This window comes from Ursus arctos, unplaced genomic scaffold (assembly GCF_023065955.2).
Source record: "Ursus arctos isolate Adak ecotype North America unplaced genomic scaffold, UrsArc2.0 scaffold_28, whole genome shotgun sequence".
Classification (NCBI taxonomy): domain Eukaryota; kingdom Metazoa; phylum Chordata; class Mammalia; order Carnivora; family Ursidae; genus Ursus; species Ursus arctos.
Window position 1 is genome coordinate 4,953,880 of NW_026622963.1, and position 144,179 is coordinate 5,098,058.

General features: G+C 45.3%; 2 protein-coding genes across 2 annotated transcripts; both read left to right on the plus strand.

The window, feature by feature from the left end:
* Positions 1 to 11,192: 11,192 nt before the first annotated feature.
* Positions 11,193 to 39,503, plus strand: SPESP1 (sperm equatorial segment protein 1). Its single transcript, XM_026478397.4, has 2 exons — positions 11,193 to 11,399; positions 38,189 to 39,503. Exons 1-2 carry the CDS (start codon positions 11,330 to 11,332, stop codon positions 39,262 to 39,264), a joined length of 1,146 nt encoding a protein of 381 aa, XP_026334182.1. The 5' UTR covers positions 11,193 to 11,329; the 3' UTR covers positions 39,265 to 39,503.
* A 43,041-nt stretch (positions 39,504 to 82,544) lies between these two features.
* NOX5 (NADPH oxidase 5) lies at positions 82,545 to 116,847 on the plus strand. The gene is made up of 17 exons (XM_057303807.1): positions 82,545 to 82,642; positions 86,307 to 86,430; positions 88,450 to 88,600; positions 92,758 to 92,968; positions 93,962 to 94,196; positions 95,439 to 95,592; positions 95,827 to 96,005; positions 96,902 to 97,084; positions 98,624 to 98,756; positions 100,704 to 100,846; positions 102,542 to 102,733; positions 104,377 to 104,421; positions 104,760 to 104,884; positions 105,133 to 105,217; positions 106,127 to 106,226; positions 114,953 to 115,119; positions 116,049 to 116,847. The coding sequence occupies exons 1-17, from the start codon at positions 82,599 to 82,601 to the stop codon at positions 116,178 to 116,180; spliced, it is 2,403 nt and encodes an 800-aa protein (XP_057159790.1). The 5' UTR covers positions 82,545 to 82,598; the 3' UTR covers positions 116,181 to 116,847.
* The last annotated feature ends 27,332 nt before the right edge of the window (positions 116,848 to 144,179 follow it).

The window sequence follows — 144,179 nt, forward strand, 5'->3', positions numbered from 1 at the left end:
TCCATTTTGAATTTATTTACGTGTATGGTGCAAGAAAGTGGTCCAGTTTCATGCTTCTGCATGTGGCTGTCCAGTTTTCCCAACACCATATGTTGAAGAGGCTGTCTTTTTTCCATTGGATATTCTTTCCTGCTTTGTCGAAGGTTAAAAACCCATATAGTTATGAGTCCATTTCTGGGTTTTCTATTCTGTTCTATGATCTATGTGTCTGATCTATGTCTCTGTTTTTGTGCCAGTACCATACTGTCTTGATCACTACAGCTTTGTAATATAACTTGAAGTCCAGAATTGTGATGCCTCCAGCTTTGCTTCTCTTTTCCAAGATTGCTTTGGCTATTCGGAGTCTTTTGTGGCTCCATACAAATTTTAGGATTATTTATTCTAGCTCTGTGAAAAATGCTATTGGTATTTTGATAGGGATTGCATTAAATATATAGATTGCTTTGGGTAGTATAGACATTTTAACAATATTTGTTCTTCCAATCCATGAACATGGAATGTCTTTCCATTTCTTTGTGTCAACAATTTCTTTCATAAGTGTTTTATAGTTATCGGAGTATAAATCTTTTACCTTTTTGTTTAGGTTTATTCCTAGATATCTTATAGGTTTTGGTGCAATTGTAAATGAGATCATTTCCTTGATTTCTCTTTCTGCTGCTTCATTATTGGGGATATAAAAATGCAACAGATTTCTATGCATTGATTTTGTATCCTGTGACTTTACTGAATTCGTGTATCAGTTCTAGCAATTTTGGGTGGAGTTTTTTGGGTTTTCTATATATAGTATCATATCATCTGCAAATAGTGAAAGTCTGACTTCTTCCTTGCTGATTTGGATGCCTTTTATTTCATCTTGTCATCTGATTGCTGAGGCTAGGACTTCCAGTACTATGTTAAATAACAGTAGAGAGAGTGGACATTCCTGCCTTATTCCTGAGCATAGAGGAAAAGCTCTCAGTTTTTCCCCATTGAGGAGGATATTAGCTGTGGATTTTTCATATATGGTCTTTATTATGTTGAGGTATGTTCCCTCTAATCCTACTTTGTTGAGGATTTTTATCAAGAATGGGTGTTGCCCTTTGTCAAATGCTTTTTCTGCATTTATTGAGAGAATCATATGGTACTTATCCTTTCTTTTATTACTGTAGTGTATCATGTTGATTTACAAATATTGAACCACACTTGCAGCCCAGGAATAAATCCCATTTGATCATGGTGAATGATTCTCTTAATGTACTGTTGGATTTGATTTGCTAGTATTTTGTTAAGAATTTCTGCATCCATGTTTATCAGGGACATGGGCCTATAGTTCTCTTTTTTAGTGCAGTCTTTGTTTGGTTTTGGAATCAGGGTAATGCTGGCCTCATAGAATGAGTTTGGAAGTTTTCCTTCCATTTCTATTTTTTGGGAATAGTTTGAGAAGAACAGGTATTGACTTTTCTTTAGTGTACGTGCTATAGAAGCAAGCACAGATGTTAACTCTTCCTTAAATGTTTGGTAGAACTCCCCCTGTGAAGCCATCTGGCCCTGCACTTTTGTTTGTTGGGAGATTTTTGATTACTTACTCAATTTCTTTGCTGGTTATCAGTCTGTTCAAGTTTTCTATTTCTTCCTGTTTCAGTTTTGGTAGTTTATATGTTTCTAGGAATTTATCCATTTCTTCCAGATTGTCCCATTTGTTAGCATATAATTTTTCATAATATTATTCTTTTATAATTGTATTTCTGTGGTGTTGGTTGTGATTTCTCCTCTCTCATTTGTGGTTTTATTTATTTGGGTCCATTCTCTCTTTTCTTTTTGATAAATCTGGCTAGGAGTTTATCAGTTTTATTTATTTTCTCAAAGAACTGGCTCCCAGCTCTTGGTTTCATTGATGTCTTCTCTTTTTGTTTGTTTCTCTATCACTTACTTCTGCTCTAATCTTTATTATTTCCCTTCTTCTCCTGGCTTTAGGCTTCATTTGCTTTTTTTTTTTCTAGCTCCTTTAGGTGTAAGGTTAGGTTGTCTGAGATTCTTCTTGCTTCTTGAGGTAGTCCTGTATTGCTATATACTTCCTTCTTATGACCGCTTTTGCGGCATCCCAAAAGTTTTGGACCATAGTGTTTTCATTTTCACTTGTTTCCATGCACTTTTTAATTTCTTCTTTAATTTCCTGGTTGGCCATTCACTCTTTAGTAGCATGTCCTTTAACCTCCATGTATTTGTGGTCTTTCCAAATTTTTTCTTGTGGTAGACTTCAAGCTTCATAGTGTTGTGGTCAGAAAATATGCATGGTATAGTCTCAATCTTTTTGTACTCATTGAAGCCTGATTTGTGACCCGGTATGTGATCTATTCTGAAGAATGTCCCATGTGCACTTGAAAAGAATGTGCACTCTGCAGCTTTAGGATGAAATGTTCTGAATATATCTGTTAAGTCCACCTGGTCCAGTGTGTCATTCAAAGCCATTGTTTCCTTGTTGATTTTTTCCTCAGATGATCTGCCCATTGATGTAAGTGGGGTGTTAAAGTCCCCTACTAATATTGTATTATTATCAAAGAGTTCCTTTATATTTCTTTTACTTGTCTCATACAAGTAGGTGCTCCCAAGTTAGTGGCATAAATATTTACAATTGTTAGATTGTCTTGTTGGACAGTTCCCTTTATTATGATATAGTGCCCTTCTATATCTCTTGTTACGGTCTCTGGTTTAAAATCTAATTTGTCTGATAGAAGTATTGCTACCCTGGTTTTCTTTTGCTGTCCATTTGCATGGTGAATGTTTTTCCATCCCCTCACTTTCAATCTGCAGGTGCCTTTAGGTCTAAAATCAGTCTCTTGTAGGCTAATATAGACATATAGGTGGGTCTTGTTTTTTCGTTGTTTTTTTTTTTTAATCCATTCTGACCCCCTATGTCTTTTCATTGGAGTGTTTAGTCCATTTACATTCAGAGTAATTATTGGTAGATATGTATTTAGTGCCATTTTATTACTTGTTTTGTCATTGTTTTTGAAGATTTTCTCTGTTCCTTTCTAGTCTTTCTCACTTTTGGTCTTTTCTTCCACTCAAAGAATCCCCTTTAATATTTCTTGCAGGGCTGGTTTAGTGGTCATAAACTCCTTTAGTTTTTGTTTGTCTGGGAAACTCTTTACCTACAAGAGAGTCACTTTAGATCTAAGGACATGCATAGGTTGAAAGAGAAAGTTTGTAAAAAGATATTTCCATGCAAATGGTAAGCCAAACAGAACTTTATGACAATACTAAAATCAGACAAAAATAGACCTTAATTCAAAAACTATTGTGAAACAAACAAGGACATAATATATTGCTGGATGGGTCAATTCATCAAGAAGTTATAATAATTATACACACCAAGCAACAGAGCCCCCAAATATATGATGCAAACAGTGATAGAATAGAAGTGGAAAATAGTTCTACAATGATAGTTGGAGATTGCAATATCCCAATTTGAATAATGAATAGAACATCTAAACAGAAGACCAATAAGGAAACAGAATAAGGAAATAGAATAATATTGTAAACCAGCTAGATCTTACAGACATATATAGGACATTCCACCCAATAATAGCAGAATACACATTCTACTGAAGTGCACATGGAACATTCTCCAGGAGAAACCATACATTAGGCAATAGAAAAATCTTACCAGTTTGTTTAATCATTTACCCAATGAATGACAGCTAAGTTTTTTCCAACTTTTTTGGTTATTATGAATAAAGCTGTTATGAAGATTCATGTCCAAGTTTTTGTATAAACACAAGTTTTTAATTCTCTTGGGTAAGAGCTCAAGACTGCGACTACTGAGTCATATGGTTGTTTCATTGGGTTTTATAAGAAAATGCCAAACTGTCATTCATAATGGTTAGACCATTTTATATCCCACCAGCAATTTATGAGTAATCCTGTTTCCCTGCATTCTTTTTTTTAAAAGCTTATTAAGTAATCTTTATATCCAACAAGGGCTCAAACTCACGACCCCCAGATCAAGAGTCACAGGCTCTTCTGACTGAGCCAGCCAGGTGCCCCTTTCCCTTTCATTTGGTGTTGTCATTATTTTTATTTTAGTCATTCTAAAATGTGTGTAGTGGTATCCCATGGTGACTTTAATTTGCAATTCCCTAATGGCTAATGATATTAAACATCTTTTCATGTGCAATATTAGCCACCTGCAGATTCTCTTCAGTGAAGTGTATCTTGCCCATTTCTAATTGAATTTTTTCTTTTCTGCTGAGTTTTGAGAATTCTTTATATATTCTAGATACTAGTCCTTTGTCAGATTTGTGGTTCACAGATATTTTCTCAAAGCCTATAGTTTGCCTTTTCATCCTTTTAACAGGGTCTTTTTGGGGAAAAATGTTATTAATTTTGATGATGTCCAATTTATCAATTTTTTTCTTGTATAGTCATGATTTTGGTGTCAAGTGTAAGAATTTTTTGCCCAGTCCTAGGTCCTAAAGAATTTTTTTCTATTTTTTCCCCTAATGTTTTACAGTGACCCATTTTGAGTTAATTTTTGTGAAAGGTGTGAGGTTTAGGTTGAGTTATATTTTTGTAACCTATGCATGTCCAATTGCTCCACCTCCATTTCTTGAAAAGGTTACCCTTTTCCACTGAATTGCTTTTGCATTTTGTAAAAAATTGGTTGGGTATATATGTCTGGGTCTTTTTCTGGATTTTATGTTCTGTTCCATTGATCCACATGGCTACCCCCCTGCTGCCAATACCACACAGTCTTGATTATTGGTTATTTTTTAAAAGCTCTGTACAAATTCTAATGTGCTGTGCGGACTGAGAACAACTGCTGGAGCCAGAAAAATGATTTGAAGAGAATGACTAGTATGATTATCTCTTATAATCTGGAGCAATACAGTGAAAAGCATGCTGTACTTAGAATCAAAAGACCTGTGTTTTGTAGTCTTAGTGAACGAGGATGTGGTTAGGTGATCTGGCCAAATCTTTTAGCCTGAGTATCAATTTTCTCATCTATGGAACTGGGATACTAATACGTATTTAGCCTACCCTTCTGGTATGCCTGTGAATATAAAAGGAAATACAGAGTCTCTAAGGTTTAGACTAAAGCCAGTATTCAAATACAAAGGGTTATTATTTAAAAAAAAAAAAAAAAAAAAAGAGGAAAATGACATCCAGAGAGATTAAGGTCTTTCTTACCCAAGGCCACCTTCTATTTCATTTGGTGGCATTAGGTAGGAAATTTCAAGTTATTCAACAAATACTTACAGAGCACATTCTGCCAGACACTGTGAAAAGTCCCTGGGACACAAACACAAAAGGACACAGTCCCTGTCCTTAAGAATCTTCCTATTTAGTGGGGACATAGACCATTTTTCAAAAGTTAAGTGAATTAAAATTAAATTTGTATTGAGAACTCCTTTAGAATTTCAGAACCCTTCTAGGTAGATGGATCCATAGGGCAAAAATCATTGTTCTGACATCTCTGTAAGTCACCAGCTATATCCTCAGACTTTCACGGGATTTTGCATGCTGACTTTGTAGAAACGAAAGGAAAGAGGGAGGGTTTCCCTGGAAAGAAGAAAAAAACATTCCTAGGCTCACGTGTTTGCAACCCCTTCCAAGCTCTTCTCATTCTCTTCCAAAATTTCTTTGCCATCCGTTTATTAAAACAAAACAAAAACATTCCATGGAGCCAATTCAGAGTCCTATATTGTGAATAAAAAATGCATTTGCCTACCTCAAGTGGTGCAGAACCTGTAGAAAGAGGGCAATCCCAAGGGTCAGTCTACTTCTTCTGTGTGCTTCCAGGTCTCATTTTACAAACTGATTCCAGCCCAGGTCTGTCTGTAATGCAAATGCATATGGAGTAGCTTTAACAGTTAGAGGAAGACTGGATATGCAACATTCCTCTAGACAGCCTGCACTGAAGAAAATCTCCCTTGGCGAATAAAGGCTAGTATTACGGAATCATTTTTAGTATCATTAAATGCTATTTGGTGTGTTTAGAGTGCAAGGCATGAGACTAAAACAAAACACACAATAGCAAAACATGCTCCAGCACAACAAAATCAGAACCTAGTTCCCAGACTCCCAGCTGGAGAGCTGCTCAGAAGTAATTGCAAGGTCTGTCCCAGCCATTGGCGAGGCTCTGCTGCCCCCAGGTGGCTGAGGTCCTTCTTGGACAAAGCCGCTGGTGCTCTTGTGCTAGTAAGGGCTATGATGAGTTTTAGAATGGGAGTGGATGGATGGGTAGGGAGATGGGTGGATTCACTCATTTAGTAAATAACAAATTTCAACTATTTTGCCAGGCATGTGCCAAGTGCTGTTAGGAAATTACATTTGAGATCTGAGATCTGAAAATTGCATTGGCATTAAGTAAAGCAAGGGCTATGGTCAGAGCTGCCCTGTGCATTGGTTCCAGGAGAATAGTGGGGATGGGGGCAGGACTTCCCAAATGTGCTTCATTCTTCAGAGAGACAAATATAACTCTAGCTATCCTTAGCCTATTAATTCAAATCCATTGGGTTAACAAGAGAAAGAATACAGAGCAGGTAAATATAGGCTTTAGATACACACTAGGAGTATAGGGGAAGTTCTAGGTGTGGGCAGAGAGGGAGAGCAAGGAGAACTCTTTGCCTCACTGAAATAAAAAGGGAAACAGATAATAGAACAAGATATTATAGTTAACATGGCTGGTCCTCAAAGATGATGACACCCAGTATTAGTAAGTCATTATGCTTTTTTTTTTTTTTTTTTTTTTGAGAGAGAGAGAAAGCATGCATGAGCAGGCAGGAGGGAGGGGCAGAGGGAGGAGAATCTTAAGCAGGCTCCACATCCAGCACAGAACCCGATGTGGGGCTCGATCTCAAGACCCTGAGATCATGACCTGAGCTGAAATCAAGAATCGGATACTTAACTGACTAAGCCACCCAGGAGCCCCTTAAGTCATTATACTATTAATGGGTATGGAAATTGATGCATTCCATTTGACAGTAATTCCACAATTAGGAATTTATTGTCTGGAATTACTTGCAGAGCTATATAGAGAAAAGAGCAGATGAGACCAGCGCCATTCCTTTCACCTGGGCTTAAATAATGGCAACACAGACACATAAGAGCTGAGGAGTTTCTTGAGATTGAAATTTGTGCTGGAATTTGTCTCTGCAGCTGAGTAACTCAGTTCCTCTTAGGATTCTGTAAAAGCCTACAGGAAAAAATCCCATCCTTTCCATTTCCTTTGAACTCAAACATGCATTTATTGAGCAACCCATGAATGCGAGACTTTGGCTGGGCTGGGGAGGGTGCAATGCAGGGATAACTTAGATCTGCTTCTCTGACCTCAAAGAGTTTGGTCTACAGAAGACTAACTTATAAAGATAAAACACAGTAATTAAATGGAAAAAACAGCTGTAATATAGCATTGTGGAAATATGGGATAGGGAAAATGCAACACATTCTAATTGGAGGGATGAGGAAGAGGTGGCTTCCTAGCAGATGTGACATTTGGGCCTTGAAACACAAGTGGATTTTGGTAGGTCTGGGAGGTTCAGAGGAAGGACAGGTTGGTATGTCTTCCTTTAGGTTGGAAGAAGATGAACTGTTATATTCCTAAGTCTTTATTGAGCACCAACAAGGTGCTATGTGAAATGGTGAAGCATAAGAACCTCTATAAAGGGAAGATACAATATATCCCTGAGAAAAAAATAATGTAATATTAAATGATACTGTGTCATTAAGTATCAGAACAGTTTACAGAGTCCAGAGGTGAAACACAGATACATGCTAAATACATTTTTTGGTAGTGAATTAGTCACTTTAAAAATATTTTAGTGAAGGGTTCCTGGGAGGCTCAGTCACTTAAGCATCTGACTTTTGGATTTTGGCTCAGTCATAATTTCAGAGTAGTGAGACTGAGCCCCACACTGGGCTCCATGTTGGGCCTAGAGTCTACTTAAGATTCTGCCTCTCCCTCTCCTTCTATCCTTCCCCCCCTCCCTCCCCCCTCTAAAAATATATATATATTTCAGTGAAGTCAGTAGGAGAAAGCAAGAGGCCTACGATGCATATTACTTTTCCTACTGTTTCTCCTAGATTTTGTAAAAAGTTTTTATTTTAATTACATGAGAAATGCATAATATATAATAAAATCTTGTTTCAAAAATTCAAGAGATAAGAAAAAAATTAGAGTAAAAAGAAAAATTCTCCCTTCAAAATCTCTTTTCCACCCAATCTCACTTATTTTCCTAGAAGCAAGCACTGCTATCAGCTTGCTGTATTTTCTTCCAGAATGACCTCTGGAGTATTCATGTAAATATATAACTGTGCTATGATTTTACATAAATGGATATGTGCTTTTCTGCACTTTAAAAAATACTCAATACCCTCTTTTGGAGATTCTTCTATGTTAGTACGTAGATCATTAAGTACACAAAGGTAAAAGTCACTCTTGGTAACTACAATTCCACAGTAAGGATATACCTTGGCTATTTCGCCATGTCCATTTATTTTTGTTTTGTTTTGTTTTTTAAGTTTATTTAAGTAATCTCTACACTCAATGTGGCGCTTGAACCTACGACTTAGAGACCAAGAGTCACACTTTCTTCTGACTGAGCCAGCCAGGTGACCCTCAACATGTCCATTTAGATGATCCATAAAATGAAAGCTACTAGGTCTTACCTGATTTATATAAACATACATTTTTGTGTATGTCTTAGCAAAAAACAACCCCAACTCTGGGCCTACCAAACAGACATCTTTGAACCTCTCATTTACAGCCCCTCACTCAATTCAGGAGATGTAAATAATCTCTGCAACCACCAAAACCTGTGAAGGGGTTCTGTCTGTAAACTGTAATCAGTGTTGGGGAAACAGACTATCCATCATCCTGAATCCACCCCCAGTCTATGGTTTATACTCTCCTGTCCTCCAGTTTCCTTGGCTTTTGATATTCAAAGTCAAGCAAGCATGTCCATTACAAACACAAACAAAACAAATTAACAAAAACAAAACTTCTCACTTAAGCAGCAGCTCCTATAAAAGTGATTTAACTTTCAACCGCATCATGAATTGAAAAAAAAAAATTCAGCCCCTCTTTTGACTTCTCTGTTCAAGATTTTAGCCATCCTTCCCTGAAGCACATGCATTAAGGTGACCACAGATACCTCAATGGTGGAATGAAAGGTAGTGGGACAAGAAAGCCCAGAGAGGGTGAGACCTCAGTTAATACCTCAAATATAATCCACTACAATGGAAAGATTTCCCCAACTTAGATATTCTTTATGAACACCATTTTAATAGTTGCCCAGTATTCTAACAATATTTTAGAATGTTTATTTAGAAACAAACTTTACCATTCTCTTATTTTTTAAAATTATGTTATAGATGATGGTCCATTACAGCTATCTTAGGACACATTCCCCACTGAATTTATATGATATAACTTACATCATAGTATTTATATTACGTTAAGGCTTTTGTCACATATTCCAAATTGCTTTCCAAATAGTTATAAGCATTTGAATCTAGAAGGCTGCTAGAGTGCTGGTAGAGCACACCCAAGACTCCTGCACCAAACTTGAAAAAGTTGTCTGTACTAGCTGTCACCATTTCCTTGGTTTTTAGTCATTCCCCAATTCATGTAGTCTGGCTTCTGCCTAAACCACTCCACTGAAACTGCTTTTGTCAAGGATCCTGTTGCTGAATGGAAGTTCTTCTCCTCTTTGACTTCTCAAAAGCATGTGACAGCCTTAAACTCTTCTTCCATAAAACTTCCATTCTCTCCTGCTTATTCTCTCCCCACTTTCTGTCTCCTTTGCAGGTCCATCCTCCTCTTTCTAGCCTGCCATGTTTTCCAGGGATCTGATGCAGGCCCAAAGGCTTTCACCTCTAAAAGCTCTCCTTAGGTAACCCCACACATACCCACTTTGAGATGCTGATGCCTCCTACACCTCCCTCTTCATCTCAGCTTTTTCTAGGGCCCCACATCCATCTGTTCACATCCAAGCCCATCTCAACAATGTTGAAACTAAACATCTCTTCCTCCATCCCCTCCAACTCCTGTATTCCCCATCTCACACCACATGCAAGGTGCTCAAGCCAGAAACGTGAGCATGATCTCTTTCTCCCTCAGTCCTCACATTCAGACAATTTCGCAGTCTTGTTGATTCTAACTCTAAATGTCTCTCAAATCCGTCCATGGGCCCCATGTGCTCTGCCAGTAAGAGTCCAGGTCTCGCTGGAACAGTTTTCTAACTTGGCTCCCTGCCTCTTAGTCTTGCTTCCTCCCCTCCAACCAGTTCTTGACACAGCAAGGAGAGCTTTCTGAAATGCAAATCTAATTACACCTTTCCCAGCTCTAAACCTTGCAGTATCTCCCCCATTGCCTTAGAATAAAACCCACGCCCTTTGTTTCCTGAGGCAGAGATACGGGTGCATATAGATTTTTAAACATTACCCTATAGTAACTTATTCTTGGTGGTGTACAGTTCTGTGAATTTTAACACACGTATAGGTTCTGAGGCCACCACAACTATCTGGCACTCCAAATCCCTCCCTCATGCTATCCTTTTATAGCCACGCTCTCCCCCCTCCCTAACCCCAGACAACCACAGATCTATTCACCATAACTTGTCTCCATAGTTTGTCTTTAAGGGGGGGGGGGAGATCTTTTGAAAAAACAAAACAAACCCAAGCCCCTTCAAGTGGCTTTAATCACTACCTGGCTCTCCTCCCTCACCTCCAACACTTGCCCCCATCGCTGTAATTAGACCCGACTATTTTCGGTTCTCGGGGAGCGTCCAGCTTTCTTCCATCTGGGGAGCCTCGTCCTCGCCCTTTTGGGTTGGGGGGGGCCTCCTCTGTGCTCCACAGTGCCCAGTACTTCCCCCACTTCAGCACTTCCACGCGGCTGTAACTGCCAGGATACACTTCTGTGTCTTCCATCAGACAACTTCCACGCAGGGGCAGTGTTTCAGACACCGTCACACGCCCAGCCTTCGCGGAGCCGCAGAGCCCCGCCACATGCCAGCCTTCACAGCTCCAGAAGTCGCCGGGGCGTCAAGACACTCGGAGCCAGGCGCGCGGCGCCGAGCTTCGAACCCCGAGTGAGCATGCGCACCGGGGCGCGGCGGAGCGCCGTCGCCCCGCCTCCTGCACGCCGCTCCAGGAGGGGCGGGCCTCGGCCGCTCGCGCTCCCCTCCCCCACCCCTCGCTGCGCCTGCGCGGAGGGGACAACCGTTGCAGGGCGCCCACGGCCCTGAGGGGGGACGGTAGCCGTAGACACCCTCTCTTTTCGGCGCTGAAGTACCCGGCCTTGTGGCCCAGGACGTTCCCGTCGCATGGCGGAGTGCTGCGGACGATGTCCATGAAGTTCTTAGTCCTTCTAGTTGCGCTGTTGCTATGGCCTTCGTCCGTGCCGGCCGATCCGAGTGAGTGACCGACCTGCGGCGGCAGCGATCCAGGGGACACTCCTGGCGGAAGTCCCAGGTTCCGGGACCCGTCGGAGACCCGGTCCTGCAGTCCTCCCGCACCTCACTGCCCCGGGTCCTGGGCCTCCGTTGTGGAGGTGTGTCCCTCTCTTACTCGCGCCTTCCTCCGCCGCGACCTGCACGCCGCGGGCCGCGATGCAGGTGGCGGGTCCAGGCGTGACCCGGGAAGCACCGCGCAGGCTACATTGGGCTCGCCGGTGTGACCTCCTCCCCTCTGGCGGACACATTCCTTGACGTTAACCTCGTCCCCTTTTGCCAGTCTGTGCACGTGGGATAAAGGGGGGGGGGTCTACAAACTGCGGCCCCGCGGGCCAAGGCGGCCTGTTTTTGTGTGGCTGGCTGGCCAAGAATGCTTTTTACATTTTTAAAGGTGAATATAAAATGTAATCTCTCCTGACATGTGGAAAACTATGAAATTCCAATTGCATTGTTGATAAATAAAGTTTTATTGGTACACAGCCATGTTCGTTCCTTTATGAATTGTCCATGGCTGCTTTACCGCATTATAACGGCAGGGCGAAGTAGTTGCCGCAGAGATAGAATGGCCTGCGAAGCCTAAAATATTTACTCTCGGGCTCTTTACAGAAAAAGTTTGACCCCTTTGGTAAAACATGTTGAGCGTGTGGATTGTGGTGCCTGTCTGGGACACTCACTGACCGCCTAGGGACTCCCACAGTGCGTCCTCCCGTGCGCAGGAGTCACAACCTTTTTTAAGCAGAGCTGAAACTTAGGAGTTACTCCTGTCCCTCCCCAATAGCTGAAAATCAAGCCTGCTAAGACTGTTACTATGTGGTCATGTTGAGGTATTTAAGTGGCGTATCCGATATCTGATATTCCGCGCAAGACTGACGGTGAGGCTTGTCCATCTAGTCTGACTAGTTCATCGTAACACTAGTAATGTTGGGGTTGGTTTAACCAAATAAAGGTTAACAGGTAGGTGTGAAAAAAGTACCAAGGAGCATGCCAGTGATGAAAAGCTGTATTTCAGAATTGTTAAAAGGTCTTAGTTTAAAATTAGGTTTAAAAAATGAAAATACAACACAACCTAAATCATAGAAAAATTCTGGATAAAGTGTCCTAGATAACAAAGTTAGTCCTTTAAATAACTAGCGCTTATGATTGTTAGCTGTTTTAAACAGAAATCTTTGTAAAATGTTTCTTCTTTGCGGTAAAGAAACAAACACCCTGAAGATGATATCTTTTCTTGATGTCTGATGGTCATTACTACTAACATCAGTTATTGCATTTTGGTAGCTATAGATAGTAAGTCACAACTGACTGACATGTATGGAGACTTTAGTTTAAGTGAGATTAATATAGTCAGAGAGTACACGCTGGGATTGCTGGATCCTCACTAATTCAGTGCAAGCTCCTGCCTGACTGCCTCATTTCATGGCCTATTCTTTTTCTTTGTGCCCTCTTCCCTAAGCTTTCTTTCTTTTTTTATTTATTATTTGAGAGAGAGTGAGAACTAGGGAGGGAGGGAGAGGGCACATATAAAGGGAGAGAGAGAGAGAGAAGCAGACTCCCCACTGAGCCTAATGCCGGGGCGGGATCCCAGGATACCGAGATCATGACCTGAGCCGAAGGCCTATTCTTAACTGGCTGAGCCACCCAGGTGCCCCCTTCCCTGAGCTTTCTTAAGGCTTGTAGGAAATGAAAAGATACTTTTCAGGAAAAAGAGCCGTTTTGTGTTCAATGTATAGATGACACAAGACATAAGGGAAATATATACAGATCATAGAAGATATCTTGAAAATGTAATTTATTTCTTTTCTACAGAAGTGGATTAAAGGATATGTAGGGCAATGTTAACATGGCTAACATGGCTTATTTTAATTTTGTTTATTTACTTTTTGGAGTAAGTACACCAAAAGAAACCAGGCTTATCCTTGTGTTTGATTTAAATCAGATTTGTATTCTTTATTTTACATGGCCACTATTCCAACATTTGTTGGTGAGAGAATCATTTAAAAAATTGTGTCATGCCAAAGAAAATGCACATAGGTTTTTATAATGAAAAGTGCAGCTTTGACTTTTTTTTTCTAGAATACTGAGACGCTTTTGAGGTCATCTTATACAGACATCATGGGTATTGTATTACGTAGTTACATTAATTGAAAACCTCAGTACTTCCTCTGACTGTCCGTACCTTTCTAATATGCCCAACCCAAGTTTAGCTAGTACCGGTTTAATCTAAGTTCAGTTTGACATGAATAAGGCTTGGGTGTATAGCAGTCTGCATTCCTATGCATGCATACATATCCTGATGGTGCTGGATAAACACCTTTTTACTATATACTTAAATTTATATACATTCAATTAATTTTCTTATATCTGATTTTTCCATACTTTTAGTTTTAAATGTTTTCCAAATTTAAAAATCATACCTCTTTAATGTATTTGTGGTATATGACTTGCTTTACTTCATAATGAGAATTCTTGTTGCTTTAAAAAAATTATAACTTCTAAAGTATCATTTACATAATAGTTATATATTTAAGTACTATTAAAATAAATTGTGCAATTTGCCTTTTATAATTTTAAGTCACCAAATATTCATGAGCCTGAAGCTACAAACACAAGAATGTGAAATATTAGCTTTCGGGCTCTTTTTTATACCTCATAGATAAATTGTTTTTTCCTGGTTATCTCTTTGGATCGGTCAGCTAAAGTAGAGTTAATGATACAGGATTGTTTTAACCTCAGATTAAAAAAACCTCTTGCTTCTCTAGGTTGGTGTTTAAAAAATTCTCAGTATGTGCATTTTTGGCATTATCTTTGTTCTTAGGAAGACCTTTGTCCTAATAGACGACAGAAGGCAAGGGAAGTGGTAAATCAGCAAACAGCAATAATTGTTGAAATGTATTGGCAAATACATTGAAAAGAAAAGCAGATTCCTTTTATCTCAAGTAAATCACATCTTACTCAAAAGAGAAAATTCACTTCCAGTGCTGCAAGTTCACTTTACACTGTTTTCAAGGCCCAAGGCTGTAGCAGTGGGAGGGTCTCTCAGACCTGTAGATGGGAGGCCATGACACACTTCATCAAGTGTTTTAGATAATGAGGGGCATGTTACCTAATATGTGAATGTCCGGAGAGTTGCCTTTGTGGGCATAGCAGTAGATGGGTTAGCCTGTGCTTTATTGTTTTATCAGAAAAAAAAGTCATCTTTCTGTTCTTTTGAGCTGTGTTTTGTGTTCTTTTGATAGGCTCTCATGTGTTTTTAAAGACTTCTTGTTTTCTGATATTAGCTGGTTGTCCCAAGACCACTTTGTATCTTCCCTACTCTGAAGGGGTTTGGCCATTCTTCTGAGGAGACAGTATTAGAGATCAAAGTATCTGGGATTACATATCAGACTTATGTGCTGGGGTAACATTGTTATTTAGGTCATTTTATTAAACAGAACTAGAAGAGATCTAGTTCAAAGTCACGAGTTTGTTTTGGTTCCAAATAAATTTTAACATTACTCCTGTGATAACCTGGTTTTTAACTCTTTACTGGAACTGAATTTGTATCCCTTTTTAAAAATATAATTTGGGATGCATGGCTGGCTCAGTTGGTGGAACATGTGACTCTTGATCTTGGGGTTGTGAGTTTGAGTCCCATGTTGGGTGTACAGATTACTTAAAAATAAAATCTTAAATAAATAAAAATATAATTTAATGAAGCTGTTTTGGTTATGTGTTGCAGCATACAGACCACCCCCCAGATTTATTATTTCTCATGGTCTATGTGTTGACTGGGCTCAGCAGGGCAGTTCTGCCTCATATGGTGGATTTGAGGTCACTCGTTCAGCTGTATTCAGCTGGAAGCTCAAGTGGGATGAGAACATCCAACATGGCCTCTTATCTTCCAAGGTCTTTCTCTACATGACTTACCATCTTTTAGTAGTCTTGCCCAAATAGCTTTTCACCATGGCAGCTTGCTTCTAGGAGGGAGCTCTACAAGCCACCAGTATGTAAGCTCTTCTCAAGCCTATGGCGTGTCAGACTTTCTAATGTCTCCATAGGCCGAGACAATCATATTGGGCAATCCTGTATTACTATGGGAATACACTAACCAAGAACATAAACACCAAGAAGTACAAAGCCATAAACTTACATTTCTTTTTCCCCCTAGCTTTATTGAGGTATAATCGACAGAACTGTAATATATTTAAAGTATACAGTGTGATAATTTAGGGGCGCCTGGGTGGCTCAGTCAGTTAAGTGTCTGCCTTCAGCTCAGGTCATGATCCCAGGGCCCTGGGATCAAGCCCCCAGTTGGATTCCTTGCTCGGTGGGAAACCTGCTTCTCCCTCTCCCTCTGCTGCTCCCTCTGCTGTTCTTTCTCGTTCTGTCAAATAAATAAATAAAATCTTTAAAAAATAAAGTATAGAAGGTGATCATTTGATGTATGTCTACATTATGAAAGGATTCCTACCATTGAGTTAATTAGTACGTCACCTCACATACTTACCTTTTTGTGTGTATCATCAACCATAGTCACCATGTTATACATTAGATCCTCAGACCTTACTCATAACTGAAAGTGTGTACCCTTTTACCAGACTCTGTATTTCTTCCACCCCAACCCTAAAGTTATATTTCTTTACCTGGAACACTTAATTAATATGAACAAAATTACTTGTTTGTTTTGTCTGTCAGCAAAAATTTAAATTAACAGATTATAGGAGGGGCACCTGGGTGGCTCAGTTGGTTAAGCATCTGCCTTCCACTCAGATCATGATCCAGGGGTCCTGAGATCAAGTCCCACATTGGGCTCCCTACTAAGTTGGGAGTCTGCTTCTCCCTCTGCCCCTACCCCCATTGTGCTGTCTCTCTCTCTCTCTCTCTCTGTCTCTCTCACTGGCTCTATTCTCTCTCTCTCAAATAAATAAAATCTTAAAAAAAAACAAATTATAGGAAAACTGCTGGATGAATAACAAATATAATGTTTCCCTTTGTGACCATTCTTTGAGTGTACCCCACTAATGAAGCACAGTTACTAGAACTTTGATTTGAGTTGCAAGTACCTCATCTTAGTTATTTAAGTTCATTTTAATTTGAAAATGTTGGTGTGTTAGCAGGCAGTTCTTACATGATGACAGATTTCAGGTATTCTTATTTTGTATCACTTCTGTAGAATAAGGGAAGTCTATTTATGTTCCTCCTTAATGACATGGGTGGAAAATACAAGGATTTTGTTCTCCAAATTAAGGACATTCAACCAGAGTCTGGTCCACCTATACGTGATTCCATGCTTGGGTATATGTTAAGCTTTATATACATGAGTTCTTTATCAATAAAGCCATTCAGTTTTTCATTCTTGTGGTAATAAAAATCCTAGTTATATTCGAATCTTTAAAAAAAGGAGCATCCAGGGGCGCCTGGGTGGCTCAGTCGGTTAAGCGTCTGCCTTCAGCTCAGGTCATGATCCAGGGTCTGGGATCAAGTCCCACATCGGGCTCCTTGCTCAGCAGGGGGCCTGCTTCTCCCTCTCCCTCTGCCTGATGGTCTGCCTGCTTGTGATCCCTCTCTCTGTCAAATAAATAAATAAAATCTTTAAAAAAAAAAAAGGAGCATCCATGATTCTTGGTTAAATTTTGAGTGTAATCACCAGATGCCATAGCAAGGTTAAAGGCCAAGGGCAAAGTAAAAATGCATTTCTTAAAGCAGAAAGACCAGAGGTATTTCATTGAACTTCTTTGTCTTCATGTGAACGTTAAGAAGTTTATCTTTTCCTCTTTACTGAGCTACCAAGTTTCCTGCAACTACATGGACCATTTTACAACTACCTTTAACCTACCATACATTTAAAAATTAACAATATTGGGCTTTAAAGCCTTTGTTTTTTAAGACATAAGTTGTATATTAAGCACATGATCAGATAGCACCCATCTTATATTGAGAGATGCAGGGTTTTTTAGAATTTCCTCTGATTTATGCTGTTTTTGAGTGTATGTCTTTGAATAACCTACATATTACATTATGTACACGTAACTTATCACAATCCATTGTTATCAATATTTTACCAGTTTGAATGAAATGTAGAAACCTTACCTCTCTTTATGTCCTTTACCCTCTCCCATTCACAATATAATTGCCTTAAATATTTCCTTTACACACATTGAGAACCACATCAGAGTATTATAAATTTTGCTTTAACTCAAACATAATTTGAAAAACTCAAGAGAAGGAAAGTTTATTGCATTTACCCATACTTTTGCTCTTCTTTTTATTCATTCTTCCTTCCCAGTGTTCTGGGATTCCTTCTAGTATCAGTTTCTTTCTGTTTAATGAACTCCATTTAGCCATTCTTATAGGGTAGGTCCTTTTTTTTTTTTTAAAGATTTTATTTATTTATTTGACAGAGAGAGAGACAGCCAGTGAGAGAGGGAACACAAGCAGGGGGAGTGGGAGAGGAAGAAGCAGGCTTCCCAGCAGAGCAGGGAGCCCAACACGGGGCTTGATCCCAGGACCCTGGGATCAGGCGCTGAGCCAAAGGCAGACGCTTAACAACTGAGCCACCCAGGCTCCCCTAGGGTAGGTCTTTTGACAACAATTTCTCTTAATTTCCCTTCATCTGAGAGCTGTTGATTGTTCTTTCATTCCTGAGGGATATTTTCCCTTGATAGAGAATTCTAGTTTGACAGTTTTTTTTCTTTTTCTTTAAGCACTTGACAAATATTATGCCATTTTCTTCTGACCTCCATGGTTTCTCCTGAGAATTCAAATTGTCACTCAAAATTTTTTCCACTGTAGATAAGGTGTTATTTCTGTTTTCATTCAAGATTTTTTTATTTGTCTTTAGTTTTCAGAAGTTTGACCATATGTCTTGGCATGGATTTCTTTTGGTTTATTCTGTTTGAGGTTCACTTAGCTTTTTGCATCTGTAAGTTCATGTCTTTTGCCAAACTTGGGATTTTTTTTTTGAGCCATTATTATGTCTTTGAGTACTTTTCCAGACTTACCTTCTTCTTCCCTTCCAAGACGTGGATGACATGAATGTTAGATCTTTTTGTTATGGTCTCACACATCTCTGAGGCTCTGTTCATTTCTTTTTCAGTCTATTTTCTGTTTTTCACATTGAGTATTTGCTGCTGTTCTGTCTTCGAGTTCACGGATTCTTTCCACTTTCTCCTCCATTCTGCTGTTAAGACTATCCATTAAGTTTTTTTCATTTCAGTCTTTGTGTTTTTCAGTTCTAAAATTTCAGTTTGGTTCGTCTGTATATATTCTATTTCTTTGCTGAGATTTTCTAATTCTTTGCTGAGAGTTTCTATTTTTCTTTTCCTTTTAAAATATTTATTTTAGAGAGAGAGAGTGCAAGCAGGGGGAGGGACGGAGAGAAAGAGGGAGAGAAGCAGCCTCCCCACTGGGCATAGAGCCCGATGCAGGGCTTGATCCCATGACCCTGAGATCATGACCCTGAACTGAAATCAAGAGTCAGATGCTCAGCCTACTGAGCCACCCAGGCGCCCCAAGACTTTCTATTTTTCAGTTGTGTCAAGCATGTTCGTAATTGCTTGTTGAAGCATTTTTGTGATGCTGCATTTAAACCCTGTCAGATGATACTATCATCTGTGTCATCTTTGTGTTGGTATCTGTTGTCTGCTTTTTCTCATTCAAATGGAGATTTTCTTGGTTCTTGTGACCAGTGGCTTTTGATTAGAACCTGAACATTTGGGGTATTATGTTGTAAGACTCTGGATCTTATTTAAATCTTCTGTTACAGATTTAAATAGGTCTCTGAGCCTCTTGAGTGGTGGAAGACAACCGTTGCCTTGTTACCACAGGTCCCAGCTCCTCACACAGCCTTCTCTACTGGAAGGGAAGGTATTAATTCATGCTTGGTAGCAACATTTCTATGGGATAAGGGCAGAGGGGTTGGAGCACATTGCTGAAGCCTGATGAGGGTAAAAGTCTGGGCTCTCCACTCAGTGTTTGCTAGTGGCTGTAGGGCTACAGTTTTCTGTGGTGTTTGGCTGGAATAGAGTGATTATTGCCTAAAGTTTTCTGTCTTGCTAGGCTACCCTTTTACTTGTCTTTGGCTATAGGGAGCAGTATTTTCTTGGAGACTTTTTTGTCTATGTCCATTGGTGTTTCTGGGTTGCTGACTTCTCCAGTCCCTAGTCTGGGGTATGTGTGGCAAAAAGAAAACCCAGGGAACTCATTGCTAAGTCATGTCCTCGGATCTTGAAGTTCCTAGTTGATCTGTCTTCTCTCTGGCTTTCAGAATGCACATTTTATATATGGTGTCCAGGGTTTTTAACTGTGCTTAGTAGGAAGAATAGGGGAAAAGTACATGACCTGTTTTTATTTTTAATTTTGGTCAAAATATGTTGGAATTAGGCTTGCAATGATTTTGTTTGTATTATTTTCCAGTTTGTATATAAAGTAGTAGATATTAGAAAGGAGAAAGAAGTCTTAATTGACCATCAGACATCCAAATTATTTAGATAGAATTCTTTATCGGACTAGCGATTCGTAATACTCCACCTAAATAACTTACAGAGAATGTAAATAAATTCAACATTTTGAGAGTTTGTTTAAAGTTCTCTAAATTTTCAATTTTATAGGCAATTAACCAGTATACATTACTTTACTAGCAACATTCCTTTTAATTTACAAGCAGTTTGATGACAAACCTTAATGTTTTTAAGTCTTTAGCTAAATACATGTTTTTAGTTTAAATGTTAGCTTATAGGTCCATAATTAAAAATGGCAGTAGATATAACCAAGTTAATGTCAAAATAAAATACAATTCATATTAAATATTATCAGAGAATTATAGCACTCAAAAACTCTACATAAGACATTTTAATGGAAAAATTCTATTGGTCATTATGATCTTATTGTATAGGTTTCATAATAACTAATTTTTAAGACACCAGATATTTGGTTTATAGCACATTGCAAGGGAAACTGCATATTCACATTATAATTATTATGTTTTTCAATACATGTCTCAAAAGTTTAGATATATTAGCTTAATGCAAAAATCCAAATTCTGCCTAGATTTGGATAGCCCCTGTTTACTTTCTAGTTTTGTATTCTGTGATAACAACATGATCACCACACAAATGAAACACATAAAAAAATGCTTTTTTAAAAAGTAAAGTTTTTTATAAGACCTAAATTTTACCAATATTCTGGAATTTTAAATTGTAGCATTAAGTAATAAACTCCCCAAAGAAATATTAAAATTACCTAGTTTTACATAGACCTGTATTTTATTATTCTTTTTTTTTTTTAAAGATTTTATTTATTTATTTGACAGAGATAGAGACAGCCAGCGAGAGAGGGAACACAAGCAGGGGGAGTGGGAGAGGAAGAAGCAGGCTCCTAGCGGAGGAGCCTGATGTGGGGCTCGATCCCATAACGCTGGGATCACGCCCTGAGCCGAAGGCAGATGCTTAACCGCTGTGCCACCCAGGCGCCCCTGTATTTTATTATTCTTTAAAGTAAAGATATTTCATATAGAAGTTCTCAAATATGAATTACATGTATATTTTTTTAAAATTATGTCCCCCCTCCTTTTTTTTTTTAACCAAAGAAAGGATGGGAGCGGTTTAGTTTTCCTTTTTAATTCAGCTTAGAAACTATTGATTCTTTGCCCAAGATTTAAGGTGACATGTTTTTCTTTTCTTAAAACTTTAGTCTCAAAGAAACTAGGTATGTTACTGTATAAGATTTTTAATATTAGCATGTTATTACTATCATTATATTTTGTTGTAATTTTTGGCATGCTGTTACTTCTTAGGAGCATAGAATCTTTTTTCTTTGTTTTTTTCATTTTTGAGTGTAAGGTTTTTCTGGAAAAAAAATTTAGTTAAAACAGTTAATGCATAATACCATTTTAGCTTACCAATTAGGAAATCTCTCCAGAAACAAATAAAGGTGTAGCCTTTTGGATTTTTACAAAAAACACATCTATATATATCCACTCTTTTACATAGACATTGTAGAAGAAATTATTTGGCTTTTTACACCTGTTACCAATTGAAGTTTTATGTAGGCAATTAGATATTTTAATTGATGCTTGATAGTACATTTTTAAGAACTTGAGACTTCCAAACATCGTTTTTAAAACTCAATTAATGGGGCACCTGGGTGGCTCAGTTGGTTAAGCATCTGCCTTCAGCTCAGGTCATGATCCAGACCGAGGTCCTGGGATCGAGCCCCACAGGGGCTCCCTGCTCAGCAGGGAGTCTGCTTTTCCCTTTCCCTCTCCCTCTGTGTACTCTCTCTCTCTTTCTCTCAAGTAAATAAATAAACCTTTAAAAATAAAGCAAAATAAAACTCAATTAGTATGCAGTATATTTGCATAGAAAATAGAGCACTAGGTTTTCTTGGGGTGGTTTGTTAAAAAAAATAAGCCATGGGGCGCCTGGGTGGCATAGCGGTTAAGTGTCTGCCTTCGGCTCAGGGCGTGATCCCGGCGTTATGGGATCGAGCCCCACATCAGGCTCCTCCGCTATGAGCCTGCTTCTTCCTCTCCCACTCCCCCTGCTTGTGTTCCCTCTCTCGCTCTTTGTCTCTATCTCTGTCAAATAAATAAATAAAATCTTTAAAAAAAAAATAAGCCATGTAATGTACATGTGTTAAAATCATTATTTGTTGTTTAAAATGACTGACTAGAGCTAAAAATCACATTTTTTAATTTTTAAAAATTTGTAATATCTCTGGCCACAGAAACCATAGCTTCTCAGCTGAGACAGGGGAACCAAACCACTCCTAAATCTGGTAGAAGAAAAAAATCTTATGAGCTATACCATCATATCCATAATCTTAAATTTAAGAAATTTTATATTATTTTGTCTTAGTCAAAAGTAATAAAATTGATGGCATAATGAAACTGGGAAATATAGCTCAGTTTATAGAATGTCTTTAATTCTACTAACTGAAATGAAAATAACATCTATTGATAAAATCAAGTTTTTATTAACTAGCTCTTTAAAAATGATTTTTTGTTCTCTTTATGTTAATGTCTAGTAACATATAACATAATGTCCAGTAACTATAATGCAAAACAAAGTGATAAGCATGACATTTTAAATATATACATACAATAAAGTTCACAAATTGGAGGCTTAATGAATTTTTATGGTTAATGCCCTTATGTAACCAATGCCTGAACCAAGTGACAAAATATTACCAGCCTGGACTAGTTTACAAGTATTATATTTTAATGCATGCAACTAGTTAAAAACTTTGATAGAGGGGCGCCTGGGTGGCTCGGTTGGTTAAGTGATGGACTCTTGATGTTGGCTCAGTTCATGATCCTAGGGTTTTGAGATCGAGTCCCATGTCAGGCTGAGCCCAGAGTCTGCTTGAGATTCTCTCCCTCTCCTCTGCCCCTCCCACCACTCACTTGCACTCACGCACTTTCTCTCTCTCTCAAATAAGTAAATAAAATGTTAAAAAAAATAAAAAACAAGGGGCGCCTGGGTGGCACAGCGGTTAGGCGTCTGCCTTCGGCTCAGGGCGTGATCCTGGCGTTCTGGGATTGAGCCCCACATCAGGCTCCTCTGCTATGAGCCTGCTTCTTCCTCTCCCACTCCCCCTGCTTGTGTTCCCTCTCTCACTGGCTGTCTCTATCTCTGTTGAATAAATAAATAAAATCTTTAAAAAAAATAAAAAACAAAATAAAAAACAAATAAGTAAATAAATAAAAATAAAATATTGCATAGAAATTTAAGTGACTGGAATTTCCTAAATTTGTTACACTTCCAAAACTGGATTTCTCCTGAAATAACTTCTATAGAGAGAAAGATTATTCATGTAGCTACATGAATCAGTAGGTTAACCAAATAAGATTCTTGAATATGACAGGTCAAACTGCTTATATTTTTCATCCATCTCAAAGTGTACTAAAAAAAACAGGCTTCTTTTAAACTCTAGTACTGTAATGCTGCTACCAAGAAAGAACTGTCACTTAAAACATTAACAATCTCAAATGAAAATTAAGCAATTAGAATAGAGAATATATCAGCCTCTGGTGTATTTAACAACAAAACGGTTTTAAAAATTACACATAACCCCAAACAAGATAATTTGACCATTTATTAGTTGGAATGGAATGTAGTCAGATTATCCAAAAGCAATTGTAATGTTCAACCTTGTTATTAGTCTGTAGTTTTATGGTAAGTTTTAATATTAATAAATTGTTATTGACAGAACCAGTATATATGTCAGTTTTAATCAAGATTTCCAGCTAAAGTAATAGTTGTATGGCTTATTATATTATAAAAGGGAATGCAATTATAATTGAGATGAGGGTTTAAAATTCAGGTTGGTGTACTTTAAGTTAATGTTAAAAGTCAATTGGAAAAGATCAGTAAATATTAATGTCTGTACATATATATTTTTTAGTTCTGTTGACTAAGATGGCCTAATAACAATGTCACTCTGTAATGCTAGTTTTGATAAGTACTTCTGGCCCTCAGATTTTTGTCTCTGATATTGTTTTCCACAAAAAGAAACTAGGATTCCTTGAACAGATAGCTGATTTTCATCTTTAGGCAAATAAGTACAGATTGGAGGGGTAAGGATGAGAGTGGGATAGGAGATGGCAGGGAGGCAGGCAGTAGTAACTACCAGAGAACAAGCAAGGATCCTTTAAAAATTCAGAGGTTCCCTCAAAAGGACAGGAGATAGCTTACAGTGGCTCCAACTGGTTAAGTTATGATCATATGAACATAAAAAAAGAAAATGGTAATATAAGACTGTTTAAAAATGTCTGAGTCGGGGCACCTGGTTGGCCCAGTTGGTTAAGCATCTGCCTTTAGCTCAGATCATGATCCCAGGTCCTGGAATTGAACCCCTCATGGGGCTCCCTGGCTCAGCAGGGAGCCTGCTTCTCCCTCTCCCTCTGACTGCCACTCCCCCTGCTTGTGCTCTCTCTCTCTCTCTGTCAAATAATAAAATCTTTTTAAAAATCCTTTTAAAAAAACATAAGAGTCATAATGAAACTCAAAAGTGTAAGAACAACTGTTCAAATACTTAATACTTGGGGTGAATTTTATTCAAATGCTTAAAAATATTGTTTACATTTAATTTTATTTATGAGACCCAGATAGGCAAAAGTGTTTCCTTACACAAAAACTAATACAAACCAGTGCTTACAAGAAGATCTTACTTTCTCCCTATAAAATATTTATGGACAGACTCATGATTCTTTTGCCAACCTACCCCCCACCAGCCCTGCCCCACCGGAGGCTACTCACCAACAGGATTCAGATATGCTACCATATTATTTCAGAAGGTAATGAAATGTGTCAAGATGGTCCATTCACACTAAGGTGTTCTCTGAAGTGATCCTGATAGCTATACCACAACAGGATAAAGAGAATTTGATGCCAAAGCCAAGTGACCTTTTAAATGTGCTTAAAACATATAGAATTATGCTCTTTATTTACATTTGTTTGCTTGTTGATGGGTTTGGTAATTGTTGCTGGTGGCTATTTTAACTTCTTTCTTTGCCCTTTGTGGTTCTTAAAAAGAATGGAGTGGATGAAAACATCCCCACAGACAATGTTAGAAGCCAAGAACTTACACACTAGGCCTTCCACTTTCCTGGTCCAAAATAATCTTGCCCTGAATATTTTATTTGTACCATGTAGTCATAGGAGATGAAATGAGAAAGAATTTATTTGTGTTGCTTACTCTTCAGATGAAAAATATCCAATTTTTTAGATTCTTGGTTTTGTGGCTTTAAGACCAAGAACACCTAATGACTTTAAAATGCATAAGAGGCATATTTCAATAAAAAATTTAAATGTTGATCAAATGTAATAGTATATATATTATGATCCTATTTATGTAAATATATTATGGATAATCTTGACTGTTAAAAAACGTATCAGATGGCAATACTCCCAAATTGATCTACAGATTCAACACACTCTCTATCACAATCCTAGCTTCCTTTTTTTGCAGAAATTAACAAGCTGATTAAAATTCGTATGGAATTACAAGGCCCCCAGATTGTCATAACAATCCTGAAAAAGAGCAAAGTTCAAGGACTCACACTTTATGATTTCAAAACTTACTATATACCTTCAGTAATCAAGACAGTGTAGTACTGGCATAAGAATAGACATATAGATGAATGAAACTGAGTCAAGAGTCCAGAAAGGACCTCTTACATTAATGGTCAATTGATTTTCAACAAGGATACCAAGATAATTCAGTGGGGAAAAGAATAGTCTTTTCAGCAAATGGTGCTGGGACACCAGGCAAAGGAATGAATTTGGACCTTTACCTCAAACCATATATAAAAGTTAATTCAAGCTAGATCATAGATCTAAATGTAAAACCTAAAACTATCGAACTCTTAGATGAAAATGTAGGTGTAAGTCTTTGTGCCCTTGGATCTGGCAACAGTTTCTTAGATATGACATCAAAAGCATAGCAGCCTCAATAAAATAGATAAATTGAACCACATTAAAATTAAAAACTTTTGTGCTGCAAATGATAACCTTAAGAAAATGAAAATATAACTAACGAGTAGAAGAAAATATTTTCAATCATATATATGACAAAGGACTGGTCTCCAAAATATATAAAGAATACTTACAACTCAAAAAGACAAACCAATTTAAAAATGGGAAAAGTATCAGAATACAGATTTCTCCAAAGAAGATACACAGATGGCCAACAGACATGTGAAAAGATGTTCAGTATCATTAGCTATTATGAGAAATACAAGTCAAAACTACAATGTGTCATGACTTAACACCCACAAGGATGGCTATAATCAAAAGGGCGGATAATAAGTATTGGGATGATATGGAGAAATTGGAACCCTCATATATTGATGGGAATGCAACTGCTTTGGCATTTCCTCAAAGGTTAAACATAATATTACCATATGACCTAGTAATTCCACTCCTAGACGTGTTCAAGAGAAATGAAAGCATACGTCCACACAAAAACTTGTACATGAACATAACAGTATTACCCATTATCACTAAAAAATAGAAACAAGCCAAATGTGTAGCAACTGATGAATTCATAAACAAAATGTGGTATATCCATACAATGGAATATTATTTGGTCATAAAAAAGAATGAAATACTGACATGTGCTACAATATGGATGAGTCTTAAAAACATTCTGCTGAGTGAAAGAAGCCAATCACAAAAGAACACATATTGTGTGATTTCATTTATATAAAACATTAAGAATAGGCAAATCCATAGAGACAGAAAGTAGTTTAGTATTTATGGGTTTATTTTGGGGATAATGAAACTGTTTCAAACTTAGATTGTGGTGATGGTTGCATAACTGTGAATATACTAAGTATCATTGAATTGTATACTTTAAAATATGTAAAAGATAAGTTATAAAGTAGTAACCCTTAGGGATTTTTAATCCCTAATATTGTAATTTACTTAAAATTATGTTAATACAATGTTACCTTAGAGATTGATAAAATCTAATAAAAGAAAATTAACAGAACTTAAACAAATTTAGTTAAACTTATGTGATCTAAATTTGTATTAGGCTATTTAGTAAGGTAAGGGCCAGTTAGAAGAAGCACAGGGGCTTTCTGAAGGTTGGAGCTATTTAACTACAATATTTATGATGTTGTTGATAAATTTCAGACTTAGAAATTTAGAAAAATATAAAAACTGCCTCCTTTGCCTAAAATAAGAGAAATTTTTTTAATGCCCAGATTGTCTCCCTTATTAATAATTATCATACTATTAGCTAAGAAACAAAACCAAACAAAATACCCCAAAACTAAACAAACCCAAAACCAAAACAAACCAAAACAAAGGAGTCTTTAGACCAGCAGATTTATTGTAAACATAACATGACATTTAGTTTTCCTCTACAGCATTCTTTCTTTAAATTATGTTATGTTAGTTACCATACAGTATTTCATTAGTTTTTGATATAGTGTTCCATGCTTCATTGTTTGCATATAACACCCAGTGTTCATTGTAATACGTGCCCTCCTTAATACCCATCACCATGCTAATCCATCCCTCCACCCTCCTCCCCTCTGAAACCCTCAGTTTGTTTCCTGGAGTCCATAGTCTCTCATGGTTCATCTTCCCTTCCAATTCTCCCCCTTCATTTTTCCCTTCCTTCTCCTAATGTCCTCCATGCTATTCCTTACGTTCCACATGTAAGTGAAACCATATGATAATTGTCTTTCTCTGCTTGACTTATTTCACTTAGCATTATCTCCTCCAGTTCCATCCATGTTGATGCAAATCTTAGGTAATCCTTTCTGATGGCTGAGTAATATTCCATTGTATATATGGACCACATCTTCTTTATCCATTCATCTGTTGAAGGACATCTTGGCTCTTCTCACAGTTTGGCTATTGTGGACATTGCTGCTATGAACATTGTGGTGCATGTGGCCCTTTTTTTCACTACATCTGTATCTGGGGTAAATACCCAGTAGCGCAATTGCTAGGTCATAGAGTAGCTCTATTTTCAACTTTTTGAGGAACCTCCAAATAAACATTTGTTATTTCCTGCCTTATTAATTTTTGGCATTCTAACAGTTGTAAGGTGGTCTCTCAATGTGGTTTTGATTTGAATTTCTCTGATGGCTAATGATGCTGAACATTTTTTCATGTGTCTGTTAGCCATTCATGTGTCTTCTTTGGAGAAGTGTCTGTTCATATCTTCTGACCATTTTTTGACTTGATTATTTGTTTTTTGGGTGTTGAGTTTGAGAAGTTCTTTATAGATCGTGGATACCAGCCCTTTATCTGTAATGTCATTTGCAAGTATCTTTTCCCATTCCGTGGGTTGCCTCTTTGTTTTGTTGACCATTTCCTTTGCTGTGCAGAAGCTTTTTATCTTGATGAAGTCCCAAAAGTTCATTTTTGCGTTTGTTTCCCTTGCCTTTGGGGACCTGTCTTGAAAGAAGTTGCTGTGGCCGATGTCGAAGAGGTTACTGCCTATGTTCTCCTCTAGGATTTTGATAGATTCCTGTCTCACATCGAGGTCTTTCATCCATTTGGAGTTTATCTTTGTGTATGGTGTAAGAGAATGGTTGGGTTTCATTCTTCTGTATATAGCTGTCCAATATTCCCAGCACCATTTATTGAAGAGACTGTCTTTTTTCCAATTGGATGTCTCTTCCTGCTTATAGAATTTTATAGAAAAATTTCTTACCTATGACTATTTCCTTAAGATAAAATAGTGGAGGTACAATTAATTTACATACTTGCCAGCATTTGGTTCATTCATTCAATCATTCATTTAACAAATGTTTTTTGACTGTCTGCTATTGCTCTAGGCACTGGGTAGAACAGGGGATATAGAGAACAAAGCAGACATGGTCCCAGCTTTCAAAGAGCTTACAATATGTAGTAGTTAAAAAAAATTAAACAAATATATGTAGTTAAGATTATCTTAAATTCTATAAAGAAAAGACCAGTGTGCTAGTGAGAAACTAATGAAGGACATGAGGATCATAAAGGAAGAAAAGTTACCTTTTTTTTTTTTAAGTAGGCTCCCTACCCAGCAACAGCCCAACATGGGGCTTGAACTCATGACCCTGAGATCGAGACCTGAGCTGAGATCAAGAGTCAGATGCTTAATTGACTGAGTCACCCAGGTGCCCTAGGAAGTTACTTCTTTTCTAAGGAATTAACTATACACATGCCAATCCTAGGTTTTACTGTTTTTTATATTTTTTTACCTGCTTGACTGATGAAATAAAGATCGCTTTAACTTGCATTTCTTTTATGAACAGTGAACTTTAACAACTTTTCATGTTAACTGGCTTTTATTTTATTTCTTGTACTCTCTTCTTCTGTCTTTATTTGGCCATTCTATGAGAAGGAAAGTTGTGTTTTGAAAGTATTGTTTGTTGATTGAAGTTTTATATTGCATTGCTCACTTTAAATCAGATTTTATTATTTTCCTCAAAATAAACTCAAACCTAACTGACTTTTTGCTTCTGTGTGAAGTGGGTGTATTCTTTTATATGTCATTGACTGTCAGTTCCTATGCATACTTTGTAGTAATAAAAACATCAAATTTGGATCAGTGTTTGACATTTTTCGAAAGAAGACATGCAGATGGCCAACAGACACATGAAAAGATGCTCATCTTCAGTCATCATCAAGGAAATGCAATTCAAAACTACAATGGAATATCACTTCACACCTGTCAGAATGGCTGAAATCAACACAAGAAATAATAGTTGTTGGCAAGGATGTGGAGAAAGGGGAATCCTCTCGCACTGTTGGTGAGATTGCAAACTGGTGCAACCACTGTGGAAAACAGTATGGAGGCGGTTCCTCAAAAAGTTAAAAATAGAACTACCCTATGATCCAGCAACTGCACTACTAAGTATTTACCCCAAAACTACAAAAATACTAATTCAAAGGAGTACATGCACCTTAATGTTTATAGTGGCATTATCTACAATAGCCAAATTATGGAAACAGTGCATATGTCCATCAACTGATGAATGGATAAAGATGAAGTGGTATATGTATACAATGGAATATTACTCATCTATAAAAAAGAATGAAATCTTACATTTGCAATGACGTGGATAGAGCTAGAGAGTATTATGCTAAATGAAATAAATCAGTCTGAGAAAGACTAATACCATATGATTTCACTCATATGTGGAATTTAAGAAACAAAACAAAAAAACAAATCAAAGGGAAAAACAAAAGAGAGAGAGGCAAACAAGAAACAGATTCCAAACTCTAGAGAAGAAACCGATCTTTACGAGAGGGGAGGTGGGTGGGGGAATGGGTGAAATAGGTGATGCGGATTAAAGAGAGCACTTGTCATGATGAGCACTGGGTATTGTATGGAAGTGTCGAATCACTGTATTGTACACCTAAACTAATGTGACACTGTATGTTGACTACCTGGAATTTCAATAAAAATTTTAAAAAAATAAAAAGAGTAAAACAAGTTTTTGGATCAGTTTTAAAAAATATTTCTAAATACATCTTAATATATGAAAGGGATGTATTTTCATCCAGTTGACAGTAGAGCAAATTTTGTATATTTTACTTACATATTGATTGATTGTATTTTAATATTTACATGTATTTTAAAAGAGAATTGTATTCATCCAGGACAATTTTATTATCATGCTTCTATTTTGCCAGCATCCTTGTGTCATCTTTTTATGACAACATTGTGTAGTTGTTATGTGTACCTGCTTTGAAATATGGCAGCATCTGTTTGAATGCCATTATTACCACCTACAAATCAAATACAATCTTAGGCAAATTACTTATTCTTTCTAAGTGTCCTTATTTTCCTCTTTATAAAAACACTCCTCACGTTCAAAGCCCTTAGTATAGTGCCAGGCACATAGTAATTGCTCAGTCGGAAGTATTACGGTCTTTTCAATCACTGTCTTCCAATTTTCCCCTTCAGATTTCATGCCACTTTTGTTCCTACAGTTGTTTTCCCATTTTGTTTGCTTTTCTGTTATTCCTGTCAGGTGACTAATTCTCCCTGTACTATTTCGAGAAGAGAAGTGCAGACAGTCTCAAGCACAACTGTGACATCTGTATCTGTGATTCCTGTTAAACCTTAAGCCTGCTTAGCAGGGAGCCATCCTGCTTACTCGAGGCACCGGAAAGCAGCATCATGGTTTCTAAAGGTGGAAGAGCTTCTTACCTTATCCACATTCTGAGACATTGCTATGTTTGGTTGGATCACTAACTGGTAAAGAGGATAGAGAGGGGATTATAAAGCACACCAGTGTAAACTACACATAGCCAATGTGTAAAAACTCAACTTCTAGCAGCATAGTCTGGTCTTTGTAAGAATTTGAATTTTGTTCATCTTTCTAGTAATTTCTGAAGAATGGGGAAAGCAGGTTTTCCTAGTGGCCAGGGCCATTGGTCAGGATGTTTGAGGCTTGACTATCTTTGACTATCTTGCCTGCAAACATTTGTATAAAGATCAAATTGTTTTTGCAAAAGCAGTCCTGATTCGTGGAACTGAGAAGTCAATATGAAGTATGTAGATGTTTTAAGGGTACAAAAGTAGGAGGTGGGAAGTGGGTAGGGAGAGGACAGATTCAACAATAGAACAATATGGAGACCAAGGGTTCATGAAGAAGAGAAGAAAAACAAGGTAGAAGATAGGGTGCTGTACTCTTCGGCAGCCAAGAACAGGTTTTTTTAATGTTGCCTAAGTAACAGTATAAAGGACTATTGAGTACTTCAATTTTTTTTAGGAATCAGCTAGCAGTAAGGATCTCCTTTTCCTGTACTTTGACAACCTGGATGTCCTTTTTACTACTTTGAGAAGGGAGAAGTTAAATGATTGAAAATGGAATGTTTAGGGCACCTGGGTGGCTCATTTGGTTAAGTGTTTGCCTTTGGCTCAGGTCATGATCCCGGGGTCCTGGGATAGAGTCCACATAGGTCTCCCTGCTCAGCGGGGAGTCTGCTTCTTCCTCTCCCTATGCCCCTTCCCCCTGGCCTTGCTCTCTCTCTCAAATAAATAAAATCTTTTAAAAAAATAAAAATAAAAATGGAATGTTTAGCAACAATCCAATGGCAGTGTCTTTTTAAAAGCATTTAAACCTTTCTTGGCTGCAGATTTTAGATTTGCATATGAATAGTGACCCAGAATTGGAATTTTTCCAAAACAGATATAAAAACTTTTATTATGGACAAACTTAAATACATACACAAGTAGAAAGAATGGTATAATAAATCTCCATATATCTATAACCAGCTTCAACTACTAACCTATAATTAATTTTGTCTCATTGATACGTCCTCCCACATTTCTTTCCCCCTCACTTTCCGGTCCCTCTCCCCAATTTCTCAGGCTTGAATTTTTTAGAAGCAAATTCTATACATCATATAATTTCATCAGTAATATTTTAATATGAAGCACTAAAATATAAATACTTACACACAATAACAATGTGAATTTCACACCTAAAAAGATAATAATTCCTTAGTATTATCAAATATGTGGCCAATGTTCAAACTTCCCTGATTCTCTCTCTTCTAGTTTGTTTGGTTCAATTGGAATTCAAGTAAGATTCATACATGTAATTCACTGATATATCTTTTTTTTTTTTTTAAGATTTTATTTATTCATTTGACAGAAATAGATACAGCCAGCGAGAGAGGGAACACAAGCAGGGGGAGTGGGAGAGGAAGAAGCAGGCTCCCAGCAGAGGAGCCTGATGTGGGGCTCGATCCCAGAACGCTGGGACCACGCCCTGAGCCGAAGGCAGACGCTTAACCGCTGTGCCACCCAGGCGCCCCACTGATATATCTTTTAATTCCATTTTAATGTATTCCTCCTCCACCTCTATTTTTGTCCTTGCAATGTAATTGTTGAAACTGGATCATATGTCCTATAGTTCCCATAGTCTAGATTTTGCTGATTATAACCCTATGGTTTATATCTTCCTTTGTTGTCCCATGTATTTTCAGTATATTGTTAGTTAGATCTAGAGAGACCTGTTAGATTCAGGTTTTGACCATTTTTGCAAGACTGCTTCATAGGTGGTATTATGTTCTTTCATCAGGAAATACATAATGTCTGTGTATTTTTTGTGATACGAATAATCATTGATATCAATAATCATTGCAAAATATGTTATAATTATAGGTGGCTTCTTCATTTATTAGCTAAATAAGTTTATAAATTGAAACTTCCCTCATTTAGAGCTAATTTCCATATGCAGTTGGGTCTGTTTCTGTATTTTCTGCTCTGTTCCATTCACCTGTACATTCATGTGCAATGCTATACAATTTTTATAATAGAGGTTTTATAATATATTTCAATATCTATTGTGGCTAGCCTCTATTTTTCTGGAATTTGTACTCATTTTTCCTTCCAGATGAACTTTATAATCCATTTTTCTAACTCCAGGAAACAAGTAATGATATTTTGTTAGAAGCATATTAAATGTATACATTAACAGAGAGTATGACATCTAAGCATCTTTATGATATTGAATCTTCTTATCTAAGAACATGGTATATCTTTCCGTTTGCTGAAGCTTACATTATGTTTTTTGGAAGATTTTGTTACATTCCTCTATCAGTTTTCTGTGGTTGCTGTAACAAATGACCATAAACTTCGTATCTAAAAATAACAAATTTATTCTCCCACAGTTTTAGAGGCCATAAGCCTAAAATCAGCTTCACTGAGCCAAAATCAAGGTGTAAGGCAGAGCTGTGTTCCCCCTGCAAGCTCTAAGAGACAGTATTTTAATTGGCTCTTCTAGCTTCTGGTAGCTGCCAGCATTCCAAGTCTTAGGGCCACTTCATTCTAATCTCTGCCTCCTTCTCCATTTTACCCCCTCCTCTTCTGGGTATCAAATCTCTGTTTGTTTCTCTCTCATAAAGACATTTGTGATTGGATTTAGAGTCTACCCAGATAATCTAGGATAATCTCCTGTCAAGATCCTTAATTTAATCACACCTGCAAAGACCTTTTTTTCTTTTAAGGTAATATTTACAGGTTCCCGGGATTAGGACCTGATCTCTGGATGCCTATATTCAGACTAATATAATTACTGTCAAAATAATTAGATTTTGGACATGTCTTTTTAAATTTATGATTAGGTATTTTCTTTCATTCTTTGTTATCAAAATAGCATCTTCTTTCTCATCTTTTAACTGGTTTATATTGGTATACTGATTTGTGTATGTTGATTTTATAACTTGCTACTTATCTAAATTCTCTCACTCCTTGCGGTAGCTTTTCAAAGGAATTCTTGTGTTGTCTCGATGTCTAATTATATCATCTACACATAAACATAGTTTAACCTTTTTCTTCCCAATTCTCGTGCTTCCTGTTATTTCCCATTATCTAATTACATTGACTAATACCTCCAACATGATTTTAAATAGTAATGGAGATATTAGTATCCTGATATTATTTCTGTCTTTAGCAGAAAATCTTTTAGTATTTTTACAGATAGGATCTAGGGCGTATTTTTATTTTTATTTTTTTTAGGGATTTAACTTTATATTTTAAGATGAGAAATGTCAGCAATTATCTTTATAGAGCTTTTATTTATTTATTTTTCTTTATAGGGCTTTTAAAGCATTTTTCAAGTATCTAATTTATTTGGTTCTATGAGATAAAAGGGCAAATATACTATCTTAATTTTATAGTTAAGTAAATGTTGAGAGATTGAATAATTGCCTAAGGTCGTGATGCTTAGAAAGTGGTACAAGCAGGAACAGAGTAAAAAAAAAATTTTTTTTTACTGCATTAGGCTACATATTCATTTTACTTAATATTTTCCTCCAGGAAAACTATAGAGTCAGGACAATGCATTACATGCCTATGAGAATACATAAATAAGTTATTTTCCTTTTTAAAATGTGAGTTTTAATGGTTTACTATGTTGAATGATTGGATATGTGTGCTTGTATGTTTTTAGAGTAAAATATTATATATAGGTAAGTGTAAAGTGCTTTTTAAGGGCCTGACTTCAGTTGCATTTCCTCTCCTCGGAGGCAAGGTGGTATAAACTCTGACTGTTGTAGTTTTTTCTCTTTTGTAATACAAGTGCCAGACTTAAGCTTTGATTGTAGAGCCATCCATTTCAAAGACTGCTATCTTAAATATACATATTGCCAGCCACAGGCTTAGATTAAGAGCCAGGCCACCTCCCCCTACTGGGGCTCATTTGTTTTGGAGATCCTAATTGATTTTGGTAACTGCCCTATTGGACCAGTTGTTTTTCCCTGTTCCTGAGCTTCAAATTCATGCTCTTATGTTTTAAATTCATCAATAAAGAGTGAACCCTAGAGACCCCACATTTGACCCCAATAAAAGGAGAACCCCTGGCCCATTTGCATTCCCCTCCCCCACTACTCTCTCGGGCACTATCTCCCGCTCCCTTACTTTCCTGCGCTCTCCTTCTCTCCCTCTCTCTGTTTTTCTCTCTCCATCCCGCTCCACCTCCCGCCGTGTGGCCCCAAGTGTGCTATGTAATTTCCAGGTCCTATAAGAAACAAGCCTTTATTTTTTCAAAGTTTCCTGATGGTTGTTGCTGAAGGATGTCTTGCAATCATAATAAGAACCACAAGGGTCAGTCCAGTCATAACACTGATTTGGAAAGGGGAAATGTCTGTGTGCAGCTCACTCCAGGGCCCAGGTGAGCATCACCAGGCATTTCTAGTCTGCAGCCTTACTACGGATAGGAAATACAAAATAGGCAACGACCCACAAGAGTTAGGTATGTTCACCTTCTAGTCCGTTTTTCAAAATCCACAATTCACAGACAAATGCATGATATGGGATCAGTGATTTTAAGAAAATTATTACAGAGATAATATCAAAATCTACCTCCCTTTTTTCACCTATCGTTGTCATATAGATCTTGAAGTATGCGAGGCTTTTGTAAGCATAACATAAAATGCAGAATCTGCTTTTAGAATCTAGATATGCCCACAAGTCTGGTATCTTTCCACTATCACTTTGCCTCACTAAACTGTTCTCATTAAGAAATTTTTAAAATTTAGAAATATACTTTCAATTTTGATTAAATATCCATCTGGTCTTTCTAAGTTGTAATGAGTTAAGGAAAAGAGGAAAAACATGTAAATATAGAGCTTTTTTTTTTTTTTTTTACCGTTTTGTGCTTGTGAAAGTGCTGAATAGAAGTATCTGCTGAACAGAAGGTTTGTTATTTCATTTTGCCTGCAGAGGGAGGATTTAGGTAGGAGTTATGCATTAGAGTTCGGCAAAAAGTGGCTTACTTTCTTGAATTAAGTTAATTTATGTCCTTGATACTGGCAAAATCATTTCAAAATGACATGTAATACAAAACTCCAGCACTTAATATTAAAAACCATCTTAGGAGTAGGGGAGTTGAGGAGAATTTCAGAATATCTTATTCAATAATCTTTTTTGTTTTCCATGTTGGAAATGAGAGTCTTCACCAACCACTCAGATGCTGCAAAATGCCAGTATAAATAGAAGTGCCATTTTGTTGTAAGAATGAGATGTTGATGGTTTGGACCAGGAATTGGCAAGCTTTTTCTGTAAAGGGCCAGATAGTATATTCAACTTTGCCCCCCATGTGGTCTCTGTTGTAACTACTCAATTCTATTGTTGCAACCAAAAGCAACCATAGATAATACATAAACAAATGGGCAAGACTGGCTGACTTCCAATAAAACTTTATTTACAGAACAGTTAGGTGGATATTAATGTGGGAAACAAAGGCAAAAGAAAAAATTAAATTTCTTTACAACTTACAGCCAATTGACAAGTCCTTGAGACAGGCAGAGTGACCTTCCTCTAGAAACTCAATTACCTCAATGTTGATACTTTGCTATGGGCAAAAAGCAATCTTAGCTTAACATTATCCCAACCACCAGGATCCTGTAAATCTCCTTTAACATATAAAAATTCCTTTGGAAACTTTGTTTTTCTCTATCCCCCAATATATATGTTAGCAATCATCCCCCAAGCATATGGCCCACTGTTTTACATCTGAAGGTTCTCATGACTAAGGTTTTCCTAGACAGTAATAAATGACTTTTTCCTAACAATAGCTAGCCCCCTCAAGGTCCTGGAAACCTTGCTTCCAAATTCCTTAGAGACTTATGCTATCCCTAACCCCTCCCAACTTGAAAATATATAATCGGCCACCCCTCACAATCTCAGTGCAGCTCTTTCTGCCCATGGGTGCTGTCCCCTTGCTTTAATACCACCTTTTTGCACTGAAGATGTCTCAAGAATTCTTCCTTGACCGTTTGCTCTGAACCCTAACATTTCCACATCAGATATGACCCACAGGCTGTAGTTAGATCTTTGTGAGGTTGAAGGCAGTGGTATATGGGTAAACGTTCAACAGCTGGCTTTTTGGAGAGACTGGTAAGCCCAGATTTACAGCATTTGCCCTTTACATGACATTAATACTCCCACCACAGTTGATTTCAGACTATGCATTTGGTGTTACTGAGCAGGGACATAGAGAGGGATATAGAGTAGTACACTATTACATAACATTTCTACCATACATCCACACTAGATGTAAATAACCTCAAGACCATAGATAATAGTAAAATGACATAAAATAATAAGTGATGAATTTTGAATATTTATTACCTTTATTTTGAATACATTTTATTTAATTGCAAATTAAAATAATTTTTAATAATGTCTATGTTTAACATTTGGTTCACAAAATTCCTAAAAATTGAATGATTGGTTCTGGTGAGCCCGTATAAGCCAATTCCAGCACACCATTGTGGTGGAGGATATAATCAAGAATTTTGTTTTAATAAGCTACCTACTGAATCGTACGGGAGAGTAAAAGTGAAAAAATACAGAGAATTGTGTTAATATGCAACTTTTGCACAAATCTTGTTCATGCGTTTTGTTAAGAATCTGAAGATATACATATATTTTATTTAAGTGAAAATCGACTGAGGCGAAAGTGCTTTATTTCTTGATTCTTTTTTTTTTAAATATTTTATTTATTTATTTGACAGAGAGAGACAGCCAGCGAGGGAGGTAACACAAGCAGGGGGAGTGGGAGAGGAAGAAGCAGACTCTCAGTGGAGGAGCCCGATGTGGGGCTCGATCCCAGAACGCCGGGATCACACACTGAGCCGAAGGCAGCCGCTTAACCGCTGTGCTACCCAGGCGCCCCTATTTCTTGATTCTTGATCTCAACTTTTAAGTGATAACATGAAGTAAATTTAGAGCAGTAGATTCTGTCAATATGTCATATATAATATTAAGTTTACTTATTGTTTGATTTCTGTTTTTCCTTTAAGGCATAACCGTGACGCCTGACGAAGAACAAAACTTAAATCATTATGTAGAAGTTTTACAGAACCTAATCCTAAGTGTTCCTACTAGGGAGCCAGGTCGTGAGAAAAAATCAAAGTCTCCGAATAATGTTCATTCTATAGGACCGAAGGTATCAAGATTAAAGGAGATCATCACCCATGGAGACTCTTCGACTGAAAATGATGTTTTAATCAATCCTGTCGGTGAAGAAACCACAGCTTCCCCTACTGGAGGCTTCACACTGGAAGTCGAGAAGAAAAAACCAACTGAAACCACAGCATTCTGGTCGATTAAACCAAATAATGTTTCTGTTGTTTTACACACAGACGAACCTTATGTTGTAAAAGAGCCAGAGCCAGAACCAGAACCAGAGCCAGAGCCGGAACCAGAGCCAGAGCCAGAGCCAGAATTAGCACAAACTGAGGCCCCACACCCATGGCCAAACGTTACTGAGACACCCCCAAGTCCAGATATCACCTCAGGCCCACCGCCGATCACCTCTTCAAGCAGGAGCACCGACATGGATACCGTCACTGAACTAGAAGATGTTCCTCAGCTCTCAGGCGAGTATGAAATGGAAAAGCCGGACGCACTAACATTTGAAAAACACCCACAGATTCTGAATAATGAAGACATTTTGAAAAAAATTTCAGATATTCATTCACAGGTACAACAGGTACCGCTTGCTGAGAGCCTCAAGCCAGAATACAGAGAGGACATTCGAGCCTCTAGAGAGCACCTAAAACGGAGCCTTGCTTTAGCAGAAGCAGCAGAACATAAACTACAAAAGATGTATAGATCCCAGCTATTACCGCTAGGACGAAGCAGTAGCGGAATTGATGACGGTGAAACTGTTATTAACATGCTGTACAATTCCAGATCTAAATTATCTGAATATTTAGATGTCAGATCTGTTCCACCAGAGATGAGACAAAAAGCTACTACAGTACTCAGTACACTGAAAAAAATATTATGTGTAAGTCGACTAGAAACTCAAAACCTTATTAGGAAGTTATTAAACAATAATATAAAAATTTTAAACCTACTTGATGTTCCATGACAAAGTTGATTGAAGCGAACTGTGCATTCATTTCACTAGAGAAATAAACATATTAGTGATTCACAAGTTGTATGAAAATATATCCTATTGTTGTTCAATGTGCTAACATCTTTACATGCCATATGTTATAAAAAAATTTTCATATGTACGAAAGCCTAATAATTTAAAATAAAATTTTGGTTCAGGAGTTTGTAGTTTTTTTCTCATTAATTAACTTTAAAAGTTATTAAGATCTAACCTTTAACATGTTTAAACTTTGATTTTACTTGAATAGATTAGTTAAATTTACCCCTTTTATAAGAGTTAAGAGACTGTGTGCAGTCTGTACGTAGCCTGTTTTTAATAATTGAATATAAATGTAAAATTTTAGTATATGTGGTCTTTATTACTCTTTCAGAGAATCTGAGTTTTCTGTCTGAATAGCAAAATTGGAACTTGAATCAGCACTTTTATTTGAATATCTGTCTGCCTCATTTGAAAGGTGGATGGTGTATGAAGATCTGTCCCTGTTTCTTTGTTGTTAAGTACTTTCGGAGTATCGGTGAGTGACTGTAACTTGGGTTTGTAATATAGTCATTCTCCCTTATTTCCCGTTTTTGTTTCTATACATATACATTGAAGCTTTGCAAATCTTTTGTCAGGAGTATGACTAACACGATTAAGGTTAACTGTGTAATATTGTGCTTATGGTGCGTGTAATTCTCTTTCATGATTTGACCAGTATTATGTTTAAATTCATTTACTTATTCATTCATCAAACCAGTTATTTATAGTTTAGTAGAGCTTTATTGGCCTTTTATACTATGTGCAGAACGAAAGGCTAGGCTTTGGGGATATAGTAAGACCTAGTTCCATCTCTCTTTGAGGTTGTATTATAGGAGGAAAGGTAGACATTAAATAAATAACTTCAAATAATTTTTAAATTTCAGTTGTGACAAGTTGTTATGAATCTGTGAGAAGTGTGATGTCACCTAGACCAAAAATAATGGGAAAGCTATCCTGAGAAAGTAGCATTTAAGGTCAAATCTGAAGGATAAGGGTGCATGTAGGGGAAGGCGGCATTCCGGGCAGAGGGCACAGCGAGTGTGATGCTCTGAGTTGGGAATGAGTATGGCAAGTTCAAAAAGTAGCTGGAGTGCAGAAAGGTAAGGCAGAAGATCTCAAGATGGAGCTGGTGAGGCACACGGGGTTGGAATAGATCCTGCAAGGCCTTGAAGTGTACACATATTGACGATGCCAGCTGTTATCCTATGATCGGTGAGAAGCATTCGTGGATTTTAAGCAAAGGATGGGTAACATCAAATTTGTGTGGTTTTTTTTTTTTTTTTTAAAACACTCTGGCTGCAGTTTTGGAGGCAGACAAAAGTAGAAATGCACTAGGCAAAGGCCAAATTTAGCTTGGACTAGTTTGAAAGAAGTGCCAGTTTAGAAGTAGAATCAACAGGGGCGCCTGGGTGGCACAGCGGTTAAGCGTCTGCCTTCCGCTCAGGGTGTGATCCCGGCGTTCTGGGATCGAGCCCCACATCAGGCTCCTCCACTGGAAGCCTGCTTCTTCCTCTCCCACTCCCCCTGCTTGTGTTCCCTCTCTCGCTGGCTGTCTCTATCTCTGTCGAATAAATAAATAAAATCTTTAAAAAAAAAAAAAAAAGAAGTAGAATCAACAGTATTTGGGGATTGCATGGACGTGGAGACTGAGAGAGTAACAGGGATCAAAAATAATTCCTACACAATTAGCTGTATCATGAAAAAGACCACATAGGTTTCATTTCACAATAACACTCTTTACTGTTTCCTGTTGCTTGTTTTTTTTTAAATTTTGTGTGTATGTTGCTTATTTTTAAAATTAATTTTACCATGGAAGATTTCAAACATGTGAAAAAGTAAACAGATTAATGTAATCGATCTGTGTACCTCATGTCCATTCTCAACAGTGACCTACTAATGACCTGCCTTGTTTCACCCATGGATTTTGCTGATTGTATCCCCGTTATGCCTTTTAATATGTTTTCCCATCCTCTGTATTTTCTGTAAATAGATAGTTGGATCTAGAGAGGCTTTATCAGACTCAGGTTTGTCTCTTTTTTTGGTCAGGATAGTGTAAATCATCTGGTTATGTTTCCTTTTGTATTTACAGAGCAGCCTTTCATGTTTATTGATAGATTATTGATCAGGTGTCGCAAAACGGCATTATCATTCCTTCCCTATTAGCTGGAATATGTCTGTAATGAGAAACCTGCTCTGCCCTATGATTTGATTCCCTAGGGGTCCAGTGTGTATTGGAAAGACATCAAATCTTTCTCTTTTTAAACAGTTTTCAAAATAATTAGTTCATAGAATCCTCCAATGGTGACCAATTTTTTAAAATTAGATCTTTATTCTTTTGGAACAGTTGGAAGCTTATAAAGAAATTGATCAGAAAATACAGAGTTCCCACATACCTCTCTCTAGTCTACCAAGGTTTCCACTATTATTTATATTTTCTATTAGTGTGGTACGTGTCTTACAACTGATGAACCCACAGTGATACATTATTATTAACTGAAGCTCCATAGTTTACATTAAGTTTCACTCTTTCTGTTGTACATTTTATGGGTTTTGACAAATATATAATAACACATATCCACCATTACAGTAGCCTACACAATAGTTTCACTGCCCTAAAAATCCCCAGTTCTTCACATAGTGATCCCTCCCTCTTCCTCCCCCATACCGCCAATCCCGGGCAAACTGAAGTTTTTTACTGTCTCTATCCTTTTGCCTTTTCTAGCATGTAGTTAGAATCATGTAGAATATAGCCTTGAAAGATTGGCTTCACTTAATATGCGTTTAAGATCCCTCCATGTCTTTTTGTGCCTTGACAGCTCATTGCTTTTAGTGCTAAGTAATATTCCATTGTATGGATGAACATAGTTTATACATTCACCTGTTGAAGGACATCTTGGTTACTCCCAAGTTTTGGCAATTATGAATAAAACTACTTCAATCATCTGTGTGCAGATTTTTGGGTAGACATAAGTTTCAATTGTGCCAGTTTTTTTTCACACCTTTGAACATGCAAAAGTTAGCACAGTTTTGTATTTTGGCCAATCTGATGGATGAGAAGTATTATCTAGTTGTTTTCATGTATATTTCTTTAACTATGAGTGAGGCCGGACATCTTTTTATATTTATATTTTTATTTCTGGAAACTTATTTCTCTACTGGTTGCTTTTCCTTAGTGAGATAGACAACCTTTTTTTTTTTTTTAAGATTTTATTTATTTATTTGACAGAGAGAGATACAGCCAGCGAGAGAGGGAACACAAGCAGGGGGAGTGGAAGAGGGAGAAGCAGGCTCCCACCGGAGCAGGGAGCCCGATGCGGGGCTCGATCCCAGGACCCTGGGATCAGGCCCTGGGCTGAAGGCAGACGCTTAATGACTGAACTACACAGGCGCCCCGACATACAACCTTTTAATGTAACAAGGAAGTTGGAATTTTGTGTCATATTTTTACAAATATTTTTGTCTAATTTATTATTTGTATTTTTATTTTTCCATGTAGAAATTGAGAACCTTTATTGATCAAATTTATACATTTTTTTTCCTTTGGGTGCCTTTGTGTTTTGTGTCTGACCTTTCCCGCTCTGAGATTTTACAAAATTCCTCTTTTTTATTTGAGTGTTCTAATGGTATCCTTTTTTAAAAAAAAACTTTGTGTTTTTTAGAGAAGTTTTAGGCAAAATTAAGGAGACGGTGCAGAGTTTCCATATCTACCCACACATGCATGGCCTCCCCCACTATCAGTTTCCCCCAGCAAAGTGGTACATTTGTTACAATTGATAAACTTACACTGATGCATTATTACGACCTCCAAGCCCATCGTTTACACTAGGATTCACTTGGTGGTATACATTCTGTAGGTCTGGACAAGTGTGTAGTGATAGATTTTCACCATTATAGTATCATAAAGAGCAGTTTCATTGCCCTCAAAATCCTCTGTGCTCTGCCTACTCATTCCTCCCTCCCCTCAACTTGGCAACCACTGATCTTTTTACTGTCTCCATAGTTTTGTCTTTTCTAGAATGTTGTACAGTTGGAATCATATAGTAGGTAGCTTTTTCAGATTGTCTTCTGTCATTAAAATAAATGCACATTTAAGGTTCCTCTGTGTCTTTTCATGGCTTCATAGCTCATTTAATTTTAGCTCTGAATAATGTTGCATTGTCTGAATGTACCACAGTTTATCCATTCACCAATAAAGGACATTTTGGTCGCTTCCAAGTTTTGGCAATTATAAATAAAGCTGCTATAAACATCCATGTGCAGGTATTTGTATGGACATAAGTTTTCAATTCCTTTGGGGAAATACCAAGGAGCACAATTGCTGGGTTGTACGGTAAGAGTATTCTTAGTTTTGTCGAAGCCATTAAACAGTCTTCCAAAGTGACTGTACCATTTTGCATTCCCACCAGCAATGAATGAGAGTTCCTGTTCTTCCACAGCCTCACCAGCACTTGGTGTTGTCAGTGTTCTGGATTTTTACCATTCTAATAGGTGTATAGTGGTCTCATTGTTGTGACCTATTACTTTTTAATTAAAATTTTTAAGTTTTTGATAATTATAGGTAAACATGCAGTTTTTAAGAAATAATACAAAGAGATCTAATGTATTCTTTACTCATTTCATCTAATGGTAATATCTTTAAAACTATACTACAATATCACAAGCGAGATAAATATGTTGGTATAAGATACAGAATATTAACAATACTGCAAGGATCCCTCATGTTGCCCTTTTATAGCTACCCCTACTACCCTCCTGTTTTCACACCTTCTCTAACCTCTGCTAACCACCATTTTATTCTCCATTTCCATAATTTTGTCATTTCAAGAATGTTCTATAAGTAGATTCACACAGTACGTCATCTTTGGGGATTGGCTTCTTTTCCCGCAGCTCGATTCTCCAGAGCTTGAGCAAGCTTGTTGCGTGTATCAATCCCTTCGTTTTTACTGGAGTAGTGCTGCACAGTTTGCTTAACCTGCTTAGGGGCGCCTGGGTGGCACAGCGGTTAAGCGTCTGCCTTCGGCTCAGGGCGTGATCCCGGCGTTCTCGGATCGAGCCCCACATCAGGCTCCCTGCTCTACGGGGAGCCTGCTTCTTCCTCTCCCACTCCCCCCTGCTTGTGTTCCCTCTCTCGCTGGCTGTCTCTGTCAAATAAATAAATAAAATCTTAAAAAAAAAAAAAAACATTCACCTGCTTAACAGCTTCTGGGTTATTTCCAGGCTTGGGCTATTACAAGTTCCTATAAACACTCATTTACAGTTTCTGTGCGAACCTAAGTTTTCATTTCCCCGGGGTAAATGCCCAGGAGTGAAATTGCTGTGATGTATGCTGGTTACATGTTCAGTATTGTATGGAACTGCCCACCATTTTCCAGAGTGGCTGTACCCTAGCCTAAAACCACTAGCGATGGATGAGTTTCTCTGAAACCTCACCAGCCTTTGGGGTCATCATTAACATTTATTTATTTTATTTTAAAGTGTGCAACTCAATAGTCTTAATGTATTTATAAAATTTTACAACCATCGTAACTATCTAATTCCAGAATATTTCAACACCTGCAAAAGAAAACCCCATATCCTGTAGCATTCTTCTCTCCATTCCTCTCTCCGCCAGCCTCTGACGACTGTGTTCTGTCTCTACGGATTTGCTTATTTGGACACTTCATAAGATATAATCATACAATATGTCTTCTTTTGTGCTTGGCTTCTTTTACTTAACAGTGTTTTCAAAGTTTATCCGTATTCTAGCATGTATCTGTACTTCATTACTTACGGCTGAATAGTATTCCATTATACGGATATATTGCATTTTGTTTATGCATTTCTCACTTGATAGACTTTGGGTTTTTCCCACTCTTTGGCATTAGGTATAATTCTGCTATGGATGTACACATTTTTGTGTGCGTGCAAGTTTTAAATTCTCTTGGGTTATATCTAGGAGCAGAATTATTGGATCATATGGTAACTTTATAACTTTGGGAGACTGCCAAACTGTTTTCGAAAGGGGGCGAACCATTTTTTACATTCTCCCTAGCAATATATGAGGATTTCAATTTCTTCACATCCTCCCCAACACTTACTAATGTCTTTTTTTTTTAATTACAGCCACCCTTGTGGGAGTGAAGTGGTATCTCATTGAGGTTTTGACCTGTATTTCTCTGATGGCTAATGCTGTTGTGCACCTTTTCATGTGCCTATTTGCTATTTGTATATCTACTTTGGAGAAAAGTCTATTCAGATCCTTTGCCATTTTTTAATCGGGTTCTTTGTCTTTTTATTATTGAGTTGTAATTCTTTATATATTCTGGCCACTGGCCACTTATTATATATACAATTAGAAAATATTTTTTCCCATTCTGTCAGTGGTCTTTTCACTTTCTTAATGGTATTGTTTTCAGCACAAGGATTTTAAATTTCAATATAATCCAATGTTTATTTCCTTTTGCTGTTTGTGCTTTCATGTCACATCTTAGAAACAATTTCCAAATGCAAGGTCCCATATTCAGTATGACTGGTGTCCTCATTAGAAGATTTAAAAACCACATAAAGACTGAGACATAAAGAGAACACCGTGTGATGACAGAGACATAGATTGGAAGGACAGGATCAACGGCCATCACCGAAAGTAAAAAAGAGGAAAGGCAAGACTCTGCCCAGAGTCTCAGAGGGAGAATGACCTTGCTGACACCTTGATTCTGGAATGCTAGCTTCCAAAACCACGAGAGAATACATTTCTGTTGTTTAAAGCCATCTAGTTTATGGTACTCTGTTATGACAGTCCTAGGAAACTAAAATAGTTAGGGTGTTTAATTCTTTTGTATATATTGCTTAATTCCATATATTAGTATTATTAAGGATTTTTTAAAAGATTTTATTTATTTATTTGACAGAGAGAGACAGCGAGAGAGGAAACATAAGCAGGGGGAGTGGGAGAGGGAGAAGCAGGCTTCCCGCCGAGCAGGGAGCCCTATGCGGGGCTCGATCCCAGGACATGACCTGAGCCAAAGGCAGACGCTTGACGGCTAAGCCACCCAGGTGCCCCTATTAAGGATGTTTGCACCTACTAATGGGCAATATTGGTCTGTAGTTTTCCTTTTTTGCATTTTTTTGGTCTGGTTTTGTCATCAGAGTAATATTAGCTTCATTAAATGAATCGGAGAATGTTCCTCCCTCTTCAATTTTCTGGAAAAGATTATGTAAATTTGTCTTAATTCTTCCTTCAACATTTGGTAGAATGCTGCAGTGTACCCTCAGGTTTCCCTTATCTGAAATATCTTCATTTTCCCCTCTTTCCTAAAGGATATTTTTGCTGGAAATTGGCTTTTGCGTTGATAGTTCTTTCTTTTCATCACTTTAAACATGTTGTACTAATTCCTTCCTGCCTCCATGGTTTTTGTTGGGAAACCCATTTTGATTTGCAATGTTGTTTTCTTACTGTTAAAATGTCATTTCTCTTGCACAGCTGTCAGGGGTTTTTCTGTTTTTCTTTGATGTGAATTTTCAGATAATTAACTATATAATATGTCTTGGTGTAGATTATTCCTATTTGGAATTTTTTCAGCTTCTTGAATCTATAGGCTTATGCTTTTTGCCAAGTTTGGAAAACTTTTGTCCATTATTTCTTTGAGTACCTTTTCTTTTTCTTTTTTTAAGATTTTATCTATTTATTTGAGAGAGAGAGAGTGAGTGAGAGAAAGTGAGCTAGCACAAGCAGGGAAGGAGTAGAGGGAGAGGGAGAAGCAGACTCCCCGCTGAGCAGAGAGCCTGGGACTCTGGATCATGACCCGAGCTGAAGGCAGACACTTAACTGACTAAGCCACCCAGGTGCCCTTCTTCGGGTACTTTTTCAACCCCACCTTCTTTCTTTCTGGGACTCCAATGATGTGAACACTAGATCTTCATTACAGTCCCACAGATCCTGGGGCTCTGTTCATTTATTTTTTTTTTTCATTTCACTTTCTCTTTATTGTTCAGATTGGGTAATTTCTATTATTCTATCTTCAAGTTTACTTATTATTTCCTCTGTTCTCTCTACTCTTCTGTTGAGCCCATCCACTGAGCTTTTTGCCTCAGTTATTTTATTTTTTAATTCCAAAATTTCCACTTAGTACTTCTTTATATCTTCTAGTTCTTTGCTAAGACTCTCTTTCTTTGGGGGAGATTTTTACTTTTCTCATTTATATCAAGCATGTTTGTAATGTTCATTGAAGCATTTTTATGTTGGCTGCTTTAACATCTTTGTCATATAGTTCTGAAATTGCTGTTATCTTGGTGTTGCCATCTATGGTTTATTGTATCTGCTGGATAGTGGTGAAAGTCCTGACTCTCCACTAGGCCTCCTCTGACTCCATTCTAGTGGTGAGGAGGAGGGATGACTCATTACTGCTGGATAGGGATGGAAGTTCAGGCTACCCACACACTCTTCACTAATATGAAGTGGGGGATTAAGTACACCCATTGGAGAAGAAAGTCCTGTATTCCTACTGAGCCTTCTCTAATACCACCCTGATGAGGGGAGGGTCCCTATTTGGCTTTTGCCATTGGGGATGGGGATTGAGTTGGAGGTTACTGTTTTTCTATAATGTTTGGCTGTAATAGAGTGGTTACTGTCTAAAAGTTTTGTGTGTGGCTAGCCTGCCCCTTTTTAATCCTTTGGCTAGAGAGAATGAGTTTTGTTTGGGTTTTTAGCTCAGAGTCTGCTCATGTTTCTGGTTTTTCAGCTTTTTTAGCTTTAAGTCTAGGATGTATGAAGGGGAAAGTAGTCCGGAGAATGCACCACCATGTCATTTCTTGGATTCTCTAGCCAGTATGCCTTCTTTGTTTCCCACCATTTAGAGTCTTCTTATGTTTATTTTATATGTAATGTCCAGAGTTTTTAGTTGTGCTTAGGAGTTTGTACTTTATCCTAAAGACAGTGAAAATATTTTGAAATATTTTAAGCATTTTTAACAAGTCATTCTAGTTGGGTGCAATGTAGATAAAGGATAAGAGAGAGCAAGACTGGAAGTAGAAGCCAGTTAGAAGACTGCTATAGGAATCTTAAAGACAATGATGTCCTGCACTTGGATGGTAACAAAGGAAATGGAAATAAGTCGTTGAATTTCAAAGATATTTAGGAATTAAGAATCAATAGAACTTTGTGATTGTTTGATATCCAAGATAAATAAAGGAGGCAGAAATAACGTCTATGTGTTTGACTTGCTCCACTGCGTGGGTGTTAGTGTACTTTGTTTTTTAATAGCATTTATCGCAATTATAATTTTATAGTTATTTGTATATTTATTTGTTTAATGTTTGTCTCCCACAGAGGGGCCATGAGAGTTTTGTTCACTGCTGTAATCCCAGCACCTAGCACAATGCTTGGCCTGTTATTATATGCTCAATAAATATTAATACATTACAGTATATTTAAAAGAGAGAGCATGATTGGGATGCCTGGGTGGCTCCCATGGTTAAGCAGCCAGCTCTTGATTTTGACTCAGGTCATGATCTCAGGATCCTGGGATCCTGGGGTGTGCTAGGAACTCCATGCTTAGCAGGGAGTCTGCTTGAGGATTCTTTCTCTCTCTCGCTCTCCCTCTGCCCCTCCCCCTTCTCACATATTCTCTCTCGCTGAAATAAATAAATAAATAAATCTTTAAAAAATAAAAAGAGTGAGCATGATTGTGGGGAAGATTATTTTGGAAATGTTATTTTTGAATATATTAAATTTAAGGTTCCTATGAGACATATCTCAGTTACACATTGGTCTAGCGCTTAAGAGATAGTCAGTGGAGCAAATGAGATCCAGAACAGTGGTAGAGGATTTTTACTTTATTTTTTAAAATTAAATTTAAAGTAAGTAATGTACAGTGTAATATAATTTCAGGTGTACAATGTAGTGATTTCACACTTCCATACAACACCCAGTGCTCATCACAAGTGCCCTCCTTAATCTGTATCACCTATTTAACCCATCCTCCACCCACCTCCCCTCTGGTAACCATCAGTTTGTTCTCTAGAGTTGAATCTGTTTCTTGGTTTGCCTCTCTCTTGTTTTTCCCTTGTTTGTTTTATTTCTTACATTCCACATATGAGTGAAATCATAGGTCAATGGAACAAAATAGAGAGTCCAGAAATAAACGCATTCATATATGGTCAATTAATTTTCAACACAAATGCCAAAAAATACACAATGAAAAAAGGATAGTGTCTTCAATAAGTGGTGTTGGGAAAACTGAACATTCGTATTTGTCTTTCTCTGACTGACTTATTTCTCTTGGCATAATACTCCCTAGTTCCATCCATGTCATTGTAAATGGGAAGATTTCATTCCTTTTTATGACAAAGTAATATTCCATCATATATATATATATATATATATATATATATATATATACACATATATAACATATAACACATCTTCTTTTATCCCTTCATCAGTTAATGGACACTTAGGCTGTTAACATGATTTGGCTATTGTAGACAATGCTGCAATAACCATCAGTGTGCATGTATTCCTTTTCCTGTATGGTCAGGAACAAGGCAGGGATGTCTACTCTCACCACTGTTATTTGATATCGTATCAGAAGTCCTAGTTACAGCAATCAGACAACAAAAAGAAAAGACATCCAAATCAGAAGGAAGAAGTAAAACTTTCACTATTTGCAGATGACATGATATTCTATGTGGATAACCATAAAGACTCCACCAGAAAACTACTAGGACTGATAAATGAATTCAGTAAAGTCACAGGATACAAAATCAATGTGCAGAAATCTGTTGCAGTTCTATACACTAATAATGAAGCAGCAAAAGAGAAATTAAGAAAACAATCCCATTTACAATTGCACCAAAAATAGTAAGATATCCAGGAATAAACCAAACAAGATGTGAAAGATCTGTACTCTGAAAACTATAAAATATTGAGGGAAGAAATTGAAGATGATGAAATGGAAAGACGTTCCATGCTCATGGATCAAAAGAACAAATATTGTTAAAATGTCTAATACCACCCAAAGCAATGTTCTGAACATAGCTGCTGCGCCAGATATTACTGGTTTGCTGCAACACATTTAATACTTAGTATGTGATGAATGTTCGATGTGTATAATGTGATAATTTGATATGTGTCTACATTGTGAAAGGGTTCCCACAGTCAAGTTAATTAACATATCCATAACCTCACAGAGTTACCTTGTTTAGTTTGTTTTGGTAAGGACACTAAAGATCTACTTTCTTAGTAAATTTCAATTATATGATACAGTATTATCAGTTAGAGTTAGCAGGCTATACATTAGATCCTCACACCTTACTCATCTTATAGTGGAAAGTTTGTACCTTTTCAACAGCCTCTCCCCATCTCCTCCATCCCCTATCCCCTGGCAACCACCATTCTACTCTCTGTTTCTTTTAGATACCATATATAATTTCTCAACAAAATACTAGGAAACAGAATCCAGAAGCACGTTAAATATATCATACACCATGACCAGACAGGATTTATCCCAGGAATGCAAGGGTGGATCAACATAAGAAAATCAATTTGTTTAAGATATTTCTTTTTTTTTTTAAGATTATTTTATTTATTCATTTGACAGAGAAAGAGAGACAGAGAGAGCACAAGCAAGGGGACAGGCAGAGAGAAAGGGAGAAGCAGACTCCCCACTGAGCAGGGAGCCTGACATGGGGCTTGACCCCAGGACCTGGAGATCATGACCTGAGCCGAAGGCAGACATTTAACCATGTGAGCCACCCAGGTGTGCCTCTTTTTTTTTTTTTTTAATGTAGGCATTTACCACTATAAATTTCCCTCTGAGCACTGCTTTTACTGAACCCAATAGTTTTGATATATTGTGTTTCATTTTCATTCACCTCTAAGTGTTTTCTAATTTCCCTGTGATTTCTTCTTTGACCCATTGGTTGTTTGAGAGAGTGTTGTTTAATTTCTACATACTTGTGAATTTTCTGTTTTTTCTTCTGGTATTGACTTTTAGTCTTTTCCATTGTGTTTGAAGAGAATACTTTGAATCAGTTCAACTTTTAAAAATTTATTGATGGGGCGCCTGGGTGGCACAGCGGTTAAGTGTCTGCCTTCAGCTCAGGGCGTGATCCTGGCGTTGTGGGATCGAGCCCCACATCAGGCTCCTCTGCTATGAGCCTGCTTCTTCCTCTCCTACTCCCCCTGCTTGTGTTCCCTCTCTCGCTGGCTGTCTCTATCTCTGTCAAATAAATAAATAAAATCTTTAAAAAAAAATTATTGAGACTTTTGTATAGCCTAAAAAATGGTTTATTTTGGTAAATGTTCTATGTGCACTTGAGAAGAATATGTATTTTGCTGTTGTTGGGTGGAATGTCCTGTATATCTCTGCTAGATCTAGTTTGCTTACTGTGTTGTTCAATTGTCTAAATATTTAAAATATAAAAATATTGGTAAATCAAGTTTTAAAAAGTTGAATTTGTCCTCCTACCTCAAAAAAAATAGAAGGTTAAGATTTAGAATTTTCTTTTTTTTCTTTTAATAATATTTTTTTATTATATTATGTTAGTCACCATACAGTACATCCCTGGTTTTTTATGTAAAGTTCGATGATTCATTAGTTGTGTATAACACCCAGTACACCATGCAATACATTTCTAAGACTCCTTGGAATTCCACTCTGGAGCGTGGTGGCCCTGCTCCATGGGTAAGGGCCTGGAAGAAGAGCAGATCTAAGGACAGCACTGGCCACTGTTGAGGTCAGGCTTCATTTAGACAATCTAGCAGACTATTAATGCCACCTCCCACATCCCCAGCCTAGGCTTAAGCCACCACATTAAGACTTGAATTTGGGTGAGTGCACTCAAGTGAATAAACTCAGTTACTTCCTGGGATGTTAGGATCAGTGGGGTTCTCTGGTCACATGCCCATTGTCATACTTCCCGCACCATAAAATGGGTACCTTAGTACACGGTCACTTGATATGCCATGGTTACATGCTCAATCTCTACTAGATTCACTTCAGGACCTCCTTTCCAAAAAGAAAGTTGTTTTCTGCTGCAGAAGGCATGGCTTTTCTCCAAAGCCTATAGGTCTGTATAATAGGTTTCTTCTCAGGTCTTGCCAGAGATTCCTCACAGTGTATTTATCTACCATGTAGATCTCTAGTGTCCTGGCTAGGCTGGGTCTTATGGTCAAAATGTCAGTGCTGCTCATAGTTTGGACTCGTAATAGAGCCCTCACTGAACCTCGCCCAAAACTGATAACTTCTGAGTTACCCAATAAGTGAGTTGAAGCAATATCCCCAAATGAAGTATATGTTGTCTCGAAATCTAGAGGCCCATCAGGTGTTGTGTCTCTTTCTTAAAGATAAGGGGTAACAGGTACAAAAAATTGATCTTATGAAAGGATGAACAGGCATGGCCAGAGTATTCACTGATACGACAGGCTTCCAAATTTTGTTAGGGTTTACCTCCTACCCTCTGGCACATTTCCTTAGAACCTCCCACTTCTTGTTCACTGAATCTGATTAACATGATGTCTTATCAATATAGTGGATCAAGACTGTATTCTGTGAAATGTTAAAATTATCAAAGTCCCTGCGGATTGTCTTGTGACAGAGAACAGAAGCGCTAGCCTAGCTCTGAGGCAAGACAATGAAGGTGTACTTCTGTCCTTTCCATACAAAGGCTATCCTCATTTGCTCTTCTCTGTGGACGGAGATTGAAAATATTGCATTTGCCGAAACTTTCATCACATGCTAAGTATTAGATGTGTTGTAGGAAACCAGTAACACCTGGCGCGGCAGTTATGATTAGAACTACCGCTTGGTTGAGTTTTGGTAGTACACCACTTAATGCCACAATCTGTCTGCTTCTTGCAGGGGCCATACAAGTGAACTGAATGGGGGAGATGATGGGGATTACCACCCAGCATCCTTTAAACTGTGGAGAGTGACTCCCTTAGCAAATGCACAAGAATTCATTATTTCTACTGATTTGCCATCGTGGTTGTTGGGGGAGGGTACTAATATAGCAGCATTCACTTGCTCTTCCTACATAATGACTCAAATGCTACAGGTCAGGAAAACAACGCAAGGACTAGGAGCTGCTAAGGAAATCTGTCTCAATGCACTCAAGATGAGTGAAATAACCAGATGGTGATGTATGGACGCTTTGGAACCACTGTGAAACAAATTTGAACAAGGACTCAGTTTACCATCTAGCATCCTAAAACCTCACTCTAACCATGAGCAAGTGAGGCACTTGGGTGCAGGTTTCCAAGAAACACTCTCCAACGCCAACCCTGCACTTGCACGACCCTGAGACTGGGTAGCTCCCCGGAAGCGGTGCCCATACATCTTACTTGCTTTGTCTTAGTCCTGGCCCTCTGTGATGCCCTCACACCAAGTGTAGAGCTCTTGCCTATCTCAGCACTTCCCCTCCCTCTTATATATCCTGCCAACCCATCACATAGGAGACTCTCAGTAATTATGAAGCGTAGGTGTACCTGGGGTTGCAACCACCCCACTTACTACCAGCAATGAGATGCTTGTTGCCATCTGACTTAATGGCCCAGTTTCAGAATCTCATTCCAAGGGGACTCCTTTCTAGGGGCATTCCTGATACTAATTGTGTTCCTTTGGCTTCTCCCAGATAGCAGAGTTCATGACAAGGATGCAGATACAGGACATGTATTTGCAAGGTGGTCTAAGAGAGCAGGGATGAAGAAATTTGGAGAGAAAGACAGAAAATGCAAGAGTATTTCTGAGGTGGTATCTTTGTGAGCAACTGCGGTTTAAGAACTCTGGGGACCCTCTGACAAATCATGCGGGATATGCCTCAGGATTGTCCCCCCCAGAAGAAGGGTGGCAGTCTTTTCACTATTATTCCTGTCTCCCAAGTGTGGAGGGTCACTGTCTTAACAGTTCCAAGCTGCATGTTCCTTGCAAGCTGAGCACATCCTCCTGGCCCAGGAGAAAGCCCTGAGGCAGAAGGGTGGTGAGAACAAGGCAGGGGTCTGAGATGGGAGGCTGAAATCCGAGATAGGGGGAGAGAATGTGGCAGGAGAGCACTTCTGATCCCCACCATGCCACCCCAGTGATAATTTGGACATTTATGAGACCACCCTACGCCACGGATTGCCTGCTTCCCTGCTTCTCCCAGGCCAGGAGTACATCCTTCTGCCCCTCAAATATGTGAGCAATCCAGCCCTGGAATCCTGTTCTGAGGGCCTATTGCTTGGATTCCACTCAGGGAGTCAGATGGCTCCCTCCAATCAGGTAATCTGGGGAGAGTTCATAGAGACAGTTTTTACAAAGGTCTGGGCAGGCATACCATAAAGAAGAGTGCAGTGTTCCAGGGCAAGAATCAGCAGGAACACCATTATTTCCCTCAGCCCAGAACGGGGGTGGGGGGGCGGAGAAGAAGACTTTCCAGAACCTGGGGACAGAACATCTGTGTGGAGAGAGCTCCTCGTAGGAGCTGTGACCTTAGATAGTAATACAGTCACGTAAAAGTTGGTCTGCCTTTTATTACCACCAACGCACGAGCAATTCTAAACAACGTGAGTGATAGCACTCATACTACATAGCTCTGTGGTCCACCATGACAGCCTGGCCACCTTGCCTGCATCCACATAGGCCACGCAGGCAATGGCTTGAGCAGCTAATCTGAGTCTTGGAAGAAAGTAAAGCTCTGTTCCCCGGGCAAGGCCTGGGTTAAGTGGGTGTTTGGTTCTCAGTGAGTGGTGGGTCCCCCCGCCAACCCCGTGGGGCCTTCCTCTCCCAGGACGCAGGGCTTTGCTTGCTCTTAACTCTCTCTTCCTGTTCCTCTGTTCACCGAGCTCAAGCCAGGTGTGGGCATTCCTCACTTATTCCTGAATCCCTTCCAGATCGACCTCCCTTCTCCTTGCCCTCTTGCTTGCAAATCCTTAGCTGAGCTTTTAATTTTTCTCCTGGAGCCTTCCTGGTATTTTGTTCTTACCATACCTGCTGGTAAGTCTTTCTTGGCCGTCCTGGGGCAGGGATCACCGCCTGAGCTCGCCGACTGTCTGATACTCTTATCTGCCATCCGAGGGTGGGGGGCGATTTCTGTCTTCCTTTATTAAAAACAAGCAGCCTGCCACCTCCCAGAGCATCCTGTCACATTTCTTGTCTCAAGCCAAGATCTCGCCCTTCAGAAGAACTTCATCCAGTCTGATTTCCTTTCTGACTTAGTGTCATTCTCCCAGCATGATCCCAGTTGATGGGATCTAATCCAAACTGCTGAAGGACTGAACCTACTGCTGGTTCGAAAAGCTGACACTCAGGGACCTGTGGCGGGGCTTCTACCTGGGACGCTCTGGTAAGGTCCCTAGCAGGTCCCACAGGAAGTCTCTGCTCCCTGATGGGTACCCTCAGGAGTCCTGGGAAGGAGCCTGAGGAGCAGGGATCACCCGTGTCCCAGCAGGGAGACAAACCGTCCCAGTCTGCCTGGGATCAGGGGTTTTGCAGGACACAGGACTTTTTTTTTTTTTTTAAGATTATTTATATATTTATTTGAGAGGGAGAAAGAGAGAGAGAGTGCACGAGTGGGGGCAATAGCAGAGGGAGAGGGAGTAGCAGAACCCCCGCTGAGCAGGGAGCCTGAACCGGGACTCAATTCCAGGACCCTGAGATCATGACCTGAGCGGAAGGCAGACGCTTAACCTACTGAGCCACCCAGCTGCCCCAGACACAGGACTTTCAGTGCTGAACTGAGAAAGCCCTGGTCACTCTAGTCTGGGACAGCTCACGAGACCCGAAGGGAGTCCTTTCACTTCTTTTTGGCACCAAGGCTCCTCCACTGATTTTGCTCCAAGGGTCAGGGTGGAAGCAGGGGTTTTGCCTGAGCCCAAGTGCTCTCTGTACCTGTCCAGGTAAGGGGTGACAAGAGACAAGCCCCCGCTGGCCCTCCGTGTCCCACCTGAGCACAGAGGGAAGGGAGACTCATACACAGGGAGAACAGAGCAATGGCCATGTTTGTTTTAGCTAAGGTGGCAAGGTTCCACCCTCGCCAATAATGATATGGCCCATTACCAGGCAAGTTTGCTGTTGCCCAGGGATGCCCACGTATGGGGTCCAGAAGAACGTACGGAACAGACTTTTGCTTCGGGTGGACACACTGGGGAAGGATTTGGAAATCCGTCCTAGGCAATGAATGCACCTGTTCCCACGGCACAGGCTGCTCCCCTGCCACCACTCAACGCACACATACACCCATGGCCTCTCGTCTCCCCCCACCCCTGCACAGCCTCACACCAACTTGACCCTGGCTGCTCCAGTTAAGACTACAGCCGCCTCCTGGGCTTCCGGATGCATGGTCTTGGGTGATGGCTTTCAGTCGTCTCAGCTTCCCGGGTCTCACACATGTCCTGATGGTACCCTTCTGTGACGGGGGATGTCGCATCTGCCCCTGAAGGGCCAGGGTGAGGCATAGGTGTGGTATGTGTGCACACGCTGGTGGCCAGTTTGGACGAAAGTTAGACTTCCTTAAACAGTGAGGCCTGACTGGAAATCAAGGACAAAGCCACTCTTCTGTGCTGACCAAAGAGACCCGCCCAGGACAGGGGGCTCACTCGAGGACCTGCCTACAGCACAGCACGGAGCTCTGGGGTCAGGCAACTGACCCATGTGACCCTGAGAGGCATGGCATGGGTCCTGTTTCTGGGGATCTGCAAGTTCAGGCATACCTCATTTTATTGCACTTTGCTTTATTATGCTTTGCAAATGTTGCTTTTTTTTTTTTTACACAAATTGAAGGTGTGTGGCAATCTTGCGTGGAGCAGGTCTCTGGACATCATTTTTTTCCAACAGCATTTGCTCACTTCGTGTCTCTGTGTCACATTTTGATAATTCTTGCAATACTTTATCCTTTCTCATTATTATTATTGTATCTGTTTTGGCAATCTGTGATCAGCAATCTTTGATGTTACCGTTGTAATTGTTTTGGGACTCCACAAACCACACCCACATAAGGTGGCAAACTTAATTGATAAATCTTGCGTGTTTTCTGACTGCTTCTCAGACTGGCCATTCCCCCCATGTCTTGCCCTCTCCTCGGGCTTCCCTATTCCTTGAGACACAACAATATTGAAATTAGGTCAATTAAAACCCTGCCATGGCTTCTCAATGTTCAAGTGAAAGTCAGAGTCACATGTCTCTCATTTTAAATCAAAAGCTAGAAATGATTAAGCTCAGTAAGGGAGATATGTTGAAAGCAGAGACAGGCTAAAACTAGACCTCTTGTGCCAAACAAGTCAGCCAAGCTGTGAACGCAAAGGAAAAGTTCTTGAAGGAAATTAACAGTGCTACTCCAGGGAACACATGAGCGATAAGAAAATGAAACGGACTTATTGCTGATATGGGGAAAGTGTGAGTGGTCTGGATAGAAGATCAAACCACAATGTTCCCTTGAGCCACAGCCTAGTCCAGGGCAAGGCTCTGACTCTCTTCAACTCTATGAAGGCTGAGAGATGATGACACTGCAGAAGAAAAATCTGAAGCTAGCAGAGGTTGGTACAGGAAGTTTAAGGAAGGAAACTGACAGATTCGAAGAGCCCTGGGGCAACCCCTGCCTAAAATTCTCTGTCCAGTGACCCATTTCCAACTGTTCCCCATCCCCCGTCTGTCATTTGAGGTTTTATTTTATGAGTGACTTCAACACTTGATTAAACTATGAAGGTGTTCACTGATCGATGGAAAAGTTGAAAAGTCCGAGCAGAGTCTTCACACACCCAAGGGAAAGCTGGTAGATAGGAACACAGCAAAGTCACCTTCAGGAACAGTGTGATCTGGGCACCACTAGGCACTCTTTTCCCCAGATTCTCCCACCTCCATGTTGCTGTGTCTTTCTGACACTGACTCAGGATTGCAGGTCAGTGAGTACTATGGGGGTGGATGAGTGTATTTGCTGTCTCCACTGTGATGATGGCTCTATGGATATATGTATATGTCAAAACATCGAATTGCACATCTGAAATATTTGTAGTTTATTGCATGTAATCATGCCTCAATAGTGCTATTTAAATAATACAGTCTGGAGAGAGTTTGTGCCTAAAGCTGGGGGATACAGGGAGGAAAGTGGAAGGTGTAAGGGAAAGTGGGGGACAAACGTAGACAGCCCCAGCTTCATGTTCGGTACAGGCTGCGTTGACCGAGAGGCACGCTGGGACTCTTCTTCCTGGACCTCGTCTAGGCTGTGGTATGTTAGTAGCAAGTTAAATGATGCTAGCTTTTGCTAGAGCTACCAGTCCCTCTTCCCTTCTCAGCCAGTCCCTGCTCTCAGCTCCTTTTCTTTTTCTTTTCTTCTTTTTTCCTTTTTTTACATTTTTTATTTAAATTCCAGTTAGTTAACATAGTGTCAGGTGTACAATATAGTGATTCAAACTTCCATACAACACCCAGTGCTCATCACGACAAGTGCCCTCCTTACTCCCCATCACCTATGCCACCCATCCCCCCCACCACCTCCCCTCTGCAACCATCAGTTTGTTCTCCAGAGTTAATAGTCTGTTTCTTGGTTTGCCTCTCTTTTTTCCCCCTTTGCTCATTTGTTTTGTTTCTTAAATTCCACACATGAGTGAAATCATGTGGTATTTGTCTTTCTCTGACTAACTTATTTCACTTAACATAACACACCCTAGCTCCATCCATGTCATTGTAAATGGCAAGATTTCATTATTTTTTATGGCTGAATAGTAAGTATTCCATTGAATATAAACACACACACATGTATATATACATATCCATTCATCAATCAATGGACACTTGGGCTATTTCCATAATTTGGCTATTGTAGATAATGCTGCTATAAACATTGGGGGGAATGTACCCCTTTGAATTAGTATTTTTGTATTCTTTGGGTCAATACCTAGTAGTGTGATTTCTGAATCATAGGGTAGCTCTATTTTAACTTTTTGAGGAAACTCCATTACTGTTTTCCGGAGTGGCTACACCAGTTTGCATTCCCACCAACAGTGCACGAAGGTTCCCCTTTCCCCACATCCTTGCCAACACCTGTTGTTTCCCGTGTTGTTGATCTGACAGGTATGATGTGATATCGTAGTTTTATTTGCATTTCCCTGATGATAAATGATGTTGAGCATCTTTTCATGTGTTTATTAGCCATCAGTATGTCTTCTTTGGAAAAATGTCTTTTTTTTTTTTAAAGATTTTATTTATTTATTTGACAGAGAGAGACTGCCAGCGAGAGAGGGAACACAAGCAGGGGGAGTGGGAGAGGAAGAAGCAGGCCCCTAGCGGAGGAGCCTGATGTGGGGCTCGATCCCAGAACGCTGGGATCACGCCCTGAGCCAAAGGCAGACGCTTAACGACTGTGCCACCCAGGCGCCCCTGGAAAAATGTCTGTTTATGACTTCTGCAAATTTTTTAATTGGATTATTCATTTTTTGGGTGCTGAGTTTTATAAGTTCTTTATATATTTTGGATAGCAAACCTCTATTAGATATGTCACTTGCAAATATCTTCTCCCATTCAACAGGTTGCCTTTTAGTTCTGTTGATGAAACTTCCTTTGCTGTGCAGAAGCTTTTTATTTTGATGAACTCCAATAGTTTATTTTTGCTTTTGTTTCCTGTGCCTTGGGAGACATATCAAAAAAGAAGTTGCTATGCCCAATGTCAGAGAAATTATAACCTGTAATTTCTTCAAGGACTTTTCTGGTTGCAGGTCTCATATTTAGGTCTTTAATCCATTTTGGATTTATTTTTGGATATGGTGTAAGAAAGTGGTCCAGTTTCATTCTTTTGCATGTAACTGTCCAGTTTTCCCAGCATCATTTGTTGAAGAAACTGTCTTTTTCCCATTGCCTATTCTTTCCTGCTTTGTCAAAGATTAATTGACCATATAATTATGGGTACATTTCTGGGCTTTCTCTCCTATTCCATTAATCTATGTGTCTATTTTTATGCCAGTACCATACTGTCCTGATCACTATGGCTTTGAAATATAACTTAAAGTCTGGAATGGTGATGCCTCCAGCTTTACTTTTCTTTTTTCTTTTTTTAAAGATTTCATTTATTTATTTGACAGAGAGAGAGTAAAAGTAGGGGGAACAGCAGGGAGAGGGAAAAGCAGGCTCCCACTGAGCAGAGAGCCCTACGTGGGGGCTCGATCCCTGGACCCTGGGATCATGATCTGAGCCAAAGGCAGACACAAGAGACTGAGCCACCCAGGCGCCCCTTTAGTTTTCTTTTTCAAGATTGCTTCAGCTATTTGGGGCCTTTTATGGTTCCATACAAATTTAGGATTGTTTGTTCTAGTTTTGCGAAGAATGCTGTTGATATTTTGATAGGGATTGCTTTAAATCTGTGGATTGCTTTGGGTAGTATAGACATTTCAACAATATTTGTTCTTCCAATCCATGAACATGGAATGTCTTTCCATTTCTTTGTGTCCTCTTCAATTTCTTTCATCAGTGTTTTATAGTTCTCAGAGTACAGATCTTTCACTCTTTCGGCTGGGGTTTATTCTTAGATACCTTATTATTTTTGGTGCAATTGTAGGTAGGATTGATTCTTTAATTTCTTTTTCCACTGTTTCATTATTGGTATATAGAAATGCAACAGATTTCTGTACATTAATTTTGTATCCTGAGACTTCACTGAATTCGTTTATTGGTTCTAACAATTTTTTGACCAGTCTTTCGGGTTTTCTACACAGAGTATCATGTCATCTGCAAATAGTGAAAGTTTTACTTCTCCATGCTGATTTAAATGCCTTTTATTTCTTTTTGTTGTCTGATTGCTGTGGCTAGGACTTCCAGTACAATGTTAAGTAACAGTGGTGAGGCACGCCTGGGTGGCTCAGTCATTAAGTGTCTGCCTTAGGCTCAGGTCATGATCCCAGGGTCCTGAGATCGAGCCCCGCATGGGGCTCCTTGCTCAGCGGGAAGCCTGCTTCTCCCTCTCCCACTCCCCCTGCTTGTGTTTCCTCTCTCACTGTCTCACTCTCTGTCAAATAAATAAATAAAATCTTAAAAAAAAATAAAGTAACAGTGGTGAGACTGGACATGCCTGTCCTCTTCCTGACTATAGGGGAGGAGCTCTCAATTTTTCCCCATTGAGGATGGTATTAGCTGTAGGGTTTTTTTTTTGTATATGGCCTTTCTCATGTTGAGGTATGGTCTGTCTATTCCTCCTTTGCTGAGGGTTTTTATCATGAATGGGTGTTGTACTTTGTTAAATGCTTTTTCTGCATCTGCTGAAAGAATCATATGGTTCTTATCCTGTCTTTTATTAATGTATTGTATCACCTTGCTTGATTTATGAATATTGTACCCAGGAATAAATTCCAGTTGATCGTGGTGAACAATGGGGGGGGGCAGCAAAGCAAGGTTTATTGAGCGATAGCAAAGTGATAGTACAAAGCTCCCAAGGATGGATTGCCTGTGAACGATTTTTTTTAATGTGTTGCTGGATTTGGTTTGTTAGTAATTTGTTGAGGATTTCTGCATCAGTATTCATCAGAGATATTAGCATGTAGTTCTCTTTTTTGTGTGGTGTCTTTATCTGGTTTTGGTATCAGGATAATGCCGGCCTCATAAAATGAATTTGGAAGTTATTCTTCCTTTTCTATTTTTTGGAATAGTTTGAAGAGAATAAGTATTAACTCTTCTTTAAATGTTTGGTGAAGTCCCCAGGGAAGACATCTGGTCCTAGACTTTTGTTTTTTGGGAGATTTTTGATTATTGATTCTATTTCTTTGCTGGTTATGGATCTGTTCAAGTTTTCTATTTCTTCCTGTTTTGGTTTTGGTAGGTTATATGTTTCTGAGAATTTATCCATTTCTTGGAGGTTGTCCAATTTGTTGGCATATAATTTTTCATAATATTCTCTTATAATTGTTTGTATTTCTGGGGTGTTGGTTGTTATTTCTTCTGTATTGTTTGTGATTTTGTTTATTTGGGCTTTTTCTATTTTCTTTTTGATAGTCTGGGGAAGGGTTTGTCAATTTTATTACTTTTTCAAAGAGCCAGCTCCTGGTTTGATTGATCTGTTCTATTGGTTTTCTTTTCTTTTCTTTTCTTTTCTTTTCTTTTCTTTTCTTTTCTTTTCTTTTCTTTTCTTTTCTTTCCTTTTCTTTTCTTTTCTATTCTTTTCTTTTTTATTTTCTATATTATTTATTTCTGCTCCAATCTTTATTATTTCCTACTTCTGCTGGCTTTAGGCTTTGTTGGTTGTTCTTTTTCTGGCTCCTTTAGGTGTGAAATTGGGTTGTTTATTTGAGATTTTTCTGGCTTCTTGAGGGTGGCCTGCATTGCTACATACTTGCCTCTTAGCATTGCTTTTGCTACATTCCAGGAGTTTTGGATCATGGTGTCTTCATTTTCATTTGCTTTCATGTGCTTTTTAATTTCTTCTTTGATTTCCTGAGGGACTGACTCATTGTTTAGTAGCATGTGATCTAATCTCTACGAATTTGTGGTCTGTCCACATTTGTTCTTGGTTGACTTCTAGCTTCGGTGTTGTGGTCAGAAAAGGTGCTTGGTATGATATCAATCTTCTTGAATTTGTTGCAGCCTAATATGTGATCTATTCTGGAGACAGTCCCATGTGCACTTGAAAAGAATATGTATGCTGCTATTTTAGGATGGGATGTTCTGAATATATCTGAAATCCATCTGGTTCAGTGTGTCATTCAAAGCCCCTCTTTCCATGTAGACTTTCTCTCAGCTCCTTTTTGAATCATCTTCTCTGATGGCCCCCTGGGAGGAGCTCACCAAGCCTCAGTCTGGGAGGAGGCCCCTCCATGATGACACCCACCCTTTAGGAGTGGTGTTGAGACAAATAATGGCTAGAACTTGTTTGAGCATACCGTGGCGCAAATGCCTTCCCCAGAAGCAGGTACTGAGATGTGAATCTGTAGGCAAATCATTTATTAAGCTCCCAGGGAACACTGGTAAAGGGATTGGGGAGCAGAACAAGGAAGGAGGGAAGCCAAGCCAGAGCAGCCTCAGACAAAAGACCTCAGCTGTCTCCTGGGAGTGTCACCCGACCCCACAGGGGGAATCCACAGCATAAGTGACACCTCAGATGCCCCAACCTGGGGCCAGGGAGCTGGGCTCTCATGCTGCCCAGCCCATCACCCCCTGGACGAGGAGGAGGATGTTGGCTCCCAAGCGAGCCCAGCATTCTTGCCTTTAGCAGTTTTCCAGGAAGAGGTGAGGGTGCCGGCTGCGGAATGTGGACAGGGGTGCAGAAATGCTGAAAAGCAGTGTGCCTGGAGCACCAACATTGTCCACTATAAGCCGGGATCTCCTCAAGTCCTAGCAAGCCCAGGGCTCGGTCAAGAGAGGCAATGGAAAGGCAACCTCGTTTGGAGGCAAGTTGGGGCTTGGAGCCCAGAGACCCCCATCTTCACTATTACGGGATACTTTCATGTGGCTGTGTACTTTCCGTCCACAGAGTGAAGCAGGCCTCCCTGACATTACTGACCGATTCTTTTGCTCTTCACAACAGAGACTTTCAGAAAAATCACTTTTAAAGAAGTGCCACATCTTCCATTTTAAGTTGGCCTGTGATTTCATCATACTACTACAATATTCTGCTGGAAATGTAGGGGATATCAGCCTCCAGGGCCTGTGGGTGAGAGGGTGGGTGGAGGGTGCGGGGAGATCAGCACATAGGAGGAGGTGTCCGCTGACGGGTCCCAGAGGCAGGAGTCTGCGCTGCCCAAACAGAACTGAGTGTGGGGACTGGGTAGGTGTGGGATGTGTGGCCGCTGGAGATCATTCAGTCCATGGCCTCATTTTACAGATGGGGAAACTGAGGCCCAGAAAGGCTGGACCCCCTTGCTTCTTCCCCTTACATTTACTGAGCACCTCTCTGTGCCAGGGCTTGAAGTAGAGCTAGGAATAGAGGACAAGGGTGCAGGAGACTCCAACCTTGTCATTATCACTTTTTTCCCTGAAATAATTCTAGATTCCCTGGAAGTTGCCAAAGGTCCCATGTATCCTTCACCCGGGGTTTCCCCCAGTAGTAACATCATAAGTAAAAACACAGTGTAATATTAAAACCAAGAAGTTGATATCGGTACAATGCCACAGATGTGGGGTTCTTCTGTGTGTATGTGTATGTATGTGTGTGTGTGTGTGTGTGTGTGGCTCTGTGTACTGTCATCACATGCATAGATTTGCCTGTCACCACAATTGAGGGGCAGACCTGTTCCATCACTACGAAGGAGCTCCCTGGGTGTCCCCTCCCCCGTTGTGTCCTACCTTCCATTCCTAACCCTCGGCCACTGCTGAACTGCTTTCCCTTTCAGACCTTGCCTTTGGGGGGGGGCTCAGCCCAGGAGGGAGGGAGATACAGATTACAAACCTTGGTAATACGTGGACTATTATGTATAAATATATGTCAATATAATTGCCTGTATAAATACAGACATGAAATGATACCATGACACAAGGTGCAGTTAATACAACATTCCTGAGGGTGTCTAAATCAAAGTGAATCCATTGAAATGGGATTTACTTTCAGCCAGTAAAGGAGGGAGAAGGAGGTTGTGCCTGCAGGCAGCGCTGGGACCGTCTGTCGTGTGTAAGTACACGAACAAAACGCGAATGCTCTCACCCCTGGAAAGTGAGCCCAGGAGCTGAGGAGGGAGGCGGGTTCCTTTTTCCCTGTCCACTCTCTTGTGCTGTTCCGGTGCTTACTGTGCGCGTGCCTTGCTTTTATTAAAAGGAATTAAATCCTGTTTGGATGCTCCTGAAACAAGGGTGCATGTTAATTCTGTATCGTCATAGCCTTGCTTTCTCCTCTCCCCTGGGTTTGCCAGAGGTCCCCTCGGGACTTAGCAGGTCTAAGGGGGGGGATCTGCAGCCTCTAGTTGCCATGGGAGCCATTGCTCCTGGTGATACCATATACAGGCCTGGCCTTCTCGGCCCTGCGTGCAAGGGGCTGGAACATTCCCCCTCCCCCTTCCGCTGGAACAGCAGCATCCTCACACCAATCTGGGTCCCGAGTGTTTAAAAGCTGCCTCTAGCAGGAGCGCTATTTCAGGAGGACACTATGTTCCGTGCACAAGCATTCTGCAGTCTGAGACCTGTTCTGATGCTAAAAACACCTTCAGCTTCTGCCTTGGAGCACCAAGTCCCCCTTCGCCTCCCCTGCGGCAATCTGGTTTACCTGCCTCCATTGCTTTCTAAACACCAAGCCTTTTCAGAGGCTGGCTTCGGGCAGCCCATTCTTACACCAGGCCCCCTCACCCACTCAACTTCCTTGCTCACACCCAGAAACAGGAAGGATTGTTTATGGCTTCTAAGGAAAGCCTTGGTTGACTGGGAGAAGAAAATCAGACTATCCTCCCAGGGAGGGGCTCCCAATGGATTGTATTCTTTCCTGGTGAAGTCAACAAAAGCAAATGACATAAATGAACTGGTCAAAGAATTATTGTGATATATTGTATTCTCAGTCAGTTCTACTTTAATTCAAGTGTGTCCTGTTAGGGTAAGAGGGCAGTGGGAACTAGAGGAGGGGACTAAAGTAGCTTTCTTGGGGAGGAGCGGGCTGGGGAGGGGAGCATTTGTGGCGGCCCTCGAAGGTTGAATAGGAGTTTACCAGGTTAAAGAAATGAGGAGGAGAGCTATTGTATGCTTGGTGCTTAAACCGAGGGCCTGACTCTGTGTAGAGATTTCCCGAACGATCCCATGTTGCCATGACCCCAACCCTTCTGCGTCCCCAGGATTTAAGGAGCAGGTTTGGGGCACTCAGAGTCTGGGGAGAGAAGAGGGCTAGGACACATGTGGTCCACATGGGGCCTGTAATATGCCAATATACACTGAAGCCCAGACACTCTACTTCTTCTCTTGTGGAACCAGCGTTCTGGGCACTGTCCCCAGCCTAGAGGAAGGCCTGGCCATTCATGCTGTGATTCGTATGGGTAGAAATGCAACAGTTAAAGGAACACAAGGGAAGGGACGAAAAGAAGGACAAGGCAAGGTAGAGCAGACAGGGGAAGTCAAGGCAAGCCTACTTTGGTGAAGAGCTCAGGCCACGACTCGCGGTGGGAACCAGGGGCAGACATTCTGCAGAGTCTAACATTTGAGCTCACACTTCCTTCCTCTGGGATTTCCAAAGTCCGATGGCTCTTAACAAAACCTCTTTAACAACAAAAGGCAAGAATAATATTTTTATTTCTTCCAACAAAAAGTCCGAGTTTACAGCTCCTAGCCTTCTTCCAAGAACCAATTCTTAGGAAACCGAATTAAGATATAAATCTACAGAGTTCCTGGATCAGCCCAAGATTCTTTCCGCACGTCAGTAAACTGCAAGGACTCCACCCTCCCTGCCTCCTTCCTCTCGTCTCAATGCTGAGCCAGGCCTCACTTTGGCAGGCACCTCGTCAATGTAGAGACTACTGGAAAGAATGTTGTGTTAGGGCTCTAGTCCCAGCCCCAGCAACTCCCAAGTTTCTTCTCCAGGAAGCCGAGACCACTCTGAGGGCTGGACCTCAACTTCCCCATCTAGAAAGGAGAGGTTATACTAGATCTTTCATAGAGAAAAATCTATACACATGTTTTCAGTGGGGTCTGTTAAAATATTACCCAAGGAACTAAAAATGAATTTTAAGTGTTTGGAAGCCAGTGGAATTAATACTCTCCAAGGCTGTAGGGAGACATAATTTCTGAAAATCTCTAGACTGCTCCAGGCTCAAAAGTGGAGGTGGAGCAGGGAGGAGGGAGGTGGACTTCCTTCTGCCACCCAGTCCCCACAGCGCCCCCTTCCCTCCCATTGCCCGCTTTTAGCGAAGGGACTGTGTCTCACACTTATCACCTGTCTCCTGAGCTGAATGGTGGCAGCAGTCAGGGTGTCCATTGCTAAGGATGCAGAAGAGGCCTGGGGTGGGGGAGGGGAGGGTGGCCAAGGAGGCGAGTCCTTGCCGGGCTTTAGAATCCTGCCCCACTCTCTCTGGGGCACAGACCCCTCCAGAAGGAGACGTGAAGGGGGACAGAAGCCAGCATGTGTCCAGGGCAACCTGCCAAGAGGCGGACTGGTGGTGTCTCCGGAGAGCCCAGCAACCTCACAGGGGTAGGTCTGAGCAGCCCCTTTTTATAGGTGAAGGAAACAAGGAACAGGGAAAGGGAGCATGTTGGCCTGAAGCATCAAGGGGTGGATGCCAAGTGTCGGTTTCGTGGGTGGTGGGGTGAGCTAGAACATCAGGACCATGACCATGACCCCCTGGCAGTCAAAATCACACGCACTCAGCTCTTTCTGCTTCAACAAGACTCATTAGGCTTCTTTTTGAGGAACTTGGTTGAGAATAATCAAAAGGCCTTCTCAATGAGTGGAAATGAACTGAGTGTCTGTTCTGGGCCAGGCATTTCATCGAATCCTCCCGAGCACGTAGAAGGGTGGGCAGAGCAGACAGAGCCCCACTACTGACAGCATAGCTTAGAAGGGTCCTAGAGGCTTGCCCCACAGAAGAGAGGCAGGTCCCACAAAGGCGCTGTGTGACAAGTGAACACGGCACACTCCAGCCCTCCAGCAGAGAATGTATCTCTGGACGGGGGAAGGAAGCTTGGGCAGGTCTAGTGGGGCGCAGAGCATTCTGGTCCAGGGTCTGCCCCTCCGAATGTCTATGGCACTGGGGTCTTACTGGGATTTCCTGTGTGCACAAGCATTTTGCAGTCTGAGACATGTCCTGCTGATGCTAACGCTCCCCGTGATCCCAGGGCTCCCTGCAAAAGCTGGCACTCCAGGCAGGAGCAGTATTTGCTCTCCCCACATTTTCCTGAAGCAGGGGGACAGCAAGTCAAGGCCCAGCAGACTGCCAGGGACCAGATCAGCAACCACCGATGGACTTGCTGCAGGGGATAAAGAAGAGGAAGACATGCCCCAGGCTTCCAGGGCTTAAATAGGAGATAAGAATAGCGGGTGAAAATGTAATATCCTCTGAAATTTTATATATCAATCAAAGTGACATCAGAACTAGCTGAAATGTTGTTAGTGACCTTAACTGCACTGCTTTCCATGGAAAGTTCGTTTCAACTGTAGGGGGGTGGGGTTGGGGAGGATACACCATATTTCGTGTCACCATAGAATGAACCCTACTTGCATCCGCAGGACAGGAGCTCCTGCATATTTTTTTTGTCCCCAGGGGTGCCCAGCTGGGGGTCAGGCCACCAGGAGGAAAATCATCATCAGCAAATGGCCTGTAAACAACTCCTTGTGATCCTTTCTCCCAAATGTGAGTTGCATAACATGCACGAGGTCAACTTTTTTTTTTTTTGGCTTTAAAACATACACTCCTGTACATACTCTTACCCTATGTCCCGAGGCAAGGAGCACAGGAAAAAAAGCCTCCAGGGAGCAAATGAGAGACTGAGTCCTGAGAGGAAGTGACTTTTCCAGGCCATGCGGTGAGTTAGCAGGCTGGGCGGTGGCGGTGTCCTGCCCCATGCCTGGAGCTGGCTGGCCCTCAGATCCTGCTCACCCTCTTTAGAACCAGAGTGGGGCGCTGTGCATGGTTGACTGGAGCGAGGGAGATTGCTCTGTGGGATGTTCGCGTAGCCAGCGCGCTTCAGTCATTCACTAAATATTGACCAAGTGACTCGCAGCCCAGGTACTGTTCGAGTCTTGAGATTCATTTGCTAATAAAACAGACATAAGTCCTCACCCTCTTGGAGCTTACATTCTAATCTGGGGGAGGTAAGTTAAAAAAAAGAAAAACAAACCTCATAAGGAAGCTCATCGTAGAATGTATCAGAAGATGATGTATGCTTTGGAAGGAAGAGAGTAGAGCGGGGTAACAGGAATGAGTAGTTTGGGGTAAGGTGAGATCTGATTTTAAAACAGGGTGCTCTGGGTAGACTTCCATCGAGAAGGTGTGAGACAAGCAAAAGCTTGAAGGATGTGAGGCAGTTAGCCAGGTAGGTGTCTGGGAGAAGAGTGTTCCAGAGGGAAGAGTCAGTGCAAATGCCCTGGGGCAGAAGTGTGCCTGGCATCGTCAAGAAATACTGAGGAGGCCAGTGTGGCTGGGGCTGAGTGAGGGAGGAGGAGAGCCCGAGGTGAGGGCAGCCAGGTCATGGGGCCATGTCTTGGAGGGACTATGGGGGCCATGTCCCTGATGGTTATTCTAAGCAGGACGAGGAACCATGTGAAGGCTTTAAGCAAGGGAGTGACTTCATCTAACTTACATTTGAACAGAATCTCCAGGGCAGCTCAGTAGAAAACAGACTCTAAGGTGGTAAGGGTGGGACGGGGAGGTGAGCTGGGCTGTCAGAGAACTCCAAGTGAGTGGCGATGGTGGCTTTGGCTGCAAAGAGGCAATCAGATTCTGGATCTATTTCCAGTGTAGAAGCAATAGGGATTTGTTTGTGGGTTGGATGTCAGGTATGCAGGAAAGAAAAGAATAGATGACTGCTCCATTGCTTATAGTCTGAAAAGCTAGGTAAACGGAGGGGGGATCATTCACTGAGATGGGAACGCCAGGTGGCTCAGACTTAGGGATACCGCGACTCCGGTTTGGGACACGTTAAGTTTGAGATGCGTATTGACATCCAAGTGGAGACGTGCAGTAGGCAGTTGGATCTCCAAGCCCACACTTCCAGGCGCGTCTCGAATTTGCCCGTGCATGTGAGAACCATGGAGCTCAATGAACAACAGGAAGCTAATCTGTAGAGAAAAGAAAAGAGGTCTGAGGACTGAGCCCAACTTTCAAAGATCAGATGAAAGAACAGCACATATCAATAAGGCAGGAGGCAGAGAAGGAGACAGAGTTAGGACACCAGGACAGGACAAGAATCCTGGAAGTCAGATGAAGACGGAGGTTCAAAAAGGAAGGAGTACCCTCGACTTCGCTGAATGCTGCTGAGGACTGAGAATGACCCCTCTGCTTAGCAGTTAATGGTAATCTCATTAAGAAAGGCTACTTTTGGGGATAGAAGTCTGATTGGTGTGGGTTCCCCCATCTCGCACCCCTCCCCCCCTAAAAAAGGGAATGAGGAATTAAAGACTGAGTACAGGCACCTTGTTCAGGAAGTTTTGCTATTAAGGAGAAGTTGGGCAACTGCCAGAGGCCTCAAGTGGGTAAGAGGGTAGGGCTCCAAGGCACAGGTGGCAGGCGGGCTGGCTGCCCAGAGGAGCACAGGTGGGTGACCCACGGTCCTCTCTGGGGTTTGTCCACATCTTAGTGGCCTTCCCTGACCTTTCCTGGCAGAGGGAAATGGCTGTAGTGCTGTCTCCATCCTCCAGCAAGCAGGCAAAATCCGTGGGCTACAGACTCAGGACTTAAAATCAGGGCCAAGAAGGAATAAACAGTCTGCCATAGGGATAGAGTGAAAACATGTCATGACTTTGATTGAAAGAATGTAGAAGAAAAATACTTTAGTCAAAACAACAACAACACCACAACAAAAAACCCAACCAATTGGGAGCATGACTATATAAAAGAAGCTCGGTGTCCCCTCTACAGGAAAATATGCCCCAATTCATTCGAGAAGTGAGGAAAAGAGGATTCCATGATTTTTCCTTCCATGATGATGTTTCACTTCTCCACTAATCAGACAAAGGCAAATAAAAACTGCAAGTATTTTAAAGAATAATCCCTACTATTCACAAGTGTTTGGTGAAAGAGGCATTCTCTGAAAACATGGGTGGGAGAGAAAACTGGTTCAAGATTCGGGGAAAGCAATGTGGCTTTATTAAAGGGCTTCAGAAAGTTTATATGTTTTACCCCCAGCAATTCCTCTTTCAGGAATCCAATCGCGAGAAACCACTGGACGTTTGGACAAAGATTGAATCACAAGATTTCTCAGAAATTTGTGTATGGTAATGGAATAAATGTAGGAAAACCAAATGTCCGGACATAGAGCACACGCTCACAACATTTGGACACATTCATATTTAATAATATGAGAAATGCTTAGAATATGTTGGAAAGCGGGAAAAAAAGCTACAGAATTATTTCAAGTGAGTGACTCCGTGCTATCTTAGGGATTGTGCATTCACTTTCCAACTCTGTCTAGTTTTGAAATTATCCTATTGATTGAATTGTTTTAAAATTGTAATAACCAAATTTTGTCCATATATCTAATCGGGTTTTCTTCACACCAGCTGAAACTGGTTTCCTTTCTGCCCATTTTTATTTCTCAATTTATTTTTTTTAATGGGTGTTTTTCTTTCTTTTCTCTCTTTCAAGACTCTACATACACTTACAGAATCAATGCTCACTATTATTGGCTTGATTGGCTATCTGCTTAGCATTCATTTTTTTGGGTCTTTGGACATACCAGCTTGTTGGCTCATCTTGAATGGTGTGTGTGTGTGTGTGTGTGTGTGTGTGTGTGTGTGTGTGTGTGTATTCATGCTCCGTCTTTCTCTAAAAGTTTCATGGTTGTTACCATCCAGCTTCCTGCCCGCCCCACGCCCATTCAATGCTGGTCTTGGTGGCCTGGGGCTCCCATCCATGGAGATCTGAGGTCATTGTGAGTGCAGGCACCAAACAGCAGTTGGCCTGGTCCAGGTCTGGATGAGGAGACTGTATGAACTCCTCTTTTTCTCCTAAGTACAGAATATAAGTCAGTCCCAGGCAATGGCTGGTCGCAGCTTTTTTCATCCCTGTCCCATAATCAGGGCTCCCTCAGCCCAAGGCTCTCATCCTTTCCCAGGAGCACAGTTCTTAGAAGCCTCTGCATCCAGAGCTGAGCTGGGCTAGACCAGAGCTTCTGTTTGACAGCCATTGTGTGTTTCTGTTTCATCACTGGTCCACAGAGATGTTTATTTTATTTTTGATAACAGCTGGTCTTTTAAATTTTTATCTTTATGTATTTTTTTTTCAAATTTGTATTTAAATTCGTGTTAGTTGACATACAGTGCAATATTGGTTTCAGGAGCAGAATTCAGTGGTTCATCATTTACTTATAACACCCAGCGCTCATCATCGCAAGTGTCCTCCTTAGTGCCCATCAGCCATCTAGCCCATCCCCCACCTGCCTCCCTCCATCGACCCTCAGTATGTTCTCTATCATCAAGAGTCTCTTATGGTTTGTTTCCCCTCTCCTTTTTTTCTCCCTCCCATCTGTTTATCTGTTTTGTTTCTTAAATTCCACGTATGAGTGAAATCATATGATAATTGTCTTTCTCTGACTGACTTATTTCGCTTAGCATAATACACTCTAGTTCTATCCACATCATTGCAAATGGCAAGATTTCATTCTTTTTAATGGCTGAGTAATATTCCATATACCACCTCTTCTTTTTCTATTCATCAGCAGCCAATAGACTTTTGGGCTCTTTCCATATTTTGGTTATTGTGGACATTGCTGCTATAAACATTGGGGTGCATGTGCCCCTTCAAATCTGTATTTTTGTATCCTTTGGGTAAATACCTAGTACTGCAATTGCTGGGCTGTAGGGTAGTTCTATTTGTAACTTTTTGAGGAACCTCCATACTGTTTTCCAGAGTGGCTGCACCAGTTTGCATTCCCACCAAAAGTGCACGAGGGCTCCCCTTTCTCTGCATTCTTGCCAACACCTGGTGTTTCCGGTGTTGTCAATGTCAGCCATTCTGACAGGTGTGAGGTGGTATCTCATCGTGGTTTGGATTTGCATTTCTCTGATGATGAGTGATGTTGAGCATCTTTTCATGTGCCTGTTGGCCATCTGGACGTCTTCTTTGGAAAAATGTCTATTCCTGTCTTCTGTCCATTTCTTAACTGGATTATTTGTTTTTTGGGTGTTGAGTTGGCTAAGTTCTTTATAAATTTTGGATACTAACTCTTTATCAGATATGTCATTTGGCAATATCTTCTCCTTAGGCTGCCTTATTTTCATTGATCGTTTCCTTCACTGTGCAGAAGCTTTTTATCTTGATGAAGTCCCCATAGTTCATTTTGCTTTTGGTTTCCTAGCCTCCAGTGATGTGTCCAGTAAGAAGTTGCTATGGTTGAGGTCAAAGAGGGTGCTGCCTGTGTTCTCCTCTAGGATCTGGATGGTTTTCTGCCTCACACTTAGGGATTTCATTCATTTTGAATTTATTTTTGTGTGTGGTGTAAGAAAGTGGTCCAATTTCATTCTTCTGCATGTGGCTGTCCAGTTCTCCCAACACCATTTGTTGAAGAGACTGTCTTTTTTCCATTGGATATTCTTTCCTGCTTCATCAAAGATTATTTGGCCATATAGCTGTGGGTCCATTTCTGGGTTTTCTATTCTGTTCCATTGATCTATGTGTCTGTTTTTGTGCCAGCACCATACTGTCTGGATCACTACGGCTTTGTAATATAACTTGAAGTCCAGAAATGTGATGCATCCAGCTTTGCTTTTCTTTTTCAGAATTACTTTGGCTATTTGGGGTCTTCTGTGGTTTCATACAACTTTTAGGATTATTTGTTCTAGCTCAGTGAAAAACGTTGTTGGTGTTTTGATAGGGACTGCTTTAAATCTGTAGATTGTTTTGGGTAGTATACACATTTTAACAATATTTGTTCTTCCAATCCATGAGCATTTCTTTGTCTCCTCTTCAATTTCTTTCATCAGTGTTTTAGAGTTTTCAGAGTACAGACCTTTTACCCCTTTAGTTAGGTTTATTCCTAGGTATCATATAGGTTTTGGTGCAATTATAAAAGAGATCGATTCCTTGATTTCTTTTTCTGCTGCTTCATTATTGGTATGTAGAAATGCAACACATTTCTGTTGATTTTATATCCTGGGACTTTGCTGAATTCATGTATCAGTCCTAACAATTTTTTGGTGGAGTCTTTTAGGTTTTCTATATATAATATCATGTTGTCTGCAAATAGTGAAAGCTTAACTTCTTCCTTGCCAATTTGGATGCCTTTGAGTTTTGTGTCTGACTGCTGAGGCTGAGACTTCCAGTACTACGTTAAATAGTAATGGTGAGAGTGGACATACCTGTCTTGCTCCTAACCATAGAGGAAAAGTGTCAGTTTTTCCCCATTGAGGATGATATTAACTTGGGTCTTTTCAGGCACCTGGGTGGCTCAGTCAGTTAAGCGTCTGCTTCGGCTCAGTTCATGATCCCAGAGTCCTGGGATTGAGTCCTACATCGGGCTCCCTGCTCAGTGGGGAGTCTGCTTCTCCCTCTTCCTCTGCCCCTCCTCCCCATTCATGCTTTCTCTCTCTCTCTCTCTCAAATAAATAAATAAAACCTTTAAAAAAACAACAACTGTGGGTCTTTCATATATAGCCTTTATGATGTTGATGTATGTCCATCTATACCTACTTTGTTGAGGGTTTTTATCAAGAATGGATGCTGTATTTTGTCCAACACTTTTTTCTGCAACTATTGAGAAGATCATATGGTTCTTATCCTTTCTTTTATTAATATGGTGTATCATGTATTGATTAGCAAATATTGAACCATCCCTGCAACCTAGGAATAAATCCCACTTGATCACAGTGAATAAGTCTTTTAATGTACTGTTGGATTCGATTTGCTAGCATCTGGTTGAGAATTTTTACATCCATATTCATCAGGGATATTGGCCTGTAATTATCCTTTTTAGTGGGTTCTTTGTCTGGTTTTGGAATCAAGGTAATTCTGGCCTTGTAGAAGCAGTTTGGGAGCTTTCCTTCCATTTCTATTTTTTGCAACAATTTGAGAAGACTAGATATTAACTCTTCTTTAAACGTCTGGTAGAATTCCCCTCGGAAGCCATCTGGCCCTGGAGTTTTGTTTGTTGGGAGATTTTTGATTACTTATTCAATTTCTTTCCTGGTTATGGATCTGTTCAAAATTTCTATTTCTTCCTGTTTCAACTTTGATAGTTTATATGTTTCTAGGAATTTGTCCGTTTCTTCCAGATTGCCCAATTTGTTAGCATATAATTTTTCATAATATTCTCTTGTAATTGTATTTCTGTGGTGTTGGTTGTGACTTCTCCTCTCTCATTTGTGATTTTATTTATTTGGGTCCTTTCTCTTTTCTTTTGGATAAGTCTGGCTAGAGGTTTATCAATTTTGTTAATTCTTTCAAAGAACCAGCTCTTAGTTTCGTTGATTTGTTCTACTGTTTTATTGTTTGTTTGTTTGTTTCTTTAGCATTTATTTCTGCTCTATTCTTCATTATTTCCCTTCTTCTGCTAGCTTTAGGCTTTATTTGCTGTTCCTTTTCTAGCTCCCTTAGGTGTAAGGTTAGTTTGTGTATTTGAGATTTTTCTTGCTTCTTGAGGAAGGCCTGTATTGCTATACACTTCCCTCTTAGGATCACCTTTGCTACATCCCAGAGATTCTGGACTGTCGTGTTTTCATTTTCATTTGCTTCCATGTACTTTTTAATTTCTTCTTTAACTCCTTGGTTAACCCAATCATTCTTTAGTAAGATGTTCTTTAACCTCCACAGATTTGTGGTCTTTCCAAATATTTTCTTGTGGCTGATTTCAAGTTTCATAATATTGTGGTCAGAAAATATGCATGATATGATCTTAATCTTTTCATATTTGTTGAGGACTGATTTGTAGCCTAGTATGTGATATATTCTGGAGAATATCCCATGTGCATTTGGAAAGAATGTGTATTCTGCTGCTTTAGGATGAAATGTTCTGAATATATCTGTTAAGTCTGCCTGGTCCAGTGTGTCATTCAAAGCCTTTGTTTTCTTGATAATTTTCTGCAAAGATCTATCCATTGCTATAAGTAGGGTGTTAAAGTTTTAAAGTCCCCTACTATTATTGTATTATCAGTGAGTTTCTATGTGTTTCTTATCAATTGATTCATATATTTTGGTGTTCCCAAGTTGGAGGCATAAATATTTACAACTCTTAGATCTTCTTGATGAATAGTCCCCTTAATTATGATATAATGTCCTTTTTCATCTCTTATTACAGTCTTTAGTTTAAAATCTAGTTTGTCTGATATAAGTATGGCTACTCTGGCTTTCTTTTGACATCCATTAACATGATAGATGGTTCTCCATCCCCTTACTTTCAATCTGCTGGGTTTTTTAGGTCTAAAAACCTTGTTTTTTAAAAATCCATCTGATACCTTATGTCTTTTGATTGGAGCATTAGTCCATCTACATTCAGAGTGATTATTGAAATATATGAACCTAGCTCCATTGTGTTATCTGTAGAGTTGGTGTTTCTGGTGGTGTTCTCTGTTCCTTTCTAGTCTTTGTTGCTTTTGGTCTTTTTCCCCCACTCAGAGTCACCTTTAATATTTCTTGCAGGACTCTTTTAGTGGTCGTGAACTCCTTTAATTTTTGTTTGTCTGGGAAACTCTTTATCTCTCCTTCTATTCTGAATAACAGACAGTCTTACTGAATAGAGTATTCTTGGCTGCATATTTTTCCCATTCAGCACATTGAATATACGATGCCACTCCCTTCCAGCTTGCCAAGTTTCTAGGACAGATCTGCTGTGAACCTGATCTGTCTTCCCTTATAGGTTAAGGAGTCTTTTCCCTTGCTGCTTTCAGTATTCTTTCCTTGTCTGTGTATTTTGTGAATTTGGCTACGATATGTCTTGGTGATGGCTGGCTTTTGTTTAATTTAATGGGAGTAATCTGTGCTTCTTGGATCTTGATGCCTATTTCCTCCCCCAGATTAGGGAAGTTTTCAGCTATAATTTGCTCAAATAAACCTTCTGCCCCTTTTTCTCTCTCTTTATCTTCTGGGACTCCTATGATATGAATGTTAATATGCTTTAAGTAGTCACTGAGTTCCCCAAGTCTTCATTCATGATCCAATACTTTTCTTTTCCTCTTCTCAGCTTCATTATTTTCCATAATTTTATCTTCTATATCACAAATGTGTTCCTCTCTTTCATCAATCCTCATTGTCATGGCATCCATTTGGATTTGCATCTCAGTTACAGAATTTTAAATTTTGGCTTGACTAGATTGGATTCTCTAGTGTCTCCTATGCTTTTTTCAAGCCCAGCTAGTGTCCTTATAATTGTTGTTTTAAATTCTAGTTGAGATTTCTTACTTATATCTTTATTGAATAAATCCCTACCTGTTACTTCTTCCTGTTCTTTCTTTTGGAGTGAATTTTTCCATCTTTTTGTCCAGGGGAAAGAAAGAAAAGAAAAGAAAAGAAAAGAAAAGAAAAGAAAAGAAAAGAAAAGAAAGAAAGAAAGAGAAGAGGAGAAAGGGAGGAAGAGGGAGGGAGGAAAGGAGGGAGGGAGGGAGGAAGGAAGGAAGGGGAATTTCAATTCTAGGTGTATTTTGGTCTGCTTGTTAAAAGAAGCTAGATCCAAAAAATTAAAAATTTTAAAAATTAAATAAAATTTTATATATATTTTTTTTAAAAAAGAAAGAAAGCTAGGGGCGCCTGGGTAGCGCAGTCGTTAAAGCGTCTGCCTTCGGCTCAGGGCGTGATCCCGGCGTACCGGGATCGAGTCCCACATCGGGCTCCTCTGCTATGAGCCTGCTTCTTCCTCTCCCACTCCCCCTGCTGTGTTCCTTCTCTTGCTGGCTGTCTCTCTGTCACATAAATAAATAAAATCTTTAAAAAAAAAAAAAAAAAGAAAGAAAGAAAGAAAGCTAGATCATAGGTGGTGTTTTAGTCTGCTTGTTAAAGAAGTTAGATCCAAAAATATAAAAAATAATAAAAATAAAATAAATAAAAAATATATTAAATTAATTAATTTAATTTAATTTAAAATAATAATAATAAAAATAAAAAGAAGCTAGATCCCATTTCCTCTAGAGCTGAAGCTTTGCAGCACTCTGCATTCAGTTGACTTGGTGTGGGCAAGGGCTTGTGCTGGTCTTCTGGGGGAGGGGCCTCTTGAGCTGATTCTCAGGTGGACTTGCACCAGTGGAGAGGCACCTGCAGGTGCAGGAGAGCGTGGCTTGGTGTAAGTGGCTCCGGCCTCCACTGGGTGGTGCCATGTGGCTCACTGAAGTCCATCAGTGCTGATGGGCAGGATAAATATGGTGATGCCCAGCTCTCTCCTCCCAAAGTGAGGAGTTTGCACACACCACCCTTCAGGAAGCCCTCACAGAAGAGCACACAATCACCTCTTCTGTGTCCCTGGCCTCCGTCACATCCCTTCCTTTACCCTGCCTACATCTGAGCTATCTGTCTGCCTGCCAGGTGGCCTGGCACTCCTGTTTTATCTCAGGCATGACTGGGTTCCAAAACCCCAAATTTTAGAGATCCATGCACTACCAATTCCTTGGGGGAGGGTCTTGCTGCACTGGGGCCTCCCACCGGTTTGTCCCAGAAATTTGGCCTTGAGTCCTATGCTAGCAAATGGGGCAGCTCAATGGTTTGCACCCCTTCACCCCTGGAGAGATCGCACCCCCTCTCCCAAATGCACTCCAAGCAGGGGAACTGCCTCTCTGCATGCGACCCAGAGGATCCTCAGACCATGCTGTCTACTCCTGGGTCTCCACCTTTCTTCCCCACCAGAGCACTGCCTTAAATTTTTAAAAGTATTTTATCTTTCATTGCTTTGTGTATGGTACAGATGAGGGGTCCTCAAAGAGTGAACTTCAGGCCATCTGAACCAGAAGCCCCAAATTGAAGCTTATTACTTTTCCGACTCTGGCTTGTGGGTATGAAGGAAGTAACATTAGCACTCATACCCACCTTTTTTCTGCCTGTGGATCTTGGTCTCCCTACTCCACTTTCAATTTTCCCCAGGAATTTCTCCCTGTGGGCATTTGGTGTCACATATGCTCGGGAGCCAGCCTGCCCAAATCCAGCCACTCTGGTGCTCCCAGAGATGTTTACCACATGGCAGCCATTTAAGGACACCTCCTCCCACAGCTCAGCAGCTGATGTCATCCAAAAATTCAAGAGCCTTGAGCCCAAACGGTGTCAGAGCCACCTGAATTCCCTGCAAAAGTGGAGAAAACATCTCCTCTCTTTTCAGAGAGCTTTTCATAGTTCAAGGGTAGTGCTGAAGAACAGACCCATGCTTTCCTCCTCCTCTTTCCAGGTGCCATTCCAAGCCTTTCCTCCAAGGCTGTTGACCCAGAAAAGAGGCTGAGCTAAAATAAAGACAGAAGCATTTATTTGTGTTCTCAGAATTGCAATTCAGGGGAAACAGATGTAGCAACCCAAATAGTGCCCTCTCAGGGAACAAAAGTCAAGGGATTTTTAAAGTCAAAGGGAATGCTTTTATATGTAATTTGCAAAGAATTTTGATTGGTTTGGGGGGCAGAACACAAGCCGTGGCTGAGTATAATTGGTTAGTAAGGCTCTCGCTAAGCAAAGTCTCTTACTATAGCAAGTTGCAGGTGTTCAGGTGGAATCCTTAGAATATTTGCGGTCTGGACAGGTGCAGAAGTTCATGGTTCTACCTGGTGAAATGTGCAGGAGGCCCACCTCCTTCATGGCCTCCCAGTTCCACGGGAGGAGACATAAGTGAAACCCCTTGACATAAGTGAAACCATTCCATGTCACCTTTCAAAAGGCAAACCAGCTCACGCAAACAGGTTCATGAGAAACTACTCCACTCCAAATCCCATGCTGGGCCACCTTCTGCATATGACTAGAAAGGAACACTTCATTGTAGCAGAGATTTTATCTGGGTGGGTGGATTGCAGTGATTTGTAAAATCTTTTTTGTGCTTTTATATATTTTCCTGTAATTAATGTTTATAAGTTTTGTAATCGTGCAAAAATGTTATTGGGGGGGAGGAAAGTCTATCCTTCCCAAACGTTGGTTAGAAGAAAGGCAGGTTCAAAAATGCATATTCACAGTGTTTATCATCGTCCTTTAAAAATTTGTCCTTTTAAAATTTGTATTTTGTCCAGGTACCAGGAGATAAACTGGACTTTCATCTGTCAAAACTTTGGCAAATACCTGATCATGTTCCTTCGTTGCTTTATGTGTTTTACTGGCTCTCGAGCAATCAGGGTAAGGACCTCGCTCTTCAGCTCGCCTCACACCAGACCTTCATGATCTCCTACTCCCAGCTTCAGTTCTGCTTTCAAGCTTGTCCTTCCCCATGTGATTGCTTCGTTAGACCTGAACGGCTTATAGCTTCCTGAACACGGAACGCATTCCCATTTCCATGCCTTTGGTAACTCTTCCAGTTACTCCCAGTGTCCTTTTTGCTTTCCACCTGGAAAGCTCCTATTCACATTCTTTTTTTTTTAAGATTTTATTTATTTCTTTGACAGAGAGAGAGGGAACACAAGCAGGGGGAGTGGGAGAGAGAGAAGCAGGCTTCCCGCCCAGCAGGGAGCCCAATGAGGGGCTCGATCCCAGAACGCCGGGATCATGACCTGAGCTGAAGGCAGACGCTCCACGACTGAGCCACCCAGGCGCCCCTCCTATTCACATTCTAAAACCAATCTCAGATCAGTCACTTCCACTGGGAAGTCCTCCTGATGCTCTCTTCTTAGAACTTCTGTATCTGCCTTGATCACGCTGGACTATTTTACTCATCTCTATACCCAGACGGTGCTTGGCACATGGTGTTTCATAAATACTTGTCAAATGGAGGCAGGTTTATTCATTCCACAAATGTGCATGGAGTGCCCACTATGTACTGAGCACTGTGCTAGTTTCCTGGGATTCAAAATTATGAGCCAGAGACCTTGCCTTTCGGAGCTCACCGTCCACTGGGGTAGACAGAGACTCATGCAAAGATAACCACAATGACAATAGGGCACAGGCAGTTCTGCCTCACCTCTTCTCACTCTTCCTTCTCTTCCTTAACTGGTCACAACTTGAAAGCATAATTCATACTTACCACTTTGCTAATTTCTTCCAAAGAATTTTCCATTTCCTACATGTAGTTTCTGAAGTCACTTAATGGAAGTTTCTATTTCTCTCTTCACTCTAGTATGAGGAACACTATCTGAACAGTCAAAGCAGCCCCCAGATTGCTGCTTCCAAAGCAAGTGAGCACCCCGTGACTGGAGGTGTGCAAGTCAAGGCTGCCGACCACCAGGTCTGGTTGGGGAAGGGTGGAGGAGGGACTCAAGCTAAAAAAAAGGTTGGTTGAATTCCATGACCTCGAAGGTCTTTCCAATCCTGATTCTAAGGAAAACACATCAAGCCTAAACCAAGATCATGGGGCCGAACTGGCATCATGGGTTCAAATGTTATCATCAGAGCACTAACTCTGGGATTGTCAGCCTTGAAAGAGAAACAGATGTTCTTTATCAGCTCTGACTCTGTCTTAAACCATCTGGACCCAGTGAAGCACGTCTCTTGCCAAGTCAGAATGGAGAATTTTCAGATATCACCAGATCACCCCGGGTCTGCAGATCTTACGTTGCCTTGGGACTAGCTCAGTGAGAACTGGCTGAGCCCGTGGGCAGAGGAGTATGGGTGACAGCAAAAGGGCATCAGGTGAGCCCCTGATGACTCTGGAGTCCAGACAGGACTACAATCCAAGGGGTCCTTTAAAGTACCCCACCAGGGGCCACATTATCGAAGACATTTCTTCTACCAACTTGCCTGCTTTAAGACAAAACAAAACAATTATTATTTCCCTCAGTTTGGAAGTTAGCAAGAGCTGTCTAAAATCACCCCTCGGGGCTCCGAATCTGCAACAGAGGTCCAGGGTCATCAGCCTCAGCTGACATTTTGTCAGGCAGGACAAAAAGTAAAAAGCCCTTCGAATTTGGGTGGCAGTGTGGCCTTATCTAAGCATTTATATAATTTCTCTTCGATTTTTAGCCAGTAGGGCTCACTTCCCTCCCTCCCCAGGTCATTTGAACTGGGAACCTCTTCACAGGACCAGTGCAATATATTTGCCTCCATTCGTTGGCACTGAGCTTTTTTCCCCGTGTAGTTAAATGCACAGTCTCCAGAGTCAGCCCAACATGGCGGAATGCCTGCCAAGCCATCTGGACATGTCACTCACCTTTCAGAGTTCCACTTTCCCCTTTGGCGCAGTGATGATAATAATGCCCACCAAACAGGGGGCTGTGTTATGTATTTAACTGAACACTCTGTAAAGTCTTCGCACGGTGCATGGCTCAGAGGAAGTGCTTCAACATTTCTGGTGTGATCAATGTTATTGCGATTGATGAAGTGTCACTTGGCTCATTAAGGGCTGAGCAGAGCCTGCTCCGACTTGATGGTGAGGTGTTTTTTTTTTTTACAATGCATTTCTAGATTTCCTACCTGCTGGTCTCCTCAGAGGAGGGGAAATGGAAGCTATCCAGCCAGATGGAAGACAGCCAACATCTTTCCAGCGAAATCCTTGCCCCACCCTTGCACCAGTCTCCTTGTTGGGATTTCTCTGGACCAAGTCGGCCACTAGCCAGGACATGGAGGACTGAGGGGCTGTGGGTGTGAGCAGCTCTTTTGGAGAATCAGGAAGAGGAGGAGCTGGGGAGAGGTGAACTGTAGGCTTCACGATGCAGGCTGCTGTACAGATCACAGTCTCTCTGGGACTCGTGGTCTAGAAGAAGGAGAAAGGATGAGCATTCCAGAAGACCGAGCCCAGCTTGAAAGCTGCAGAGGGTGAGTGGCTCATTTCTCTAGCTTTCCATGCCAGTGACAAGGGAGAAGCAAGGGAGAAGCACTGTTTGTCTTTGGTGGGGTAGCTACAGAGGATGACTGTCTGCCTGGGACAGAAGTCAAGAGACCTGAGCTCTGCTCTTGCCTGGTTACTAGCATGCTGTGCCATCTTGGGCAAGTCACCAGACCTCTCTGGGCCCATTTTCACATCTGTAAAATCAAGAATGGACCTAGTCAGAGTAATGACAATATCTAGCGTTCGTACAGTGCTTGTCAGTTGCACTTTCCCAAATAACATCTCATAGCAGCCCTTGCAACGTGCAGATGAGCAAACTATAGTGCAGTAGGGCCTGTGATCAGTTAGGGCAAAGCAAGCCTGGACCTAAACTCCTGGTCTCCTGAGGAAAATTCTGGCCTCTGGTGAGCACATTGTTCCCCTAGAGCTCTGAAATCCGAAGATTCCTAGCACCTCGTCGAGGACTTCTATCTCCTTCGGTGCTACCTTCTTTTTTCCCCCAACCCCTCCCTCCCTTCTTCCCACTCCTGTTCCAGCCTCTTCTCCACCAGCTTCCCAGAATTTCTTCTCCTTCTTCAGGCCCGAAACATTAACATTCCCTAGAAGAGGGAAATGCACCCAGATACCCCGTCTCCACCCTCCCTGGGTGAGCACTTGCGCACAGCCTAATTCCCAGCATTCTCTCTGCTTTGCAGAATGCCTTCCCGTGGGTCCCAAGAGGGGAAAGAAGTGGGGCTGTTTAACCTCCAGGTGTGACCCCAGACCAGCCGGCATGGGTCACCAACGTCCAGGGTGCTGGGTAAATGTGCAGATTCCTGGATCCCACCCCAAAGTTGGTGAGCCAGAGCGGGCATTTTAGTAAGCTCTCCCTGTCTCTGACAGGCAAGTATCCCAGCTTGGGGGCCACTAGTTTTCTAACTATTACACCATTGGACAGGAGAGGATGGTTGACAGATTTCTTCACAGTGAACCATCCTTGGATATCTGGAAAAAGTCCTTCCTGATAAAGGTGGATTATTATTTTTTGAAGTAAATGCCAGGATTTAACTTGGGATATATTTTAGTTCAAGTGCTGCATATCTACAAGTTACATTTGTCTAGAATTTTCCTTGTCTTGTATGCTATCTTCATTGAGATTGGGCAATGCTAGCTTTATAAAATAAATTGGGAGTCTTACCACTATTATTATTATTTTTTTTTTATTTTTATTTTTTTTTTACCATCGGAGATAGTGTGACATTGGGCTTATTCTTTGAAGATTGGCTAGGACTCAGCTACAAAAACAGGCTGGGCCTAACACTGTCATAAGTGGTTGATATTTCACTGCCTTTTCTCATTTCTGAAATGATTTTTGGTCTGTTCAGATTGCTACGTCTTCTTGAAAGCAATTCATTTCCCCGAGTTCACTGAACAATTGCACCAGATATTCGTATGTCTGCAGCCCCCTCCGTTTTTATTGCCTTTCTCAGTGTGGTATTTTTTTCCACTTGTTTTCTTTAATTGTGCTTTTCTTAGACTTTTTGAAGACCCAACTTCTTCTTTCACAGCATTGAAACATTATTGATAAACAATAAACTGCACACTTAAAATGAACAATTGGATGAGTTTTTAAAATCTGGATACATTTGTGAAACCATCACCATAATCAAAAATAAACATATTATTTTGACCTTTTTTAGTTTTCTAGTTCCTGGATTTCGGATTTCATACTTAGTAGTCTATCCTTCTATTTGCGCACATGGGTATTTTATTATTTTTTTCCTGGTTCCTTAAGTGGAAGTCAGCTTTTTTATTTTTAATTTTTAAGTATAGATACAGTCAATTCTCGTTATTCATGGCAATTATGTCCTCTAAATGCATTGCAAACAATGAATTAGGGAATTCTGAGCCATTGCTCCTCGGGAAAATGCAGGGTTAGATTCCTGCCAACATCTGGGCACAGAGTTTTTTTTAATCAAACAATCAATGTATAATTTTGTTTTATGTGTGCTTCTGTTTAAAGACTCCTTTAAAAAATAAATTGTTGATTTGTCAACATGGAACTCATGGCCAGGGGTGCCTGGGTGGCTCAGTCCTTAAGCATCTGCTTTCTGCTCAGGGTGTGATCCCAGGGGTCCTGGGATCGAGCCCTGCATCGGGCTCCCTGCTCTGCTGGAAGCCTGCTTCTTCCTCTCCCACTCCCCCTGCTTGTGTTCCCTCTCTTGCTGGCTGTCTCTCTCTCTCTCTCTGTCAAATAAATAAATAAAATCTTAAAAAAAAAAAAAGAACTCATGGTCAACAGCTCTAGGAATTCTGTCTGAACAAAGCTTACCTAATAAACCTATTTTTCCCCTTAAGGCATATCACAGCTTTTTTGTGCTTAGGAACACTAGTCAGCATTTCAACACCACTCTTGGGGCCATTTGAAACAGCAAAGTCACTGGTACAGCGTGGGGAATATAATCAATGATATTGTAACAGTGTTGCCTGGTAACAGATGGTGGCTGCACTTGTGATGAGCACAACATAACTAGAGATACACCCGAAACTAACGTAACATTGTGTGCCAACCACCCTCAAAAATTTTTTTTGTTAAGAATGAGAAAAGAAAACTAAAGAGCAATATCGCCAACAAAAAGCACAATTCAAAACCCGTTCTCCGTATGAGAGCTGAAACAAGAAGGCCGAGGGTCCCCTGGTTCGACCTCAGCTGGGACTGTGTACATCACGCAACTAAAATTGATCAGTGCCTTGCTCGTGTGCATAACGTCAGGAAAATGCCGCAAGTATTTGGTTTGGGGGTTACAGATAAGTTTTGACAAATAGGTGAATTCGCGAATATGGAATCTGCAAATAAAGAGGATCGGTTGTAGCTAAATCATTTAAGGTTATGTTGAACTTATGGGATACGGACAAAGCCGTTCTCTCAAAGTTTATGGCAACGGATGCTGGAAATCCTCACTCACAGCTTCATTTTTGGTTGGTTGGGTTCTAATGCCAAGGATGCGGTGTCCTCATTTATCACTAACCTTTGTCCAGGTCATTGTGTACTTAGCTTGTCTGGGAGGGTGTCAGTTCGCGGATACCCCTGGAACATCATAGAGAGAGTCAAGACCCAGAGGTCTGAGTCCGGGTGTGCCTTGTACTGGAAGTGTTTGAGGAGAGAGTGGAGGTTCTGGGGCAAGATAGAAAGCACACTGGTCTTGGATTTGAACTCTCTCTCTCTCTCACTGGTTGAATACATTTCACTAAAATACGCATCTTATCTGAATCTGTTTCCTCCCTATAAAACGTCATGATCCACCAGGTTGAGACAGAGACCAAACAAAGTGGGTGGGAAGTATCTGGCAAACAGCAAAGAGCTGTGTCAGTGTGAGGTGGGGAATATTGTCGTCATGTTAATAGCATTCCCAGAACTCTCTGACCTCATGCGCACAATATGGGCTCCCTCTCACTGGGACCCTATCATTCCAGAACCTAAACAGAAGTGAGTCCAGGCTGGCTGATGTCAGATGGGAGGCAGAGACAGGGACTTAGAGACGTAAAGAAGCAGCCTTGGGGAAGCTCCTCTCCCATGGGCGAAGCTGATCCAACCCATGGAAGGCGAAGGGAGAAGGGAGAAGAAGGCACCCGTGCTGAAACCGCCCATAAACCTATCTCCTTTGCTTCCAGCACCATGAGTACCGAGGAGGATGCCAAGTGGCTTCAGTGGGTGACACACCAGTTTGAGACCATTGCGGGAAAAGACGGCGAGATCAACCTGCAAGAATTCAAAGCAGCCCTGAATGTGAAAGAGGCAAGTGTCCACTCCGGAAGTGGGCCCTGCATTCAAAATGGAGGCGCAGTCTGGCTCTCAGGGACACAGTGCCTCACAAAGAGGCAAAGGTCGCTCCCCGGGCATCCTCAGGGCTTCCGGCCCCACCCCCAAGCAGGATCTGAGCGGTTCCCTCTCTGCTCCTGATGCCCTCCCAACCCTCCGGTAGCCTCCTGGGGTCTTCAAAACGACATGTAAAGTTGGGTATCAGGAGCTTGCCAGATCTTAAGAAATATTTTTGGCCTCATATTTTCCACCAGCCTCATGGCCAGAGTTGACGCCATGATGTCCGTAAGCCTCCTTCCAAGAAATAAGTTTCTATGATTTGCATCCATGAAACTCCCACCCCATGCCCAGCCCTCTCTCACTTCATAGGTTCTCTGCCTATTCCTGGAGCAGCCTGCTTGCCCCAAAAACGGGGAGACATCTGCAGAGATGGGGGGGCAGAGTGAGCCTGCAAATGTCAACTTCTCCCCCACATGTTTCGCGGGCTGGCATCTGGTGGTGGCCTGTGTCCTTGACAGGGGCAAGCCAGTGAGCATCTGGGTGTCCCTGTTTGGGTCTGAGGGCCCTCACTTGCTGGTAGCAGGGATACCGCTAAGAACTCTAAATGCCATGCCTCCTTCCATAGTAAACATGGGGAAGGGAAAAAAGACATTCTGCCTAACGATGCATTACACTCTTCCTTTTAAAATATTTATTTATTTATTTATTTATTTATTTGAGAGAGAGAGCACGAGCAGGGGAGGGGGGAAGGGGAGGGCTCCGCTGAGCAAGGAGCCTGACTGGGGGCTGGATGCCAGGACTCTGGAATCATGACCTGAGCCAAAGGCAGACACTTAACCCACTGAACCACCGAGGTGCCCCAATACATTACACTCTTTTTTTTTTTTTTTAAAGATTTTATTTATTTATTCGACAGAGAGAGAGAGACAGCCAGCGAGAGAGGGAACACAAGCAGGGGGAGTGGGAGGGGAAGAAGCAGGCTCCCAGCGGAGGAGCCTGATGTGGGGCTGGATCCCAGGACTCTGGGATCACGCCCTGAGCCGAAGACAGACGCTTAACGACTGAGCCACCCAGGCGCCCCACCAATACATTACACTCGTAACAGGACGCTGTAAAATACCTTAAGATAAAGACCACTTGGAATGGTAGATAAAGGCATTAGCCAGGGATCCAGGGAAGAAAGAGGAGAGCTGAGGCAGGGGGGAGTGTCTACTGACTTGGGCCCCAACTCCCTGCTTGTGGACTCCTCCTGGTTTCTTTAGGTCCGACTTGAAGCCCTGCGAGGCCCTCTCCCTGCCTCGAGGGCAGCCTCCAGGCCCCGCATATCTGGGGCACTGACCCCGCCTGGCTTCATTTCTGTGCTGGGTGCCTAGCACCAGGCCTGGCGAGTGGGGGCTGTGCAGGACATGATTGCTGAATGAATGAATGCATGCACGCATGCATGCGTGGATAGACTGAGTGAATAGGAGCTTAAGAACAAACCTGCAGTGTAAGCGCAGGCAGCCTAAACAGTAAGTACAGGGACGATCCAGGTGTCCAAGTGTCATCTCCCCTCTAAGACCTTCTTGCCCCATTGTCCCTTGTGTTCAGCCCATGGAGGATGAGACAGGACCCCGGAGGAGCCTGCAGGGGGAGCCTGCATTTTGCATGTTGAGGGGTCTGGACCGCAAGGCTGATGGGGTGACAGGCACGTAGGGGACAGAGAGCCTGTACAAATGACCAAGCGTGAGGGTCCTGCAGGGACACAAGCCCATCCTCACTGCTGCGATCTGAACAGCTCTTGCACGGGAGACCAAACTTGCTCTTCGCAAGCGGGAGGGGCCGTGGACACCGCCCGCTGGTGTGGCCAAGCGGGCAGATCACACCCTGTGCGCAAGCCCAGGGGCCTGCCTGAAGCCCACCACCCCAAGGCGCATGCGCACACGCCCCGCAGGCCTTCAAAGCCCGGGCCCCGCCACCACGCTGTGCCCATCTCCCGCCCTTCTCTGGCCACAGTCCTTCTTTGCCGAGAGATTCTTCACCCTCTTTGACTCCGATGGAAGTGGCACCATCACCCTCCAGGAGCTGCGGGACGCGCTGACCCTCCTCATCCACGGCGACCCCATGGACAAACTCAAATTCCTCTTCCAGGTGTACGACGTCGACGGTAAGGGCTCGGAGGGGCGGGAGGGGCGGGGCGAGCGTGGGCTCAGTGGGAGGGGACAAAGGGACCCCACCTACCTCAGTGACTGTCTCCAGACCAGGCTGATGACTCCCTCCCTCTGTGTGCCCCACCCCCTACCCCCCACCCCACCCCCCGACCCATCTGTCCGTCTCGCCACTGCCTCCCTTCTATGGAGAGGTGGCGAGAAGGGCCACTGTGGCTCAGGAGACAAATGCCCTTGATTCGATCACCAGATGCCTGAACTTCTTTTGAAAGTCCGAAAAAAGAAATTGCTTTATTGCCTTTTTCTTATTATGATAGTAACATAAGTCCTCTGTGAACACTTTAGGCAACACAGAATGATTTAAAGAAGAAAGCAAAAATCACCCATAACATTTTTCTCTACTGCCTTCGAATTGATCTCTGTCTCTCACACATACACACACACCCACACACATTTTTTTTTAAATGGGATTACACTATACGGACCGCCTTTTCTTGCTAAACAATATAAACATTTGTTCGTGTAAGACTATATTGCTTTCTAACATCATTTTTACTGCAACAAAATATACGTAACATTAAATTTACCACTTTAACCATTTTTTAAGTGTCAGTGCCACAGCATTAAGTGCATTCACATGGTTGGGCGACCTTCGCCACCATCCACCCAGAGAACTTTGTCATCTTTCCAAACCGAAACTCTATACCCCCGCAACACTAGCTCCTGTTCCCTCCTCCCCACTCCTGGCAAAACCCCCCTCTCCTTTCTGTCTCTGCAAATTTGACTATTCTACGTATGTCATACGAGTGGAATCATGGAGTACTCGTCCTTTTGTATCTGGCTTATTTCACTTAGCATCATGTCTTCAAGGCTCACCCATGCGACAGGATTTAGTTCTTTTTTTAAGGCTGGGCAATATTTGATTGTACGGATATACCATATTTTGTTTATCTGTCCGTCAGTGGACACTTGGCTTGCTGCCATCTCCTGACTATCGTGAATGATGCTGTTATGAACACAGGTGTGGGTCTTCAGGACTCCGCTTTCCATTCTTTTGGGTAAATACCCAGAGGTGGAATTGCTGGATTATATGGTAGTTCTCTTTTCAATTTTTCGAGGAATACAGTATTCGTCCACAGAGGTTGTACCATTTTACCTTCCCACCAGCAATGCACAAGGTTCCAGTTTTTCCACATCCTTGCCAAGACTTGTTATTTCTGTTTTTCTTTTTCAATAGTAGCCACTCTACTCAGTCGGTTAAACGTCTGCCTTCCACTCAGGTCTTGATCCCAGGGTCCTAGGATCCAGCCCCACATTGGGCTCCCTGCTCAGCGGGGAGTCTGCTTCTCCCTTTCCTCCTCCCCCTCCGCTTGTGCTCTCTCTTGCTTTCTCTCTCTCTCTCAAATACATATATAAAATCTTAAAAAAAAAAAATAGTAGCCACCCTAGTGGGTATGAAGCGGTGACTCAGCGTATTTACAGCCTCACTTGCTGTGGCCTCGTCCTGTTCCGCCGTATGTACATATGTGACCCTGTGTCCCGCGCAGCACAGCCTAGGAGTTCAGATCTCTCACTTGGAGGTCAGGCTGCCAAAGCTCAGATCTCAGCTCCACCATTTATTAATAATCACGGAGCCTCGGGCAAGCCACTTAACTTCTTTGTGCCTCAGTTTCTTTACCTCTCACATGCGAATAATGGTTATAATAACAGTCTACACTATGAAGCTGATAGGATTAAATTAGGTAGCTTTTGTAGACTCGGAACAGTGCCCAGCACACCTTTGTAAGTGTTAGTGGTTATTTATTACTGTTTATTTGAACCCCATTACCAAAATGGAGAGTTTCATTGTCTCCCCATTCCCAACACTTTTTCTTTTCTTTTTTTTTCTTTTCTTCTCTTCTTTTTTTTGCATTAAAAATGACACTGCTATGAATGTCCTGCTTTTAAATCTTTGGCAACTCTGTGGCGTCAAGCATCCCTGAGGGCCTGGAATCATCAAAGGACGGGGGACTCCAGTGAGAAAGGGGCACCCAGTGAGACTGAGATCGTGGGTGAGGCCAGACTGGACGGGCCTCGGTGGCCAAGGTGTGGAGTCTCAGGACAGTTAGCCACAGGGAGCCACGGAGGAGTGCTGAGCAGGGAAGTCACTGGGCTGGATCTGCATCCTGAAAAGCTCAACCTGGCCGCAAGCCTGCTCCTGGGCAGGGCCCTCTGGCCCATGGGGTTTCTTTAGCTCCCAGTCCCACCTGACTCAGTCTAGCCAGACCTCATTCCTGGAACCCGATCCCCAAATTGGCCCCCTTGCCCTAGGACTCAGGTAGTTGGCCACACCCAGTCTCCATGGGACAGTCTGCTTCCTGACCACCAAGCTTTGCTCACTCCTGAGAGGTTCGTTGGTGACAGGAGAAGCAGCACACTCACCTTCTTGCAGGCAGTGGTGGCGAGGAAGGCAGGACAGGGCACGTGAAAGGGGATGTATACTTTTATGGCGGGAACGGGAAGGCATTCCTTTCCAGTGGCTTCTGTGTTCTCTGAGAGCTAGGCGGGGATTGGATACACATGGAGGTGAGAAGTGGTCCTTGCAGACAGCAGGAGAGTGACCATACTAGAGAAGCAGGAGAAGGTTGCTGGGCAAGTCGAAGGCCTTGCTGTGGCCGGGGATCAAAGCTTCCTGATCTCTTGGGCGCTTTTCTTCAAGAATGTTCTCTTAGCTGCCCTGGTACAGGAAGGGAGAGAACAGGCGGCTAGATTCACTCGGGGATGGGATATGTGTAGGTCGCTGGAATAGAAGGATAGCAGGACGAGGAAGAGGAATGTGTGTATGAGAATAATAGTGAAGGGGAGCCTGGATTTGAAATTAGCCAAGGGGTGAATAAAGCTGGACGGATGAGAGGGTGTGAAGGCAGCAGGGGAGGGACTCTGGATGCGGTTAGAAACCTGTTGCAAGGTGACTCTTGACTAGGAAAGCTGAAGGCCGGGAGACGTGACTGGAGAGTGGTACATTACACTCTGCGCTGTCATGTGATTACCGACCGGGGCTTGGGCCTTCATGATGATCAAATACCAAGAAGACTTTCCATTTATATGCAGCTGCGTTCTTCCAGATACTGCAGGGAGTGCTTTATTGTTATCTGTTATCCTTGAGCCAGTTCTGAAAGGGAGAAATAACGATTCCCATTTTAAAGATGAGCGAAGTAAGGCTCACCACTCCGGAGGGCTTACATACAGCCCACCATCACGGTTAATAAGGGGCAGAGATATGAAGCTACCTCAAGTGTGTCTGCACCCAGACTAGGCCAAGAACTCATTAATCATGGCCCTGCTGCTCGCGCAGAGTGGAAAAATAGAAAGAAATGGCCCAGACCTCATCTTGATGGGGGGGCTTTGGCTTCCTCTTCCCATCACACCTTTAGTCACTCATGTTCCCGTAAGACCACGTGGCTGGGCTTGGGGGCCCAGCTCTGACCTCTCAGGACAACATGGAAAAGCAAGATCTGCTCTAAGTTAGAGAACAAAAGGGAACTTTCCTTCACCGCCACCCCCAGTACAATTTGCCTCTGGATAATTGAGGCTCTGGGCGTGTAGTTCCTTACAGATTAAACAAGTGTATCTTCTTTCTCTCCCCCCTTTTTTGAGAGAGAGAGAGCTCCAGTGGGGAGAGGGGCAGGAGAGGGAGGGAGAGAGAGAATCTCAAGTAGGCTCCACGCTCAGCGTGGGCCCAACAAGGGGCTCGATCCCACAACCCTAAGAGCGTGACCTGAGCCAAAATCAAGAGTTGGATGCTTAACTGATAGAGCTACCCAGGTGCCCCAAGGAAGCGTATGTTCCGTGCAGATGGTCTTGGAAGCTCAGTACTTAGGAGGCTGCAGATCCCGGAGAAAGGCATGCACTAAAGCTAAGATTCTCCATGTTTGGGGGAGGAGTTTATCTCCACCGAGCTGGGCAGTCGGGAGCCATGGAAGGTTCCTGAGCAGAGGATGATATTATGTACTTTCCCTGGTCTCTACCCCGAAAGGTATTTGGTTGGCAGAAAACTGCAGGTGGGCGAACAGGGAAAGTTCGCCACTCCATGCAGTGGTTGGGCACGGGGGAATCTGCAGGTGGAGAGTGGGGTCCGGGGCAAGCCCCCACTCGGCTTCATCCCCACGTGGGACAGGCAGCGGCTCTATCGATGTGGATGAGCTGCGCACCGTGCTGCAGTCGTGCATGCGCGAGAGCGCCATCTCGCTGCCCGAGGAAAAGCTGGACCAGCTGACGCTGGCGCTCTTCGAGTCAGCCGACAAGGACTGCAACGGCGCCATCACCTTCGACGAGCTCCGGGACGAGCTGCAGCGCTTCCCCGGGGTCATGGAGAACCTGACCATCAGGTGCGGCCCTGTCTCTGGCGTGGGCACTGCCCGCGTAGAGGTTAGATTCCAGGTGCGCAGAGTGACTGGATAGCTCTAGGGATCCCTCAACCCCGCCCCAGCCCCGCCCCGGCCCCGCCCCAGCCCCGCCCCGGCCCCGCCCCAGCCCCGCCCCAGCCCCGCCCCGCTCCAGCCCCGGCCCCGCCCCGGCCCCGCCCCGCTCCGGCCCCACTCCAGCCCCGCCCCGCCTCTGCAGCTTTCTTATAAGGGACAAAGTTCTGTTCTGCGGGGAGCTAAGGTCGTGCCTCCGTTTTACAGCGTCTTTTCAGAATCAACTACACGGTATTAAGCGCCTGCTGTGGGCTGGGCATTTTTACAAACGTACCAGTGCATTTTATGGCAACGCCCAAAAGGAAATTAGTTACCTCACCTGAAGTAACTCACCTAGGATCACCGCAGAGGCAGACACTTACTCAACTTGGTCGAGCAGGCACTGTTAATTTATAAGTAATTTATGCCAGTAAGCCAATGCATAAACTAGAGAAGTGCTAAATTGAAAAAAGCTGTGGAGAAAATACAATAGACGGGGTGTAACAACACACTTAAATTTGTCTGACTCCAAGCTCTGGAAAGTGCCGCTTTTGTAGTTCATTCTTTTTGTGTATTTGCTTACTTGTGGGTTATTTACCACAACATATCTCAGATGTCTCCATCCTTTTCGATTGCCGTTTTCCCCCCTGAGTTGCTAAGTAAGGGAAGTAATAGAAACAGCCGTGATTGTGGCATCAGACAGATGGGAGTTCCATCGCGGCTTTGCCTAGCTGTGTGACTCTGAGCAAGTCGCTCGACCTCTCTGTTTCCTGGTATAAAAGGGAAGCCGGCCGCTTGCCACGAGGCTCCAGAGAGTTGGTCGGTTTACAGCGGGGGTGGGGTCTCTAGGTCCCCTGCGGAACCCCCCGCCCCCGTCCGCAGCCCGCCTGGCCGGTCCCTCTGAGCAGCGCCCCTCTCTCGCAGCGCTGCGCACTGGCTGACGCCCCCCGCCTCCCGCCCGCCCCGGCGCCGGCCCCGCCCTCTGACCTCCGCCTACTGGCAGAACCACCGCAGCCACCTGCTCTGCCTGGCCGTCTATGCCGGCCTGCACGTGCTGCTCTTCGCGCTGGCGGCCCACGCGCACCGGGCCCTCGGCCCCAGCGTCATGGTGGCCAAGGGCTGCGGCCAGTGCCTCAACTTCGACTGTAGCTTCATCGCGGTAGGACCCCGCGGGCACGGTGCCCGGGAAGTGGGCAGGGGTCGGGGGGCTATGCTGACCTAGGTTGCTCATAGCCGAAGGGGCCCACACGTGGACTCCTGGGGTGCCCGGGCCAAAGGGCACCTCAGAAGTCAGCTGGGTCAATCAGTACTCGGTGGACACTGAGGCCCAGAGAGGGGCAGTGACTTGTCCGTAGTCACACAGCCGCATTTTTGTGCACTTACTATGTATAGTCACGGTGCTGAGCCCTTTCCATGTGAGGTTCCCTACAACCTGTAGTGGCCCTGGGGCAGGTGGGGTGCTTCCTAGGTAGGACTCGAAGCAGAGAACACGGTAAGAGCCCTTGAATGCCAGGCTGATGAGTCAGAACGTGACACTCTGGGCCAGGGACTGAGGCCTCAGAGCGTTTTTGATTGTGCGCTGATTCAATTTAAAAAAACCAAAAAACCCTTCCGATGACCCAGTACGCGCTCATTTACCTATAATGATATGTATGCCCTATTACCATCAGCCGTTAGACTTACAGCACACCGTGAGGCAAGACTCATCCTTAACCATCAGGGATCGTTAGTTCAGATCCCCTTCTTGATAATGTCTCCTTCTTACGTGGGTTTTATTTTTATCCTCAGTACGGGCTACGTACCAAGAGTCGGAGACCCATGACTCATATGCTTGGTCTCTTGCATTATTAACACTGCTTTCAATCAGCACTTTCTCCTCAAGGAATCTTTTTAAGTTCCTTGGCTTTTCGGTGAGGGGTAGTTTAGCTTGGTTAAAACCACACAATGTCATCTGCGAGTCCACAGATCTGGGCACACAAACATTGAGAGCAAATGAGCCCGGTCAGGAGCCCCTTTGGAAAACCCGGTCTTCCTCCAGGACACCTTGAGAACTAGACATGACACGTGCCTGTCTGACATACAGACAAATTGAGGGCACCGTGTCGACTCGGATATTAATTATTAGCAAAAGCTTCTGTGCTGCTCATGTGTTTAGGGAAAAGTAATAGCATCAGTCATTCTGTAACGTTTTCTCTTCCTGCCCCAGTTCCGGAGACCCTGCTTTGGACACCGCAGCTAAGGACCTAGGGGAGCAGTAAAGGCTGGGGGGCAGGGGAGATGGGGAAAGGGACATTCGGGAGGCACAGCCAGCTCAGAGGGAGGCGGGGAGATAGCTGCTGGGGAGAGGAGGACAGGCCGAGAGCGAGCCAGGTGGGGGCTCTCTGCTGCTGTGTCCGGCCAGGTGCTGATGCTCAGGCGAGGCCTGACCTGGCTGCGGGCCACCTGGCTGGCCCAGGTCCTGCCGCTCGACCAGAACATCCAGTTCCACCAACTCATGGGCTACGTGGTGGTGGCGCTCTCCCTTGTGCACACCGTGGCCCACGTTGTGAACTTCGGTGAGTGGCCTGGGACTGGGGGAGGGAACCCGGGTGGGCCATTCCCCAGCCCCCAGCCCTGGACGTGGGGCACAGCCCCTGTGTGTCCTGCAGGCCCAGTGGGTGGGGAAGGGGTGTCCTGTATCAGCCAGTGGTGTGGATGGAAGCCTCTACCTGTGTGGGTATCTGATGGGGAGGGGTGGGACCCCCAAAGGAAGGGTGGAGAGGGAAGAGCTCACCTGTGCTTGTCTCCAGCGCTCCAGGCTCAGTCCGAGGCCAGCCCCTTCCGGTTTTGGGAACTGCTGCTCACCACCAGGCCGGGCATCGGCTGGGTCCATGGCTCGGCCTCCCCGACCGGTGTGGCCCTGCTGCTGCTGCTGCTGCTTATGCTTGCCTGCTCCAGCTCCTGCATCCGGAGGAGCGGCAACTTCGAGGTGTCCAGCCCTTGCCCCTTCGCTCTCCCAGGCTGGGCCCCCCTCTTCATTCCATGCTGTGTCCCCTCTCATTACTGCAGAGCCCAGGAAGCACCCAGGCTGGTCTGCACATTATGTGTGTGTGATTGGGTCGTAGTATATGTCTGCCAGGTGGAAAATGCTTTGCTCTGGAAGATTCTGCCTTTTTGCTGGCCTGCCCCCTGCCCAAATTGGATTAGACTAGGGTCAGGGAGGGGAAGGAGCAGAGGCTCGCTCAGCATCCTTATCTATAAAGTGGACCTATAATTCTGTACCTATGAAGTTATTTGAGGAATTAAATGAGATAACATATGAAGCCACTACCTGGTCACCTGGCACACAGATGCTCCCAACACGTTAGTTCCATTTTCACTCCCCTGTGTGTAGCGTCCTCAAGATGCAGGAGGTCACAGATTTGGTCAATTAGTACATGACAGGGGAGCCAAGAATACTCAATGGGGTAAAGATAAACTCTTCAATAAATGGTGATGGGAAAACTTGATATTCACATGCAAAAGAATGAAAATGAACCTCTATTTTATACAACTCACCAAAACTGACTAAAAATACATTAAGACTTAAACATATGACCTGAAACCATAAAACCGTTTGGGGGCACTCCACTCTGGCCAGACTATCCCTAGGCAGACATTTCACATGTTTGCTGCGGGCACCGGGAGCCCTTACACGACCCCTGGGCCAAACCCCCAGAATAAAAAAGCCCCAAAGCTCCCCATCCCCTAACCTCCTACCCAGCCCTGTCCCCAGGAGAGGGTGTGTATGACCATGGCTTTGAGGTTGGCCCTGAGCTCTGGCCCTGTTCCACCCCCAGGTGGAACTCTGGAAGCTTACCGCCCCCTTCCTCCCCACCCTCCCAGGTGTTCTACTGGACCCATCTGTCCTACCTCCCCATGTGGATTCTGCTCATTCTGCATGGGCCCAACTTCTGGAAGTGGCTGCTGGTCCCTGGCATCTTGTTCTTCCTGGAGAAAATCATTGGACTAGCCATGTCCCGCATGGCAGCCCTGTGCATCGTGGAAGTCAATCTCCTTCCCTCCAAGGTGCGAAGGGCAGCTGCAGGTGGAGAGCGCAGCAGCTGGATACCCTGTTAGACCCCAAGGAGATAGGGACTAGGGTAGCTACAGCCCCTGCAAGCGGAGCAGTTGAGCAAAGTCCAGGATCCGGTCTAGCCTTCAGGAGTGACACTTGAGGCAGAGGAATGGCAGGTGGGCAGGACACTGCTACAGACCAGCTCACGAAGCATGTATTAAGGGCCTGCAAGTTGCCAGGCCCTGTGCCAGGTAGCAGAAACCCAGAGATGGCTCTGGCCCTGCCCTGCTTGGCCCCTGCCTTACAGGGCAGGGCTGTGTGGGCGAGAGTAGAACCTCGGGAAGTACGAAACTATCCTTGAGAGGTCAGGGAAGGTTCCCGAAGGAGGAAGGAGATGCCGCGTTGGGGTTCTGAGAGACAAGCAGGAGTTTGTGGGACAGGCAAGACAAGGAAGGGTACTGCTGGAGAAGGAACAGCGCCTCATCAAAGGCACCGGGTTGTGAGTGGGTGTACTGTACTTGGGGACTATGGGTAATTTGGCACAGCTGGAGCCAAGATGCGGAGAAGGGGTGGGCGGGGCCTGGCGGCCCCTGGGGACTCCTGCCCTGCAGGCAACCGGGAACCCCTGAGCAGGTGGGGGGAGGGGACAGTGGTATCGGGAGGGCTTGTGTTCCAGCTAGATTCCTGCAGTCGCTCTGGAAGATGGCTAGTTGGGAGGCTGTTGCATATGCGCAGATGAGAGCTCGGGAGGGCCTTGACCTTAAACAGGGGGTGTGGGGTGGGGGTGGGGTGGCAGATCACAGGAAGACTCAAGAGGTAACCGGTGGGAGAGAGGAAGGAGCCTAGGACATCTCCCAGGTGTCTGAGTGACCGGGCCATTTGTGGAGGAAAGGAAGGCAGTCCCGGGAGGGCTCACCTCGGGGCAGCTGAGAGTGAGGATGTGGGAAGTGAGGTGCTTTATACCGAGGCTCTGGCCTCCGACAGCGTGATGAGTGTCCCATCCATGGTTTCCTCGCTGGTGGCCTTGAGCAAGCTCCTTAGCCGTTCGGAGCCCTTGCTTCCCATCTGTAGAGTGGGGAAAGAATGGCATCCGTCTCAGAGAACGGCTGTGAGGACCACAGATGACACTTTCCGTGCTTCACACAGCTCTGGCACCGCGTGACGGCTGAGTGAACTGAAGCTGTGGTCCAGGGGGATGTCATTCTCCCAGGGGAGATGCCCACGAGTGGCCGGAGTCCCAGCCAAGTGCAACAGAAGTCCCACGCAAGGGGCTAGAGCAGTCAGGGGGCTTTACAGAGAAGGGCCACTAAGAGCAGCGTTTACACCCTGAGAAGTGGGACCAAGCCATGAGCCTCACTTCAGACACAGCTCACCCCCCGCCTGGCAGAGGGGTGCAGGGCGAGCCCCACTCACAGGTTCGGGAGGGTCAGACGTCCGGGGCCCACCTGGGTGGTGGTGGAGGAGGACGGCCCGGCCTCTGCCCTCTTGCCCAGGGGGCCCCCGGCCGCTTCGGGCCTGCACGAATGACCCTGACCTTCTTCTCTCCTCAGGTCACCCACCTCCTCATCGAGAGGCCCCCTCTCTTCCACTACAGGCCGGGCGACTACTTGTACCTGAACGTCCCCAGCATCGCACGCTACGAGTGGCATCCCTTCACCATCAGCAGCGCTCCGGAGCAGAAAGGTACACCCCCCCCTTGTGCTGGGCATGTACTTGCGGGGTTCTGCCGGGTGTCGGGCACAGGCTGGGAACCAGGAACACGGGAGTGAACAAGACCGGAGACCCGAAGTCACCCTCCAAAAGCTCCCTCTGAAACCAGGAAGCAGATGCCCACACACTTACCGAGTGGGGAGGTCAGGGCTGGACAAGCTGCCGTGAGGATCGCATGAGGCCCAAGCATCTTCCCCGCCCCCATCCCTGTGGAGCCCCGAGGCAGCAGAATCCCTCGAATCCTTCTTCCCCATCTGTGGACCACTCCCCTTTCTCTCTGGCTCCCCAGCACCCACAGAACTGCTCAGCTCACCCTCCCTCTGGCCAGCGGACCTCTGGCCCCCAGCCATGTGTGTGCTGGACTTCTGGTCCCGGGTCATTGTTAGAGCCTGCTCCTGGACCTCTGCCCTCTTCCTAGGCCAGGGATCGGGCTTTCCGCCTTGAGTGGTACTTCAGGCAGGGAACGCCTTGCATGATCCACGACAGCAAGACCCTCGCTCGACTTCATGAAAGGGAAAGGGTCCTGGTTGCCTGTTTTCTCTGCCTCATCCCTATAAAAGCTTTAGTTCCATTCGGGATGCCTCCCAGGGAGCCCCAGCTCCCACAGTTCAGGGTGCAGGCCCAAGGCAAGGGTTCCCTCCGTGAGGCTACGTGCCACCTGCCCTGGAGTCACCTGAGTGGTGGCTCGGAGGTCCAGCGGGGCAAAGGTGGGGTTGGTGGCAGGAGAGGGAAGGAGGTTTTCTTCCTATTCTTCTTTCCTGTTTTGTTTCTTGAGAAGATATATGCTCTCAGAAAATTCAGACAGTATAGAAATACGTAAAGAAGAAAATTAAAATCCCTCAATTCCATCCAAAGAAAGCCGTTGTCAGTCTTTTGATGATCTGTCTTAATATTTCTTTTTTTTTTTAAGATTTTATTTATTTATTTGAGAGAGAGAGAGAGTTTAAGCAGGGGGAGTGGCAGGCAAAGGGAGAGGGAGAAGCAGGCTCCCCACTGAGCAAGGAGCCTGATGCGGGACTTGATCCCAGGACCCCGGGATCATGACCTGAGCCGAAGGCAGACGCGGAACCGACTGAGCCACCCAGGTGCCCCTGTATTAATATTTCTTCGTGGTTCTATAGGTATAGAGAGAATTTTGCATACATGGGATCGCACCGTTCACACTGTTTTGCAGCCCACTTTTTCTCCGTGCACCGTATGTCCTGAAGGTCTTTGCACATCCATTCTTTTAAAACAAGAACTTTCCTTGTGGCTGCATGGTATTCCGGTTATACTGATACTAGTATGATTATAGTGACTGTGTGCACTATAGGGAGACGTCATTGACTGGACCCTTTCTTCAAGGGGTTTCTTCAAGGTCCAGCTTGGAATCTGCCTGCCTCCTGGGCCCCGAGTCTCCCTGCTCTAATGCTGTGGATTCTCTCTGGTACCCTTCAGCAGAGGAGTACCCACCCCAAACCACCTTTCTACCAGTCATCCACTCCGCAGAGAACCTGAATGAGCACCCGTTACGTCCCAGGCACTGGGCACAACGAAAGCCATTGGTCCCACCACAGACTGAACACCTGCAGTGTGCAGAGCCATTGACAAGCCCCTGGTTGAATGTGGGAGGGAGTGGTCCTCGCCATGGTGAGACCCTGGCCTGATGGAGGAGGCAGGGCCCGCACCCCCCAGGGAGCCCCCCTGTCTTGGCAGAAGAGACTGAACCCTTCCTTTGTAGGCTTAAGTTGACTGCATGGATCTCACACTGGAGAGATCAGATTTCCAAGTCCCATGGCTGTGACGCTAGTTTGGGCCCGAGGAGGGACATTCAGTCTGGGACTTGAGCAGTTAATGCCCAGCTCCAGTCCCACGGGTGAGACAGGCCTGCTGGAGGAGCCAGTGCCAAACCCCCATCCCCTTGCCCTGCCTCTTGCTCAGACACCATCTGGCTACACGTCCGGTCCGAAGGCCAGTGGACAAACAGGCTGTATGAGTCCTTCAAGACGTCACGCCCCACAGACTGCGGCTCCAAGCAGCTGTCAAGGAGTTTGCGGAAGAGGAGGAGCCAGAGGAGGCCCCAGGTAGGTGGCTTCGGGGAAGGGAGGGCCCACCGTGGAGACAAACCCAACAGGGACCGTGTTGCTGTCTTCTCGGCTGGTGAGCATCCATCATTGAGCAGCTGCTGTATACACTGGCTGGATGGCTGCATAATGATGTGATCCAAGAGCCTGACCACCCCAGGTCCTCGCTAGTCCCATGTCCTCCGTTAGAAGCCAGGGGGACAGTGGAAAGAGAGAGGACACTGAGAACAGAAGAACCCACCTCCACGTCTCTGCGCCAGCACGTTCGAACTGTACGGCCTCGCCTACCTCCAGCTTACCGAGCCTTAGCTTCCTCATCAACGAACTGGAGGCGGTTCCCATCCTTGGCCTCCCTTTCTCACACGATTATTTTAAGGGTCGACAATGGAATGAATGCCGGTAAAGTACTGAGTTGACCAGACAGCAGGGTCCTCATGGACCCTTCATCATCCCTGTCCACAGCGCCAGTGGCGGCATTGTTACCTTCCGAGCCCTGACGAAACCCACACAGCTGACAAGCTGCCAGGGTCTGGAATGAATACGGGCTCTGGGAAGTTCTGGAGGAATACGGCGAGATCACAGTAAGAATAGACAAAGGAGGCGGACGGTGCCTGGACACAAAGCTAGTCGACTGTACCGCTCAGCTGGGAGTCATGTTAAAATGGGGAAGCCCTGCCCAGGGTTAAAGGAAAAGAAGCCCCACATCCGGCTCAGCCCTGCCAAGCCTTTGTGGAATTTAAAGTCCGGGGAGAAAATAAGGTGGAATCCCGCCAGGCCAGACCAGAGGCAGGCATCCCTCTAGAAAGATGCAAAGCTTTGGGAAATGAAGGGGTGGGTAGAAACAAGCAGGGCGTTCTCTGCTCTGCATCAGGGGAAGGAGGAAGCTGACTTTCCCAGCCAGGTGAGTCCTGCGCCCCAGGAATCAGGGAGTAGACACATTAAAGGCTGTGTTTCTTTGGGACCTTAGGCCCCACCGCCAAAGAATGCGTTGGCACAATCTTTCCGGCAGGCAGTCTGGCCACGCGTATGAGCATCTTAAATATGTAGACCCATAGGGCCGGCCATCCCCTTTGTAGGGCTTTGTCCTAAGAAGATAATTGGACAGTTGCACAGACGCTGGGGATCTATCAGCAAGCAGACTTGACGCAGTCCCTGCTTACCTTGCGGAGGGAGAGATAGACTGTAAACCAAATACATGCGTAATGTGTCAAGTGAAAAATCAATGCTATGAAGAAAAATAAATCAGGGTAGAGGGATAGAGACGGGAAAGGTGCTACTTTATATATGGTGGTTGTTAGTAACGAGGAAATGGGAATCCTGGAAATGCCCAACAATAGGGGTGTAGCTAAATAAATTACTCATCACCCTTATCATGGGATAGTAAGTCCCTGAAAATAGAGTATGTAAATGGATATGCATTTATGTAAATGGACTAGCATGGAAAGCTAGATGTACTGTGTGGAAAAGGCAGGTTAGAAAGCGGTAGGCTTCATTTACGTAAGAGTGTGTGTGTGTGTGTGTGTGTGAGTAAAAGTCTGGGAGGGCATCGAAAAATGTTTAGAGGAGCTATTCCGCTTTCTTCGGGTACTTTTTCACTTTATTCTTTCAAGTCCTATAACATGGAACTCTACAAACTAACACGTATTGATTTCGTGATTTAAATAATAATGCAATTTCCACTTTGAAACCAAACAGAGTTTGCCGAGCCAGCCCACCCATTCAGCAACCTCGGTACAGGGAGCTGTGGCCTGCAGCAGGGACGTCACCGTGGAGCTGACCTCCTACAGGCCCAGGGGAACTCCACAGCAGGGGGACCAAGGCCTGGTGAGCCTGGGGACAAAGGAAGGGGCTCCAACACAGTGGGGAGCCCCAGCCGAGCTGGGCCAGGTAAGGCTGCGGAAGCTGGGGCTGGAGGTGGGAGGGAGAGCCGGAGGGTCTGTCTCCTGGGTGGTAGGTCGTTGGAACTCAGGAGAGAGTCCTTAAGGGCAGGCCACAGGCATGAAGCCCCAGGCAGGACGTGGTGTCCCCACAGCCAGCCAGCGGCGCACCCCCTTTGCAACTTTTGCATAGTTGCACTGAGAATCTTTCCAACCTGACATCTCTCTTACTCCCCAACATCACTTTCAACCTAATTGCATTTAAAAGGACGCTTGAGATGGCTGTCTTTAATGGCCACCTGGTAGCCTGTGCCGGCATCAGAGGATAACTCGAAAAGTAAAATCAATAAAAACCCATGTGATTACACTCTTGCCTGATGTTCCTGCTTGCTAGTGCCCTGAACCTGAAGCTGAGCCCCACTGCTCCTCCTCTTTCTCTCTCCAACTCCCGCTTTTGCTCCTTTTCTGTCTCACTTTTGCAAAAGAAAAAAAAAAAAGGTGGCACTGGTAAGTTCCATGTTAAAGATGGCTAACCGTGATGTAGCCTTTCTCCCTGCAACCGGGAGGCTGAAAGGACCGTGGCTCTTGTGCGGTGTTCCCCTACACCAGTAGTTCAAGTCTGACACCGTGGGGGACGCAGCATGCAGGGGCCCCCACACCAAGAAGCAACGTGCTGTGATGGGACGAGCACCGGACGGTCAACAGGAGACCCAGCTCTACCCAGAGCACTTTGGGAACTTGGGCAAGTCATTCCCACGCTTTGAGACCGGGTTCCTCTTCGGAGAAGTGAGTGATCGCTTTGGATGATTGCGAAGGTCACTTCTAACTCTGCCTTCCAGCACCAGACAGAGAACTACCCCAGGCCCCTGAGGCCTGTTTGGTGGGATCTCCTTCCTTCACCTTCTGGAAGGAAGTGCCCCGACCCCCCAAATCTGGTCTGCCGTGTGCAATCAGGCAAAGCAATCAGGCAGAGCAGACAGAGGAGGCCTGCTCCCCACCCTCAGTGGCTCCCATCTGCAAGCCCACAGCAGGGTCCCCAAGGGCAGGATGGAGCTGTGAGCCAGGCCAGCCATTGGCTTTTCTGCCTGGTGCAGCTGGGCAGGGCTTCCAGAAGGAGCAGCTGCTTCAACTGAGCTGGGCTCTGAAGGGTGCGCAGGAATTTGCCAGCTGGGGAAGAGGAAAAGGCCTTCTAGGCCAAGGGAAAAGAACATTCAAGGCCAGCAGTGTATCTGGAGACATGAAAGTTATGGGACTGGCTGGACACTGGGGCGAGTGAGTGTTCTCCAGTCACCACCCACCACCCCCCCCCCCGCTCAAGGCTGACTTGTATTGGACCACAAGAGCCGATTGTTCGATTTTCAGGAGCTGTAAGAGCCAGTTGTTAGACACAGTCATCACAGTGGAAGCCATGACAGCAACGTTTATACCAGAAATCTCCGGACACTACCCATCAGGAGTTTGGTGTTGTTTTCTTTTTCGGAAGAGTCAGTTTACCAGCCCATCACTGACATTCTCCCTCAAAAGGGTTCTGTGCTCCCTGGAATGCTTGGGGCAGAGAAAGCAGTTCCCTTTCTGTAAAGTTGCTCAGACCGGCAAGGGCCGGGTGGCCTCTGAGCATTGCCTGATGGGCCCACAGCTCTCTGCTCCCTGCAGGTCTCTGAGATGTCCTCTGAGAACCACCTGTTTTGTAACATCAAGGTAAGAGGCTCCGGCGGGCGGACATGACCCCTGCTGCAACCAGAGAAAGAGAAGCCCCAGGTACCCCAGTTCCTCAAGTCCCCAGGTATCCAGAGAAGGGGACCAAACCTGTCCCCTCACGGGTGCCGGGTCCCACTCTCAGCAGCTCTGCCTTCGCACATTGCAGGGCTCTCCCAGACTTGTGCTCTGAGCACTACAGTGGGAGCCACTTAGGTCTGGGCTCCAGCCCAGGAGGTGACTGCGTGCATATAACGGGGGGGGGGGGGTTGCTGAAGCCTTGGGGTCCAGCTCTCCCAGGCACCCAGCCCTCTCTTTCCTCCAACGCCCCCCGTTCACAGTGCTACATCGATGGCCCTTACGGAACCCCCACCCGCAGGATCTTTGCCTCCGAGCACGCGGTACTCATCGGGGCGGGCATCGGCATCACCCCCTTTGCTTCCATCCTCCAGAGCATCGTGCACAGGTGGGTGGAGAGGCTGCCAGCCCTGCCTGCACCCTGGGGCAGAGTCCCAAGAAGCCCCCCTCTCCTTTCCTCCCCTTCCTCCTCCTTCTCTCCTTTCACCCTTTTTTCTCTTTCCTCCCATGTCCAGCCTCCTTCTCTCTTTTGGCTCCCTGCCACCCCGCCCCTTGCCCCCATCCCCTGCACTATTCTTTGGACTGAGAAGTCTCATACCCGCCCCAAATTCAAAATCACTCATTGCCTCCCCTCAGGCACCAGAAGAGGAAGCATATTTGCCCCAGCTGCCAGCACTCCTGGATGGATAGCATCCAGGATGAGGACATGAAGCTCCATAAGGTGAGTGTCGCCTCCTACAGGCAGGCCTCTGGGCCTTCTCCCCTGGAAACCTCCCTGAACCAGAGCAGGCTCTCTTGGGCAGGTGCAGGGGAGGGACAGACGGATTTCCTCCCTGCTTGGAATGACTGGTCTCTATGCTTCCTTCAACACCCCATCTTCTTCCTGGTGCCTCCCAAGCCATCCAGGACTCCCCCGTCACCTCTGGGAGGCATTCTGGGCCCAGAAGATGGAGTCCCACTAAAGACCTCGGAGCCTGAAAGTCAGGCAGCTGGGGTCCAGTTATGGCCATGATGTGAACTAGCCATCACCTCGTGGTGGCTTTAAAAATGAAAACGTTTGCCTTTTGAAAATTCATTATTTTGTATAGGCCACTTAAAAGAGCTTCTGAAAAAAAATAATTAACTGGGGTGCCTGGGTGGCTCAGATGATTGGGTATCTGCCTTCAGCTCGGGTCGTGATCTCCAGGTCCTGGGATCAAGCCCCATGTGGGGCTCCCTGCTCAGCGAAGAGCCTGCTTCTCCCTCTCCCTTGTGTTCTCGTTCTCTCTCTCTCTCTCTCTCAAATGAATAAATAAAATCTTTAAAAATTTTTTTTCTATAAAAAAAAATTAGCTATTGTCCTTCTGGGTTCTTTGCAAGCTTAATATTTCAGAACACTGCTTGCTATAAACAATAGGTTTACAGAAAATCCTGACCTGGCAGTCAGGAACCTGGGTCCTGATCCCGTGCTGCTCCATGACCTAGGCAAGGTTCCTAGCGCTGCAAGCCTCAGTTTCCCCCTCTGTTAAATGGGGATGATAGTGTGCGCCCTGCTAACACCAGGGTGGTCATGCAGGCACTGGGGACCGCAGGTGCGAGCGTGCTGTGACCGAGGCAGTGCCGGCTCTGAACAGAAGGGCCCTCTCCCCAGGTGGACTTCATCTGGATCAACCGAGACCAGCGCTCTTTCGAGTGGTTTGTGAGCCTGCTGACCAAGCTGGAGATGGACCAGGCCGAGATGGCACAAGAGGGTAGGAGAGGGACAGGGCCTGGGGAGGATGGCAGCAGGCGGGGGTTCGGGCTCCGGGGCTTGTGAAGAGGGTGTGTAGATTATTCCATTCCTATCAAAAATGTGGGGGAGAGAGGAACGGTTTTTCTCCCCCCACCAAAATGTGACATTTATAAAACCAAAAAAAGAGGAGAGAAAGGTATTCATCATCCCATCCAGCTATCCAGACTATTCCAGGCGTTTTAAAGGATCTCCTCATATTTTTTCTTTTTCACATTTTACAAAAATGTGTATCCTCCTTTTTTTCTAATTTCTCTCTTTTGTGGCATTTCTTTTCATTCATGATGAGCACCTGATGAAAATTTCGATTCCCAGGCCTCATCCCAGCCTTTCAAATCAGGATCTCTGAGAGCAGGGCCCAGGAACGTACATCGTTTTATTATTATTATTATTATTATTATTATTATTATTCATTTGAGAGAGAAAGAAAGAGCAGGGGGGAGAGGCAGAGGGAGAAATAGGCACTCCACCGAGCAGGGAGCCCAATGCGGGGCTCGATCCCAGTTCCCTGGGATCATGACCCGAGCTGAAGGCAGACGCTTAACCACTGAGCCACCCAGGCTCCCCTCACCAGGAATGTCCATCCTAATGTGCTTTCAGATGACTCTTTTTTTTTTTTTTTTAGTTTTTAAGGGATAAATTACATGCCATAACATCCACCAATGCAAGTTTACAAGGACTATCGTGACATTATGACAAATGTGTACAGCTATGTAACCCCCACCACAGTCAAAACATGCGGCATTTCTGTTACCCCCAAAGTTTGCCCATTCTCCATTTGCGGCCCCCGGCAACCACTGATCTGCTTTCAATCACTACAGTTTTGCCTTTTCTAGAATCTCCTGTAAGTGGATCATAGGATGTGCCGTGATTTCTAACTTCCTTCACTTAACATAACATCTTGGAGACTCACCCATGTTGCTGCGTGTATTAGAAAGTAGCTAATTCCGGGGCGCCTGGGTAGCGCAGTCATTAAGCATCTGCCTTCGGCTCAGGGCGTGATCCCGGAGTTCCGGGATCGAGTCCCACATCAGGCTCCTCCGCTATGAGCCTGCTTCTTCCTCTCCCACTCCCCCTGCTTGTGTTCCCTCTCTGCTGGCTGTCCCTGTCACAGAAATAAATAAAATCTTAAAAAAAAAAAAAGAAAGTAGCTAATTCCTTGGCGGTGTCCTATCTTATGGATATACCGCAAGCTGTTTTGCCATTCACTTGGGCATGGATGTTAGAGTTATTTCTACTTTTTGGCCATTTGGAATAAAGCCGCCCTGAACATGTGCCTGCAAGTCTTTGTGTGGGCGTATTTGCTGGGTAGTATGGTATGTGTTAAGTTTAACTTTGTAAGGAGCGGCCAAACCGGTGTTCCAAAGTGGCCTTACCATTCAGTGTTTCCAACAGCAATGGATGAGAGTTCCGGTAGCTCTGCAACCTTGCCAACATTTGGTATTGGCAGTGTCTTTCGTTTTAGCCACTCTAGTGGGTACGTAGCAGTATCTCGGTGTGCTCTCGATTTGCATTTCCCTAACGACTGATGATGCTGAACGTATTTTCACGTTCCTGTTTGCCGTTTGTGCATTCGTAAAGTGTCCGTTCAAATATTTTGTCCACTCCTTAAACCTAGATGTTTGCCTTCTGTTTTACTAAGTTGTAAGAGTTCCTTATGTATTCTGGAAACCGGTCCGTGTCAGGGGCACATTTGATAAATACATTCTCCCTGTCTGTGGTTTGTCTTTTCATCTTCTTTTTTTTTTTTTTTTAAGATTGTATTTATTTATTTGACAGAGAGAGAGAGCCAGCGAGAGAGGGAACACAAGCAGGGGGAGTGGGAGGGGAAGAAGCAGGCTCATAGCAGAGCTGGGAGCCCGATGTGGGGCTCGATCCCAGGACTCGGGGATCACGCCCTGAGCCAAAGGCAGACACTTAACGACTGAGCCACCCAGGTGCCCCTGTCTTTTCATTTTCTTAAACTGCCTTTTGAAGGACAACATTTTGAAATTTCAGTTATGTCCAGTTTATCCGATTTTTTCTTTTATTCTTCATCCTTCTGTGTCCTGTCTAAAATCTCTGTCTCACCAAGGTCATGGGTATTTTCTCTTATGTTTTCTTCCGGAAGTTTTGCAGTGTTCGCTCTTCACTTCCATCGGTCCCCTAGTGAGTTCCACAGGGTAGAGGACACTAGGTCACGAGATCGATTGTATTCCTATTTACTAGCAACAGATAATTAGTAATGAGAAGCTTTAAACCGAAATTTTAAAAACATGAAATACTTAAGGATAAATTTAGCAAAATGCGAGCAAGTCTGTACACTACAAACTACAGAACATTTCTGAGAAGTGGTTTTCTCTATGTTTCTTGTATTTGTAATTCATTGAATTTCTGGGATGGATGGACACGTTTTCATCAAATTTGTTTTCCTAGTTTTCTTCAAAGTTGAGTAAATTTCAGTCATTCTTTCTCTGCATATTTTTATTTTGTCTCTCCTTCCTGTCACCTCACTTACACGGTTAGGCTGCTGGATATCTCACAGGTCACTGAGACTTTGTCCCCCCCCCCATCTGTGCTTCATTTTTGAGTTTTCTGCTGTATGTTTTCACGTTCACTGATCTTTTCTTCTGCAGCACCTAATCCATCCATTCCATCCTCATCAAAATCCCAGCAGGTTTTTAAAAATAGATACCGAGAGGGGCGCCTGGGTGGCTCAGTCCGTTAAGCATCCAACTCTTGATTTCTGCTCAGGTCATGATCTCAGGGTCGTGAGATCGAGCCCTGCATCAGGCTCCATGCTCAGTGTGGAGTCGGCTTGAGATTCTCTCTCTTCCCCTCCCCCCACTCATGCACGCTCTCTCTTTCCAATAAATAAATAAATGTTTTTTAAAAATAAATAAAAATTGGGCACCTGGGTGGCAGTCAGTTAAGCATCTGCCTTCAGCTCAGGTCATGAACCCAGGGTCCTGGGATCAAGTCCTGCATCAGGCTCCCTGCTCAGCCCAGAGTCTGCTTCTCCCTCTACCTCTCTCCCCTGCTCGTGATCTCTCTCTCTCAAATAAATAAATAAAATATAAATAAATAAATAAGTAAATAAGATACTGAGAAGCTGATTCTAAAATTTATTTGGAAAACCAAAAGACCCAAATAGCTATTAATCCTGTCCATTGTGTTTTCATTTGTGTCATATTTTTCTTCTCCAGAAGTTCCATTTGGGTCTCTTCTATGACTTCCATTTCTCTCTTCATCCTGGGTTCTTTCTTTTATTTCTACATTCTCTCAACCACACTTTCAGTATTTGCTGTGATATGTTTGTCTGAGTCCATCATCTCTGTCATTTCTTGGTCTGCTTCTAGTGACTCAGTTTCTCCTAGTTATGGAACATACTCTCCTACTTCTCTGCATGCCCGATAATTTTGTTGGATGTCAGGCATCGTGAACTACGTGCTGTGTGTTCTGGATTTTGTGGTATTTCTTTACACAGTACTGAACCTTGTTCCGGTGCGCGGTTACATTACTCAGGGGAATTGGGATCCTTTCACAACTTGCTTGGATCTTTTCTTAGGGTGGGTGCAGAGTGGGCGTTAGTGGGGGGCGACACTTCTGCGGGCTGCACGCACTGCCCTGAACATTACAAGGTCTCTCCACTCTTGCTAATGGAAACACAAACTATTCCCAGCTCTGTTCGAGCTCCCAGTACCGTTCAGCCTAGTGTTTTCTGGTAATTTCCTTTCCTGTATGTATTGGTTAACACTCAGCCAAAGACTTAGTGGAAACTTTATGCAGATTTTTGGAGGCACCTTCTGCCCTCCCTCTTTCTCTTCTTCCCCTTGCTCTTCTTCTTTGCAGTTCCCTTTCCTCAGTTTTGTGACTGGCAAATTCTAGCTGCCTTGTGTCTCCGCAGCGCAGTGAGACCAGCATCAGGCAGTAAGCTGGGGTTCACCTCATCTGTTCTCTCTCAGTGACCCCAGTTCTGTGCTGCTTGATCACACGAGTGTGGAAACCATTGTTTCATATCTTTTGTCCATTTTTCTAGTTGTTTAAGGTGAGAAAGTAAATATGATTCTTTTTCCTCCAACATAATTTTTTTTCACATTTATTTATTTTTAGAGAGAATGAGAGAGAATGTTCAAGCAGGGGGAGGGCGAGAGGGCAAGAACCTCGAGCAGACTCCAGGCTGAGCACAGAGTCCGATGCAGGGCTTGATCTCACGACCTGAGCTGAAACCAAGGGTTGGACGCTCAACTGACCGAGCCACCCAGGCGCCCCCCAACATAAATTTTTAGTGTCCATAAGCTGCTAGTCGACATGAACAGGTGGAGAAGCATCGGTATGGATTGGGGGTGAATGGTCAGGATTTGTCCTGAGGAGGTGACAGTCAACAGGGGGAGAGAGTGGCCTAAGGTACAGGTTAAACAACTTAGCACGTACGAATTATTTTCCCGTTGGTCCCTTCTTTTATGCTTTCATCAAAAATGAATGTTGTGGGGGGTGCCTGGGTAGCGCAGTCGTTAAACGTCTGCCTTCGGCTCAGGGCGTGATCCCGGCGTTCGGGGATCGAGTTCCACATCGGGCTCCTCCGCTGGGAGCCTGCTTCTTCCTCTCCCACTCCCCCTGCTTGTGTTCCCTCTCTCGCTGGCGGTCTCTCTGTCACATAAATAAATAAAATCTAAAAAAAAAAAAAAAAATGAATGTTGTGAATGTCCCCCTCCCCACCCCTAAGGGTTGCTGCCTACTTTTCGTGCCGAGACAAGGCTTAGTCTGTGCGATAGTGTGTCTCTCTGGGCTCATCGTAGCCTTCACAGGTCACCTTTATGGGATGCTGTGTTTTCAAGTTAACCTGTTAGAATCATTGTTTTGTTTTACCTACAGAATAACTCATATGAGGAGGAATAGCTTTAGATATGCTTCTAACTTTAGAGAACCGGTGCGGGGGAGGTTTTACTGGTTGAGTTCCGTGGAACCAGACCTTATTTGGGTGTTTAATGATCCTAAGGCTTCCATGAGTGAATTAAAATTCCTATGATAAAAGTTTATAAGTTCAAGTAATCAAACGCAGTTTTTTTATGAGAAACATGCAAACAGATGTGGTTTATTATAACAAATGTGCAAAGCCCTGAAGCACAAGTCAACAGTGTTTGAAACAGAACTGGTAAACTTCAGAATGTGGCAATAAAGCTCCTCGCCCTTTCTTGTAAATAACAATTATAGCAAATATTTATAGAGCCTCGATGTCGTTCTCAATGCTTTTATGTATATTAATTTATTAGAAACTCAATTTTAGGATGACAAGCTGGGGGGGAGTTTAGATTTCATTTACATTTCCTGGTTACTGGTATATAAATATTTGCTATTTGCTTCTTCCGAATCTGTGTAAACAAAGGATAACAGCAAACCTGGTGCTTTGCATTCTCAAAGCCACTTGAGTCAACAACTTTATTACCTCAGATTTCTTCCAGGGTTTTTCATTAACTGCAACAGAAACCCGTGACTTCTGATTTCAACTTTAATTATTTACCAAGGTTGGAGTTCAAGAATGTGTGGCCTATCGCTTTTAATTTCTACAGCTTAAGCTTCAAATATTCTGTTTGAGTTTGAATCTTTATTCTATCCCATTATAGCTACCAAAACTTGGGGACATTATTGGGGCGCCTGGGTGGCGCAGCGGTTAAGCGTCTGCCTTCGGCTCAGGGCGTGATCCCGGCGTTCTGGGATCGAGCCCCACATCAGGCTCCTCCGCTGGGAGCCTGTTTCTTCCTCTCCCACTCCCTCTGCTTGTGTTCCCTCTCTCGCTAGCTGTCTCTCTGTCAAAATAAACAAATAAAATCTTAAAAAAAAAAAAAACTTGGGGACATTATTTAACTGCTTTGCTTCAATTTCCTCATGCGAAAAATATGGATGGACAACCCACCTCATAGGGTTGTCATGAGGGCTCAATGAGATCCTCTGTGCTGCACACAGAACAGTGACTGGAGCTTACTAACTGCTCAGTAAAGCAAGCAGCAGCAGTCGGAATAGTACTAGTAGCAGCGGTAGCAATAGTAGTAGCAGTAGTAGTAGTAGCAATAGTAGCAGCGGCAGTGGTAGTCATAGCAGTAGTAGTAGCAGTAGTAGCAATTGTGGTAGCAGTGGCTGTAGTAGCGATCATAGTAGTAGCAGTAGTAGTAGCAGCAATAGTATGAATAGTAGTAGCTATAGTAGCTGTAGTACTAGTAGCAGCAGTAGTAATCGTAGTAGTAGCAGTAGCTGTAGTAGCAATAGAAATAGTAGCAATAGTAGTAGTAGCAGTAGCTGTGATAGTAATAGTCATAGTAGCTGTAGTAGTAATAGTCATAGTAGCAGTAGCTGTAGTAGCAATAGTAGCAGCAGCAGCAGTAGTAGTTGTAGCAGTGGCTATGTTAGCAGTGGTAGTAATGGTAGTAGTATCTGTAGTAGCAATCATAGTAGCAGTAGCTGTAGTAGCAATGGAAATAGTAGCAGTGGTAGGAATAGTCGTAGTAGCAGTAGCTGTAGTAGTAATAGTCATAGTAGTAGTAGCAGTAGTAGCAATAGTCGTAGTAGGAGTAGCAGCAACAATAGCAGTGGTAGCAATAGTTGTAGTAGTAGCAATAGTCATAGTAGCAGCAGCAGTACTATTCATAGTAGCAGTAGCAGCAACAATAGCAGTGGTAGCACTCACAGTAGCAATAGTAGTAGCGGCAGTGACAGCAGTAGCAGCGGTGGTAGTAGTAGTAGTAGTAGTAGCAGCAGCAGCAGTAGTAGTAGTAGCAGTAGTACTACTACTAGTAGTATTTCACCGCTATACGATGTATGGTACGGTCAGTGGTCTGCCACGCTCCTGCTACGGGACACATTTTTCTGATTCTCCACTATCATATATAAAGCTGCAATTAATATGTATGTGCACAGAGTTTATTTCCTCCCTTTGGATGATTTCCTTAAGAGAATGTCCCAGAGATAGAATGACCGTCTCAAACACAACAGTTTTGGAGAGGGCGGAAACCCCATGTCAGGTCCTTCTCCAGAGCGCCTCCTTCTCCCTCCCACCACGGGTCACTTTCCCCTTCCCCCTCTCTGGGGGATAGGGACTCTGAGGGAGGGGAAGAAGGGTCAGGGCTCTCTCAGGCGGGTGTCCCTCATGGTACCTCTCGTTCCTTCCCACGCCGCCCTGCCCTACTCAAGTGAAGTGATAGGTGAAATAAAATGGATTCTCCCTCCTAGCCATTTGCATTTTAACAGGGACTGAGGCCTTAAGCCAAGGGAAAAGGGGGCTAATGGAGCATGTGAAATAATAGAGAGCCGGCTGGGATGGCATGAATCCTTTGGTCTTGGGAGAGGAGAAGGATGAAGTGATCATCAGCTCGTGGAGCCAACGTCCCAGATCAGGCGCCATCATTCCTGGCTCTGACCAATGCGCAAGTGGGAGGACCATCATTCCTGGCTCGGACCAATGCGCAAGTGGAAGGACCATCATTCCTGGCTCGGACCAATGCACAAGTGGAAGGACCATCATTCCTGGCTCGGACCAATGCACAAGTGGAAGGACCATCATTCCTGGCTCGGACCAATGTGCAGGTGGAAGGACCATCATTCCTGGCTCGGACCAATGCACAAGTGGAAGGACCATCATTCCTGGCTTGGACCAGTGCGCAAGTGGAAGGTGGTATCTGCCAGCCTCTTCCCTGGCGTGGCCCACGTGGAAAATGATAACATTTATCTGTCGTAGCAGGGAAAACGGAGGCCGCTGCTTGAGCACAGAGGGGCCCACCAGGGAGCTCCCATTGCCCTGAGAGCAGAAGGGATCAGTATCTCAGCAAACCCGTCCCACTGCAGGCACTGAGCAGTGGACACCTGCCAGTATCCGGGCCTGTGTCCAGGCAGATCCAGGCCAATCTCTGCCCTGTCCCTGCTGTCCTCTGGCTCCCCTTCTGGGATGCGGCTCTCATCCTATCACACCCTGCTCCGATACCCACTACCGGCCCGCATTGGCCTGCTGGGCACTCAAGACCCTTCCCATTGCGGCCTCAGCGTGTGTCCCATCTCATCTCCCATCTCCTGCTGCCCCGTTCAAGGATCCCGCACTCTAAGCAGGCAGTCACCTCACGCCCCACAAACACATCTGTCCCAGCTTCTCATCCTTGGCTCATCTGTCTCCCCTTCTTAGGATGCCCTCCTTTCCCACACCCCCTCCCAGCTTGGAATCGTGCCCCTCTCCCAAGACCTGTCCCAGTCCCCACCCTCCCAGAAAGCAGCTCCACCGGCTCCAGCCCTTCTCTGTAGATCGGTAGCATTTGCCATCTGACCCACTCATTCAACCCTTGACCCTTCGGTCTCGGTTATCTTTTTGGCTGTGCCTGGCCTCTGTCCCCAACCAGACTGAACAGACACCATGAGGCGTGACAGGGCATGATCTTCGGAGCCCAAGGACTGCTGTGCCGCCCTGGGGTGCGTTTCCCCTTCAAGTCCTGGGGTGCTGTGGGGTGCAGGTCAGACAGCGGATGCGGCACTGTGTACCCTCCAGCAGTGGGCCATCTTGCCTTTCTAAAGCGCTGGGCGCTTGGAGGTTGTGGCGAGCACAGTGGCCGAAGGTGTGAGTTCTGAGCACTCGTGCTCTCGCTCCAAGCCCCGGGGCACGGGCCCGACATCCTGCCCTGTCGCTATCACGGGCGCCAGCCCCTCAGTGCTGCCTTTGCCTCCCACACCCAGGCCCCTTCCTGGAGCTGCATATGTACATGACCTCTGCACTGGGCAAGAATGACATGAAGGCCATCGGCCTGCAGATGGCCCTCGACCTCCTGGCCAAGAAGGAGAAGAAGGACTCCATCACGGGCCTCCAGACACGTACCCAGCCTGGGCGGCCTGACTGGAACAAGGTAAAGGCCAGCGAGAGCCCCGCCGCCTGCAGGGGGACCAGTGGGGCTGAGAGCCTAGGGCAGTGGCTGGGGAGATTAGGGCCAAGCAGGTGGGGACCGAGCACGAGGCCATCATCCAGGGTCCAGCTGGGAGCTATCATGGGCTCACCTTGTTCCATCACTGGGCTCAGTTTCCCCATCTGTTCAGAGAAGAAGCTAGCCAGTTTGACCTCCTAGGCCTCCCCCAGCCCTGACTCCCTAGGAACCGGGGTCAGAAGGCCTGAGTAGACGGGGTCTTGGGCAAGCACCAAGTCCTATCCTTCTCGGTACACATGGAAAGACTGAGGCCCAAAGGCACAACAGTTTGCAGTCTTTCTATTTTATTTCTCAGATAGGTTTTTAAATTCTTCTTCCCCCGAGCACTTACCAGAGTGCAGTTCGTGTGAGGTGCCGGAAGGTACTGCTTTTTAGTCTGCGGGCGATAGTCACGCCCAGAGAGATCAGGGCACCGATGAGGGCTTTCCGCAGTGGCCTCCGTAAGCAGAATTTGGGGTGGGAAAGGGTCTTCACTGGGGGGACGGCTGGACTTTAGGAAAGAGACATCTCAACGGAGGCACGTGACGGGCGGAGCAGTAGTGGGATGTCCGGGGTTCAACGTGCCCGTGGGGCCCTACTGCTGCCCCCCAACACTGCAGTCTCCCCGCAGACGTGCTCCAGATGTGGGTCTTTCTGGTCCAGCCCCTTCCTGGGGTTGAGCCACTGGCCCCTAAATGAATGGCTGCGTGTTGGACCCTCTGCTCTGAAGCCAAGCATCTGTGCCTTGGAGCTCCTCGTGGGGACAGAGGGACGTGGCTGCCGACACACGATGTTGTCAGCTCCAGCTGGGTGTGTCCTTACACCACAGGCTCACTCCCCTGCCTCTGCTCTCTCCTCCCCCGCGTGGGCTCCAGGTGTTCCAGAAAGTGGCCGCTGAGAAGAAGGGCAAGGTGCAGGTGTTCTTCTGTGGCTCCCCAGCCCTGGCCAAGGTGCTCAAGGGCCACTGTGAGCAGTTCGGCTTCAAATTCTTCCAAGAGAACTTTTAGCCTCATCCCTCCCAGTTCTGCCCAACCCACACTGCCAGCCAACTCCATCACAGCGCTCCCAAGCCCCACAGAGGCCAGCCTCAGAGGACCCACCTGGTCCCGTTCCACACCCAGAGCGGGAGCGCCCAGGGCCAGATGGACTTCCTTCCAGACCCAGGGCAGAGGGTGGCGGCCTGCGTGGTGCTGCCGTGCATTCTGGGATTGCTGAGAAACTGACCACGCCAGAGGCCGGCAGCTCTGGAAGGGGCAGGGGAGGGGGCTTCCCAGGCCACTGGCCCTCCGAAAGTCCTCTGAGGGAGCCTTCCCCTGCAACGGTGGTCCCGCACCTGCCTAATCATCACAGTCATTCAGGATTTTATCCCAACCTTGTATTATGAAGCTTCGCGAACATACAGACAGCTTAAAGAATTGCAGAGTGGACAGGCATACCCACTTGCTGGATTCCTCTGTTAGCAGTTTGCTGTATTTGCCCTTCTGTGTATTATGCATCTGTCCCTCTGTCCATTTCAGAGCACGCTTTGCCGTATTCACAAGACCTTTCTTTACCTGTAGACTCCTGGATCCCACTCCCAGGAATTCTGATTGTGAAGCTCTGGGGAGGAGACCCGGAAGATGTATTTTATTCAAAATCCATCCTCTTCGGAATAAATAAGCAGCACATTGCCTACTTCTCTCTCTGTCGCTGTCTCCCTAGCGGTCTGTGTCTCCTTTCCTCCCTGCCTCTCTCCCTCTGCCTCTCCCCTGCATGTGTCCCTCTGTGTCCCTTCCTGGCTCCACATGTTGGTTTCTCCCTTCTCCCCATGTACTGAGTCATCACAGAAATAGGAAGGAGACTGTGTGTGTGTGTGTGTGTGTGTGTGTGTGTGTCCATGTGAGGGGACACAGGAAGGCGGTGTGCCTGGAAAGCATGCAGCTCGTTACTTGAACTCACTTGAGCCAGCCTCCCTGGCCACCTCTCCGAGTCTGACTCTTCATCTGAAAAATGGCCCTGATGACATCGCCCGGTCACAGTTGTTGTGAGAGGAGAATGAGACATCAGCATCAGGGCTCGGGACATGCATCTTCCATCCCCGCCTGGCTCTGTGTCTCAGCGTCTTCTCCCCAGGCAGCCTCTGTCGCATCTGTCACCGTGTGGCCGGAGTACCTTGCAGAGACAGCAAATGCCGAAGTTCTCCTACAAGACACGTTGTGGAGGGCAGGGCTGGGAGGGCTGGCCTCGCCCCTTCGGATCTTAGCTGGGGGCTCCCATCTGCCCCACACCGCCAGCCCCTGTGAACCCTTCAAGTTCCTGGGCACCCTCCCCGTTTCAGCCTGTCCTGCTAGTTCTCTCCCTTCTGCGGGATCTGAAACACTCCACCCCAAACCCGCCTTCCAGGGGTTCGAATCAGGCATTTTCCCACAGAATTGCAGGTTGTGCCTTGCTGTGGTGCGGATTGGAAGACCCAGAGGAGAACAGGTGAAGCAGCTGGGTGACGCCGTGATGATGACACCCCTTACAAAGAGCTGGACGTCCAAGGGGGGAGCTGGGACCCAGATGAGGGGGCGGGTGCAGAGGCTGAGCAGAGAGGAGCGATGGAAGCATCCTGGGGGTGACCAGGAAACAAAGTCGGTGGGGAAAGTTCTCTTCCCAAAGCAGCAGCGAGAGAAGTGGATGGTGGCCAACAGAGTGGAAGGGTGCCCTGGGGAAGAGGGCAGAGTGCTCCGTGGGGACTGAGGCAGACAGGAGGTGGGAGAAGGGACATCGGAGGCAGGAGGAACAAGAGGAAGAGCTGGCAGCACCACAGTGAAGCGTTGGGTGCAGAGGGCAGGGAGGAAGGGAGCCGGGCCTCACTGAGCCCCTCCACGCTCGGAGCCCGCACATCTGGGAGACCTGGTGTCCGGGGCCTTCTACACGCGACCAGGTTCCATTCCCGGCAAACCTGGGGGAGGCACACGACTCACGGCGAGGAGTCGAGTTACCAGCCTGAGGCCTCACAGGCTAGGAACCCATTTCCCCTGCTGATTTGGTCCCCCCCCCCCCCCCCCCCCGCCGCACCAGACTTGCTTGGGGGGAAACTGTCACCCTCTGTGGTGGAGAAGTTAACGAATTGCCTGTCCTGACTTAGGGCTGGGGTACGCAACGGCAATGTGCAGAAGTCATTTGGGAAGTTGGCAAAGCAGAGTCTGTTTAGCGTAGGACTTCTCTGTCTTTCTGTCTGTGTATCTCTGTTCATCTAGAGTTTTATATCGCACAGAGGGTGGGAGCAGTCGGAAGAACATGAACCTAGATTCTAAAATCCATTAAGGGCCCACAGGTTTGACTTAGGCTTTCTCTCCAGACATACCCCAGTTGCCCACTGGAGGGCGCTGCGGAATCAGGGATCTTGGAGGTTTCTTTTGCTGGGAAGGAGACCGGTGCCCGAGCGGCAGTGAATCCAAGACCCGCCAGAGGAGACCGCGCCCCACCCCGAAGCCTGGCTCCAGGCAACACCTCCAGGCCCAGACGCGGGCAGTCTGTGAAGTCAAGAGAATTCATTTTCAAGATCAGAGTTCCTCTAGCTGCCAGCCCCTAACAGCACCTCACAGATGCGCACACAGACGCTCTCCCCGCCACGCCCCCCACATACCCTCCCTTCCTGGGACCCACTGTCCAAGTTCTGGGGCTTCCCACGGTTCCATCTCTCAGGTCAGAATAGGCCTGACTGGGGGAGAGTTTGTAGGTCCAGACCCTGCCCTGGCTCTCTGCCACCTCCTATCATTGTAGGTGGCAGGATCCAATGTGTGGTCTGTCCGTCTGGGTGTTGCCTGGACGTCCAGATGGGGACTGTCCTACCATCAGCAAGAAACAAATGCATCCGTCCGGCTCGCTGACTTTCCTCCTTAGACATTTGTGGGTCTAAGAGGGCTAAGGCAGGTGCACAGAAAGAGAGCAGAGGGAGCACAGGCGAACTACAGAAAAAGAGTGGCTTCTGTGGGTGTGAGCTGCGAGCTCCCCAAGCTCAGGCCTGCGGCCCCAGAATCTAGCACAGACGGAACGGCAATAGGCCTACCCTGCATGTTGACTCCCACAAAGCCAAGGGCCTACCTAACTGGCATTATCCTCGGGAAGGAAGGGTCCTCTGCATATAACTGTCATTTGTCATCTGGGAAACAAAGGCGCGAACTCGAGCCTGCGGAAGGAATCCCTTCGCCAGGCTCCACGACGCTGCCCTGCTCCAAGGACAGCTCTGACAGAGACGGCAGGCGTCCGTGAAGTGATGGGACAGGCCCACCCAAACGAACGAGACACACAAGTGCAGTCTATTAATACCCAGAGAGCCAACGGGCGTTCACGGGAGCGGGGGTGACGGCGGCCACATTGAGAGGCGTCACCAGCCTGGCAGACAGAGTCAAGATTAGGGAGGGATTAGAGACAAGACTGGCGCTGGGCGAACACCTTGGAGACGCGCAGGGAAAGGGCCTTTGGCCTCTGAAGTCAGGGCACTGGCTTCCACGTTTGCCTCTGTCCCCGTCAGCCATGTGACCTCGGGTCTGCCCTGGGATCTCTCTGAGCTGTCGCTGCCTCATCTGAAAGACGGACAGATTAAGGATGAATATTTTACAATGCCAGTATATGCATAATCCTTTCTTAAAAGATCTGCAAAAAAATACATGTTTTTCATCTGTCTGCTTTGGGAAGTGGGAATGGAGGGAACAGGAAGGAAAGGATTTTGTTCGGGGGTGGTTTTTCTGGGGTTTTTTGGCTTTTTTTCTTTTTATCTTCTACCCCTCCATAAAGTTCAAACTTTTTATGATAAAGGTCTATAGGTTTTACAGTTTTATCTTTTAAAAAAGGATGTTAAGCGAAAGAAAAAAAGAAAAAACCACCTCCCGTAAGCCAAAATAAACGCGTGTGCGTCTGGGGCGGGGGATAAATCGGTAGAAACGTATTGAAAGGCAGGAGACACACCAAGCGTTCACAGCGGCCAACGGTAGAGGAGGTAAGGGAGGACTTTGACGTTTTCCTCCTTCCTATTTTACGGATCCATGTATTACCCATGTAACGGTTCACACTCTGGTATAGAAATTTTCCACCGTGCTCTTCAGGAATTGCTTTTATGATCGTTTCACTTCTTAATCTATGTCTTTAGGTTAAGGCCTGTATAGTTTTTCAAGAATAAACATAATGGAGACATTGAGGTGTCGTGAAGATCCTGAAGACCGATTAGCTCCCAAATGGAAGTGTCTGGAACGCGGCTGGGCAGTGGGACTGGCCCCTCCAGCTGGGGGCGCTGCCCGACCTCTTCTGAAAAGGGAGGTCGCTGCGTAACCAGATTCAATGTGCCAACCTGTGGGCCCCAGCCGGTCTCAGGAGTAAAGCTGGTCCGCGCAGACTGCAGAGGCCGTGGGCATTCAGGAGAAGCTGCCTGCGCGGGGCTGGGGCCAGCAACAGCCCAGCCTCGCAGGCCAGATGCCGGGGGCTGGGGGGCTGGGCCGGGGGATGGGGGGAGGCACTGTTTCTGCTAAACAAACACTCAGAGTAACCAGGATCCCCGACAGATTGATGCATCTTTTTATGATCTGTCTTTACAATATGATGACTCTCTCCTTTTAAAAATAAGATTAATTCAGACAAGACATTTATTTTATGGGCAAATCCATCCCAGGGGGAAAAATACTCAAGCTGAACGGCGGAGATGGCTGGAAGGAGACTTGACTCTGCAGGAAGCTTCCAGCCTCCCAACCCGAGTCACGTGGCAATGGCCCCAAAAGGGCTCCCTGCTCCTGCCCGTGCACAAATGGGGCCATCTGGAATCATCCCAGCTGGGTGAGGGTAGCCCGCTGGAGAAAACAAAATAAAGAAATATAGGTAGTGAGTTGCTGTGTGGTAAGCAAGAAAGGGGCACATTTTTTGGTAAAAAAGTTCTGAGTTGCACCCAGATGTGGTGGGATATGAGTTTTTATATATAGATGAAGCTTGTCTTTAAATGCCCCTGAAGAGAGTTCAAAAGACATGAATTATTTGTCTCTGTGTCTCTGGGGCTGGAATAATGTTACCACCTGGCAGGCGCTTGGCAGTGTGTCAGGAACGTCTCTGCCACTGCGGTCCCTGTTTCAGCTGGTGGCACTGGGAGGCAGCGTCGACTCCTCTCTCCCCCACCCGCCTCCCCCAGCCAATCACCGAGTCCTGTCAACAGGACATTCTACGCATTTCTCACATCCATTCCCTCCCCCCGTTGGCCCTGCCCCCTGTTCAGTCCCTCAGTTGCCTTTCGCCCAGACCCTTGCAGCAGCCTCCTGCCCGGTCTCCCTGCCTCCAGCCTCTCCCAGCCAATCCACTGCCCCCCACCACTGTTGCAGATCTAATCACACACCTTCCTGTTGGATAACTGTCCCTTTGATGTCATCCAAGCCCTGAGACAGGCACCCAGGCCTCCCCCATAAACTAAGCACTCAGTTACGAGACCATGTTATTACCGGCCCTTCCTGACCCCTTGTGTCTTGCCAATGCCCATCTCCCTCTCCGTGTTCTAGAAACACCAGGTAACAGAGCTCCTCCCAGACAGAGCACCTCCAAGCCTTGGCCTCCGCAGCGCCTGACACGAGGAGCGCCCTTCCCCACCTTCAGACTAAGGTTTCAGAACATTTCATCACCAGCCCATCCGTGAGGACTGCCTTGCCTGGTCCCTCTCGTCGCAGAATTAACAGCCTCCTCTGTATGATGGCACGGGACCTACTTCTCGTCGGGCATCGCCCGCAGGTACTTACCTACTTACCAGCCTGGGGACCCCTTGAGGGCAGGAACAGAGTCTGTCTGTCTGTCTGTTGGCACCCTGTACGTAGCAGGTGATCAGTGAAGGCGTTGGTAAGCTGACAGGACCCCTTGAACCCCCACCTCTCCTCCCTTTCCCTTCCCTCTTTGCTGCTCCCCCCTCGAGGGCGGGGAGAACCCTAACATCCCTGCAGGCAGACAGGACCTTTCCTGTGAGTAGAGCAGGCGGCTGCCTTCAGAAAGGCTCCCGCCTCCTCCGCTCCCCTACCTCCCACGCTGGCTTTCCTCCCACGGCGCGGTCAGGTGTAATAGAGATGTGCTCCTGTCTCCGGCGCGTGGTCCCTTGCACCTATGCCTCCTCCTCCTCTTCCTCTTTCTTCCTGTAACTCCAAAGAGATGAATGACTTCGAAAGAGCAAATGAATCAGAAATAGGGAGAGAGGGAAAAAAGAGAGTAATTTTGCCAAGTTATTATTCAAAGGAGCTCTCTGGGACCCAGAGCGAGAGCGGCCGCATCAATCACCCCGCAGAGCTGCATGGGCCAGCGGGGGAAGCGGCCTTGTGCGGTCTGTAGCTGTCTCTGCACGAGCGAGCGGGTGCCTGAGGGCTCAGCCAGGCCAGCAGCCCGGGGCCCCTGCCAGCCATCCCAGGGCGGGGGGGGGGGGGGGGGCGGGAATGGAGGCCAGAGGGACACTGAAAGGGGTCAGCCATCCCAAAGGCCCGGGACAAGGTCCACCCACCTGCTTTTCTCAGTAGAGGCCAGAGCCCCGCAGGCTGCACTCCGGCCCGGCCAGCTCTGGCGAAAGCACCTGCAGGGCAGAAGAGAGATGGGGGGCAAGCCCCTGGCCGGGAGCCTGCTCTCCTCAGCAGCTCGCCCCAGGCCTCTGCGACCCTGGAGGGGGCCAGTCACTGCCTCCTCCCACCGGAAGGGGGAACCTCAGTCACTCTCATCCCTGCATCCCAGGGCTGAGCCCCATGAATGCTCCTTGAGGGAGCGAATGAACGAATGAGAAAATTATTACAGCACATTGTTTGCTCCTCTTTGTGATTCTTATTACTTTGCCATGATTTTCACGCAGAGGTTGTCCCTGCTTATCGAATTGTCATTATAATCTGCTTGGGGGCAAAACCGAAATCTGCTTTCTCTCTATGCAAAAGTGCCACACATCGGTGACCATGAAACATAATTGTGGATGAAGGGAGGGTGGGGGATGGGCATGAGAGTCTCAGTCGGTGTCCCAGGTCCCACCATGCCATCATCCGGGAGGTTGTTGGCCCCCGGGCTCCACATCAGAGCGCATTTTGGTGACGTGAAGCAGGCGAGTTTGTGGAATTCCTACCGTTCTGGGTGCTGGAGTTCAACTGTGCACAGAAGGGTTGATCGAGGTCTCTGCTCTCAGTTTGCTCATCTGTAAAATGGGGACAAAATAATAACGGTACCTATTAGACAAGACAATGGTAAGGATTCAATGAGTTCATATGTGCAAGGCGCTTAAAACCGTGCTTGGCATGTAGTTACGTTTCAGTAAATGTTGGTTATTTCTGTCTTAGTCTGTTTGGGCTGCTGTGACAGAACAGCATCGACTGGTGGTTTATAAACCACACGATCGGCTGCTCAAAGTTCTGGAGGCTGGGGGCGTCCAAGATCAGGGTGCCAGCATGGTTGGGTTCCGGGGAGGACCCTCTTCCGGGGTGCCCCCCTGTCATCAGGAGACACCTGTTGTCCCTTGTCTTTAGGTCCTTCATGACGAATCATATCCCGAGGCCTGATAAATACCCTCCGTCCCGCAGAGGACCACGAGGCACCCAGGGGGCAGCAAACACCACCACCCGACCCAACTCTGCCCCTCCTATCGCGGGGCTGCTGCAGACACCGCCCCACTCTGTGCGTCCTGTCGCAAACCACTTGTCCCGGGCTGTAGGAGGCAGAACGAGATCAAATCATAGCTCCTCCAGCTCGTTAGTGCTGCATTGTGAATTCCGGGAATAATGTATGTTCTTCTCTCCCCTGATTGCTTCTGAAATCTCCTGCCTGTTTATCAAATCTGAGCCACGCTTCGCAGCCTCTGCTTTTTGGCTCTGTGCTCTTCTTCTCCAGAAGAGGAAAATAGCAAAATTCTCCCGGGGGTTTCAATTCAGTGTTGAGGACAAGAAGGCCAGTTTCAAATAGGCTGGTGCCATGTCCCAGGGGAGCAGGGAGATGGAGTGGGCTGTAGGAGGTGGGAGGGAGAACCTGGCCCCCCACCCAGGCTGGACTGAGGCTAATCTCCCAGGAAGGAGAGCCCCCTCCTTGTGCCCTACTCTCCCAACAAAACCCTATCGAATCAGCTAAGGCCTACTAGTCCACCGTTTGAAAATCACTCATTCACTCACTCATTCATTCATTCATTCATTCACTTCACAAGTGTTTGTTAAATGCCTGCCTCGTGCCGGTACTGTGCCAGGCGACAAGGACAGGGAGGGTGGTGCCAATACAATGAGGCGGATGTCAGCAGGGAGTGTCATAAAGTGCTGTGATGGCCAAAGGAGGAGGGAACCAAGGTCAGGGTGGGGTGAAATGACCCCTGGCCTTGGTCTTGAAAGGGGAGTGGGAAACAGGGGCGGAGGGAAGCAGCTCTCTGTGGGTACAATTTCGAGCATGCGGCAGGCTCAGAGGGGGACTGTGTATCTCTGGGGAAGGGGAGGGCAGGGGTAGCAGGGGAGGCGTGCAGGACGGAGCCACGCCAAGAGTTAAAGCAAGGGCGCGACAGGGTCATAAGAAAGATCAGCGTCCACATTTGTAAGTGAAATGGAAGCGGAGAGCAAATGCCCAGAGACCAGTTGGGGGAAGAGGACCCAGACCAAGGCGCAGGCGGGGGATGGATTGGGGAGCCAGTGAAGAGGCACTGAAGGGGTGGGGGGTGAGCACAAAACCCACTCAAACCAGCCCTAGCAAAAGGAAAGTTGATGGTCAGAATGGCACAGGCGAGCCCCATTCCGGGAGAGGTTGGACCCAAGTCAGCAGTGAGGCTGCCCTTCCCTTCTCAAGGACCCAAGGGGCCTCTGTCTCTCTGATCCCTGCTGGCTTCCTCGGCTGGCAGGTCTCTGTGCCCGGCCCCATCAGGCATCCAGACCCCTTCGCATGGGGGTCATAGTCTCTGTGTCGCTGACTTCAGATTCTTGAGAGACTATCTAAGCAGCTGGGCTCGCCTCCTTGCCACCGGCCCGTGGATTGGCTGCCTTTGGTCCCCTCAGCCATGGCTGGGGTGGGGAGGGGTCTGGACATCCCAGGACGACCCCTTCAGGAGCTCGGAGCAGGAGTGCTCTCCAGGAGGGGTGTGGGCAGGGAAGGCCGCCAGGGTGTCTGATGCAAGAATCGCCCTGACCCGTGCCTCTAGTCCCTGTCCGGGCCCTCAGATCCCAGCACAGCCTTTTCTTTCTCTCTCAGGCGGAGGCTGTTTCGTGGGCTTCTGTGTCATTTCCAGCTGGTCTGTAAGTTCCCTGAGGCTGGAGCCTTTCATCCCCTCCACGTGCCCTACAGAGCCCTTGGAAAGATCTTAGTAAACAGCGGTAAGTACATAAAGCCTTTTCGCTTGATCTTGGATTGTACCTAATGTCAGTTTTACATTGTTTCTCTATACTGAAGATTTGCCATAGAACCTTTGCCCGTGGAGTGTTTCCCTTTGTGGGTGTCCACCCACCCCATGAACAGCAAGGGAACGAGACAACCTGACCCCAATGTTCTTCCCCCTTTTCCTTTGCAAATTGAACCGGAACTTGGTTCTGGGCAACCCCGGGTGATAAATACTGATCAGATGAACGAGTCATGAAAATTCTGGTGTCGGCAGACGCCCACACTAGGTCTCCCCAGGGACCATTTTACGGGTTAAAGCAAATCCCAGACCAGCCCAGGTGGGATGTGGCAGGAGGTCACACAGAGTGAGACCGTAGGGAGGACCAGTGACTGGGGGACCTCTCTGATACGCACCACTCCCTGACTGAATGTCCAGGAGCATGTTAGAGGCTGGGGTCTGGTTTTCTAAAGTGCCAAGATTTCTACAAAGACTCCGTTCTTGCTCTCCCACATTGTTTTCCTCAACACACACACACACACACACACACACACACACACACACACCCTGAAACGCTGCCACCCCAACCTGTAAAAATAATCAAATCTCTAAGATAGTGAAGTATGTTATGTGTGTTATGAAGGAGAGATTAAACACCATCCTTTTTTAGCTGCCTATTTATAAGGTGCCTTAAATATGTTATCTTGTTCGATCCTGATTTCTGTCCCCATTTTAGTGATGGAGGAACAGGCTAAGCAATCTGCCCACAGTGGTGAGCTGGGTCTGTCTCACCTCCAGACTCTTCCATCAGAGCCAAAGGAATGACTAGAGAACGAGGTTGTGTCTCTAGTCTGAACGAACGAGGCCCAGAAAGGCGAAATTGACCAGGGTCCCTCGACCAGGATCCCGATCCCATAGAAGAGAACAGATGCAAAAGAAAGCACGAGGGCTGGTACAAAGCAGGTGTCAGTAAATTCGAGCCCCGCCTCTCCTCCCCGAACCTGATTTCCTCCGCAGCTCGCTGTCACCGATGGGCATCATCGTGGGCATGGCCCATTCCGGGTCTGATGCGGCGGGAAGCGGGAGGGCGAGCCAGAAGGACCCGTCCACTCCACCTCTTCCTTGCCCGCTCACCTTACCCAGCAGGCATTTGCGCTTTGAGCAATCTGCTCCTGGAAAGCAGAGGAGAGCAACAGATGGACGCGTTGACTACGTGGGGCCGCGTGATTTATTTTTCATGTGACTAAACAAGACACACACCTGCCTATGGAAACGTAATCACATTGAATCATCAGGGACTCTGATGGCCGTTTAGGCCAGGAGAAGACGGAGAGGGAGCAGGAGAGAGAGAAGAGAGGGGAGAAGACATAAGGGCGGGGAGGGGAGATGAGGTCGGGGCCTGCTCCCTAAAAATGATGATTTCGGGAGCATCAGTGAGGCACCTCCAAGTAGGCCAAGTGCCCCCCGTAGCTTCACTGGTACCTGAAATCTCACAGACTTTTCACTCCCGTGGTCTAGTCAAACACAGTATGTCCCCCAACAAAGCGTCCATGTGACAACAGGAGGGCATAAAACAGCACCAATCAATTTTACTTCCGTGAGAAAGAATTTCGAAGATCTTTTACACGAGCAGGGTGTTTTTCTGGGGAGATGGGTGTTAAAGTCTATGGAAGTCACCAGAGAGGAAACGGGGCAGGGGAGTAGGGAGTAGTTCTTTCTTTTATGGCTTTTCTTAATTATCCCAGCCCGTCCTGCGGCTCTGCGGTGTCCAGGTGCTGTGGGCACCGTTCGATATACATGTGACTTTATTCAGTCTTCGCAGGGGCCCTGGGAGTTGTTCCCGCTCTCCAGGTGAGGGCCCTCAGCCCAGCCTGGCCTGCCGTCCCTCTCAGCCCTCCGAAGGTCAGCTCCGGACACAGCAGTCTCTCACGGGATGGCCAGTGGCTCCTAGCGGGCACGCAGGATGGACGTGTCAGCAGAGTCCAGCGGCAGACATGGGACTTGAATGCAGGTAGTCTAACTCCATTTCTCTCTCAGACAAAAGTCACAGCTAGTAGGAAGTCCTGGGAAGAAGGGTGGCTCCGTGAGGTGAGGTGGTCCAGGGACAGGGACTTTCTATGTATCACCACACCCTCTCCACAGGGAAGGAAGGAGGTAGGCCAACGGCCTCGTGTAAGGGCATGACCCAGTTTCACACGATACCTGTCATTGGCCAGCACCTTAGTGACATGGTCCCACGTAGCTGCAAGGGATGCTGGGAAACACGTTCCCGAGCCGAGCCAGCTCAAACCGAGGAGGCCGGGTGCTGAGCAGAGAACGACAGACAATGGATAGTAGGGGACAATGAACAGTTTCTGGTACAAACAGGAATGATGAAAATTAAAAGTGCATACACCACTTGATCCTGTAATTCCAGTTCTAGAAATCTATTCTAAGGATACATTTACATAAATGTGTGAAGATTATGTATAAAGGCAGTACTGATGGTTTTAAGATATGTTCACAAATCCTTTGCACTCCTCCCTTCAAAAGTGCTGGACTTGGTGACTCATGTCTGAGGAACAGAACGTGGCCCAAGTGACAACGTGTGACTTGTGAGCTTAGGTTCTAAGAGGCATTACTACTTCTGCTTTGCTCCCCCTTGAATAACTCTCGCTGGGGGAAACTCCACCATGTGGTGAGGACACCCAGTCAGCCTCGTGGGGAGGCCCACATGGGGCGAAACTGAGGCTCGCCACCAACGGCCGACACCCACCTGCCAGCCCCGTGAGTGAGTGTCCCCTCCAGCCCCAGTCAACACCCAGTGGCTGCAGCCTCGTGAAAAATGCTAAGCCAGAAGCTACCGAGCCGAGCCGCTCCCAGATTCCTGATGGGCAAAAACTGGGAGTGATAATAAATATTTATTATGGTTTTAAGCTGCCGAGTTTTGGAGGAATGTGCTAGGCAACAGTAGATAACTAATATAATAGTCGTCACTTCCTTGTTTGTAATAGCAAAATAAAAACTAGAAACACCAGAAATGTCAATAAGGAGAGGTTAAAAAACCATGAGCAATCCACAGATTGGAACGGGCAGCTGTTGGGATGAGATAGGACTCCATGTAGACCAGGGTGTTCTGTGATTGACAACCCCCCCAGACACACTACATGAAAACAGCGATTTGCAGAACACTTCTGGTATGACCCCAATTATATATTAAAAAAAAAAACAAAAATGATATGTACGTGTGCACACAGGCATGGGTGTAATAAAGCCGTATTTGTGTATGCTTAGACGTGTGACTGTGTGTGTCTATGTGTGAATGCAGGAACTTCCCCGAGGAACAGGGACGAGGTGGTGCAGCCCAGACTCTGGCCGTGGCTTCCTCCTGGGAGGAGGGAAGGGGAGTGGAGGGGTGGGGGGCGGGGAGGGAGGTACACGGTGATATTGACATTTTGCTCTGTGATGTCAGTCATGTATTGTGTCAACGTCTTCCGTGAAAATGAGTGTGTGTATTCACCGCGTGATGGAACAAGGAAGAGCACAAAAAGAGAAAGCGAGGCAGGCAGACAGAGGACTTGGGAGGAAGCAGACGAGAGGGAAAGCATTTCACAGCTCACTGGGGCTTCCCTACAGGCACCTGGCTCAGAAAAGCAAGGAAGCCGGGGCCCCTGGGTGGCTCAGTCGGTTAAGCGTCCGCCTTTGGCTCAGGTCATGATCCCTGGATCCTGGGATCGAGTCCTGCATCGGGCTCCCTGCTCCGAGGGGAGCCTGCTTCTCCCTCCTCCCTGCTCCTGCTCTCTCTTGCTATTTCCCTCTCTCTAATAAATAAAATCTTGGGGGGGAAGAAAAAAAAAAGCAAGGAAGCCCCTCCGTGGCCTTGCACTCACTGGGGGAAGGCTGCCAGCCCTGGTGCTCAGGACAGTCTGTTGAGGAAGAGGATGGGAACTGCCTGATTTGATCCCTCCTTTCCCCTGGACCCCGCACTCCCCTTGTGCGGTTTGAGGTACAGAGGGGGTGCAGGGGTGGGGAGGGTGTCTACAACCAAGGGGCAGGGCACAGACCACGCAGAGTGGCCGAGGGACATCAGGGGAGAAAAGGGAAGTGGGGTGCAGTGGTGAGCCTGGAGCAGGGAGGGGGGTGGGGCACTCTCGCTCCCCTGGGTGCTCTATTCTGCTTGCCCTGCGGGGACAGTGGCTGCCCCAGAATCCCCAGGCTTGGGAAGTCCATGAAGATTCTGCATAAGGGCCTAGGGAAGAATCAGTTGGGGCCTTGGGTACAAACCAGAGACGTGAGGACAGGGCACAGAGAAGCCCCAGGCCGTTTGCACCCCTCCGAGGTTGTGGCTGCCTCGGGCGAGGAAGCCAGCTTCCAGCTCTGGGATCGGCCTCTTGGTCACCGCCCTTGTCCACCCCCCTGCCAAGGCCACCACAGGACAAGGGGACTGGGAAGGGGCTCTGGACCTCGAGTCAGACAGGGCACTACAGACCTGAGGCACCTGGGCCCGTCAGACAAACCCCATACTCCTCCTCCATTTCCCTCCCTGCAGGCTGGGCCCCCCCATCCCAGCATCTCACTGAACCCACTTCCCTGCACCCCCGAGATGAAACAAAGAGAAAGCTGGCCTCTTTTTTACTACCCCCTCCCCTGCGTCAACCCTTCGATAGCTCCCGTTGGCCTTCAGGAAATCACCATCAGAGTCCCATGCAGACCCGGAGAGGCCAGAAACATTACAAGGCCAACGGAAGGACGCCACCACCTTCCTCCCTGAAATTGAAAGGGAAAACCGATACATAAATGACACTTTACAAAGAGCTGATCTTTCCCCCATCACATTATTTCCGCAGCAACGACACGTTCTGCTCCTTGCCTTTGCAGCACATCAGCTTGGGGACCCGACGACCTTACGAGTGGTACAAGAGCCGTTGGGGTCTCCGCCACCTCTCTTCGCCTTGGCTCCTCTCTGTTCCCTGCACCGGCCCCCCCAGCCAGTTTCCAGTTCTTCTGAGGCTCAGCTCGCCCCCGCCTCCAGGCCTTTCCAGAGAAGTTTCCAGGGCCTGGCAGGCTCACCCGCCCTCCCTACCTCTCTCGGTGACACACCGCCCTCCCAGCCAGCCCACGCTGCCACTCCTCCAGCAGCCTCCCGCCATCTCCCCCGCCCCAGCCTCCGTGCCAGTCTGCGAAAGGGGTCTCCAGCGTTTCTCACTCACAGGACTGACTGTCCTGGAGGGTCACACTGTGGCCAGCATGTGTGCGTGCCCTCCCCTGGCCCCCCCACCAATTCATATGTCGAAGTCCTAACCGTGTGGTTCTATTTGGAATAAGGAGGTAATTACATAAAGGGAGGCCATAGGGTGGGGCCCTGATCCAGTAGGACTAGTGTCCTTCTAAGAAGAGACGCTGGAGAACTTTCTCTCTCTGCCGTGCCCCAAGGGAAGGCCATACAGGAACAGAGTGAAAAGGTGGCCATGCTGTGCTCCAACGAAGGCATCGATATTGGAAACTGGCCACTTGTGCACAGCAACATAAATAGTACCCAATAAAAATGCACAGTTCATTCCGGCCTGTGCAATTAATTAATCATTCCTTCACATTATTCAGCTTGTCAACATGTATTGAGCTCCTCCTATGTGCCAGACAAGTAACGCTCAATACAAGCTTCCGTCATGCGCCAAGTGGACGTGGTGTCCACCTATCTTGGCTGGAACCCTAAAGGAAACCAATTATCCTGCCCTTTCTGTGGGTGTCTGATGGAACTCGGTGCGCCCGTCCTAGCCACAGGAGTATCTCCAACAGGCAGTGCCAGCAGGATTAGATCTGCAAAGTGGTGAAAGTTGAGCAAGAAAGCTTGCTGCAAATGTCAACACTCTGGCTTGTTCCCTGCAAACCAGCATTCTAATCAGCGGGGGCTGCCGTTTCCAGCTCATTGAGCTATGACATAGAAAAGTCCCGACACAATCAGTTCTCTAGAAGAAAAACACCAGAAGGCGGAGGAAGTAACAATCAGAACTGCCTACTACGTGTGAGGGGCAGGACCCGCTGCCTCCGTTACGGGCACCCCCCCCCCCCCCGATTCTTCCAGCAGCACGGACAAATGGAGTCACCAAGGTTCCCAGATGTCATCCAGCTCCAACCAAGGCCAGGTGTGGGGGTGCCCTTCCACTGTGTGTCAGAGCGGGAGTGACTGCAGGGCTTAGTCATACACAGGAAAAGAGAATAGCGAGGCGTCCCTCGCCTGAATGTCCTGGGACCCCGATCTTCTCCTCTCCCTCTTCAATTCCCCGCAGAGGCCAGGTGTAGGGTTGTAATGATTTTGGAAATTTTGGGCTAAAAAAGGAAATCATTTCCTTCCTTCCTTCCTTCCTTCTTTCCTTCCTTCCTTCCTTCCTTCCTTTTTCTTTTTCTTTCTTTCTTTCTTTTCTTTTCTTTTCTTTTCTTTTCTTTTCTTTTTTCTTTTCTTTTCTTTTCTTTCTTTCCGCTGTGAGGTTGTTTGCCTATTGGGTTCCAGGCATAGCACCTTGTAGATTTGATGAGATTTCAAATCGAAGTTACTAATGGAAAGGATACACTGAGGATTTTCCAACGAAGTCGCTAATGGGAGCAGCTGGTGCTCGGTGACCGGAAGGGGCCTCCAGGTAGTCACAGCTGTGTACCGAAGGTCTCCGGCCGCGCATGGCTGAAACGTTACAGCAGGGGGTCACCTCTCGGACTTGGCTCTGTACAGGAAGCAGAGCCAAAAGAAGGCAAAGCAAAAATATAAAAGCAGATGCAAAAGGCACAGTACTCCAGTCGGCCATCCATCTGCCTCTGGGCGTAGATCTGAAGACATTTAGCCTCGGACACAGGCAGGCAGCCGGTTAGAGGAGCCTAATGCCTGCCTCCCGGGCAGCGTGGGCGGCGGATAGCCCAGCACAGCAAGCTCCTGATTCTGATCTCCAACCATCCCCGAGACGGCGTGGGCCTCCGTTCTCAACCCTGGCCGCTCCCTAGCATCCCCAGGTGAGCTTTTAAATAAATACAAAAGTCAGGACTCATCCAGATAGATTAAATCACAATCTTTAGGGGAGGGACCTGGGTGTCAGATACTTTAAAGCGTTCCATGTGATTCTATCTTGTAGCCAAAGTTCAAAACCTCTGATACAGTCCAGGCATCCAGTGATCACAAGAAGCAACGGGGGCATTCCTTCAAATCATTTTGCCAGGTCTCTCCCCTGGAGATCTCCAATCAGTGGGCCTGGCAACGGGCCCATGAATCTGTTTTTAATGAGCTCCCTCGAGCTCACTGTGATCAGATAAGCTTGGGGACCCCACATGTAGCAAAATGCCGTATGCTCCTATTATCGTCATTATAATCACCACTTCTGGCATGTTATATTTTTATTTGTGTATATGTTACTGTTTCCCTTCATCACTACATTGTAAGCTCTGGGGGTGGAGGGACTTTGTCTTATCTGCTGTGGTTTCAGTTTGGAGCAAAGTGCAGGCAAATCATTATGGGATCTCCATGGATGTTTGTTGAATGAATGAATATTTCTCCTGCGCTTTGTCACTTTTACCTTGTGAACCAAGGCAAGGATATGGTGGAAACTCTGAAAGAAAATAGAAATACATATATTTTTCACTTTTATTTCATTATCCTCTATAGATCTAAAGTCTGCTGTTAGAAACAAAGTATTTTATATGGAACTTGGTTTTCTTCATTCCATCATCAAGTTTGGGTATTTGGAGATCTGAAGACCCCAAGAAAACCAGAAATGTTCAGGGGGGGAAAAAACTTTCCAAAGTTTTCAAGAGAAAATCCCCTACCCAATTTATTTTTTTTTTCTGAAAATTTCTGGCTCATTGCTGAATTTATTCACTGTGTCACTACTGTGTCCCAGTAAGTGCACTGGGGATTCAGTGAAAAATCACGCATGGGACTGCCCTCAAAGCTGTCCCAGTTAGTGGGAAGCTAGCCGTGGAACTAGTCAGTTACAGTCCAGAGTGATAACATGACATCAAAGCCAAGACGCCGTCTGTTGTAAGATGTGCCATTGATTTACGGTCCACCAGGAAAAACGCTGCTGCTGAAACTGGGATGTGCCCTGGATGGTAAGACCTATGCTAATTTCAGATGTGCACAAGTAGAGGGGGAAATGTACATTTTAGAAGTGGTAAAATGTGTCAGTGTTGAGAGGTACATTCAGACCCAAAGGGTGTTAGGCAGAAGAGGATGGGGCGGGAGGGGGAGGGCATGGGGAGGAGAGAGAAGGGGGGGAAGATGGGGGAAGGAGGGAGAATACAGGCAAGCCCGTGTGGAGAGGTCTGGAGCGTGGCTGGGCTTAGGGATACCCCCTCCCTCCCGGGGCTGGGGGCCGAGGTTGTGAGGTGGGAGAGGGCAGCAAGGGTCAGGTCATGACCGCTGCATAGGTAGGTGACCTTAGCCTCGGGTGACAGATGTAGCACCCCTATCAACCTCAAAACTGCCCTGGGGAGCAATACATTCTATGATCGCCCCACTACTAAGCCATCTGGAGATGTGAGCTCTTTATCCTACCGGCAAGGAGAGCCATTCAAGGGTTTTAAGAGGGAAGAGTAAATACCATAATCAGATTGGTGGGTGTACTGCGTGCTGGGGGCTTGTGGAGATTGCCTAAGTAGAATGCTTTTTGGAGAGCTAATGTGTTCATGCAAGTCAACATTTTAAAAGACAGCAAAGTGAAAACTCTCCCTTCCAGCCCTGCGCTCCTCCCACCCACCCACCCATCTCCTCCCTTGGGGCACAGCACACGATCGGTTTCCGGGGTGCCCTCTCCAAAGGATCAAACGCACCTACCCACAGATCTGTCTTCCCCCTTCGCATCTAGTTTCCCCGAGGGCCCTTTATTTATCTCCCCGTACTTTGCAGAACTTCCTTCCTCCTCTTGCTATCTCTCGCTGAGTTTTCAGCAGAATTTATTGTCCCTTTTACTCCTTCCGATTTTAGACTTTAAGAATGGAGTTTGGATGGCTGTCTTTTTTTCTGAGCAATCAGGCTCGGGATTCATTTCTCCCTACTGTTTCATGACCTCTTTCGTGATCTCTGATGTCGGCACTTTCTTCATGGAGACGACTGTTTCCCTAGGGTGGCTGACTTTTCTGGTTAGATTGTTCATTCACTCCATGGCAACATTTCTTGGTGTGTCTTCTTCGCCTGCTGTGTCTCTTCTCCCCAACCCCCTTCCCCCCCCCCGCCCTTCCTTTTTTTCTCGTCCCTGCTTTGTATAGATTACTCATCATCGAAGCGGGTGACTTTTTTTATCCCTCCCTTGGACCTCCCGCAGGAGAGCAGCCAGGGTTGTCTTCCAGGTGGGCTCAATTTTCCCGATGACCGGGGTCAATAGAAGGGCTCTTAGCCTTGAATTCCCTTCACCAACGGCGTGGCTCTTCCCAGTGCAAAATCTCTCCTCCCCCGTTGCCACAGAGACAGACTACTTCTTACAAATACGGGTATAGCCCTGGTCCAGCGGCACCCATGCCACCAGCGTGTGCACCTGCTTCCCGCTGTTGCAAATGAAGGCTTTCTCCATTGCTCCCCCAGGTGTGTCCCCGACCTTCTAGATGAATGTTTTGCAAGCCGTCCTTGAGATGCTATACCCTGGGGCCCCCACTCCCCCTCCTCCTCCTCCTCCTCCTCCTCCCAGATCCATTGTTCTGGGTCAACTCTTCTACCCAGTTTGTGTCTTAGGTTTTACTCTTACTAAAACTGGAGTTTGTGCTTTTATCTCTCAACTCCTTTTTGGTTTTAGATGATTTCCCGTGAAAGAAAGGGGCGTTGCCAACTTGACACCATCTTGGAAACAGAAGTTCTCGGATGACAAAGATCGGTGGGCTGTGGCCTGTGGCACAGACGGGAGGCTAAAAGATCGGAGGTTGGTAGACCAGGGAAGCATTCCCGCATCGGGGTGCTGGTGTTGGGGAGAAGAGAAGTGGGTCCATGACAGCCTTAGGAGGGAGTGCGGCTGATGGGACACTTGAGTACGGGCCAGGGGGACATGGCTTAGGCGGAATGGGACCATTTCAGGGCTGGCTGCCAGAAGCTGCTGGTGATGCAACAGGCTTCTTCTTGCATAGCTTTCCACCCAGTTCTGGGCCACATCTGCTCGGGCTGGGCCCTTGGGGAAGGCCGTGGAGGAGTCCTAATGGGGCGGAGAGCAGCCCACCACTTCCCCGGAAGGGCCCCTGCAGATGTCTGGACGAAACTCAGGACTGCTGGAAATGTCTGAGAAGACCCTAAGGCGGTCAGGAGCCGAGTTCCTTGTCATCCTCCAATTCCTGTCCTACTAATCACGTCTCCGTCATGCTAAGACCTGAAAATAGGGTTTGCAAAATTAAAACACCTGGGCACAAAATGCTCTGTAAAACCGTTGATAGCCCAGCACTTCCTGCCAAGTCTTGGTGGGGGCGGAGACGCCACCTACCAGAGGTCGTAGAGTCCACCGCCCGCCTTCAGACAGGCATTCTAGAACATCTAAAGTGCACAGACTGAACAGAGAGCTTCCCTAGGGTTCCACGGAGAAAAATAAAATCTGATTTTGTTTCTTTAATCAGAATGAGTCAAGTCCTGGACATTTCCTTTGGTTTTTTCCTTTAATGTTCAGTCGGGGTTGAGAACTGAGAGCTACCTAGTCCCAGAGATGGTCAGAGCTCAAAATCTGGCATTTGCTGGCTGCAGTCCTGTTCATTCCCAACCAGGAATACAGCTGTCTGCCTGTGTCCAAGACAAAACGTCCTTGCTTCTGCTCCCTGGGGACAGATTGATGGCTACTGACACCGTCTCCTGGGTAGGGTGCCTTTTGTGTCTGGTTTTGGTTTTTTGTCTTTTTTTTTTTTTTTTTTTTTTAATTCTTCTACCTTGGCTCCTCCTAGGATATGTTTCTCGACCCAGCTCACACGGTTCCGCAGGTCAGGCCTCAATGCTTTTCGCACACAGCTGTGATATCCTAGAACATTTCCAATTTAACGTAAGCTGTTCCCTATTCGTGATTTCTTTGGAAAGTCTCCAGCAATTCCCCGGCTACTTATTAAGGCTCTGGAGGATTTCCTTTAGCAAGAAGAATCCTGGGACGTTGACTTTCTCACCCTAAAAAACCCAGGCTGTGTTCTACAATGGAACATTACACAGTCATTTCAACCGGTGCTCACATAAGACAGGGTCTCGAGGGAAGCTTTTACAACTTGAGAGAATGTTTATCTTGTGGAAAAAAGCAGGATAGAAAATTGTATAATTTCAAGTGCGTTAAAAATAGGTATGTCATAGGCTGCAAAAGAGATTTTCACCCCCACCCTATACCCACCCCAATTTCCTTTCCAAGCAATTAAAGCAATATGCTTTTTTGTCAAGTTAATGAAGGCTATCTTGTCATCTAACCTTGACGGAGAGGAGGGAAATGTTCTCTTGGGCTAATAAGGTCAGCGTGTTTGCTCACAGGAAATAGAGTTACGAGTAGAGTAATCGGAAGAACATTAATTTCTTATATGTGTCGAATATTATTTGTATGGTTATGGGACTTTTTTCCTGGAAGAAATCAGTCTTAGGGTGGTGCAATGCGTTGTATTGGAGACATGTTGTAGGGCGAAAGACCCCTCGCCCCTGCACTCCATCCCTGCGCCCCTCCCGCATCTCCGGCACCCTCCTGCAGGGACCCCCTTGTCTTCCAGAGCGGCAGCTGCAGACAAGCCACGGTCATTCAGAGCCAGAGCGTGGGAACGTGGGAGGTGCAGGAGTGGATTCCAAAGTTCCTTTGTTCGTTTTAGGAAGAGAGGTCCTTCCCAGAAGCAGGAAGAGGTGAGAAGTCAGAGGGGCAACAGGAAGAGAGGAGACGGAGAAAGACGCCCAAGCAGGACGGGGCATGAACAGTGTCCCCGACTGGGGACCCCTGGAGGGAATAAGTTAATCTCCAGAGACACCTCCCCCCAAAGATCTCAGAAAGAAGCCTCTCGCAGGGATTACAAACAGATGCACAGAGTAAAAAGACTGGAAGGAAATAGGCTCAAATGTTAACCATGGTTCCTTCTGGATATCCGGATTACGGGTATCGGATTTGGCTGCTGCTTTATGTTTTTCTGAATTTGCCCATTTTTTTTCTTTTTATAATAAGAGGTATGTGCTCTTTTTAAAATGAGGTGGGAAAAAAATTCCATGGCCATTTGTCCAGGGAGGTGTCAAGTGTGGAGTTTCCAGAGAAGGAGGCGTGAGGCGGGTTCGCAGGGGTGGGGACGCAGCGATTATGGATATGTCAGACGGGTCGCAACGCCAAGAGGCCATCCAGTCCATCCCCCTGCCTCTGAGCAAGTACCTGAACAAGACACAATATCTGAACTCCTTCCCTATGCCAGAAACCGCCCCTTGCCCTCCCCACCCCTCCACCCCCAGCAGAACCCGGAAAGAGCTTCAACTTCGTACCGAGCGTCCCTGTTGCTCTTGTGGTGGCTCGATGGAAACTAGGGCAGGGTCCTCCCGAGAATCTTTGCTCCCAGGTGGCTCTTAGGAAACCCAGGCCCCCAAGGGGAGAGAGAAGTCAAGCTGAGCCCCAGGTGAGCAGAGGCCCTCAGGGAAGAGAGAGGGAGCATGTTTTTGTAGGACTGTGCAGGAGGCCTGCTGGGCTGAGGGAAGCAGCTCCCTCCCTCTCTTCCAGTTCTGGATCCTTCCTTTTCTCTCTGATGGCAGGTGGTGCCTGCTGGGTAGGAAACAACAAGAGCTGAAGACTTGGCCCTTGGCTTCCTGGCGTGTATGGCCTGGCAGGGAAGTAAGACCTAGCTGTGAGAGTTAATTTCTTAGCACAAGAGCTTGATTTCTAGAAGTCGTCCCTGTTCCCCATTGGGGGCAGGGGTGGAAGGACAGGCGTGAGTAAGAAACAAACACGGTCGTGTGACCGCCCTTGAAGAACAAGGATGGGTTTTAGGTGGGGTTGGAAGAAGAGGTCTGCAATAAAGCTCAGGTCACACTGCATGTAGAAAGTTCCAGAATGCCAGAGATGGAGGAGGGGTGGTTATGCTTTGGAACAATACTACCACCTCTTCCTCCCACCCCTCTTTCCTTTCTTCCCTGATTAATGGCCTGCCAAAAGATGTCCACATCCTAATCCCTAGAATTTGGTAATATGTCACCTTACATGGCAAAGGGGTCTTTGCCAAAGCGATTAAAGATTTTGAGATGGGGAGATTATCCTGGATTACCTGGATGGGCCCAATATAACCACAGGGATCCTTATAAAAGGAAGCAGGAGGCTCAAATAGAGAGAAAAGATGGAAGGATGGGAACAGAGCCAGGGAGGAGAGAAGATTCTATGCTGCTGGTTTTGGGGACGGAGGAAGCGGCCACAAATCAAGGAGGGCCCCAGAAGCTAGACGAGGCAAGGAGAAGGGTTCTTCCCCAGAGCCTCCAGGAGCCCCGCCGACCCGCTGTAGACTGCCAACCTAAAACAGTAAATTCAACTGGTTTTAAGCCACTACATTTGGGGTAATTTTTTATGGCAGCCATAGAAAACGAATACAGCCCCCTCCTGCCCTCGCCATGGTTCTTGGGAAGCAATCATTTGAGCTACCTCTAGAAACAAGAAATGCTAGCATTTATTTGACATACTACAGTGGAAAATGGGGAAAACGTATTTGTAACACAGAAAGTTGACCAAAAACTGATTTCTGTAAGTTCTAAGGGTTTGGTAAGAAAAAGACCCCAAACCAGGTTTTCAAACGAACAAAGAAAGCCAACACCGTGTGTTCAGGAAAAGAACGGTGGTGGCCTGGTGCTAAAGGGGTGGGGGGAGATTCTCTCAGATGTGTTACTGAGTGAAAAAGAACGAGGGGCAGAACACCTCGGGGGTATCGTGTAACCCCACTCATGTCACACGCAAAACAGAGCCATACTTACTCATGTTCCTTCTTCCTGAAGGAATCACAAGAAAATGTTGGCAAAGATGGACTTTGGGACAGGGAGAGAAGGGGGTGGTATTTAATTTTGAAAGTTTTCCTGCTCTTTGAATTCTTTAAATTTATACTTCAAGTTTCCGCCCAGTTTTACTGAGATATAATTGACAGATAAGCTTGTAAATGTTTCAGGGTTACAGCATGATGACCCGATACATGTGTGTTTTGTGAAATGATTACCACAGTAAGTTTAGTTAATCGATGGGGGGGGGGTTGTTTGTTTGATTTGGGTTGTGGAATCATCCTGGTGACCAGGTCTAAGGGAAGAACAGCTTTGCGTGCCGGTCCCAGTTTTGCCACTCACCCCCCCATTCAGCCTCTGACAAGTCATGGGGCTTCTCTGGGCCTTTGTCTCTTCATCTGTAAACACGAGGAAGGTGAGGACGTTTGTTTTCAGGGTTACTGTGTGGTTTCAATAAGATAATGCTTGCGAGGTGCCCTGCACGGCGACTGGCCCAGGCACGAGCACCCCGAAACCAAGTCGTCTTCTTCCTTACCTTTCTTTCCAAGCCTGTCCAGGGGCTGACGGAGGGCCCTGCCCAGCAGGAGCGAGGTCAGAGAGAGTCTTTGTCTGCAAAAGGCCTGAGACCTCAGAGAGAAAACCAAAGTCTGTCTCCACATCTGTGCGTTGCCACCAGCTAGCCGTCTCTGCCAAGGCCCAGAAGGTTCGTCAAGTCTGCGAGGGTTTACAGCCACGCAGGCCCATTTTGCCTTCTCCCTGCTACACATTTTATTGTCACTGCAGTCGCTGAACCCCTGGGTGTCGTTAACCCACATGCCTAGCCCCCGTGACCAGGGCGAGGGACAACAAGCGTGCTTTGTTCCCAGCGCCCCTGCCTCGATGTGCTAGTTTTCTGAGGGAGTCAAACGGGAAATGGAGCGATTCCACTTTTAGCTGCTCTGGGTGGTGATAGGGGCTCACCGTACGGAGCCTAAGGGACTCCCAGGGCGTGGAGGGCCTCAGCGTCTTCGGAACTGTCTGCTCGCCTGGCGACCTCACATGGAAGCTTCCCCGCAGTCCCGCTGCCGGGTGCTGGGCAGCCCCCTGGCCTGACGGGCGCTGCGAGGCCCACAGAGGTGGCCCGAGGTACCCCTGCTTTCCCTGGCCTTCAGAGATGCTGCCTCTTTCCCCCAGGGAGCATCCCCCCTTCTCTCTTCTCTCTCATCCATTCGTTCCTCCGTTCAGTGCACATGGTTCTGGAGAGATCTTTGAGCACCAGGCACTGTCCCAGGCTCTGGTCAGGCAGCAGTTACAACGAGACAGGCCCTGCCCTCAGGGCAAGGCCACTCTCGTGGCCATAGGAGCAGAGAGGAGGTTGTGCAGGACGCGGGGTGGGGCCTTGGCTAAAATAGAAACCGACAGTCACCCCACAATTCCCAAGTGCCTACCATGAACCTGCAGGGGAACTAGAAAGAGGTAGACGGATTCCAGGGCCAGGGACAGTTGGGGCTTGGTTACATCTGGGGGACCGAGCGGGGGAAGGTCAAGGCTGACCAGGTTTCCAGCTCAGTGGTGGTGGTGGGAACACGGAGGGGAGCAGTTTTTGGAGCGTGTGGTTTGGGGGGTGGGCCTGAGAATGAGTTAGGTGTTAGATACATCGGGTTTCAGGCCCCAGGGGCACTTCTGAGGCCAAGGGGCCAGCAGGCAGTGGGACCTGTGGTCTCATGGCGCAGGAGTGACACCGGGATGCAGGAGGCAACACGTGGGTGGGTGCGGGAGGGGGCAGAGGGTGACAGACGCTCAGGAGAGAGAAGACCCAAGACTGCCCTGTGACGACCCTGTGCTTCAGGGATGGGAAAAGAGGAGGAGCCCCAAAGTCCAGGAGGAGTGGTCACAGAGGGTGGGGCACACAGAGAAACAACGTCATGGTGGCCCATGTCCGTACCCCACTTTCAAAAGATTTTATTTATTTACTTGAGAGAGAGCTCACACACATGCGAGCAGGAGAAGTAGAGGAAGAGGGACAGGCGGACCCCGCACTGATCCCATGACCCTGAGATCATGACCTGAGCCGAAATCAAGAGTTGGTTGTTTCCACCGTGCCACCCAGGCACCTCCAGACCCCACTTTTTGGGGGTAGTTTCCTTTAGGAAACCACCCTTCCTTTTTTTTTTTCCTTTTGATTTTATGTATTTATTTGAAAGAGAGAGATCGTGCGCACGAGTTCGTGGAGGGCCAGAGGGAGAAGCAGACTCTCTGCTGAGTGGGGAGCCCGATGCAGGACTCGATCCCAGGACTCTGAGATCGTGACCTACGCTGAAGTCAGAGGCTTAACCGACCGAGCCATCAGGTGCCCCCACCCTTCCTCCTGTGTCATTCTTTCATGTGGTTTGAGTGAGGAGGGCCAGTCCTCAGGCAGTATGTCTCCCAGCCCCCACCTCAGGCTTGGTTTAGGGAGGGCCATATAAGCTCTCAAGGCCAATGGGAAGAAAGGAGACACAGATGTCGGTGAGGGGAGGAAGGGGCAGCTGTTCATAGAGGAATTCTTCTACCAGTAGAGAGACCCCACACACACACCCCACCCCCTTTGGAAAGAGTATTTAGGATGTGAAGTCAGGTACCAATGCAGCCATTCATAATTGTGAGGGGAAAGCCTGGGGTGGCTGGAGATGGACGAGATAGCAGGACAGAGAGCCAACAGTTCTTAGATGACATTGTTTGAGCCACTAGATCAAGCTTGACCTGAAGCCAGCTCCCTCTAGGCTTTTCAGTTATGCAAGTCAGTAACTTCCCTTTACTGTTTAAACCCGTTTGACCAAAGGCTTTGTTTGTTTTGCCGCTTGCAATAGGGACTTCTGATCAACCCACAAGCTGAAGAGAGGTCTCTCCTCAGGTCAGTGGGTGGAACAAGGGATGGAAGGGACGGTGTCAGGATTTCAGAAACTTTGACACTTCTGTGTCCCTGAATCATTGTCACCTACAGTCACACTTGCAGTGTCTTCACAGGTTTCTGTTGTTTTGTTTTCTCTCCTGCTGTATCACTTCCCTGACTACAATTAACATTCTGAAGATGCCGAGGGTCCACGGCATGTAACGGCAGCTCCTTGAGTCTCTCCCCACTCAGATCCACCTTCCACACTGTGGCCCAGTGGGCTCTCGAAAATGCACATTCCTGCTTACAAGACACCAGTACTTCCCACGGCCTGCGGGAAGAAATCGCAAACCCCGGGGCCTGGGGCCTGTGAGCACATGCATGTTCCAGATCCTGGGTCACTTTCCTGCACGTGATGCTGTCCCACAAGCCCCGTACCGCACCGATGGTTTGTCATTGAACAATTTGACTGTGCCACGGCCCTCTACGCCTCGGGGCTGTGTTCCGCTTTCCGCTCTGGTTGGCGAGGTCATTAATAACAATAGCTAATGTTCATCGGGCACTTTCCATGTACCAGGCACGGTACGAGATGCCGCGTGTGGATTATCTCATTTAATCCTTACAAATTCCCCGTGAAGCGTATCATCCCTCCTCCTCCCACAGTGTCACCCCCCGTCCACGCCCCAGGTGTGGGGAAAGATGCTGGAAAAGCAGATATGGATTCTGGCTTGAGGTCAACACTGGAGGTAGACAAAAATATGATCATTCAGATGCCAGGAGTTTGAACTTGAATTAGGGAGATCCAGGTGAGGAATTGGGGGGGGGAGGGGCAGGTGGTCGTGAGGGGGGGAAACCCCACCACAGCTGACACTGAGGCTCCTCCCCACTCAAGCAAGGGTCTCCGAGGGCCTTCTGGAATACAGGCCCTTCAGGCTAGGTGCTCTGGTCTCCATGCTGCCCTGGACGTCAGAGGTAATAGCAGTGCCCAGATTTCCTAGACCCCAAAGATTGGAAGCTCCACGATGTCCCTGCCAAGCATATGGGGGTCCGAGGGATTTTTTGCATCTTTGCCAGGATTGCAAGCTTGTGTGACAAGCAGGCTGACCACTCCCCTCTAAGGTCCCCCAGAGTACCCTCCCCACCCCTCAAGCCTAACCCTTTTCTGAAGGTTGGGAGAAACTCCCAATTCCTTCCTCCGCTGCTTCCACCTCACCCCCTCCAAAACCTCCCCCTCTCAGACAATGCAGCATAATTCCCCTGAAAACACGTTTTCACAAAACAAAAGCCAGGAAGAGGAGGGACGTCTTCCGGGCGCTTGGCAACAGCAGCCTAGAGCTGGCTCACCCAGCAACACAGAGGCCTCTGGGAACAGAACTCACAGACACTGGGCTCCCTCCCCTGCTGGGAGAACATCTGCAGCAGGAGGAGAAAACACATGTGACCTCCGCCCCCCCCACCTCCGTGTGTGATGACACAGTCATCTGAGTAATGACTGTCTTCGGCCTTCACCGCTTGAGGGTCAGCTGCGCAAAAGCAGGGTCTCACGCCTGCTTTCTTCGCTTTGGCCCTCGCACAGGGCCTCGCACGCAGTAGGGCTCACTAAGTGTCCGTGGAAGGGAGGGAGAGAGGGAAGAGGGGAAGGAGGGAGGGAGAGAGGGAGGGAGAGAAGGAGGAAGGCAGGCCTAAGACAGATCCTAGGCAGGCTGAGAGGAGAGGATGTGATTTAGCCGTTATCCCCGCCCCTTCTCCCAGAGCCCCGCCCACCAGACTCTGGGGTCTCCGTCCCCGCCCCTGGAAGAGAGAAGAGAGCTGCCTGCTGGGGACACCTTGGTAGACCTCTCGGGCTCCCCTAGTAAGGAGCTGCTCGGGGGAAGCGCAGACTTCAGAGTCTGGCAGAGCTGGGCAGGGATTCCAGCCTAGCGACCTTACCCTCCGCTCAGACTGGAGGCGCTCATGGTACCCCCCTAGCCCCCCCCCCC

Excerpts from the sequence above, each read along its gene's own strand:
- NOX5 (XM_057303807.1), top strand. The coding sequence starts at position 82,599 with ATGAGCATTCCAGAAGACCGAGCCCAGCTTGAAAGCTGCAGAGG. Across the intron at positions 82,643-86,306 it reads CAGCTTGAAAGCTGCAGAGG|CACCATGAGTACCGAGGAGG; the intron begins GTGAGTGGCTCA and ends CTTTGCTTCCAG. Across the intron at positions 95,593-95,826 it reads GGCCCACGTTGTGAACTTCG|CGCTCCAGGCTCAGTCCGAG; the intron begins GTGAGTGGCCTG and ends GCTTGTCTCCAG.
- SPESP1 (XM_026478397.4), top strand. The coding sequence starts at position 11,330 with ATGTCCATGAAGTTCTTAGTCCTTCTAGTTGCGCTGTTGCTATGGCCT. Across the intron at positions 11,400-38,188 it reads GTCCGTGCCGGCCGATCCGA|GCATAACCGTGACGCCTGAC; the intron begins GTGAGTGACCGA and ends TTTTCCTTTAAG.